Below are 134,617 nucleotides of genomic sequence, written 5' to 3'. Positions count from 1 at the left end.
TCTCTAGGTAGCTGCGTAAGGAGTTAGAGTTTTTATAAAAATTCAATTTGCATCACCTGGCCTTTTAATGTGACTATGAACAACAAGACCCGAACCCTAACCTTAACAAGACCCTGGTAAAAGTCTCAAGAGGTCTCAAATCTCTTGTGGTGTCCAACGTCCAGTAGTAGCAGTATAGATAAAGGTAGACAGACAAAAAGAATGTATAGATGGGCAGATGGACAGATGGGCAGTTAAACAGAGATACAGGAAGGCAGATAGATAGATTGATGGATGAATCAATGCATGGACAGATAGGTGGCCCCAGTGAGCACTGACTGGGTGGACTCACTTTAATTGGCCCACAAAAAGATACTGTCCACCAAAGTCGTTGTTGTTTCTACTCTTTTGCAAATAAAAGGTGCTTCAAAGTGTTGAATCTTGATTGATGCTATAAAAGAACCACATTTGGTATCATAAAGAACCTTTCACTGGATGTACAGTTTCTTTACCAATTTAAAGGTTCTTTACAAGCTTCTATTATTTTAGGATACCAAAGGTGGTTCTTCTATGGCATTGTTCCATATGGCATTGTTCCATTTATTCGTATAATCTAGTATATGTCAAAAGGCATGTTAGCACATAGATAGAAAGACAGTCAGAAAGTCAGTTTGATGGACAGGCCGATTATGTGTCATTTTGCAATGTGTGGAACAGTGAAGTGTGCAGTGAAGGAGTGTGAGTTGAAGGGGAAAGTAGTAAATGTGTGTGTAGTGAGCTTTCTAAAGATAACAGAGAGTTCCCTTTTCCTAGATAGCTCTGCATTATCAGTGTGAATCTGCTCTGTGTGTGTGTGTGTGTGTGTGTCAGTGGCGTTTACACCTGTCTGCGAGTGGGCCGAGTAACATTCACCAACATATACCTAAAAGCCAATGTGTGCAACATCCACCCACCATCTTTTTTTTCTATACAGGATTTATTTTTCCTCACTGTGTTACTCTAGTTGGTACACTTAAACTATTTGTAATGATCCATAATGAATTTACTTCCTATATCTTTTATTATTAAAACAGATGGAGGTGATCTGGCAGGTCAACTGGATGGTTCTACAGTGGGGTTGTGGTGGAAAACCCCTCCTTAGAAGCCGTGACACAGTGGACAACTTGAGCACTCGCAGAGAGCCCAGGTTTAGCGTGTGAGCACAGCATTTCACATGTAGGAATTTACCCAGTTCAGCAGCAACAGCCATATTGAAGCATTATCAGTAATTAACACTTAAAGTCTTTCTCAGTGATCATTAGTGCTGTTCCTGCAGTGCAGTCTTTAACAGCTCAGCCATATCTGCACCCGTGTGGCTCTCATTCACTGCTCTTGAGTTGGTGCACATGAGACGCTAGCTGCCACTCATCGGTGATAAAAATGCACAGTTACAGCAACAGATGTCCATGACTTGGGTTTTGGTCTGGGTGTAGAGTGTGGGGATCACTGTGTCAGTAAAATATGATATGGACAGTAGAGATGTTTTTTCCAACAAAAGCAGGATAAACTCTTTTTAATATCCGTGATTTCAGAAGAAACAACAAATGAGCAGGTGTCCCAATACTTTTGTCCAAATAGTGCATGTTTGTAGATGAGGTATTTAAGTAAATTGTAGACATTGTAGTTATATATATATATATATATATATATATGCAGTATTGTTCAAAAGTCTGGACACTCCTGGCCAAAACTATCATTTTAAAGTATAACACAACTTCTAGAGCAAACTATTCGAGAGGCAGTGCACTGTTCTACTGTGCAGCACTGCCTGCAATAACATGCATAAGACAGGATGCTGCTGTATCTCGGCTCCAAAGTGCACAACTTAGCAAGAAAGCCCTGGTTCTCAACGACTTAATATGTACGCAAATCTTCAGCAGTAAAGATTGTGATGGAGTTCACTCTGCCTTTTCTGAGTGGGGTGGAAGCTTTGACGGTGCTTGCTTGATGGTGCTCTGTTTGGCAGCAACAAAACACACACAGTTGTAGACACTGCCAACCAGAGCTTAAGGACTTTCATAAGCTAGCTTTCAATTCAGAGGGTGCCGTGGGGGGATTTCTAGCTTCTCAACCTTGGGTTTTGTGCTATGTGTCTTCCGTCTTTTGCGTTCAGCCGACATTACCTTTTCAATTAACAGACTTTTTGCTCCAAATGGCTCAGCACTCTAATGCACTCATCATGGTCCAGGGTTTGTGAGTTTGAATCCTGAGCCATACTGCTTTGCCATCAGTGGCTGGACTGTGGGAGAGCACAACTGGCCGTGAAATTCCTGAAAAAGAAATTTTTAGACATTTGTAAATCGATTCAGAATCGATTCCTTGTCCTCGGTCCACAGAGATGCATTGCATTTTTCCCACACCCCTACACCCACCCATGTTTGTATGTGTGTGTAATATCCACCAGCTTGTTTGTATGAGTGTGTGTGTGTGTGTGTAGGCAGATGTTGGGATGGTTAGTGTGTCTAATCTGGGATTTATGCAGTAAATTGTGAGGCTATAATCACTGCCCTAACTGTCTCATGTCTCTAAGCAGGAACAGGGGAGCAATAATCCATCTCTCGCTCTCTCTCTCTCTCTTTCTCTCTCTCTCTCTCTCTCTCTCCGCCCTTCCTCTTTTGCTTTATATAACAACTCCTCGCCCTCTCTGTCTACTCATCTGTCCTGTTTGTTTGTAAAGCAGGAGTTAAAAGGTGCCAGCAAAAAAACAGATTCTCCAGCACGGCTCAGCCCTCTTTATGGTGTAAACAGCAGCTGGACCAATGACAGCTCGTGCAGGGATTAGGGCTAGTTTCATTCCCTCGTACAGTGTCCTCTCTGGATTTAAGACGATGCGGCTCGTTCAGCGGACAGTGTGCGGGCAGCGAGTTATGACCTTGCATGTGCTCTCGTTTGTCTGCCTCTGGGACAAATTATCCATCAGCTATGACTAGCTGCAGAGACGCTGAATGCAAATGACATGATTATACATGTAACATTTGGCCAAAGCAGCTAGAGACCTCAAGCAGAATTCAGCTGGAGACCACCCATCTGTATTAAACAGGGTTGGAGAGGAATGGAGACACATTATTTGAGACTTATGAATTGAGACTGTTTAGCGCTGCTGTCATAAACATCAGACAAATTAACAAGCAACTTAAAGCGAAAAGGGAAAAATACTAATGATCTTAATGTCTTTGAAAATAGATGCTAATTATGTCTGCACACTCTTAACAATGAAGGTTCCCTAAAGAATCCATTGGATGGTCCTTCAAAGAGCTACACTATATGTCCAAAAGGTTGTGGACAACCCTTTTAATGAATGCATTCAGCTACTTTAAGTAGCACTCATTGCTGATACATATGTGTAAATGCACACACACAGCTTGTCTAGTCCATGTGGAGGCAGGACTCTCTGAAGCAGATAAACATGAACCTATTGGTACCATGCTTAATGTCAGGCTGTGACTAGAGGTATATAAAGCCTCCCAGCATTGAGCTGGGAAGCAGTGGAACTGTGTTCTCTGGAATAACAGTGTCTATCCAGCAATTTCAGAACGAGTTGGGAAACTGGGGTGAGGTGGGGTGGTGATTATTCAACATCCTGGCCTCTTGTTGCTGAATGCCATCAAGTCCTTACAGCAATGTTTCAAAATCTAGTAGAAAGCGTTCCCTCGACAGTAGAGATAAGTAGAGAGTTTCTCCAACAAAAGCAGGATAAACTCTTTTTAATATCCTTGATTTCAGAAGAAACAACAAATGAGCAGGTGTCCCAATACTTTTGTCCAAATAGTACATGTTTGTGGATGAGGTATTTGAGTATATTGTAAACCTTGTAGTAATAGAGCCTATATATATATATATATATATATATATATATATATATATATATATATATATATATATATATATATATATATATGCAGTATTGTTCAAAAGTCTGGACACTCCTGGCCAAAACTATCATTTTAAAGTATAACACAACTTCTAGAGCAAACTACTTGAGAGGTGTTGCACTGTTCTACTGTGCAGCATTACTTGCAATAACATGATCTGCATGGGAAAGTCAGCAAAAGTTAATTTTACCTACGACCTCATCACAGAAGTCAACATCTGAAGTGTGCAAAACAAAATCTACGCATAAATTAGCCAGGCGCAATTTAGAAATGCAGAATTGCCTGGATGCATAAAAAAGGAGCTGGAAATGGATTCCACTAAGTATCAGCAAAATTCAGAAAGCAAATGACCAACTGACGAGCTGAAAAGAGTCGGGCTTCTACAACAGGACAATCATCCAAAAATACCTTAATGTGCACCATGGACTACTTCACTAACACAAGCTGAAGCTTTTGGAATGACCCTCACAGCCCATTGATGTGAGCATCATTGAATATCTGTGGGTAGATCTTTCATATATATACGGTGCACGCAAGATGGATCAAGAATATTATAGTCCTGATCCAGTTTTATCTGTTCTTTTCCTGCCTAGTGGGTGGGAATCAGAAATTCTGAAATGCTAGCCACCGTGTTGCACTGCAAGTTTATGTATTTCAGGAGGGGTTTGTAAAATTTAAGGTGAAATGAGTATCGATTTAGGATAGTCTTTCCCGCGAGGAGAATAGATGATAGACACTGCTATTTAACCATTATTCCCTGAGCTATTCTAGCCCACAATGAGGCAAATCTATACTGTGCGGCACACACTCCGGGATACAAAGAGAAGAAATCACTACGGCCTCTCTAAACGGTTCTTGGAAAGTGACTGGGTCCTCCTGTTTTCACCACTCATGCCGCTCACACATAGTGTAGCACTATTCCTGAAGATGCCATTCAACAAGTCCAATATTACTGTACGATGCTCGGAACCTCATCACGTTCTGATTGAGCTGTTTTCCACCTCATCTCTGATTGGTCAAAAATCAAACCTCTCAAATGCTCCCAGCTTGTGCAATCACGGGTACTGCTGTAGGAATGTCCTGTTACGCTCATCTTTTATCCTGTCTTGTGCACCACACATAAAAGATGCTGTAAAGAGGCGCATTACGGCGCATAAAATTGTGCTTGTATGTGCTTGTAATGCTTCTTTTGCAGGATCAAAACAGGACTCCATGTAGATGCTGCGATTGAATTGTGATGAAGGATCAGCGCCTGCCTCACCTTAAAGCACCTCCAAGCCCTCATTAGGGTGCCATGCAGCCTAACAGTTCCAGGCCATGATTCCACTTGGAGATTGCTTAGTTGCTTTGTTTAATGTCTGCTTGTATTTATCACATTGATTATCAATGTGATAGTCATCATATTGATTCATTTGAATCTATGTGACACTGACTGAAATAGCACAGAATCTGTCATTTTTGGTACTTGATGAGTTGGGATGTTGAAGCCTCAGAAGATGCCTGAGCTCAGGGGCCTTGTAAGGCCAGGATCTGACCTTAGCCCAACTGGGATTAATTTTTCATGGGGTGGGGGGTGGGGGGTAATGTAGTTTTAGTTCCTCAGTGATTTTAGCCCGTCCAATTGCGCCAGGTCAGTCAGTTTTATGGACTGCACGCTTTAGTAAAAATTCCGCTGCCTGTAAAATTAACCTCAGGTTATATTAATTCTATGCAAATTGAGTAAATGTTGTGTCACATCTTATGGGAAAGGAGTTTTTCGCAGCTTTCCTCAAGTGTGGAGGCACTCAAAGAACCATATAGTTTTCATTGTGCATGGCACAGATACCTTGGGTTATGGTAAGCCTCAGTGAAATCCACACGACCAAACAAAGGACTCCCCAGAGGTGCAACACTGCTGGCAGCTTTAGACAAGTCACTGTCTAGCAAAGTCTCCTAGCCAACATGTTAATGTGGGGCTCGGAGTGGGTTTGTATATGTTTTACATGGATGCAATTGGGCTTCCCAGATGGATCCCATTGTTGCAGCTCACCATAATCTCACATGAGTCCAATCTAGGCCGCACATGCAGTGTACAACCCAGATGTGGCCCGTGTTTAACCCCTTCTAGTCCCATCACTGACCCTGGTGGGTATCCATATGTTGGGCTCACATGGAATCCATGAACAAAACTTTTCACCCACATTTTCTTAGGTGCATTTGGCAGTAGCCACTCGCACTCCCATGCAAAGCTTTCTTATCCAGTGCGAATTGGCCATACATTTAGCAGACGGCCTGAAGTAAAATCACATTACTTAAAGAACCTTTTGTAGAGTGTTTCCATTATTGCTGTGATGTTCCACCAACGTTAAACCTGTAGTCTTTGGGCTAAATGCAATATCTTCCCCATTCCCAGCCACAGAAGTCCTGAACCGCTTGTCCAACCTAGCAATAATTGCTATGAAAGACTGAAGAACATGGATAGGCGTGTTCAGCTACTTGGCAGGGAATTGATTGTTGCACATCTTATTTCAGCAGCATATAAATGAAGTTGAACTTTATAATTTATAGTATATCATAATACATTTTGCCTGTGTCAATTTATTTTCCAAAACAACCACTGAATTTGACCTTTTGAACAGATTAGAGTTTAATATAAGAGCAAATGATAAATGCTTTACCTTGATAAAGAAATTTATTAAATCAATTAACAAGGTGTTGTAGCTTACATTGATAATACCTATCCCTATTAATACTAATACATCTTCATTTCTAGACCTGAAGCACCTCATTATTCTAACACCATCAGTACATGTGAGAAAACAGGACATGAGCAGTGAACACCAATTTTTATACAGTTTCACTTTCGTAGAAAGTGGAATTAAGAAAATCTCTAATTTTAGTATTAAACATCAAGCAGACGGTCAGGTTTTGTGTCACGACAAGCCAGAGCAGGTCCTACTCAAAAAAATGATCCAGGGTGCTAATAAATAAATGATCATTTAAAGTCCATTCAACAAAATTCAGCCAATAATAAAATCATATTATTATTTTTATTTAGATGCATGGTTTTATCCTTTTTGAGTGCATCATTTTTCAACAACAGACAAAATTTTAATTGTACCAACCAACATATCTGCCAGAACAAAGAAAAGAAGTATACTGCATCGAGTTAGCTTAAAAACAACTGCATAGGCTTTTCACAACTGGTGTAATGGTGTAAGAAAATATTGCTATACTATGTTTTGCAATTCTGTATCAATTCTCAAACAATGTATAGATTTTAATGAATAGTTTACATTAAAAGATTGGTGGCAGACAGCGGTTCTTTTTGTGCTGTGTTTACACCCAGATCGCTAGATAGCAGTGTTGTACTCTGTCCTCAGATCCCACTATTATGACTGCATTAACAAAGTAAACTCTTATAATGGTGTGCACATGGGGCAGTGGTGGCTCAGCGGTTAGAGCGCCGGGATATTGATAACAGGGTTGTGGGTTCGATTCCCGGGCTCGGCAAGCTGCCACTGTTGGGTCCTTGAGCAAGGCCCTTTACCCTCTCTGCTCCCCGGGTGCTGGAGTTAGCTGCCCAACGCTCTGGGTGTGTGTGTCTACTCACTGCCCCTAACGTGTGTGTGTGTGTGTGTGTGTGTGTGTGTGTGTGTGTGTGTGTGTGTGTGTGTGTGTGTGTGTGTTCACTACCAGATGGGTTAAATGCGGAGGACACATTTCGCTGTACAGTGCACACTGTACAGTGACAAATACGTGCACCTTTACATGGTGGTGTGTTTTTATAGCATATCTCATATCAGAAAATTATGACAATATTATGGTTTGAAATAACTCGGCCCGAGCGACCGTCATGTGCGAAGGACATGATTTGACTGATGTCTAAAAGGGCATGATAAAAGGGAAAAAGGCAGAGTGATAGCATCTCGGAAACTGATGACTTCTAGGAATGTTTTTGAGCCGCCATAGTGAAGGTGTAACAAGAATGGAGTCCTCACAGCTTGAGTGCCTCCCAGCAGCATAACAGTGGTGCCCCACTGGCCATTCATGCCAAAGGGACTCCGGCGAATGGTCACAGCATTCGACTTGCCACAGTGGACCAGTTAACCTCTATGATGAACACCATTCGTCACCAAACACAATCCATGGCACAATGTCTCACAAGTGTCATTCGAACAAAGATAGTTATTCTCACTTTTAGGTAGGTGGTCATAACATTCTGTGTATAGTTTGGCAGTTTTCCTATAATTTGATTTTAAAATAAATGGCAAAAAGTAAAAAAAAATAGTCAATTATCAAATGACGGCAAACATTAAATGTGTGTCAAATGTCTTGAAAGCCCAGCTCATATGGATGAAGCTGTAATAAGTCCTACAATGCAGCTAAAATTGGACATATTTGTTGCGAGTGAGGCCACGCTGTCTCTGCAAGCTTTGTGTTTGTGTTAATTATCAATCAATAAAAGGAGAGCTAAATAATTTCTGGGTTTTATAACAGTTTTGAATTGTGGAGCGCGTTAACCTCAGCATGTGTGTCCTTGAAAGTGTTTATCTGGAAAGAGAATATGTCTCCTTGAACAGAGCTGCATGTGAGAGAGCTTTGCATATTGATGAAACAACTCTATCATGTATCTCAGGCTACAGCCAGTTGAAATAACCCACTTTTCCTACATTCTTAAAAGGCTCATAAATGGCTCTTAGCTTGGATGCAGTGGCCTTAGGGTGCCTAAGGCCTGGGCAGTATTGGCTCAGCGGTTAGAGCGGTTAGAGCGCCGGGTTATCGATAACAGGGTTGTGGGTTCGATTCCTGGGCTTGGCACGCTGCCACTGTTGGGCCCTTGAGCAAGATCCTTTACCCTCTCTGCTCCCTGGGCGCTGTGTGTGTGTACTCACTGCCCCTAGTTCACTAGTGTGTGTGAGTGTGTGTTCACTACCACAGATGGGTTAAATGTGGAGGATGCATTTTGCTGTGCAGTGCACACTGTACAGTGACAAATACGTGCACCTTTACCCTTTAATGTACACAACATTTGACAGGGGGGTGTCTAAACTAATACATGCTGCAGAACATTACGCTAAACGAATTGTGTTAAGCAAGCAAGGAACCAGCAGCTCTATATGACACTAATTTAACAAGGGTGACCAGACATCGTCTTTCTCCTGGACTTGTGAGCTCTTTTCGGGCTTTAAAAAAGGTATCCAACCAGTTTTTGCTTCTACAATCACCTTATATTTGGTGTTCAGATTTTTACAGCTTTAAACACTTTTCATTAAATCCCACCTTCTCTCCACAATAACACATATCCAGTGGTCAAACTGCTGAACAGGGCAGTTGATGACGATCGACTGCAGGCTTAAAAAAGTCAACACACCAATGTAAGTTCTTACTGTTAAGCAAAAACCTCATATCTCTAATATGTCAATTTTATAGGAGAAGTAAAAACAGAAACTCTCTACTTTCAATAGAAGACAATGTAAAAAAAATGTTTTGATCTGTCAAAACAAAAGAAACAAAAAAACACAAAGCCACAATACAAAGTTTTAGGATCAGTCATTCAAATGTTGAAATGTCCAAATCAATAATCAGATCAAACAGATAAATCAGAACACAGTTACAGCCTGGAAATCAGACCAGGTGGACTGAAAAGTGTAGCTGACTTTATTTTATATATGTATTTAAAACTAAAAGGAGGTAATGTGGCCATTATTAGGCCATTAAGAGTATTTATTGGTCTTACTCATGTTTTAAAGGTAGCTCTTTATCCCTCCCACCCTTACAAAGACACATTGCTACGACCCTACAACTTAGGCCTACCTCAGCTCCCAAGGTTTTTGTGCTGATATGCATGTATATACAGTACATTTACTCTATATGTTTATAATTTTTATCAGCTTTTCAAAATTTCATTAAATTGTAAACAGTCATTCAGAGTGATTAGAGTGATGTCAGAATGACGTTAATTTGTGCAGTGAAGAGAAAGTTAATGACCAATTTCGTTACAAGGATGGTGTCTACAGTGCAAATATAGACATTTTGTATACCACTCAAGACCCTCAGTTAACCTTGTATCTCTATTTTTGTTTATTTCTGTTTTGACATAATACGAATATGGCATTATTCTTTACATAGTGTCAAAATGTAAACATAAATAGACCAATAGAAATGCTCCAAAATGTCCTGAAATAAAATCTTTTTACACTGACTTCCAATGAACGTAAAGGTTTTTTCCTCCTCCTGTAAAGTTGTCGTTTTAGAGATACAAGGTTTTTATGTGACAGTGACAATATGTAATGTTGGTAAACATGGCCATATCTTCCCTATGGGTGATCTGGGTGACTGCTCAGATTGCTCAAAAAGTGAACATTCAAAGCGATCTTAATTATCTATAACTTACCTAATGTCCTAACATTGAAATATTCAGTTAACCTAAAATCCATTCACACATTAGACTAGTCAAGCTCAGACAAAATAAACATTTCCCAAACAGCACCAAACATCTTATGGACGTTGTTGTTTGGGCTAAATCTGGTTGGTTGGACTTTAGATGTTGAAAACTGGCCTGTGTTTGTGTTTAGACTGTCTGGATGTCTTTTTCGGACCACACATAGCCCTTAATATAGCCATTAAAAATTATATGTACATCACATACAAACCCAAACTAGTCTTACTGAACATAATTGCTGCTGTTAAAAGTTAAAAAGAAAGGGACGCATAAAATGGTCGCTTCTGATGACTGATCTTGCAGCAGTGAAGGGCCACCACCCAGTGCATGATGTATATTTTAGACGTAGAGGGATGTCTTTTTAACAAAAACAAAACTGTAATGTAACTTTTAGAGCCATGAAACTCTTCAGTCCTCTAGTTCTTATCATCACCACTAAGAACAATTCTGACTCAGCAGGTTTCTGTAGAGCAAAGCATTTCACATCAGACCACTCTGAATGACTTTGCTTACATCTAAAAGGTGCCATAAAATGCATTTATTCAGTATATTAAAGTGTTCTTTGATGTCTAAAGAGAAGGTGTGTGACTTTGGCTGGGGTGAAAAATGCTTAGATGTAGTTTTTCATGCCCATCCCTATGATTTTGGCCTCAGAATGAAACAAGTTGTTTTTCCTTTTAGGGTGGGTTCGTGAATAATTTGACAAGCTCTACTCTGCCCGCCCTAGTGAAAAAAATATTAATTGTATTTAAAATATACTGATATTTGCTTAAGTATGTTGTAAATATACAAATACATTTATGTACTTATTTAAAAAATGTCAAAAATATATCCATTTAATTTTTTTAATCAAATGGTTGCAAGTAAATATATGGTATTTGTTAAATACATTACTATTATACTATTATACATTATAGTATACTTTTAGTTAAAATGAATTTAATTTAATGTAATTTAATTTAATATACTCCTTAATTCATTGTGTTGAAGTGCATAAGTATGTTAAAAGCAATGATTATTATAGTAATTCACTTACAGCACATTTGAAATGTCACATAAAATTATGTACATTTACTGTAATCCTAAACGTTGTTTTTAGCCAAATAAATTAAGTCTGGCATACGTTAAACTGGATCTATCCCACATATTACTCAACTGATCATTTTATAGATCTCTGAGTTCTATCAATTTATAATATAACAGTTTATTCGGTTGTCATTAGTTAACAGACAGTGATTGGCCCATGCAAGCTTAATAAAATGGCACATGCATTTCACAATAAACTTCACTGATGTTGGATTTACTCATTTCTCCCATATTGCTGTTTCTCAAGTCCACTAACCGAGTCAGTATACAGCTTCACTTAAATACAGTGGGGTTTTGTGTGCAATACAACCTATTTAAGTGAAAATCACAGCTCTACCATTGGCTCTTGGCACCACCTATTTGTATACTAGGTGCCCCCCCCCTCCACTCACCATCAATGTGAAGTCATTCCCCCCAGGCTACCCTCCCCTATGTGTTCACATGTTATCTATACAGTGTTGTAGCTGCCTGTTCTTAATGGTGAAGGCTGTAGGAGCAAGTCAGCAAGTCTTTCTGTAATGTTGATTGCATGCTATAATGACCACTCTGCACCACATATGACAAAGGTCTTCAAATCTTGTATTCCTTGATAGATGTAAAGCTATGTGGACAATTAATTACAATAACTGATCCCTTAACCTCCAGTGTGAACAAAGTCCAGGAAACCGTATTGACAGTTTTAATATGAATATGTTTAATTTGTAGCTCTGTATGTTTTTATAATAGAAATGCAGTTATAATACTTGAAATACATTTTAATTTCATTTTATGTTTCTAAATTATGGATTTAAATCCATATGCAGTTGTATATTTGAAGTCTACCTAAGAACACTTAAACTAGCTTCATTTTAGCACAGTTGCAAACACTTAACACAGTTAAATTTGGGCTTTTGTTCTAGTTTTGTACAATTAAATTATAATAAGTACAGAAATAGTTCAATTTTAGCACTCTTCAGGTGTGCTGGTCATTAGTATGTACATGTTAGGCCACTGTAGCATAATAAAGTTTAGTATAATGGAGTCTACCATTTTTACTAGGGTGGCTGGTTTATAGCACCACTACCACTACAGTTAGCATAGCATAACATACAATATCCTAGCATTGTTTTCAGCAATGTAACTAAGAAGATTGCAAATATGTTTTTTTCAATTATGTCTACTGACTTACTGAATAGTGCTGTTACCCTGTCCTGCTGTCTAAGGTTAGATAAAGCTGGTAAAGCTGGTCTGCTAGGGTTAGCTTTTAGCCTAGCACAGATACCCTCTTGCTTTCGCTTTGTCATGCGCACTACTGCAAGTTCTGCAGTCATCAGAAAGGCCTGTACTAGTGGAAAAAGTAGTACTGCTGCTTATGTATTTAAATTCATATCTCACAGATACTTAAAGTAAAATGAAAATACTTATTAGAACTACATCAATATTCCATATTCAGATATATGTTAAATACATTGACAATATAACATAATTATGTTCTCATTGGAAGTTAAGGAATCAGTTATTTAATTAATTGACCAGACAGTCAAGCATCATAAGGTCATTTTCAGACCTCCTTGAAGCTTGAGGCAGAGAAAGTGGTAACCCTCTCTTACAGCCTCTTACAGAACACAGTGGGGTAGCCTGGGTGGAATGACTACACACTGATGGTGAGTAAGACCCAGTATGCAAATAGGTGGTGCCAGGAGCCAATGGGAAAGCTGTTGGTTTTACTCAAATAGGTTGTATTCCACACACAAACCCACTGTATATTATTAAACCGGCACAGCTCACCTGTTAAGAAACATTAATATGAAATGTTCATAAATGCATATTTTTATATATTTTAAAGTACACGTATTTGCTAGTATATTTACAACATATGTAGACATAAATCTCAGTACGTTCAAATACACTTAATCATATGTTTTTCCACTAGGAAGGTTCACCCAGAAGCCCTTTATCCAATATCTAGCAGAGTCTGTTGGTGATGTGCTGTGAAGTGGCAATGGTAATTGAGCACAATCATACCTCAGAAAACGGACCACCACTATCAACAACACCATACTATTTTGAAGTGGCCGTTGCATTTTGCCACGTTGCAGCTATAGGTGTGGAAAGGCGTATATAAAATTTCAGCGGTGTGAATTAAATAAGTTAAGATTGTTGAGAACAGTTTGGGGTTTTGGCATTGACCCATTTAACAATATAATTTTCTTGTTAAGAAAGAGACAACAGTGTTTGAGGATCTGCACAATGTGACAGTTCCTTGTACCGAACACTCATTATTCATTATTCAACTATGCCAAGGTAAATACAGTTTTCTAGGGCACCTTTAAGGATTTAGTCATGCAGAACATTTGAAACATCAGTGGAATTCCACTTTAATCTATCTTTTCTATGTGGTGAGACACTATAAAACAGCTCGAAGAGTGAAAAGAATGACTTCATTGCACTTGTTCCAAGGTCAGTTTTGTTTTTGTGGAGGCTGATTAAACTTTGTAAAATGCCACCCCGGTCCAAAAATATGTATCTCCAAAACTAATACAATAAAGTATACAGTGAGTGTCAGAACTTTCCTAACTTTTCATGGAAGTTAATGGAAATATATTTTATTCAAAGTCACTGCTGTGCATTTCTATTGATCCGTTAATCATGAAATAGTCATACAATGCAGAGGGCAGATGCTGTGTTGAAGAGACAGAAAAAAATCAATCCATCCATTTTCCTATCCGCTTCCTTGTGCTCGTGGCAGGTCCGGAGCCTACACGGGATCATTAGGCGCAAAATAGGAATACTCCCTGGACAGGGCGCCAGTCCATCGCAGGGTACTCACACCCACAATCACACCCAGGGGCAATTTAGCATATCCATTTCACCTACCATGTGTTTTGGGAGGCACTAGGAGACCGAAGTACCTGAAGGAAACCTGTGTGGACATTGTGTGAACACACCAAACTCTTTACAGACACTGACTGGAGCGAGGATCAAACCTATGACACTTTCTGCAAAAACAGTGTTTTTTTTTTATTGCTATAGGACTAGAGATAGAAGGATAAATCGTCGCTTCCGTTTTACCATATTTGTCTAAAACTCTCATATTTGTAGAATGTGTTACAGTAATGTGTCTCATTAGGAAAGCAGAGTAAAGGCTTTCAACACCTCCAACCAAATACCCCTTTCAATAGCACTCAGCCCAGTACAGTGAGTATCAGAACACACCAGAGCTAGCAAAGACAGCTAAGGTCACTTTTAGCTCCACAGTGCAGTCCTGCATTGGAATTTACAAGCTCTTGCAGCTGGTGCTTGGAGTTCAACCGCGGTTTTATATTGGTTGATTCCAAAAAGTTCATTTTGAAGTACATTTCATCTTGAGTGACAGTGCAGGAAAATTACAAAAGCCCTTCATGATGATGCTTTACCAAGTTTGCCTGGAAAGGTTAATGTAGCATCCAGCTCCGCCCTCCATCATCATCGTCGTACCTTAGTACCTGCCCAAAAACACTCAATGCTCCCACTTAGTATAGGACCTGCAGGTTGTGCTGGTGCTCTTTAAAATTTAAAACAGCTCTTCATACCCGCACATTGCAATCACCACTGCAGATGCGATAGCCGTGTAAGAGCTGTGAGGGCTGGGTGCCAACTAGACACTGATAGGACCCAGAGAGGACATCAACATTACAAAAAGTTATTTTTTTACAGTGCTAAGAGCTATTCTACATGGCTATGCTACATGGGTATGAGCCGTTGCAGTGACGTAAACCAGCCAACAAAAGCAGAGCTTTCGTTTTTTTCCTCATTTTTTACCCACCATAAAAAGAAAAATCAGCATGCTTAATACTGATGCAGGCTTGTAAATAGGCCTGTTAAACCACATCTGAGCATTTTCACCCCAGACAATATTTTATGGCACTGTTAATAAGCAAAGGTTCTTTAAGGAATAAACAGTAGTTCTTCCACAGCATTGCTCCTACTAATTCTAGCAGCTCTGTTTTATACAGTGTACTCTGATCTTTCCAATTCTGATTAAATCTATATTTATATGCTTTAGAGCAGGTGACTGATGGGGTTGTGGGCTGGAGGGGTGGGACAGCCACCATGCTGGGCAATGAAATTGTCATTACAGTAGAGATAAGAAGCATTTATTGCATGTTGTACTTTCATCCTCATTTCTGGCATGTTGCACTGGCTCGATAGCGGTCACATGGCCTGCCACATGGCTTTTTATGACATTGGAATAAAAGTTAACCTGCGCGACCCAAACAGAAGGGGATTTTCTCAGCTCATGGAAAAGCCGTTGACTTAGTACTTCGTACACTCCACACATACTGCCATTGATTAATGCAGATGTTTGTTCTTTGTTTGATTATGAGCGTATGTGTGTATTAAAAATCCCATTCCCCCGGTCCATAAAACTGACAGGTTTTTTTTTTTTTGTTATTATTGCAGTAAAAAGAAAAAGCTGGAAAAAAGACGCTTCCTTTTTTTTGCTGGGGGGCCGGAGTGAATAGTGAATGTCCTCCAGAGCACAGCATGCGTGACTGTACCAGCCAGACGCTGTCCCACACAGGCATTATTACTCAACCTTTCATCTGGACACAGATAGAGAAGAGTGCTCTCTTTCTAAACTGCAAACAAATAACACCTGCAGAGGAGGACAGCAGCAAAGCCAGATTCACTCACGGACAAATTCACCAGTGATCAACTTTCCCATTTTGGATTTTTTAGCTTTCCCTCATATTTGGGAAGAATAATATATAATATAATGTATTTTATATAGTATAACCCTCTTTAACAGAGTGGAGAACCATCATTCCAGACCAACAGCACAATACTGGCATTAAATGGCATTCAAAAATTAGTATAAGACTTGTTTGCCACTCAACATCCCACTATCATGCTTGGCTTACATTATGACGACAGATGAATGATGAGAAACTGGATATTCCAGGTCATTCAATAGAGCACCAAAAGAAAATACTGTCACCATCTGCAGTGGTGGTTGTACATGTCAACAGGATATTTTAGCAATATTTCCAATTTCCAAATTTACGTTGACCATAGTGATGGAGGATTAGAGACATTGCCATGTGTTTGAAATACTTTTAAGGATAAAATAGTTTCAACAGAGCGTCCAGCCCCTGCCATTCCATGACATGGAACATTTTTGTTTAACAGCATTACCCTGTATTTCCCTGAATTTCCCAGAATTTCCCTGTATTACATTAGCGTCAAGCAAACAGTGCTGTTCATTTACGAGTTTAATGCATCTTATGGCGCCTGTGGACTCTGAATCTTGTAAGAAATGAAAGTCTTATGCATTTATGCACTTATGTATTTTTAGTTGTTTTTGTTTTCCTGGAATACTTCTTAACCTCAAAGCCTAACTTTGAATGTCATGGGATTTGCCAGCTTATTAGCAGTTTATTGCATGGTAAGTTTAAGTGGGCCTAAGTTGTATGTTATACTGAAAGGAGATTTTGATTTTGTCATATATGATATTAGAGCTATTTGTTGGTTGTGCTAAACGAGCACAAGTTTATGTATGAATGTACATTAACATACTGTAGTTGCATGATTTTAGAGGTATTCCCACACCCACACAAACACATTGCAACAACCCTATAACTTAGGCCTACTCGAAACCCCCTGGCTACGCCATCATAGATGGATCCCCAGTGTGTGTCACTAGTGTCCTCTTTTTTGAAAACATACATGTCAGTGTTCTCCTCGGCTTTACATGTGAATTTGGGTTAGTAGGAAGTGCCTAAACTAAACCCGGCTGTTACATTTGACACAGGGGCTTTTTTATCTAAAGCTGGTGATGAATACGCAATCTTATGGGGTTTACATCCACACAGCAAAATGAAAGAGACTTATTGGGGGAATTTTTTGAGAATTATTAAAGAGAATTAGTTAAAATATAAATTGGAAGGTGACTAAAATGCACAAGATAGCTTGTTACCTTTTTCATTTCTTTGAAAATGACAGGGCAACTCTGCTAGGTCTGCATTTTAAAGCAACAGTATGTAACATTTACAACATTTACCTTAAAATAAGCTACAATAAGGAGGACAGCATCTGTATTGTTGCTACTTTGGCCTCAGTATACCATTTAACTTTCACGTGATGGTTCAGTATCTCTCAGCTTCTTCAGAAAAACACATGTAAAGCATGTCCTTTAGAGGTGACCCAACGCGTGGAATACATTTCTCAGCTATAGGGGGAGCCCAGGAGCAAGAAATACCCATTCTCGCATAATGCTGCTTTAAAGTATTGTATTTCAGTGGTATTTAAACAACGTTGTGCACCATTTTGGGGGTGTGAAAAAGAAAACTGCATCACATTGCAGTGATTTCTGGGCTGCTGGAGTCTACATTCGTGTTGACTTAATACCTCATCTCTTCACTTGAGCTGATGGAATCCCTCCATGTGGAAATGATGAGGGCAAGTTCATTAAGAGTATGTTAATGTCACTTGCATACAGACAAACTCATACTACTCATTCTCTCTGTATCTGTGATGTATGCTGCTACATACAGTTCTAGTAGAGGTATGGATTATGGTAGTGTCCATATATATGGTTTGGTGTAGAGTGTAATTTAACTTTAATAATGTTCAAAATCCATAATCTTGGACAGTTGCTGTACTTTTCAGTTGGGACATATACTGTTTTAGCCCATATCTAGGCCTTGCCTCCACGCTTTGTTTTGTCCATCTGTTTTTCATGTAAATATGCTAGCATAGCGTTGACGTGGGCAGTTTTAAGCAAGTAAAGTCAAAAGCATAGAGCAAGCCAGACCCCATCAGTAGTTCCAAAAACTGCCACAGCAGCTAGTAGTGTTCATACTGACCCATCGCGGACAGTGACCTGAACGGGCTGTTTTGGTCAGCCCGCTGGTGCCGGCCCCGCAGCGAGTGCCTGTCTGAAAGTTTGCTAATTTCCTTCTGGCTGCCGAAGGGGTGCGAATCTTCCCAGACCCTTGGCCTTTCCTCCCAGGCCAGCAGGGGTGGGTGTGACGGGGGCTGGGTGTGGCCTGAATGATAGCAGGAGGGGCTAGCCCGGCCCTCCATGTAGCCCCTGTAGGGGGGGCGCACAGCCGGAAGCCTGTCATAATGGCCCTCGTCATCCCGGTACTCCTCATACACCGGCGAGGAACACTCCTCTTGGGACAGTGACGAGTAGAAGTCTCTCTGGCCTTCATACCGCCGCAGTGGGTAACCCATCTGTAGGGGACGTGTACTGGTTCCCAGGCGGAAGCTGCCGCCCAGCCGACTGGGGGTTAGAGTGAGGGGGGGCGGAGGGGCTGGGAGCGGTGGAGGAGGGGGGGTAGGGGAGAGCTCCCGGGCCTCTTCAGATTCCAAACCTGGCAAGCAGGTGTTAGGAAGCCACTCTGCTGTCTCCCAGTGGTAGGCTGTGGGACAGGGACAGATTGTTTAGCCAGATGTGATAAAAACATAAGCTAAGCATCATAATGGTATAATTTATACATCATGAAACACTGATTTTGAACTTAGTTGAGGATTAGTGATGTGCACTATAAACATATTTACCCAAATTACCTGTGAGTGTAAAGAACCTTTAAATATATGTAAACTTTCACATATATACACAGTACCTCTTTAACAAAAATGATTCTTTATGGAACCAACAATAGTTCTTCTATGGCATCGCTCAAAGAACCCTTTGTAGCACCTTTATTTTCAAGAGTGTATTTTTTTAGTGTATAGAAGATGTATGAGGCTTCTGTTCTTGTTGGATGCACTGTGTTTTTTTCTGACTGAGGACACAAGCTTATCTAGAGTGCAGTTCGGATTGGTTAAGCACTTCTTTTTGTCTAACAGATCAACAATAAAACACACCTGATGTGTGACTTATATTCCTATTCATGTTTTCTTCTTAAAATGAGGATTTCTGGCACTAACAAAGCAAAAACACGTAAGCAAGTCTATAGTTTAGTTAACTGGCTGTGATTTAAGGCAGGAATACCATGTAACTGAAATAAAAGAAATGATGTGCTTTTGGGCCTCAAACATGCCTTGGCTAATCCGCTTTAACATTATATAGCCCTGTATGTAGTCCTGCGTAATCTCCAGTAAAAATGTTAACTATGGGATCAGGAAGCTCTGTTCCTGTTCTGAACTTTTTCAACCAAACAACTGGGTTCAGCACTAATCTGCTTACTCATAGCTGGAGCTCTGTATGTAAGATTGCTTTGTTTACTGTGTATTGGAATTGAAAATCCTGTTGTCTAAAATAATTGTATTTGGAAAAATGAGGCATCTGAAAGTCGTTCAGGAATCAATGGGAACATACAGTAAATGTGATGTACACGGAAATTGCCTGCAACTCCAAATTGCTTATTGCTCGCAGGATGTGGCTGCAAATGATTCTCGTTTTCCAAATACAACTTAACAGCATTCCTTCAACTTCAAGTCAGTCGTTCAAGTATTGAAGGAATGATTACGAGGCGAAAGTTAACAAAATGAGTCCTTACAATTGACAAAATATTCTTTGACGTATTCAACACATATCTGATCCTCACGGTGAAGATGTGGACTAGCTGTAAACAAACAAGCACAAAAACAAGGTTGCACAAATGGTCACAATGATGAAATAAAATATGGTAAAATTACTAAAACCCCTTAAACATGAAGTCTTATTGATATATAAATATATATTATATATTAGTGGTGTCAAGGTATTAACATATTGGTGTTATCACAACATTGTTCTGGGATTAATTATGTTTAATCAAAAGTAAATATGATAGCAACCACGTCCGAGAACTTCGACGAAGCTCGGACACAGAAGCTTTAATTGAGAAAACGCTTCGACAACTTTTTAAGAGATAAATGGATGATCAGTCACTGGGCTGGATTAAGCTAAGAGCTAAGAGAGAAGAGCTGGGTGTGTGTTTGTGAGAGACAGAGAGATAGAGAGAGAGAGGGGGGGGGATAAGAGAATGTGAGTTAGTTTTGAGATTTAATCCATATTTCATCTTAAACAAAGTGTAATCTACTCTCTGAGCTCAAACGTAGCGATGCTGCGTTTACATCGCTACATAAAACTGCTAGTACGTCACTAGGCTCTGTAAGGAGAGTGACCTACAGGAGGAAGATGGGGCAAAACTTTGTAAAATTAATTTGCATTAAAAATAGGTTAACACGCTAACACACATGATTGATCTGCAAACCTTATCACGTTAACTTATTTTTAATGCAAATAACTACTGTTTAATGGTGACAGCACTAATATATTTACTTATATGTTTAAGGGTTTCAATGGAAAAGCAAAAAAACAAAAGTATTTGGGCATTATTATGGAATATGATATGAAGATGCAGTGAGAATGGTATAGGGTATATGAACAAGATGAGAAAGGAATGGGATTGGACTACATATAAACATCCAGAAGTAGCAAACAGTTCGCTCACAAGTACTGCTATATCTTGGTCCGTCATCCAGGACAGCAACTGTAGAAGAGAAAAGGAGGTTAATTCTTGCCAGTCTGGCCTAAATTACCATTTCACGTCTATCCACACAGAAAGTAACAATGTAACACACACCCATGCTCACATACACTACTGTTCAAAAGTTTGGAAATGCCTGCCATTAGTCGAGTCAAATGTTATGCACAATTCCCAAATTTTCTTGTGAAATGCGAATAAGCTTTCGATGACATAGACTACTGTGATTAGGAGCGGGATGTAAACCAGCAAAATGAAGAGATTCAACCCCTTTGCTTTTAGCAGAATCATCTTTACAGCCCTTTGCATCTTTGCATCGTGTTTTTATGTCTGCAGTGTTGTTTGCAGTTCAGAGCTGCCGGTCAGGACAAGCAGTGCAGAGCATGAGGGCTGAAACCCTGATAACATCCACCATACATCTGGGATAGTTGTGGGAGAGCAACGGAGAGCCCTTTTTCAGATGAATTTTGGCTTCAGCATTTCAGAATGTTAAAAGCAACCATTGAAAAGCTGGGTGTTGTATCCGGACCTCCTGTAGGGACAGTTATTTTTCCAGGCACTGATAAAAGAAATGTGACTTACGGCTTGATAACTCATAATTTATTCAGAAACCCATCTCTACGACTCTTTTTTACATTCTGGGATCAAGCAATATCCTCACTACCCCCCCCCCCCCCTTTTTTTTTTTTTATTATTTGGAAATGCCAATTAAATCACCCATTCATAGCTCCCTCTAGCACTAGCAATGATTCCCCCACTGGGAGGGTAAGGACATAACACGTCTCTTCTGATACATCTGAAGCCAGCCAGCATCTTTTTTAGGACCGCCGCAGATGTGGAATCACCGGGCAGGCGACACACCTGTGGAGGAAAGGCCCCCAGCGTCATCTGCCCACCCGGAGAGAGCCGCTGATGGCAAAGCGGCATTGCTGTAGTGGGGGCCATAGTGGCAGCGCATTAGACCGCTGAGCCACTTGGAGCCCGTGGGTTTAGAGATATTCTAATTTGACTGACCTGTCCTAGCGTAAAAATAGTTTTGTAATATTTGGACGTTTGTTTTTTTGAGGTTTTTTTTCATTCAATTTTTAAAAATTGGATGGAAGTGGATGGAAAACCCACTACTGTGTATTTTATATACAATCACTACAGTAGGCCATGGTGGTACTGTTAGGGGGCTGTTGGACATCTTTTAATTTATAAAATAATTATTATTATTTATTATTATTATTTATTTATATAAAAAATATAAAAATATATGAGTAAAAAAAATGTATTAATATATAAATATAAAATATGTATGTAACCTATGTGCTAGTGTGCTTGACTTTTTTATTTTACACTTCATTTTCATCTGGAGTGTGTCTTCTTAATGAAATAGACATTTTAAACATCACCCAGGAGAAATGTGTTTTAAATATGCAAATCTATGCACTTTTGATTACATAATGTCTCATTTACATGCTTACATGTACTTTTTATGGAGGCTACTCAAGCTAGATACTTGCCAGTAATCAACTGGCAGGGATTCATTGTGATAAAAATGACCCTGTTCACCTGTAAATCTTTTACTGTAATTCCCTGTTACAGTACAACATGCACAACCACCTACAGCTATGTTAATCATTTGGGAGACTTTATAACCTTTTTATAGCTTTATATTTTCCTATTCATTGTTCAAAATCTGTGAAGTAGCTCTGGACTTGTATACCCATATCACTGTATATGAGGGTGTAACTAAGGATATGATATGATTATGATCTAATGTAAGTGCATTGTTTAAACACCCATGTTTGTAATTATATCATACATAAGACCCCTCCTGCTTCATATATCTAGTCTCATTAGCAGATAATGCAGATAATCTCCTTTCACGTTTCCCCTAATTAAGTCAATTTACCTCACTAGTTAGATCCCCCCGTCATGCAATGATACCAGTGCTGGAGGCTGAAGTCTGCCATGTGCTTCCTCTGAGTCACATGAAGCCAGCCAACTGCTTATTTTTAAACTGCCACTATTGCAACATCGTAACATCACTGAAACAGCTGAAGACGCCTTCATTGACTAGCATTGCACTACGTAATGGAGAGAGAGAGGGAGGGTTATCGCGTTACCCACCCAGAGACAGCGAGGCCACATCTCTTGCATGGCAAGCTGTTTTGGCCTGAGATGACACCAGATACAAGCCATGACTCAGTAAAAAGACATGATCTCTGTAATGCAGTTTTTACTTATAATAATATCGGCTCTACAGATTTAGGAAGCCTTTCTGACTAGTTATATTACCAGGACAACATATCCAGGGCTGCTGCAGAAAGCTGACGAGTCGAATCATCAGTCGGAGACCGTCAGTCGACTGGGATTCTTCAAAGGGCTTTATTTTTTGTAAGACAGACAAAAGCTAGGATGGGAGTAAGGGAGATAAAAAATGAGAATCATGAATATAGTTTTAGATTCTAGCAGCGCTGAAAATATCTGGCATGTTGGCTAAAAGTACATTTACATGACAACATGCACTGGTGGTTCACAATCTGAAGTTGAGAAGCTGAGACGGAGGATGGTTTTCCATACTCTTGGACTCCCAGCTAATACTTGTGGCATCTTTGGGGATTAAACCTGCATTCTCCCAATGATGCAACCAACACAGTGCAACTCAGGAGGTTCGAAAGACCATGAGAATATCCAACTGTGAAACCAGTATCATGAAAGTCGTGAGCTGGGTGCATCATGAGAACCCTATTTCACGCATGGAATTGCAACCACATCGCTTCTATTTTATTAAAACTGACTTCAAACCTTTGACCAGTAGTGTATGCATACTGCTGCTTCACTTACCAGATACCTCCCCCTGTCTTTGTCACATTCAAACCCAGCCTTATCCACTATAGTCGGTTCAGTCGCTTTGCTCGAGCTTTTTAAGCGCAATAGCAAAATGAAAATGGTCTCCTTGAAGAAACTGTCAAGAGTTTGAAAGTGGCTTTCATGTACAGCAGGTGTTCTGTCCTCCCTTTCAGAAGGAAGGGAGCACCTTTAAAATGCAGTACAAGTCCTACCTTCATTTTCAATGCTGTCCACCGCGTCGTTGACCAGCCGTATGACCGTCACAATGGAGGCTAATTTGAGGGTGAAGAAAGAATGGCACAGCGTCAGACAACAAAGGGACTGGGTTATTACACTTGAGTATATTTGTCAAACAGCCAAGTTGACCTTTCCATTGTGATTCACAGGAAACCCTCTGTCTCTTCGCAGCGCGCCGATGTTATGAAATCCATTTACACAAAAAAAAAACAAGTGGAAAATTATGAAGCGCTTTAAATCTGTTTGACTGCTTTGTTATACACCGTCGCTGAGTCATGGCGACAATCACATTTTGAGAGGATAATGCCATGCACCGAACCAAAGATAGAGCATAATTACTGTTTTGACCCATTGTGGCCTTTTTGCCTGTCTTTTATTTATTTTTTTATTTTTGTTTCAGAAGCAGTGTTATCACTAATCCCCCCGTTTCCCTAGGAAAGATCATATACTTAAGTCATCTTAATTAGGTGAATGGCATAATTAGTTTGCTATGACTAAGACTCTAATTGTATTATGCGGGTGTCTGAGTGAGTGAGTATGTGTGTGTGTGTGCAAGCTCTAGGCTGTAGGCTGGCAGTTTTTGGTACGAGCACCAGCGCTAATGAGCACCACGGTTTAACAGCTCAGTGAAGAAATTCAGTAGAGCACATTGCAGCCTTGAGATCCTTCCAGTCCTTAACTGAACCTTACTTATTAGTGCAGATTATAGCATAGATATCGCTGTCGTTTTGCAAGCACTTCAATGAATACTCCAGCATTTGCCAGCCTATCCCCTATCAGCCATATCTGTAGTGCGAGGTTAATGACTTCAGTTTGAGGAGTGTATTATTCTGCGATTAGAAAAGAAGGGGAAACCCTGTTGCTTGGAACCTCACTCATAGTAGCCACTTCTACCTTTAAATGAACACTTCCATCCATGAGTTCTTCAAAAATATTAATATTAATACAACACATAGTTCCGACCTCACAAACTGGCAGATGTTGCTACATGGAGCGTCTACCCTCCTCCGCTCATAACCAGCAAGCTGGCTGGCTCTTTTTTATCTGTAATCAGACACCATGTACACTTTTTTCTAATAATGAAGATCTGTTGGTTTATTGGATGGAGTTTGACACAGTTATTCATCAAACAGTTTTATCAAAACATAGTAAACAGCTGCCAATACTAGAATGATGGAGTTTGTCTTATAATGTGTGGTCACTGTGTTCTGGCCGACTTTGGTAAAGCAGGCTGGACAACTCTACCACCTCAGTCTCATGCTTCTTTCATTTTCTGTAATGGCTCTATCTCTTAGCTTGTCCAGAAATGCAAAAAAAAACACATGTCCCTTAGGGCGGCTCAAACCGCAAATTACATTTCCTGACTGCAGTGGGAGCCCAGGAGCAACACATGCCTATTTTTGCATAATGCTTCTTTATTTAAACCTAAGCTCTTTCTTATTCTGTCGGTTCACTTACTGGTCCATATGTGTAGCAGAAAAGCCCATTAACAGCACAATGTTTTTAATGGCTTTGCAAAGAATTAAGTTGTGAGCCAGTTGTATGTATGTATGTATGTTTGTGTATATTGAGTAATTAGCATGGGTTCAGACTTGGCATCAGATTTCAGAAGCAGAACTATCTAACTACCTATCTGACCAGAAAGTTTTTGGACTTTCTGGTCTTTCGGATGTACAGAGAAACACACTGATACGATACAACGATATGACGCAGGTGTAGCAGGTAGAAAACAGATAGAAAAATGCTGGCTTCTACCTTTGAAATACATTAAAGCCCATTATATTTGCCTCTCTGACGGAATACTCCTCTTCCACGAGGTGAGAGGCTTGTGCACAAATGCTGTATCACAGCATGAGTTTTGGTGGCATATGCGACCAAAAGACCAACACTGCAGGTCCCTGGTGTGTGTGTGTGTGTGTACATCAATCAGTGCATCACCCCAGGGGAAGTGGCCACAGTGACGTAAGCATCTGATGCATAAGTGATGACTAGCTCTTGACCCCTCAACCCCAGAAGCAAATAAACAAACAAACAGACAAGCAAACACGTTGCAATACATTCGAAAAACAAATCAGCCGCTGCATAGCAATAATAAACCAGACTAACAAATCCACGGCTTACGAACCCACCCCACCCTGTCCACTCCCTGATATCATCAATAATAATAATAATAAAAAATAAATCTCTTAAATGAACACATTTCTGAAATTGGTTCTCCCCCACTCGGAGAACTGTGGCGGGCTGACGTGATTTAAATGATGGAAAGTGACGTGATTGGCTGCAAAATGCAAAGTGGAAATGCTCTGAGCATCAGCATGAATCTCCCAGTTATGACTTGGAAGAACAAGAAGCCCATATGGAGATAATTAACGGGACAGGCTGCTGTGATGGAGAGCAATGCATTTGCCATGTGCTCAATCAGCTATGCTCTCAAATACTATTATTGTAATATTACTGATTACTGATGGAATGTAGAAGCTATTGCAGGGGTCAGTTGGTCATACAAGTCTTCTAAAGCATGGCTTGGGACTTGCAGTGATAGTTTGCCCTCCCTAAAAATCGAATTTACCTTATTTCCTTTTACCCAAACACAGTCAATCAGACATTTCTGGCAAATTCAGACAAAATGAAACACATATTGTGTCTAAAGACTGTGTGTGACATGTATGTACACCCTACACTCCCACAAACCACACAGGCTAGGTCTATTTGGCTACAATCACTACATAAGCTATACTGCTTACACGCCAGACTTATACAGCATCACGCAAAAATCTGGGCACCCCTGGTCAAAATATCTGTTACTGTGAAAAGCTAAGCAAGCATAAGGCATAAAAAGCAAGATTCCTTTCTTACACTAAATGGACAAAAGTATTGGGACATCTGCTCATTCATAATTTCTTCTGCAATCAAGGATAGTAAAAAACAGTTTATTCTGCGTTTGCAGCAGTGATTGTCTCTACTGTCCAGGGAAGAGCATTGCTGTAAGGATGTGCTTCAGTGCCAAGAGCGTAAGCGAGATCGGAATGTTTGATGATCGCCATTCTTCCTCATCCTCAACTCCCCAGCTCATCCCAAAAGTATTGGATAGACCACCAACCATCATTCCAGAGAACACAGTTCCACTGCTCCACAGCTTAATTCTTGGGGGGCTTATACCCCTTTAGCCCACGCCTGGCAATAGGCATGGTGCTAATAGGTTCATGTTCATCTGCTCCACATTCCTTAGAAGGGGTGTCCACAAATATTTGGGCACTTAGTAACACCTCTTCCTTTCAGTTTGGCTGTCTTTCCGCACTGCTTTTTTGAGGTCTATCCACTTTGAGGGCCATGGCTTGACTTCATCTTGTGCCTCTTGAGGTAGTTCATTGTGGGTGTTTGCTTCCAGAATTTACTGATGCATCAGGCTTGTTTAAATGTTCCTTTAAAAAAAGTCTGACACTGAAGTTTGTGGGGAGGATGCAGGAAGAGAAAGATTAGCTTCTGATTACTTGTCCATGAAGGTAATTTTTGTGAAGGTGTCGCTGCACAGTAGAACAGTGCACCACCACTCTAGAGTCTAGGTCTTTTGCAGTCAAACAGGGATTTGATTTGCCTTTCAAGCAATCCTGCGAATCCTGGAAAGATGAGACTTGACCTCCATCAGTCCTGTTGACTGCCATTTCTTAATAGCATCACGAAGTGAGGCTACCTGAAAACGCTTCTTCTCTTCCTCAAACTGAAGGTTTTTCAATAATGAAATTCTCATTAGTCTGTTAGTTTGTGAGAGAAGCAATAAGTCAATCCTAAGCTTTAGGTCCAGCTCCCAAGCTGGATGACACCATCTGGGTTAAAAAAATGGCAAAGACAGAAAACTGATGCTGTGTGCCATGGACTACACTAGCAGAGCTCTGGGAAACACCCAAGTGCCTATAGTCATAGTGTTCGCTTCTCTAAACACAGTTAAAAAATACCAACGACAAGGGCAGCCAGGTGCACAGTTTCCATGTGAGTGCAAACAGTGATCACGCTGATTCATGCAAAAGAGTGTGTGGGAGACTTTTTTCATGAGTGTGTCGTTCGGATATAGGAGAGCTGATTAAGCCATTAAGTGTGAGACCAATTTTTTTTGGTTAGGAAATTAAAAAATCCCGTAGTGTGTTCCAGGCTTGAGGGAGAACTTTCACCAAATTACGCCTCGCTCCAGGACAACTAACGCCTTGCTCCAGGAAAAATTACACCTAGCTCCAGGACACAGTGACAGTGCCATAATGCTATAAATTGCCACGAGTGCCGTGATCTCTTGTTCACGGCCAGGCTACCGCTACCCATATGGAGTTAGTGTGCTGGGGCTGGAGTGAGTTTGTCTGGGTCATGAGCAGTGTAAGCTTGTGTGTGTGGTCACTTCATGTTTTATACAGGCCTTACCATTGTCGTCGCAGGAGTCGGATCTGACAGAATCTGTGTGAGCCTCACTGGTGCTGCTGTCTGAAAAATAGGTGGCCTCCTCCACACCACTGCCGCGTTCTACAGAGGAGTGGAAAACAGGTTACAGGTTACACACACACACACACACACACACACACACATATATGAAACCTAACTGCATTGCTGCATGTTGCAGGTATTGTTGGCAATGAAAGCATGCTGTTTTATGATTTTCACCATTATAATTTTTTGCTTGTAGCTCAAAATGAGCAATAACATTTTGCCAGAACGCGGATTTCAAATTTTCAGTCAGGACCATATTTATGTTTGTTGACTTGTTATATTGCTTCCATTGTGTGATCATCTTTGACACTGTACATTAAAAAAAACATATAAAGATATAATAACTGTTAACTGAAATTTTCAAGAAATCAAGAATCAAAAATCCTATGGATTACATATGGAATTTTCCATCTATTTGCCAACCACTTGGCAACACCTTAGGAACCACCTGAGCCTGCTATTAAATCAGGATTCCATACCAACAACACATGAGCCCCCTAGCAACACCATAGACACCATAGGAACGACCTGGGATACTATACCAATGGCATAGCAGCCACCTAGCAACACCCAAGGGAACCACCTCAACAACATAGAAACCACCGACCAACAGTATAGCATCCAGCTAGCAAGCACAACGCAACACCATGACAATCACCAGCAATACCATTACAAACACCTAGCAACACCATAGCAACCAGTTAGCAACACCATAGCAACCACTTAGCAACTCTATAGCAACCACCAGTGTTTCCAGTGTTTTTTTCAGCGGCGGCATTCCCAATCCCATTTTTTGAGCTGGAAGATACGAGCTGTACAGGGCTAGGATAATAACCTTAGTTGAGGTAACCTGTCCTTAGCATTTGCGTGCATTGACGCATAGTGCCGGCTCCGCTGGCCACGCCTCTATCATAAACAATAGTTTAACATTTTTGAACGTACACAGGCTTTACATTACATCGCAACATTACTATAACTTAACATATGTGGTAGAAACACTGAACCATCTACCATCCACATATCAACACCATAGCAAATACCAAGTATACCACAGCAACCACCTAGCAACACTAAAGCAACCACTTTGCAACACCATAGCAACCACTTGGGATACCATAGCAGCCATCTATCAACACCAAAAAGGGTTTAGCCTTAGTGACCATGTGGGAGCCTAGCAGCAACTCTCTGGAAGTGGGAATCACTTAAGCTGCACAACCAACTCTGCGTTTCCTTCAGGAAATTCACTTTTCTATTTAACTGTGTGTTTAATTATGTATTGAATTGAGAAGGTTCTTTTGAATAATACAATAGTATTAGTCCAGAGAAGCCTCTCAATTCAATACACACAGACACTGAACATCACATTCAACAGACTGGAGCAGACACACTTCTCATTTTAATATTGATCATACTGCATGAAGTTTAACCAACAGTGGCAACAATGGGGGCAGTCTGTCCCTCCTCTGAACATATACTGTAGCTTCCCCTTTACCTCAAAATAAAAAGCAAGACGGGAAAGTACATTCCTGTAAGTCTGTATACGCTTCAGGCTAACATATGATCATATTAAAAAGGCAATTATAAAATACTGTACTTTTATAATGTTGAATGCTCTAATAAATGGAAAAATGAAAACATTAATATGTTAACAAAAGACACATAACGGCCACTGCTTATTTCTGCAGTACAAAAGGTAGGCATGTAACATCACAGGTGGCGGGAGTCACTGTCGCCACGCCCATTGAGTGGCTAATGTTCAGTGTGAATGTCGCAAACACAAAAACGAGAGCTCTTGTGTGACTGACTGTACAAATGACCCTTTTACAAACTGCTGAAAGCCAAAGGGAAAAAACTAACAGAAAACCAGGCACCAAAACGTGATGGGGGAAGAACAAACAAGCCCACAGTAGTTGTGAATTTAGCGACGTGCTAAGTTCTGATATGCCACCTCCTTGTTTAATATAATGTCTTTTCATTATATTAGCTCCACTGACCATATGGGAGCACTTTGTAGTTCTATAATTACAGGATGTAGCCCATCTGTTTCGCTGCATACTTCGTTAGCCTCCTTTAACCCTGTTCTTCAATGCTCAGGACCACCACAGAGCAGCTATTATTTGGGTGGTGGATCATTCTCAGCACTGCAGTTATACTGACATGGTGGTGGTATCTTAGTGGTTTGCCTCGGTTAGCTGGATGTTCCTGGCTAGTTGGATTGCTGTTAAGTCCAACTGCCTTTAACTTGAGCAGATAATCGCTTGTTTTATTCCCAATTTGGCTGTTTTGGGGGCGTGTATATAGCATTTGAACTTAACATATGTCTTAAGATATGTTTTATACCCACGCACAAACTCCACTCTACACCCACCCACACCCACAAACACACACACTATGCAATCTCTTAGTGACAGGAGAAGGCTAAGAAACACATGATTTGCTACCACAAATAGCTTGGGCTATATTTCTTATCTTCTATAAAGCCCAGACATCCTCATTGGCCAGGAAATTCATCATCACCAGTCGCTAATCCTGCTATTTCAACATGCTATACTCAGAAAAAGAGGCCTGATGCTGGAAGATGCTGATGCTTTAAAGATTCTTAAAACCTTGAAGGTTTTGCCTGCTTAAATAAAGCTTGAATAAAAGCCTGGCCCCAGCACTTGTCCTGCCTGAGCGCTGTCTACCTGGGCACCTCTCCTCAATATTTTATACAGACAGAAATGGCCTATTTCGAGCGCCACCACAATGCACCACGGCAGATGGCTCTGATTACTGTAATCTGCTTTGTTGAAAAACAATTTACAAACCTCTGGTCAATTCTGAGGAGGGAGGATAATTTCTCTTTCATAAAAAAGACAAAAACAAGACCATGAGACACAAAATCATAAAACTGGACGAACTGTCATGGCGTCAGTTTGACACAGAGCTAATGCTGATCATTTTGAGCAAATGTGACATTCTATATCAACCTTATATACAGTTTATTATTCAGTTGTTTAACAACTGACCAGCCATAACATTAATACCACCTCCTTGTTTCTACACTCATTGTCCTTTAAATTAGCTCCACTGACCATATAGATACACTTTGTAGTTTACAGACTGTCGTCCATCTGTATCTCTGCATACTTTGTTAGCCTTCTTTCACCCTGTTCTTCAATGGCCATGTCCCCACAGGATGAAAGACTAGAGGATGACCAACAATAAACTTCAGCCTCTGACTTTACATCCACAAGCTGGACCAACCAGGTAGGAGTGTCTAATAGAGTAGACAGTGAGTGGATACAGTGTTTAAAAACTCCAGCAGCACTGCTGTTTCTGATCCACTCGTACCAGCACAAACACTATAGGACTATGAAGTGCTCCTGTATAAATGAAGCTAAAGAAATGGGCAGTCAGTGTAGAAAGAAGGTGGTGTTAATGTCATAGCTGATCGGTGTACGAAAACCAAAAATACCACAGGTATCAAATATGAAACACAATATTTTGACCTCAATAAAACATCACTAATGGAATGAAATGGTAAATGGATCAGCCACATGTTTGGCATCTGAACTTTGCATCTATAGTATATATAAGCATTTGAAGACTTATTCACTAGCTACTGTAAACTGTAAAAATAATATAGAAGTTATGAAGTTATGAGTAAGGCCCTTCGGCTTTAAGAGATACTGTAATTTTACTCTGATCCCATGCAATTCTCATATCTTTCTGATTCATTTAATGCTTCATGATGTAACTTAAACTATTCAAGTGTCACATACAGGTGTGGCTTTAGACGCTAAGAGCCTTTCTTTATTCATGACTTACACTTGAAAAGAAGCTTTTCTCTTGCAGTCTGTTGGCATCCCGGTCATTTTGGTCTATTTATTTTAGATCACTCAGAAAAAAGCAACAATATGCATAATTCCATGCATATAAATGGTGGGTAAATTGTCCATGGGGGATTACATTTTATTGCAGCATCTGCTTTATGGGAGATAAGTTGGCGTGTGTGTGTGTTTATATTGATGAGCCAAAACATTAAGGCCCAGCCCAGATGCTTGTGTGCCCACTGTAGGCACTTTTGATGGTGGACAGGGGTTAGCATGGGGTTAGACTCAGTGGAAGAACATGCTAGCCTTTGCCTTCCCAGTGCTGATAGCATAATGTGAGAAAGGGGGTCTTAGCTACTTGCTGATTTGTCCTTCCTTTGACCCCTGTCAGTAGTTATCCCCAAAAAGATGCTCCAACCCATCTTGCTTCATCTATGAGTGGTCTTAATGTTTTGGCTCACTGGTCTGTATGTGTGTGTGTGTGAGTTAAGTCTGTTACCCTGTGTCCTGTCCATTTCCTCGCCATCTGCCTGATAGCCCCTATCTTCCCACTCCAGAGCTCTCGCTTGACGCACTTCATTGTCATTTTCATCGTCCTCATCATCATCTTCTTCATCATCCTCCTCCCAGGGAGGTTTGCTAATAGGGCTGCGCTCAGCAGGGCGAGCCGGCAGTGACGGGGGCAAATTCGGTGCCACGCTGCACACGGCCACGCCTCTCCGAGGGACTCCAAGGATGTGCGACCCATCCGTCCCGAACGTGCTCAGTTGGGGCGGGCAGGACAGAGTAGCCAGGCCTCCTTCTGCTTTATCATCAGGGTTTCCATGGCATCGGGGCAAAGTGTAAGCCGTAGGACGCACCATGACCTGCGGGGGACCTCCGGTGCCCTCGCTGTTATAGAGAGCGGTGCCGCTGACCCGCACCGCTTTGAACTCAATTGCTTCTGTGCCCTTGTAGCCCATTTCAGTGGAGATGCCCACAGCTTCAGCTCTGGCCCAGTCTTTGCGCAGCACTTTCTTGCGGAAAGCAGCCAGCAGTGTCAGCAACACTAGCACCACAAACAGCAGCACGCCGATGCCGATAATTTCCCCTGGCCCAACGTAAGATAGCGCCTCTGCTTGAAGATCCGAGCCATCCTGTGAAGACGACTGACCGCAGAACTGACCCTCGAAGCCAGCCGTGCAGTTGCAGTAGAAGGCGCCAAATGTGTTTATGCATGCACCACCATTTTCACACTCCTCCCTCTCGCATTCGTTCACATCCTCATCACATCTGTGGGTCAGAGAGTAGGGAAAGTTAGTACTAAACAGTAGGAAGCATCCTAAAATCTTCTCCAGTGTTGCATAACAGAAAATCGCTAACTCTTATGTAAGTTAATTAGAGAGATTAAAGATTGAGTAGGGCTGGGCACCCAGTTGAGTGTCCTGAGGACTGTAGCAGCTGTAGCACGTTTGTGACACCTCCTCCTTATATTGTGAGTATGAGCATGCTAAAACTGCTCTCCAGGGTCTTTCCCAGTTTGGCAAGAATATCACTGCTACAGGAAAGCTAGGCAAGGCTTATGACATTGAATTAGCCTAGCATTGGACACAGAGTTTTTAATTAGGCCTGTAATGTTGGTCAAGTCCTGAGTCCTGCCCAACTTGACCCAACCTGATTCAACCTACAGCACGGTGTTGTGAGTCTGGTCTTTGTCCGAACTTGACCTGACCAATATAATCATCTGAGGCAGACAAACTTTGTTTGAACCAGACCTGACCCGACCCCACCCAACCCACACCACCATATCGTTACTTCTGACTCAAACCAGCCTATTATTACACAAAGTGCAGAATCAATGAAATGATAAAGCTTGTTAAAAATGTGTAATTCAGTGTAAATTCAGCTTAAATGAACTTAATTCATCAAGCAATGCTTTCAAACAGTGTTTTTAGTGCAGATAACCTTTTAACCAGAACGTGCATCTGCTCTCATGCTGTGCGGTGCTGATATAGCCAGATGTTAGCCTTCAATTGCTCAATCCTAAATCTCTATTTCTTCATACTGAACACATTTAAACCTCATGTATAAAAACTGAACCCAATTCCACAGCCATCCCCAGGTCAAAAGTCTGACAGCATAATTTATCTTGCGTTCCCTGGGATCACTCAGCGCAATGATAGACAGATAGTCCGGCGTGTGGAGATGTCCAATGACGTTGGGTTAGTTCAAAAGGTTCAAAAAGGGGCTGATATTATATGCTGCTCCCAGCGTTGGAGGCATCATGTGATGGAGGAGACCTAGCTAACAGGTGGGAATTGATAATGGCTGGTGGGTGGAGGGTGGGAGGAAAATGGAGCCCTTGGAGGCAACCCATGTGGCCAGGGAAGAAAATAAATAAATAATAAACGTAATCAAAAACAGCTGAACTTTATCACAGGTCGACACATATTCAGGAAATGCTGTCCAAACCAGATGTGAGCAGCCATTTCAGAGAGAATGCACTTCAAGATGTTACTCAACTCTGAAAGAGGGGCCAGGTTGTTTGCCATCAGTTGCACACTCAGCTTGTCCCATCCTTTCCTTTTTTCTCATTATCTAAAATTGATCGAGCATAATAATCTGAGCCACCAAGAACTATATACTGGGTCAGAACGTCTGCAAACATTTTTTTTTTCTGGTAAGCAGACAACCAGTGCACTGGCAACAGGGTCATGGACACCTAAAGCTCACTGATGCTCGTAGGGGCCCCACCTCTCAGCTTACAGGACTGCAAGGCTCTACTGCTTACAACATGGTGCCAGACACCACAGGACGCATTCAGAGGTCTTGTGGAGTCCATGCCTTCGAACTTTGTCAGATCTGTTTTGACGGCTCAAAGGGGACCTACTCAGTTTTAGGCAGGCGGCAATATTAATGTTATGGCTGATAGATATATCGGCAAGCAAGTGGGAAAAATGAGTCTCTGTGAATACGATATGCATATCAGCTGCACACTCGGATTGTCCCATCCTTTTATTTTTTTCTCATTATCTAAGCTCTTTTAAGCTCCAAAAGAGAGACTCCACCAGGGGGCTTAATGTTTTAGAATGGCATGTTTTGTAATTTGCGATACTAAATAAATAAACAAACAAATAAATAAATAAAATAAAAATCCTCCCACTGCAACCCACAGAGCATAATATCTGCTTTTAATTATCCGTGGTCAAGAGAATTTCTAAACACCAGATATAAGAGAAGTGATAAGAAAATAAAAAGCACAGGGTTGGACGGAAAGTTTCAAAGACGTCAAACTTTTGATTAAAATGATGAATGACGTTAAGGAAAGAGTCTGTAATTATATGCAGCAATGTTGCATAATTTAAACCACCAAACACTTATGTAAGGCAATTATATTTTAACTTTGGGAAAGAAATCCCCCTGAATGCCCCTGAATGCTGGTCTGTATGAACTTAAGCATGTCCGCAGAAAGTAACAGCACGTTTTTACTTGCTTTAAATGAAAGATCATTGCTTTGAAAATAGTTAAAACAAAGAAAGCAGAGATTCACAGAAAGTGCTCTAGGTGTGTGAAACTATACTGGGCAATATGAAGAAACCCACCCGGAAGCGCTAATTGTTTCGCTCCTGTCGTTAAGGCAAAACAATGGGTTCAAAAACTCTCCAAAATGTTTGAATTTATAACGATGAGGTGCACAAAATTGCATTTTTTTAAGACGTCCCAGCATGGTGTTAAACTTTATGGACTTAGGCTTAATGAAAAAAAACTGAAAGCCCTGTAAAAACATTGTGACATAAATTGCCGATGAGTAAAATGTATTTAAAAAAATTATGTAAATGGGTTTGATTAATTCCTAGTCTGCTGCTTTATGGCATGGGAAGCTGGAAATTCATCACACACACACACAAACCTACTTGACTTGATGAATATGCTGTGATATACAGTATGGTTGCGGTTAAGCAAAAACTGTGTATCTTCATTTTTGTATACATGCACATATCAGCCATAACATTAGCACCACTAACAGGTGAATTGAAAGACATTGATTATCTACAGTGGCTGCTAGGTAGCAAGTGAACAGTCAGTTCTTGAAGGTGATGTGTTAAAAAACAGAAAAACGTATCAAGCATAAGAATCTGAACCACTAAATTATGATGGCTAGACAACTAAGTCAGAACATCTCCAAAACATTAGGTGATTCTTCTTTTTTTTTCTGGTATGCAGACAACCAGTGAACCACCAACAGGGTGAGACACCTTGGGCTCACTGATGCTCATGAAGGCTTCACCTCGCAGCTTACAGGACTTAAAGGACCTGCTGCTAACAACTTGTTGGCAGATAGCACAGGACGAATGGTCAGATCTGTATTGACTATGCTATGGCTATGGTTTTTTAACAACACTTACATTTTACATTTAATTATTAGTTAAAGATCAACACCTTAAAGCATGTGTATGGTATACAGTGCTGTACCTTTTTGCATAAAGACTTATTTTTGATTTTGGTTGGACCAAAAAGCTGCAAACAGCTGGTTGAAGCACCTTTCCCCTTGTTTATATTATACACATCCTTTAATGTAACAAAACCTTATCCCATATCATTAGGATTACATTTCACACAGTGTTAACAATGTAACCATGGTGTAAAATGATGAAAATGACAAAAATAAATGGTTTCGATTCAACACAGTAAAGCACTGCCAGCCTGGTCCAGAGACAAAGCCACTGCACTGCTGCCCTCTAATGGACAAGCACTCCTTATTCACCCCCCATATTCACTGACTCATTACTATGGATGCAATCACTGAGCTCTAATTAATGCAATATCCATCAATAATTATATCCAGCCATAATGACATTATGAGGAACTTAATTAAGAATAAGCAGGACATGTGCAATTGGCAAATGAAACTGAATTGAGGGATTAGATCTAGTGAGTAAGTGTGTGCGCATGCATAATTTTGTGTGTGTGTGCATGTGTGTGGGAGGTGCATGGTTTGACTGATGACTGCGTGCGTACAAAAAAGATTGCACTACACTATTAAAACTGGAAACGTTAAAAGCTCTTTTTTGCCTTATCAATATTCTAACAGATTTGTTTTAAAAAATCAAAATTGATCTTTGACTTTTTCCCTGAGCTAATTAATCTGGAATAAACTGAATTCAACTACTGATGAAGTAATTATGCTTGTCAATCATTTTGAGCTTGGCACGCATCTCTAATGTGCCTGTGTAATTAGAACACATCAATGGGATACAAATCAGAGCACACTGCTAACTAACAGTGGTTTTGTTAAAAGTAACATAGAAAATGTTGCCCATATGCTTTTCATATCTTATGTTTTGACGTTTATGACATTTGTATGTGTTCACGATCACGATCCCGGGCGAGCCCCCAATTCTCTTGCGGTTAGACCCTAAAGAAGTACATAATTTCCATTTTAGAGGAACAAAAGGGGGGGAACACTAGATGGTTCTCACATGCCCATAAGAGCTCTAGTAGAAAATGTAAATTACTATTTGAACTGCATTGGAAGCCAGTCATGCAGCACACACACACACTCTCACGCATGCACACACAGAGTGAGAGAAAAAAACAAAATCCCTAACAGTAATATAAATAGTCTTAAGCCTAGTCCAGCTGTTGTCTAACTGTATCCGGACACAGAAAACGCATTGCACTTACTCTTGAGGTAAATGTGGTCAAGATGCATCTCTGATTGCCTCTGAATGTGGTTTGTGTGGTCCAATTGTGATCCACAATGCGTCCATGGGCATGTTTACATCCTGCTTTTCATGTGGTGAAGTGGAACCTGATTGTGATTTGATTCATTTATTAATGCAAAGGTGTAAACAGCCTCTCAGAAGCAACAAGGGTCGATTCTGGGCCCATTTGGGAAGGGGCTTGTTTTTACACTGGAGAATTTCAGTGAATCCATTGCACACTTCCACTCATCACTTTTTTTGTACATTTACTGCTAACTTGTATATAACAAAATACCATATACATCTTTGGTAGGCTATCAACATTCCAGCAGTGCTTACAAGCGGCTACTGAATAGAAAAGCTGCAAACAAAGAGCATTCTCACTCTTTAGCCACAGAGACATGTTTTGTGCCATAATCGCAACGCAGGTGCTCACACTGCCTTCCTCTGTTTCCTTCCCCATCATTACAAAACATGAACCGGGACTTGTGGGACAAAATGAGCCAATCACATTACTTAAAGCATAGTCTTAGGAGCAGATGTGTTGAAACAGACCACACCAGAAGTCACTTGAACCCAACTGCAGACCACTGTTTTTACCCAGCTTTTACAGCCTTCACACTTGAACAATTGTACCAAACACTTGGCAAACAGTCTGGAGTCTAGGGAAAAAAGCTGAAACAGACTGTTTCTGTTAATGTGCTTTGAATCCTCATTAATATTTTGTCCAGTTTTTCACTTCTTGATATAATATGACTATAGCAGTTGTTCCTTACATTACGTCAAAATTCTCTGATGAATGGACAAATAGAAATGCTTCAGATAAAATATTATTAACAATGAGTTCCACTGAAAGATAAGAAGGTTTTTTTGTGTGTAACAGGGACAATGTGTAAATGAGTTCTGTCCAGATTCCAGGCTGGAACACTCCTTATAACTCAAGGTGAATGGGTGGAGATAAACTGCTGTAAGCTAAAGAGGTGAAAATGTGTAAATGCAAATTTCTTTAGACGTTTGACATCATGAAAAACACTGAATGACATGTTTACAGTCAGTAACATGCAGCTTTCTAAGAAAAAAAAACAATATATGGAAAGTAAGCTACAAAATCAGCATTTTTGGCATTAATTGGTCTGGTGACATCATCAAAAACAATATCCTCCCGATTCAGCTTAGAGTGATTTAGTTCCGCCCACTAATGAAAAATTAGGCAGTGATTTTGAATGAGGCACAATATAGGACAGCCAATCAGAGCAGAGGTCCTTTACATGAGTCTACATGAGGCACTGGTACAAAAATGTTTGTATAATTTTGAAGGGTATAGATTTACATTTACATTTAGCTGACGCTCTTATCCAGAGCTACTTACAAGGTTACTCGTATTACAGAGGTGGGCCAATGTAGTGTTAGGAGTCTTGCCCGAAGACTCTTGTATGGTGTAGCACAGACTGGGAATCAAACCCCAGTCTCCCACGTGGTGAGGTAGCTCTAGCAGGTAGTGGTATTATCTGTTGGGCCACACCAACCACTCATCCCCATAGAGAGATTGGGGATGAGTGGGGAAAAAAATATGAGGCAAATGTAGGATACGAGCACTTTAACTGGACATAAATAATCAGACACTCTTGTATGTGTTGTTTTCAAATACAGGCATCATGACAATATTTGATCAATCTTTTCATGTTGTGGATATTGTCAGTGCCTAAAGATCACTGACCAACTGCATGACTCATTACAGAGAGTGTAATTAGTTCTGTTGAATTGGATGTAGTGCAGCAGATTCAGAATACCCCTCTGTATTAGGTATGGGAGAGTATTTGCATAGCAGGTTTTAAAATCTGCTGCTACTAGTGCATTAATATGTATGTCAAAATACTGCGATAAATAATGTGTATCAAGAAAATGTCTTTAAATATCATGATGTAACATTTTTAAATATCGCCCAGCCCTATTTTCAAACACAATGCTTTTAAAAGTGTAGAGTGTGTTAAGTAAAACCTGGTCCTCTTACATGAGTCCAGTGAAGCCTCTGGGACAGCCGCAGAGGAAGGTGCTGCCCACTGCTTTGCAGTCTCCTCCGTTCTGACAGGGCGTGGGAACGCAGGACGTGACCTCTGTCTCACAGCGGGCTCCGGTGTACTGCGGGGGACAGCTGCAGGAAAACGCTGTGGGGTCACAAGTGTGATGATCAGACAACATGACATATATGTACACAGTACAGGAGAAAAAGTTCAGAAACCACACTTGTTTGTAAAAAAATATATAAAAAAAGAGCAGGGCACGTCCTAAATAATGTTCCGATGATTCGAGCAAGATTTTTAATAACTTTACCCAAGCATCTCACACACCTCTGCAGGATATAAACATAATTAAATTAAATGTTTTTTTTTAAGTAAAAGGGTAAAACAACTTGCCTACGTAGTTTGGATGCTAGCTAGCAAGCATAATAGCTAATCTAGCTAAAGGTTTAGTAAGGTAAAGATCACACAGCTTTAAAACTTACTAAAGCTTCAGTTGGTTTAGCAACTATGCTAGCAATCAAACTTGCTATATATACCACAGACTAACAAGTTATTTTGCCTTTTTCCTTAAAGACCATTTTTACTGTGTATAGCACATTAGTTTAAAAAGAAACACCCACAGATTCAATAATCTCAAACTCGTAAGATTTAAGTTTTGATCCCATGACCCAGATATGTGTAACCTGCGCAGCAGTTTTTCCCAATACTGCTCTGTGCATTGTAGTGTGAGATGTGAACTCAAGGCGAAGTAAATGTTACTTTGCATTATCGTTTAAGGGAACAGGCTGTCTATACAGGGTGAAAGGAGTGCTGTGGAGCTTAATTTGTGAGATATTGTGACCAAAGCAAAGAAAAAACAAAAAATTTTATTGAGACCCAGGGAATTGTGTTAACTTGTGAAAAATGGGTGTAATATGTGACTGAACTTAACTAAAATAGAAACATATATGTATCTGTACAGTACCGTGTTTTCTGTACCTACTCAAGCTCAGAATAGCGTAGTTAGTTAGCCAATTGGTTTGAGTACTTGATTTGGGATAACTAAAACATGGATGGCAGGTATACTCCATGTACACCTTCTGCTTTCGCACTGGACCATGACAACGCTGGACATTGACAGACTACACTTGGCTATTTGCCAATCGCTGAGCTCAGTGCAGCAAAAATCCCACTGAAAATAAAGTGTGGTGATTTTCCCTCATTCATTCTAAAAGCAGCTTAACACACATCCACACACATACAAAACACATCTGCAGCATGCTTGCTCTGCATCTCACCACCAGAGGGCAGGCTGGCACAGACTGCTCCATTCTGGCAGGGCGTCCCAAGGCAGGGGTCAGGGTAAAGCACACAGCCCAGCTTCACCTCACTGAGGGCGGCCACTTCCGCATAGCGGCTTCTCTTGTTCTGCAGCGGCAGCTCGTTTCCGTTCAGGACGGCCGCACCCAGGCAGCCCTGGAAGCCGTCCCGTGGGCGCGGGGGTCCCTGCCCGCCTCCGGCCGACACCGGTCCGCGCACCACCTGTGCCCCGAAGAACAGCGAGCCGTTGGCGGCCAGTGGCCAGAGGTGGACGGGGGCCCGCGTGGCCCGCCGGCGCTCCACATAGCTGTCGTCCAGCGAGAGCAAAGTGTAGTTGCGGGTCAGCTCCAGGGTCACCGTGTGCCAGGCACCGTCGTTGATGGGTCGGCCCGAAATGCCCAGGATATCCAGGCTGTTATCGCAGTCGAGCTGGAACCACAGCCGTCCCTCCTCAATCTGAATACACACACACACATGTGGGGGGCATTATAAAGCTCATAGTTTATTCCTGTAATTGCTTACGAAAGGGAAACATGTTTACTGGAGTAATTTGATTGATGCTGAAAATTATTTGCAATTGAAATTTAACTTGAGACTGAAAAAATTACTGAAAATCTCTATTAAAAAACGACTAATATTTAATGCTGATAAACGTGGGGTGTTAAAAAGGACGTTTACTGAACAACTAAATAATGGAAGATAATAGGATAATGGGAAATTTACCCTGGTATTTATTAACCAACTCATTTGAGCAATAAACATAATATTAAACGAGCAACAATTACTATGAAAGGCCTTTAATCATCTATGATAAACTCCCCGAGCAATAGATTTGTCACCTTGCGTGTTTAAGGTGGTAGTAACCTTAGGCTCCTGCAGATGGCACTGCACAAGGATGATCAGGCTATAAAAGCCTGCCTGTGTATCATTATGTGGGTCCATCAGCAGTGGCAAAAATCCCAGCCACTGACGAAAGGGATTATTGTTGTGTTTCACGGCAGGTAAAAATTTGTAGTTTGTAGGGATCAACATAGGTCCTTCACAACACATTTTTGGAAGAACACTCCACAGGACACAGAGTTGAAGAGAATAGAGCCGTATGGCCATACGCTTTGATACACCTGCAAATTCAGCTACTTCCTTTACACTATGCAAAAAAAAGCAATCACTCCTTTTTGCCAATCATTAACACATGCATTCTACTTAATGCTGCCTTGAAGCCAATTCTAATTATTATGTTTAACATTTTTGATTGTGATATTTTTGATTATGTGGGAGAAAAAAACATTTTGTTTGTAGCATTTAAGGCATATAGTATTTACACATATTTATAATAAATAAATGTGTTATTCACATTAATCTGTGGATCAACATACCATAAAAACAGTGACAAAATTATAATTGTTTTTTAATCAGGTCTATTTTATGCAAAAAAGTGAATCAAATAACAGCACCCCAAATAGGCCATTTGTCATTATGCAAACTGCATCCTTATTTGGTTAGATATAATGCATTCAACTCATCTGCTAATTAATAAGCCTTTCCTAGTTAAGATGAATGTGTTAATTAAACACTACACTGCAGAACAGGGCTGCAAGAGGACCAACCAACCACTGCTTTCTAGCATAAAAGAGGAAACAGTGAACAAGAAAGACAGACTACGCTGAAGATATTTCGTGCCTCTAGAATAATAAAATGTCGTAGGAGTGGAATTCCATTCAGTCTCTACCTGATGACTCATCCTGAATTTAATTCTACTGCTTTATCGATTGTTCCAGTCCAGCTCACTTAGAAATCAACTGCATTTTGTCAGGCGCCGTACAAAACAAAGCCATCAGCAGTTTGCTTTGCCCTTGGCCAATGAAAGTATTAAAGCATGTTTGGGATTGCGGAGGGTGCTGTGGCCTGTGTCTATGTGTGAGCGACAATACTGTTTTACTCGTTATACGTTTTTACAGATCTTGAAAGTTTGAAGGCCAAACTATTACCTTGTGTTTGAGCTTCAGGGTGAGGTTAGTTACAAAGATGCATCATTTTATAGAAAATGCTCATAAAAAGTACAGAGTGTGTGAATGGGGTGCTGAATCGTACCCAGGATGATAGGAAAACATTAACTTTTAATACTGTGTGAACACTTGGCTGGTTGGGTGTTGAAAAAATGCTTTTTACTAATTGTCCCAGTAAATGTCCCACATAGATAGGAATACACACATTTGTTTGTGGGTTTGTGTGTGTGTGTATAAGTGTGTGTGTACTGACCTTCAGCATGGTGCAGGGGTCAGCGCGGGTGTACATGATGACTCCTCTGCTCTGCAGGGTTCTGATCTTCAGGCCGAGCTTCATGTCCTGACCCTTACTGCTGTCGGTCACCCGGTATTTAATGTAGCTATTTCCAGCAAAACTCAGAGACGTCTGACCTAGCGGAGCGCAACACAGAGAATACAACAGGACATGCATGCATACAAACACAAGCGTCAACACAATGTACTGAACACATTCACTGCTGAGTTTAAATCAGCAGGACATCGGTATTACTGGGATGCCTTCACATCCTTCGCTTTGGTTTGAAAACAACAACAGCTTGATCAGATAAAGCTGGTTCTCAGGTTAGTCTTGTGACCAAGCACTAAGAGAGTGGTGTCCAACCATGGCCTCAACTTAGCATGACTCTTCTCATCTATATATTATAACTGATGAAGTACAAAAGAGAAAAAGAGAAAGTGGACATCCAGTTTCTGTTCAGGGTTGGAAATGCAACACTCTTAAAGAGGGGGCATAAGGGATTATTACACACTAAGGTGTATTATTCAGTATCTACAGGGACTTCTGTACAATCTGGTGGGCCTTTTCTTTGGTAATAGAAGTTTGTAATAACACATCTTACCTGCTGGCAGGCCCCAGGCTAAGGAGTTAACCCCTAAAAGAGATTATGGACCGCAGGTGGGCCATCACAAACCTATAAAGAATCCTTACTAAAGAATACCCCCCCCCCCCCAGTTTGTACAGAAGTACAAGAATAATACACCTTTCTGCAATAAGGAGTTAATGGTAGAAGCAATAAGGACAGCAATGATGTGCCAGTACATCACTGGAGTGCAAATGCTTCAGAGCTTTAAATGACTCAATGTTAATGTGATGTGTAAATATTGGAACATCACAAGCCTGAAGACATACTGGTGTCAAGCAAAAACCTTGTATCTCAATGTAATCTGAATCAACCTGTCATGAAGAATGGACCAACAGAATTGCTCCAGTACTTTTTACCTTCTGTAAACGTACCATTTTGGAGATACGAGATGTTTTGAGTCACAATGACGATATGTCCATAGAGACGAGGGTGTCAACAAGACAGCATTTAAGCTCTTATCAGTAAATACAGTGTTTGTGATTTGGAGGTTTAGTAAATAGACACCTACATAGCCTAATCTGTTTGTCTCTGGGGGCCAAATTGCTTTGTTTGTGGTGGGCCAAGGGCCAAAAAGACAGACAATAACAACAGACAATACAAGTGTGTATGCAAACACACTGGATGAGGAGGAGGGGTTAGGGTAGTTTTCTTTGGATCATCTCCAGAGGCCAACTTTAAAATGCAGGCCACACTTGTGTGTGGGAAACTCTACACACATCAGTTGTACCCACACATGTTGAGGCATGTGCCTTGTATCTGCTCTATATCTGTTTTCATTGTTTAAAAGGACACCTCCCGATATCCACATTTTCAATAGCTCTACCCATTTCTATGTTCACCCCCATCAAAAGTGTATCCATGTAAACTTCATGTAAACTGGCTTATATGTTTTTTTTCTCTACACAGTATGTGGGCAGAATGCACATTAAACCGATGCAAATATAAGTAAAAATAAGCCCTTTATTTATCTGGCCCACGGGTCTCACTAACCTGCACACTGGTCCAGCGTGCCAGGCAAGCACTGGCAGACAGAGGGCGCTGCTGGGCCACTGCGTACGCACTGCATGTCAGATGGACAGGCCTGGCCTTCACACAGCTCTAAAGACGACGGACATAGTCCACCTGCCACAGGGAGGATTTGTTAACACACAAGCTAAAGATAAGTGCTTTAAACCTGCAGCTGAAAAGATGACATAGAAAAATAAAGTAAACAGTGGTTAGCGAGGCAAAACCCTCTTAGCTGAATGCTAATACAGTCTTTCAGGGATGTTTGATACATACACTGTCACTCAAAAGTTTGGAATCATCGTTCATGAATAATAGGCACTTCAGCATGAGTTCATAAGTAGATTACTTCCATTTTATGAATGGCTTTAACATCAGGACAGCAATGCTACTTTGCTTTTGTCCCAACCCAGACTTTACTCAGCTTTAATAAAATGTAAAAAAAAAATGTATAGTATAATATTTATCATTGAAAAATGTCTTGATGCTCAAAAAATGCTTTGTACCAGTATACATTGTGACCATAATTCATAGTATTTTACACCACCTTGAACCATTATACTTCTTATTATGACCTGCAAGGCCAGGTAGTTAAAAGGAAAAGACTATTTCGGTGTGTGAGGTAATCAGAGCCGTTACCTGGGCAAGTGCAGCTCTCTGTCCGTGTAAAACGTGGCGAAACGAAGCTGACTCTGGACGTGCTGTAGGTGACCAGGCCACTGGGCTCCAGACTCAGGCTGAGCTCACACACCCTGTCCCCACACTCCAGCTCACTGGAACAGCTCTGGTCCACCACATCCACCATCTGCAGTTATGAGGGACAGTACAGTAAGTTCCATCTTAATTATATCAGTGATTGAAATTATCACTATCATTATTTTTAGATATTATAATTATATTATAGACAGAAATGTTAACATTTACCATTACCATTTTTGTTGCTGTTACAGCAACAACAGCATGTTGTAATTTAATATTACTTATTTTTCACATATACACCACATGGACAAAAGTATTGGGACACCTGTGGGTTCATGGTTTCTTCTAAATGTAAGGATTTTGGATCATTGCTGTGAAGACTGCATATAGCGACAAGAACGTTAGTGAGGTCAGGATGTTGGATGATCACCAACCCAATGCTGGGGGGTCTTTATACCCCTTCAGCCCATGCCTTGGATTAGGCATGGTGCCAATAGGTTTATGTTTATCTGCTCCAGATAGTCCTATTCTATTGCCAGTACTTCTCTTCAGGGACTGGACAAGCTGTGTTTGCATACTGTGTCAGCAATAGGTGCAACTAAATGTATCTGATTGCATTCATTAGAAAGAGTGTCCACAAACATAGACATATAGAGTGTATCTCACTGAAACAAGGATTTTAGTGCAGATTCAACACTTTTAACTGTTACCAATTGTGGGTTTGCAGGAAAAGAGGGGATATTTTACTGTGATATGTGTTTGATGAAAAGTTGTATGCCTTATGTTTTGAAAAGAATAAATATACTTTGTCTTTGTCAAGTTGTTTTTGGCTAAAAAAAAGGCTATATGAACAGTATCAATACAGAATGTATATCTAATAAAAAATTACTTAAACCCCATAAACCCTTTAATCTCTTTATGTATGCACATTTCATTATTGTCAGAATTTAAATCTGTTTCATAGGCCCTAACATAGAACCTTGTGGGACTTCACAATATATACAGCTATACAATAAACCTGGAGTTTAAAGGGTTAACTATGTAATTATGTAATAATATAGCAAAACAACAACAGCTTGACTTTCAGTCTCTAAACAAAGATGAAAATATTCACAGCTATATCACTGTCTACACCTGATATGTAACTATATATTATCCTGGTGGATGTTTCGAAGGTAAACGGTTGCAGCACGGTATAAACTGCACGGCTATTTACCTCCACTGTGACTTTTTATAAGGACAGTAATTGGACACTGTTATCAAAGATATTAAAATGTAAAACGGTGTGTTTATCACTAGGTTTTATAGAGCAACACATCATTAAAACTGATAATCATTTTATCTCTAACCTTTAGAGCTCCCCTCAGCTGTTCCCGCACCTCCCCGAGCCTTAGCGCCAGCTCCCCCGGCCCCACATAGCCTCCGTCCGGCGCCTCCACCGCCAGAAGCACCTCAAGCTGTGAGGTGCGCCCCACTGGCTGCACCCCCAGAATATGCAGAGGGTCTGGGCTCTGGGCAACACCTCCAGCACCCAGCCCTGCTCCCCCCAGCGCGGTCCGCAGAGCTCTCTTGACATCCTGCAGGTACAGGCCCACAAAGTCCTCCGGGGAAAGGTCCTGAAAGCGCAGAGTGACCGCATTCTGGACCATCTCCTCTGTGGCCTGCTCCACCTGCACTGCCACGTCCACTGTCACTGAGAAGCGGCCGTCACTGACTGTAGCGTTCATGAAGTACCTGGAGAGATTTCCGAGTTTTACTAGTGAAATATCAACGATAATGTTAATGTGATAATCTGCCTGTTTGCTTTGTTGTCTATGCAATTGCTGGATAATATAAAATAATATATGCCTGGGGATTTTAGTGTTTAAAGAGGTTATTACATTAAAAGGCATTTTAACCAATAGCTTTGATGGTTAATGAAGCTTTCAGGAGATTTGGAATGAGAGAATTAGGTGGATCAGATTGGAGCTACAATAAATCTTTGAATAGGGAGAATCAGCAAGAGCAAACCTAATGAAGAATTTGTTAGATGTCCACTATTGTTGCAGCAACACAGTCAAACCTCTTTATTGTGCAGTATCTCTTAAAACCGATCGCAAAGACGCAAACCAAAATACCCAATCATACATTTATGACATGATCTAAATGCGAAGTTGATTCTCAGTTGAGTTAACCCCTTTTTTAAGGAACACAAACAGGACCAAAGAATATCCCCACCAGTTTGTACAGAAGTTCCTGTAGTTACTGAGTCTTGAAGTGTTAAGCATAATTTTGGAGGAATTCTGTGTGAAGGCTGCTCTGTAACTCAAATTACTTTCTTTCTATTCGCTTCTTTTTATGGTGACATGAAATGATAGTGTTGTCTGTTATGTTGGTTTTCCATCTTCTACAGTAGCGTTAATAACATTAATGTTACATCTATGCTTTGTTTCGGATTAGCCCCGCTCATAAACAGACACCTAGATGGGGCAGCAGCTCTAATGCAGTGTAGCAGTTTAGCAAGTTGTCTCATTAAAATCACACGCTGTTGTTTATTTAAATTTTTTGGGGGGTTGAACAGTGTGGTTTACTTTAGGATGATACTTCAGGGCTATATCGTCATCTTTACAGTCCAAGTTTGTAATACGTAATATTTTTCTTTAATTGGAGGAACACTGAATGCAAGTGAAGAGTAGTCCTGTCCTGATCAATGTATTTAGTCCCCCAATCTGATCCTAGTCTTTTGTTGCTGAGTATCAGCCGATACCAATCTGATCTTTGTGTTTGTATAAATTATACAGCCCCACAGTTAGATTAAATCCTTATATATAAATTATTTATAGTAACAGTAACAGCTTAGTAGAGACTTTTCTTAAAATAACTGTTTTACAGTGTGTTTTACAGTGTTTTACAGTATATCCTCCCTGACCAACCAGCTCCCAGCTCCTTTACAACACTGCAGTCAAGTCACTTCCAGTGTGTGTGCAGTGGTACACACTCTGGACCGACATCTGTGTTGGTCTCCTGATGTAAAAGTATAGTGGGTAAATGTGCCTTGATTGGGTTTCTGTAGCGTGTGTGTATTAGCATTAGAGTTAGCTTTGGTTTAAAAACAAGATAAGTGTAAGATAGGTGTACGGTTCTCCCACTGGTTTCAGTGATAGTTTTATAAAGGTTTCGATATCATGAGCGGTTTTCATGTTTCACTGTAAAATAGCTCCACGCTGCAGACTCTAAACTCCTTTATTTACCTTCTGAGAATGTCTGCACTGCTAGGTAATAATGTCTGTTAATGGCTACTTGAGGACACCAGATGGCGCTCTGAACACTGGGGTTAAAAAACACTCGGAACTGGATTGGGATTAAAATACACACTACACACAGTAAACACATGTGACTGACAAGGGCCAATGCCCTTGCCTGAGTCGCTTGCTTAAATCAATGTAGCAAATCTGCGGGTTCTGAGCAGTTCTGTGTTTTACACTGCTACATAACAGACACTGCAAGGTTGCTGACAAGTTGGCTGCCCATAGATTCTGTCTGAGTGATTGAATGTTCATGTTCAGAACACTGTTTGGATTGGGAAGTGCTTGTTGTTTTTCTTATTAATCAGAATAATGATACAGCATGAGTTTTGGACATGCCACTGTTTGTGTATGCCAAATGTGTTGTTGTTCCACAGCAGCAATTTGGGACATCACCACTACATACACACACTACAAACACCAGAAACAGCTACAATGATATTTTGAATTAATAGAGAATAACTTATGCAGTGTTAGAGGAAAAACTGGTTCTCCACCCTTCTACCTGCCAGGCTCCAGGCCGCTGAGGGCCACAATCTTGCCATCCTGCCGGTTGATCTTGAACAAGCTCTTGGGCTGAGGCCGTTGCGTGAAGGACAGCACGTCGTTCTCGTCTCGGTCGGTGGCATAGATCCTGCCAATGATGCCGCCAGGGAAGACGTCTGCAGCCATCACCACGCTGATCTCCAGAGGGAAGGCCACCGGCTTGAAGAGGCTGTCTCCAATCACACGTACAAACACGAAGGACGATGATGACAGCCGAGGCTTCCCTGAGTCCCGGGCCTTCCTCGTAAAATCAACAAGATCAATGTGGGGATCAGATGTAGAAGATTATAAATGTCAGATATGCCAGTAGAGATGCCACTTATTCAATAACCAGTCACAGAGAAAAAAGCACAAATCAGTTTCCCTAACAAAGTCAGTCTGGAATCACACAGAACAGCGAGGAATACAAAATGACACAAAGAGAAGTAAATGAAGAATATGTAATGGAAATGTAAGAACAGCGTAGCTGGATATTATTATATTGCAATTAAAACATTATTTTAGTTTAAATACTGTGTGAAACTGACCAATAGACACTGAGAAACCTGTGCCTGCCTATCACTGTTTATAAACTTTTTTTATTGATACATTCCACTACTGTTGCAAGCTCTGGTAAACCCATTTCCAGCACTATTTCCACAACTATTTGTCCACATGAGTCTGTTTTTACAGGAAAAATGAAAATATAAATATTCTTCTCACCAGGTGGGCTTAGTCGCATGAAGTCTCATTATAGAGAGGCCTGAGATTGTATTGAACATTTTTCTAAAAAACCATGAGAGTTTTTATTTTAGAAGCAAGTGCTTGTTTAATGCAGATTAAACAAACCCCCTACAGGAAGAAAACAAAAATACAGCATTTTCCTGCATTAGGTAGTAGCAAGGTGTAAAATCTGTAAACTGGGATTTCTGCCACTGCTGGTAGATCCGTATGACCGTCTGCTTTGATACACTGCAAATTCAGCTACTTCATTTACAATCATTGACAACTGCTTTGTGACCCATTTTCCACACATTAAAAGTTCTTTGCCAATTTAAAGGTCTTCTAGACGAATCTCTACAAACATGTTTTTTTATTGTGCCAAAAGTGGTTCTTCTATGATTTCAGACAAAGGACCATTTGAAACACCTTTGTTTATTTGACTGTACAAAATGTGTCAAATCATTTTATGTTCTGTTTTGTTAAATTAAGTAGGTGTGCAGAAATGTGTTCTGGACATTCATTAGGACATTTTGCAGAATTATTACAAATCAAAATGTGATTGGTTGACTTACATAATAATGTTGTGCATACCTGTATCTCCAGCATGTACTCCCGTGTAGCACCTGGCCCAAACGCTTTGTTGGAGCGCAGCTCTCCATTCTGGTCCAGACTAAAAGCACTGCCCTCATTTCCAGACACGATACGGAACTCAAAAGGGCCTCCGTTTCGCAGGGAGTCATTATCAGAAACAGACAGTGTCAGGATAGTTGTACCCGCTGGCTTGTTGAGCTGAAAAATTAACATTTAATACTTACAAATGATTAATTAAGTTCAAGTCATGAAGCTGTTATGCAGATGTAAAGGCAATGTAAGAGTTTTAAAAAGGAATAATTACAGAGTCTTAGAGCGTGAGTTCAGCCAAAAATGACATTTACACATTTTTCCCCTTATCATGAATGTTTGATGCTTGCTGCTATAGTTTTGCACTGGAGCTACAAGTCCAATGTAGTTCATTCTAATGGAATTATTTATTCTTATCTCCCAGAAACAACCATCATACAAAATTTGCAAGCCTAAACCATCAGAAACTTTCTTCAAACTGAGTCAAGCTGTTAAGTAATCTCAAATAGTCTTGCTCTGTCTAGAAAGATAACAGTACATCATGGGATGTCATTCTTTTTGCTACAGCATGTATGTCTTTGCACAAAGAATAATTAATAATAAAAATAATTAATAATTAACAAACATGCCCTGGCTGACTGATTTTATTTGATATAGAAACTAAAATGGGGACCCAATTTCTGGGTCACCCCTACGGATTATATACAGAAGTTTACATTATCTGACCTTGAGTTAGAGAATCAGGATCGGGATTAAGGATTAGGAAAAGTGTTAGGGTTAGGTTTTAGAATGTTATGGTTAAAGGTACCATAGAATGCTTAGATTCTTGTCATTGAGATACTTGTCTCTGCCTCTTGCAGTGTCTAACTGGTGGATTCGTGTGTCCATCATTTGCCTCTCATTTGTAATTGGTGGATTTGTGCATCTGTCTATGGGTTTGTGTAACACTGACCAATGGGCACTGGTTTGTATACTATTTTATTCATGCATTCCAGTATTTTTGAGAACATATGATTCTGGTAATCCGATCGCAAGCACTAAAAACAACTCGAGTTAAGTTTGAACAGGAAATACGAAGAATGTCTTAAATCTCACTTTACTTTTTCAGGTTTAGGGTCAGAGTATCTCCTCACACAGTGCTCTGACCCCAGAGGGTTAATTAATTACTTGAGTCAAGTAATAAAAGATGCTCTTTTCATTTGTTTTAAAACACTGATATTTGATCAGAAAGAAATCCTGATACAAAGTAATAAGTAATATGTGCAAAGTGTTATTACACTATTGTATATTATTATTACACTATATTGTTATATTATTATTATATAATTGTCCAGAAGCTCAAATAAACACTCCAGTTTTAAAGAAATTGTCAATTACTGGATAATTCAGTCTTTAATGGGTTAATTATAGTGTAGATAACCTAACCTTACAGTAGATTCACATCACAATCTATGTAAAGTGTCTTATATCATCTGATTTAGCCAAGACCCAGCTTTTCATTAATACCAGTTATTGAATACACATACACAAATCGCACTGCTGACATTTCCCAAGTGTCTCTAGCTCAACCCCTTATTACTGCCTTTGTTTTTTAAGTTCCAGTGTTTTAGAGTCTTTCAGGCGTTGCACTGGAAGCCTCTAGCACATCTGCAGCCGCATTTGGAAATTCAGTGTGGGTTGGAGGTTCACTGAAGCTAAATCCATGGTTTGATCAGACATATTTTTGATTGGCTACCAAACAATGAAACAAAAGCAGAGGATGAAGTCTTTTTGTCTTTTGTACGTGGATCTAATGGATGAGCAATCCTAATATTAACTGTCCTTGCATTTCACATTGAGTAAAGGCATATACCATACTGGTAGAAAGCTCCACCACTCCAGTTTAAGGTGGAATCTGAAGTCAGTAAATAATTTGAAGGGTTGCAAACGTATTTCAGTTTGAACACAGCATGCCCAGAATGCATCACCAGCATCTGAAGGGACTAAAGGCAAGGTAAGCATTTACAAAAGCCTGTACAGTGTGGCAGCCAAATAAAGCCCACAGCACATACCTGAATGACCGCTGAAGCGTTGGCTGGCGAGAACACAGGAGCATTGTCATTCACATCAGCGATCTCAATATTTACTGTTACCGTAGTGGACATGGCGGGTGATCCACTGTCAAACGCTTGGATTGACAATGAGTAGCTGGAGACCTTGGGTGAGTGGGACAGGAAGGTAGAAGACAGACACACACACACACACACACACACACACAACAGAATGTGACCATCGAAAGAGTCAGTTTGTGTGTGTATAGTTCTTTCAACACTTTTCTCATCTCCTCACCTCTACCATTCCCCATTCCAATTCCAGCCCACCCGCAGAAGCACTGATCCGTTAATTCAAGGCTTTGTGTTTGGTCTGCATATAATTCGGCACATGTACAGAATGGGGCAGGACACAATTAAGACCCCAGGCACCAAAGCTAAAGTAATTTAGTGTCAAATGTGATTAGTCTAAACGAAGGGGCTTATTTAAGTCATGAGGCTTATTTAAAGCTCTAACCGTCTCTCGGTCGAGTGCTTTGTTGACCTTCAGGAGTCCAGTGACGGGATCAATCCAGAACTGGTTTCCGCGGTCTCCTCTCAGGATGGAGTAACTGATGCGTCCATTAACTTGGCTGTCAAGGTCTTCTGCTAACAGCTTCACATCACAGACCCACACAAAGGAAACCCACATAAAGGAATTCTCCAGCATTGTTCCTATTCAACCTAACCTTCACCAGTCGCATCGGTAGCATATGGTCAGTTACCACGGACAATAATTTCGAAATTTAGAGAAACAGTAAACCCGCTGAATCGAAAAACATTGATTATAGAATCCAACGGGTGGCTGTTTCAGCTTCAGTTGATTCAGCATCTGCCAAACGGCATCTTTCATAGTTTGTTTTGTGTCTATTTCTTTCTCAGTTCAAGGAAACGTGTCAGAATTATTGCCATGCTTCACAGATGCAGTCGATAGCAATCAGATTGAAAAGCGCTGGAGTATTCCTTTAAGAAAAACAATCAACCGCCTTTGATATTTCACAGGCATACAATGCAGCTAGCTTTATATTAGCAGTTTATTCATTAAAGATGCATGGAAGCGCTGAAGGTCAATAAATAGTGGTTGTAAAAAATAAAGTGACGCCCATGGCTCATTTAGTGCTAATGAAGCTATAAAGGCAAAGATGAAAGAACTGTACCCTAGTGACTGTCTCTCCGATGGCGGCGTCCTCACTGATCAGGACGTTGTAAATGTCTTCGCTGAAGGAAGGTGCGTTATCGTTGATGTCCATCACTTCAATAGTTACCATGGTGGAAGTTTTCAGGGGAGGAGTTCCACCATCCACAGCATCGACTTTCAGGAAGAAATCTTTGCAGACCTCGTAGTCCAAATCATCGGCCACAGTGATGGTGCCTGGGGACAAATGTGCATTAGCATTCAGGCACGGCTTTTCTCAGCTTTAGAGACCATACCAGTGTAGTGGTTAAGACCCAGGCTTGGCCTGGTTATTTGGCACTACCAAACTAGGAAAAAAAAACAAAATTGATAAATACATTTATTAAGTAAATAAATAAAAGTAATCATGCTTAAAATATGAACAATATTTTATCATTAAATTTATGTCTTTTGGAAATTGGGTCATTTTTACCTCACTTCACTATTTTCAGTAACAGAAATTTTGACCAGGGGTGTCCAGACCCATGCATGCCACTACCTGTTGTAAATCCCAGTACTCGCCTTTTGAATACCAGAGTTTGCGATGCAATGCAATGCAAGTAAATGTTTCCCATAATAAGGTGCCAATAATACATCTGCCTGAGTACAGTCACGCTTCTCACCTGTGGCCTCATCAATAACAAATTTGCCCAGTTCATTGCCAGTAGTGATGCTGTAGTAGATCTCCGCATTCACTCCAATATCCTCACTGGTAGCAAATACCCTCAGCACTTCTGTTCCCACAGCAACATCCTCGGGCACTGTAACAGAGTAGTCCTGCTTCTGGAAGACCGGTGGGTTGTCATTCACGTCCAGGACCATGACAGTCAGGTCCACCTGCGTGGAGAGGGAGTCGGGCACCCCGGCCTGGTCTGCTGCCTGGACCCTCACACGATACGAATCCTGGAGCTCGCGATCCAGCGGCTTCTCCAAAATCACCACTCCAGAAAAGGGCTCGATGGAGAAGACTCCATCTGCTGAGTCCACCAAAGAGTACATGATGCTTCGGTTCAGGCCTGGCCCAGACGGAAAAGCACATAAACACACAGGTTTGAATTCATTTGATCATTTAGAAGAAGTTCCAAAGGCATAGTCATTTAGTTTACGGCTAGTCACAATCTATGTTTCCATAAACATCAAAGACGTGAGGTTTATGGTATAGTACGGCAATGAGCCAGAGAAATGTGTGGTCACTACCGGAAATTGTTTTACGATTTTCAGGATCCTAATGAACACACAACTACAACAGGTATTGCAGCTGAAAGAGAAAAAATAAAGGCTAGCTCCACATTACATGATGTAATTAACCCCTCAAAAAGAGTTATTACAGTGTTATTACAAACTTCTATTACCAAAGTATAGCCCCCTTCTGTTTGTACAGAAGTCTCTGTAGTTACTGAGTAATACACCTTAGTGTGTCATAAGCCTTGGAGTGTTAAGGAGTTAACCCCAACAATATTTCACACCATAATTAAATTGTTTGGATGTAAAAAAAAGGCATTTAGTGTAGTTTAAGGTGAAATATAGTTCTAGAGAAACCAGAGAGTCGTTCACAGTCATGGTAATAGGAACCAGATGCCTACTACTACCTCACAGAAAGTTATTACATGAAATGGGTATAATAAATTAGCTGATGCCAGAAGAATCATTTTATCGTTTTATTATTTATATATTTTTTTATTATAAGTTTTGAGAAAGAGTTTTAACAAAGGGATAAGATTTTGGTCTAAAATGCATTAAATTAAAAATGCATGCACGACAGAGTGTTGTAAGGCAAAACAGATTCTCAGAAAATATATATTTCTTATTTTATCTTCATTAACATCCTATTACCACCTCTTCAAGGAAATCTGAGTTATTAAGTTCTCTACAAGAAGCCATAATATTGATGTATAGCATTTCAAATTCATAATGATCTCGCCAAGAGATATGCTCCAGAATACTTGGATTTATAATTGATGTTATATTAACATATTAAAAATCTATTCTTAAATAACTGTTACATAGAAGATTTTTCCCCAGTCTCCTCAGCTGAGCCAATTAACCCACCCACTCACTAGGACTCCCTGTATCACTTGCAATGCTGCTGACACTGTGGAGGGTGAGGACAAGCACATCTTCTCCTCTTCCTCCTCTGCCAAATCACTAAGCAGCCAACATGCTCGGAGGATAGCACCGGATCAACAGGTCTGATAAATCGGCCAACAGACGCCTGTGCTGGCCAGCATCACAACTGGAACGCCGCCTACACAACCGGAGCGCCATCTACACACCCAGAATGGAGCATGACCAATTGTGCTCTATCAGGCTCTGGCTGCTGATGGCGAAGCGGAATGACCTGATATTTGATTTAGGCCATAGTGCCATCGTCTTAGTCTGCTGAGCCACTTGGAGCCCCTGAAGATGTTATTTTATAGGATATATTAGATTCTCCAACAGATCTACCCTGTAATGCAGTTTTACACACACACACACATCCAGTCCAGTGTGCTTGCATTTTTACTTGGACATGACCATCTGCTTGTCAGGTAGTCTGGTGTTAATATGCCTTTAACCAGATTCTGTTTAAATCTCTCTTAGTCTTGGTTAGCTTAGAGCTTGGTGTTCATTAGTTACTTCAGGTATGATTTTCAGTTTAGCTTAGGTGTGAATTGCAAGGGCAAGACAATTCAAGGCTAGATACATTCAGTGTGTAGCCACTGCAAAAATCAGTGTGCTTGCATTTCTACCAGGGCTTCTGAGGTAGACTGGATTTTAATATTCTATCAACTAGATCCTGCGAAAACATTGTCTGCCTTGGTTAACCTGGATCTTGGTGATCATTAGTTGCTGCCTGCATTAGATTTGCTGCCCTGCAAAGCCAAAAATGAACTGGCCCCTCCTTAACTGAGAGCAATGGTCAAAACCTGTTCAAGCTTTAAGTACGGATGGGCTTGACCCACCCCACTTCAAGATGTGTGGAAGACCAGCATTTAGAATTTTCTCTTTTCTGGTGGAAGGAACGTCTCCTAGGTGTCCAATCAGAAAAAGCGAAGATGCTTGCTGCCTTCAAACACAGACTGAAGAGCCATTTCTTTTAAGAGCCCTTAACTTAGCAATAATCCAACACTTATTAAAGGCTTAAGATTGCAATTAATTGTAGTTTCTGCAGATACTGATATTGTACGTAGCAATCAGGCATAGCATATTAACTGTGGGGTCTTGTATATCTAGGTATCAGTATTGACTTTTGCATTTGGCAGTATCTAAGCTCAGCTGTATCATTAGACATTAGCCTATTCATACTAGCTATACAATACTTTTTTTTGACTGGCACTGTATTCAATAACTCATACTGCACATTTTTAAAAGCAGTAACTGTAACAGAGAAGACGGTACTAATAGACTTGATTTTACACACCTTCGTCAGGATCACTGGCCTGCAGACGTGTTAGCAGGGTTTTGGGCGCAGCACTCTCAAACACACTGGCCAGGAACTCGGTGAAAAAGAAGGATGGTGCATTATCGTTCACATCCAGAACAGTGAGGGATATCTCGGAGCGACAGAATAAACCACCTCCATCCGTAGCCTGGGCTATTAGTTTATAGCCTGGAGTCTTCTCCCGGTCCATCACAGAGGCTGTCTTCAGCTCGCCTAAAGGAAGAAGAAAAAAAGGGCATGAAAAAAATAAAAAAATAAATAATAAACAGGAATAATCATTTTCTTATAGGAGGTCTTCTATTTTTACATTTGAAAATGCATCGGATGACCATATTGTCGTCGAGTTATGAACAAAACCTTCACTGAAAAATGTGATGCATTGAATTTATGATTCAAACATTTATCATTTTCATGTGCCAACTACATATTTAAATATGGAAACATTTAGGAAACAAAGAGCATTTACAAAGAGTACAAAATGTTAAAACATTTAATCTCTTAATGCAGAAAGGCTTATCACACATTTAGGTGTATTATTCAGTAACTACATGGACTTTGGTACAAACTGGTGGGACTAATCTTTGACAGTAGAAGTTTGTAATAACCATTTTGGCCAATCAGTGGTCCATAGGCTGTTTAAGGGGTTCAAATATAGATAACACTTGGTTTTAAGGAATACAATTTAGGGTTTTTAAGGCTTTGTTCAGTCAGACATTTCTAATTGGGTAATTCACTATGCATTCAGCCTTATTCATTATATTATATTTATTAGTAGGCAATTGAAAGACTGTTATGTGAAAATCACTAATAATTGCTTGATTCGTAATAACATTGCTTATTATTCACTTTGCTAATTATTGATGACCAAAATGCACATGTTATTAGTGTATTACTGGCAGAACTTTTTTTAGAAGGTTTATTGCTTTATGTAATTTTACTGCAGCTTTAGAGTCAACAAGTGTTTAATCAAGTCACTAATACTTCAAGAAGTGTTCCATTTTCTAAAGTGAGGTTATACTCATCATCTAATTAGAGACTGAAATGCGCTAAACAAGTCTTTAATGAGTCAATCTGCATCACAAATTCAGTATCTATTCATGGTTGCAAAACAAAATCTCTCTTACGTCAAGATGTCCTTAATATAAGAGCTCAGTTTGTCAGCATTTAGTTCTTAAAGAGAGCTGAAACTAATATTTGTCCAGCTCGCATGTTGTGTCAGTGACATTTCAGGTGTTATAGGTTCTACTCATCACTACTTAAATACTAAACAGCACTAAATACGTTGCATAACAGGGTGGTAACAATGTATTTCTTTTAAATTATTACAACTAATAACAGAATTCTCAGTGATTTTAACATAACAGACTCTAGATATGTACTAATAAAGATAATAATGAACATTTCTATTAGAATTTTAATAAGAAAGTCTAATTCAAGCTTTACCAAACAAAGAACAGTACTAATACTAGTACTAATCACTACTGTACTGTTGTTTCATACCAGTATTTGCATCCATGTAGAAATCTTCAACCCCTATACCGAATAGGGAATGCTGAATATCTGCATTGGTGCCTATGTCAGAGTCCACAGCCCCAACAGTCAGAATGCCACTATTGATGGGTATGTCCTCTGGAAACGAGGCTTCATAAAAGGCCTGGAGAAACCAAGCACAATATGTAATGATAATCATCAGTGTATCTTCAGAATACAGTGCTCAAAAATGAATATAAGGGTTCAATAACAAATAAATAATTTCTTCAATAAATCTTAAAACTTGAATTTTAGATGTCCACAGCAAAAGCATCAGTCTACTAAATTGCGTACATCTAAGACTGGAGTAATTATACACTTTGTACTACAGTCTGATGTGTATTAAGTGAAAACAGATAATTCCCCCAGATTCACCTGGTTACATATGGGGCTGTTGTCGTTGGCATCCATGACCGTGACCTCCACGATCACCCGGGACACAAATAAGCCGTCACTGGCAGTGATATTTAGTAGATATCGATCTTGTTGTTCCCTGTCCAGCGGCTGCTTCACAAACACCTTCCACTCCCCCTGCACCGGAGCTAGCGCAAACTCCCCCTTAGGGTTCCCCCCTGGGCCAAATATAAGAAAACACATATCTCCTGAATATGATATGGGAAGGGATATGAGGTTCTACATATGTCTGATGAAATACTGGAAGCTCAACAACCAAAACGTTGTTCATTGAGACATACAGAACCAGTCAAAGGTTTGGAAACCCAATGCATATATCTTTATATGATCTTAAATACATCAGATCAACTTTGATCCTGAAGGCCCACTGCCCAGCACATTGTAGTGTTCCCCCTGCGTATAGCACATCTGACTTAACAAATGAACTAGTCTTTAACCTGGTCAATGCTTGAGGAGGTCCCTTTCACCTCAGTTTAAGTCAGGTGCTTTCAAGCCTGGTGGAGATTTGAACTGATTAGCCTAGTATTTAAGAAAGTGGCAACACAGCTTGGGGTGCATCCCAAATTGCGATCTAATTATCATACTAACTAGTTTTTCAGTATGTAGAATGTAATATGGATGAAAGTGTCAAAGTTGAGTATACTCAACTGTCCATGTTGCATACCTGGAACCAGTCATTTTTCAAGTGCAATTACAATGGATACTACTATCCCACAATGCTGTGTAAAACAGAAAAGGAGGATCTACTCATGTCTGGAAAAATGAGAAAAGGGACAATAACGATGCAAGTATAGCGGCGATAGGGGCAGGAGAATCTGCAGTGATGCATGTTCGCATAGCAATATAGGGATAGTATGTTAATATTTTGTGTACTAACCCGCCAAACTTGCACTATTGAGATTAGTATATAGTCTATATCTCATAGCATTAGTGTGTAGTGCTCAGTTAGGACGCAGCCTTGTTTTGCCTCAAATCTGAGTCTCATTAATTTCGACTTGTTTCTGAATTACTGAGTGTTGGATTCGCTCTTCTTCCACTAATGAAACCTCCACTTGTATTCCTCTCATTGCAGGACAGTGGGCTGGGTGGGGGACCACCATTTTGGATGGTCTTGCAGAGAACGCTGTAGCTGAAACTTAATTGTTGGGACATTCCTTCAAAGCATATATCGGTAACTATCAGCTAAGTAAACGTCCATACAGACAGGTACCCATAATGTGTGTGACACATTAGAGTTATTAGAAAGCTGAGCAATACACTGAGCTTAATTCTGACAATCTGCTCACTCCCGTAAATGGGTTTTAAACAAAGGATGTGACACATAAAACAGATGGCTTTTTACTCACATTGTTTTTGCTCCCTCGGTTCATTAAATTAAACCCTTTCAATGTGATTATCTTTTCCTGAGAGCCTCCAGCAGTCATAAATCATGGCCTAGTTTAATACACACCTGTGATATGGAAGCTGACAAGCCTATTCTGATCGGAGGTGTCCCAGTCTCGAGTGCTGAGTACGGACACAACTTCTCCGATTGGATCACTCTCCCTCACAGCACCTCGGTAATAGCCCCTCTCAAAGGTAGGAGGGTTGTCGTTGACATCGGCAATGGCAACAGTAACCACGGCAGTCGAGGAGAGAGAGACAAGCTCTCCCAGATCAGACGCGACCACACTGAAGGTGTAAGATGGGCACATTTCGTGATCCAGGTCGCCAAGAGTGGTGATCCATCCGGTTTTGCTGTCAATTGCAAACACTGTGCCAGTGGTAGAGGTTCTGCCAGTGGTCCGGTCCTTCTCCTGGTTCAGGGTTGGCCCAAGGCTGTAGGTGACCTGTCCGTTTGAGCCCCAGTCAGGGTCCAAGGCGCGGACCTGGATGACCCTTGTACCTATAGGCATTCCTTCCATAACCATGGCCACATAAGAGCTAGTCTCAAAGGATGGCTTGTTGTCATTCACATCCAGCACTTTCACCTCCACGTCCACTACAGACATTGATTCAACCAAAGCTTGTCTCATGGTGGCAGATACTTTGAAGCGGAAGATGCTGACCTGCTCATAGTCCAGTGCATTGACAAGCCTAAGAAGCCCAGTCTCTCTCTCAACCAGAAACGTCCCACCCTGGTTGCTCTCCATTGTTTCCCCGTTTACCACAGCAAACGTTCCTGCCTGGCCTGGACCAAGGTACACTGAACCTAGAGCTGTGCCAATAGGGGTATCCTCTGGAACAGTGAAAGAGTACTGAGGTTGAGTGAACGTTGGTATGTTGGCATCTGGGGGCAGGACATGGATAAAGGCTGACACCAGTGAGTGTTTAGCAGGGACTCCTCCATCTGTGGCTTTGACAAAGAAGGAAAGAACAGTTCCTCTTAAATGAGCCATGCTTCCTTTCGTGACCATCCAGCCACTGTCAGGCTCAATCTCTAACACGTCCACTAGAGGGAGCCGAGCCTCGCTGTACAGGGAGTAACTCACTCTGCCATTATCCCCGGCATCTGGGTCCTGAGCCTGTATCTGAGTCACCAGCGAACCCATAGCTACATTAGCTTTTATGCTAACCCTGTACTCTACAGCCCTGAAGCGTGGTGCATTATCATTCTCATCTGTTAGCATCACTCTAACAGTGCAGAAGGACGCTCTTCCTCCTCCATCCAGAGCCATCACAGTCAACACAATGTCCCTGTTCACAGGATTCTCTCTGTCCAGTTTTTGGGCAGTGGTGATCACTCCATCCATGCCTATGCTAAACTGAGTCTTCCCAAGATCGTTAATGAACGAATACATGATCTGACCAAAAAGCCCAGAGTCTTCATCTGTGGCTCGCACCTGGATAACTCTGGTTCCTGCAGGAGCATTCTCTCGAACCTCAGCTAGGTAAAACCTCTGGCTAAAGACAGGGCTGTACAGGTTAGCCCCCAGTATCCGTATGTTGACCTGTGCTGTACTAGTGAACACGCCATCTGATACGGACACGTTGAGGATGTAGGCTGGCCTGATGGCCTGCCTGCGTTGGTTGGACAAAGAAATGACTCCTGTCTCAGAATCCATAACAAAGTTCATCCTGTCGTCCCCAGAGAGTATGCTGTACCTTAGCCTGTCAGCATCTGACGTGTCTTTATCAGAAGCTTGAAGACAAGTGACAAAGTGTCCCCTGGGAGCCAGTTCACTGATAAAAGCCTCATAGAGTGGCTGGTTGAAGGACGGAGGGTTGTCGTTTGTGTCATTCACTAAGACCGTGACCGTGACCTCGCTACTTTGGACAGGAGAGCCGTTGTCTGTTGCCCGGACAATGAAGTTGTAGCACTGGATGAGTTCATAGTCCAAGAGACGGGCTGTCAGGATAAGACCACTGCTGCTGTCAATGTGGAAGTAGTCCGTGCTGTTAAAAGCATCCGAGAGAATTTGATAGCGAACGGCCCCGTTTTTTTCAGAGTCCGTGTCTGTTGCTATGAGCTGCACCACTGCTGTCCCAATCATGGAGTTCTCAGCCAACATAGCAAAATATGAGGCTTTCTCAAAGACAGGTGCGTTGTCATTCACGTCGACAACAACAATGTCAACATCCACTTCTGATCTGGCTCCAGTGAGTGTGTCCGTGGACCGGACGGTTAGCCTGTAGTAGGAGGTAGTTTCAAAGTCTAGTGGGTAAAGGACACTAATCACTCCACTGTCAAAACCAATGTCAAAATTAAGGGAGGAATCCCCGTCCACAATGGTGTAGATGATGTTCTGTCCTTCAGGACTTGTGGCATTAATGCTTAAAATAGGGGTGGACACAGCTATGTCCTCTCTAACAGAAATGCCATAAAAAGGCTTGTCAAAAACAGGCATGGCTTTGTTAACGACTGTGACTGGGAGCTCCACCGCAGTGAAGAGGGAAGGGTAGCCTGCATCGCGTGCAAGAATGACCACTGGATACTCCACATTGGACAGATCTGCCACAAAGGCTCTTTTAAGAGTGAGTTCTCCAGAGACACGGTTTATTTCAAAATGTTTGTGCTCCTCCTTGAGTTCGTAGGAAACCCTCCCATTCATCCCTTTGTCCAGGTCAGTGGCTGACACCCGGAATATGGATGAGCCGCGCTGGGCGTCCACCTGCACTGCAGCGTAGTACGGCAGGCCAACAAACTCAGGAGCATTATCGTTGACGTCCTCTACTTGCACTCGTACGGTCACTCTGGCCACCCTCAGACGGTCATACTCCCGGCTCACTTCCACCACCAGCTCATAGAACTCCTGTTCCTCACGATCAAATGGGACTCCAGTGGTCTTTATGACCCCAGACGTGGGCCGCATAGTGAAGCGAGTCCCTGCGTTCAGCAGTGCATACTTAAGCGGCTCATTTAGACGGTTCCCGACTGCACTGACCACTGTAACTGTAGATATGTTTGAGGTGTTCTCCAGCACAGAGGAGGAGTATGAGGGCTGACTGAAGAGGAGACCACTGTCCATAGCTTCCCGGACTAGCACAGTCACAAGAGCTGTGCACGAGTAACGGCCATCTGATGCCTTTACATTGAAGCGATAGCGGTCTTGGGACAGTTTGCTGTTCCTGACTGTGAGGATGCCAGAACTGGGCTCAATGGCAAAGAGCTCCAAGTTGTTGTCGGCCAGAGAATAGATCAGATCAGTGCTCAAGGTCATGTCAGGATCAGATGCCTCCACTCTCAAAGCCTCTACACCCACATAGGTAGGAAGCAGCAAGACAGTGTCATAGGCATCCTGAGAGAACTTTGGAGGAGAATCGTTGACATTCACCACCTTGACTGTAACCTCAGCTGGACTTTCGGCAGTTAACTGGGGGATGCCACTGTCCCTCACATTGACACGGAAGTAAAAGCTGCTAAAGGTCTCGTAGTCCAAGTTGGCAATGGTCCTGACTGATCCAGTACCGGAGTCCACAGTAAAGAACAACTTAGCCATGTCTTCCACAATTTCAAATACCAACAGTGCATTCTGGTTCCTGTCGGCATCAATGGCTTGGATCACCAGGGGACTTCCATCCTCTCCTAGGACCACACTGTTGACGGGGGCTGCCTCGCTAATGCTCCCGGAGTAGCGCAGCTGTTTAAAAGCTGGTGGATTATCATTCTCATCCACCACCTGGACATTAACTGTTGCACTGGAAACGATCCCCGCCATGCTTACAGCCTCAATCACCAGCATGTAGGATGCTGCGACTTCAAAATCAAAGGTTTTCTGAGTCGTGATTACGCCGGTGTATTGGTTGATTGCGAATTTTCTCTCAGCGTTCCCTTGCGTAATGTCATAGGTGAGTGCGGAGCGGCTGATGGCACTGATATTGGTCACAAATGTTCCTACAGGCACGTTCTCAGTAATCTCAGCCTGGTACTCCAGTTGGGTGAACTTGGGGCTGGAGAAATCTGAGAGTGAAATGGAGATCCTGGCAGTGGTTGTGGCACTTAGCGCAGGAGTACCTCCATCTGTGGCACGCACGGTGAGGATGTAATGTCCGACAGATGTGAGGTCCAGCTCTCTGCCCACTGAAATCATGCCAGATAGTGAATCAATTCCAAATGCCCCTCCAGTGTTGCCTGAAAGGGAGCAGAATACCACATGGCAGAAAATAGGTCATTTACATGAGGATAAATATGCTGTAATAACTCATAACTAGACACGCTGTCAAAATAACTAAATAAATATTAATGAAACAAACATTTTTTATAAGGGGGAGGATAAACAGGGGTTTTGTATACAGCAATACACAGTATAACAAACAAGTCACTCAAAAAAACATCAATTTTTCATGTTTTGCTATAATTAGTCAATTTTTACATTGACCCCCATCCCATGTGTGTGTATATATATATATATATATATATATACACACACACACACATATACAGTGGGGAGAACAAGTATTTGATACACTGCTGATTTTTCAGGTTTTCCCACTTGCAAAGCATGTAGAAGACTGTAATTTTTATCATAGGTACTCTTCAACTGTGAGTGATGGAATCTAAAACAAAAATCCAGAAAAATACATTGTATGATTTTTAAATAATTAATTTCCATTTTATTGGGGGAAATAAGTATTTGATACACCAGAAAAAGAAACTTCATATTTGGTACAGAAACCTTTGTTTGCAATTACAGAGATGAGACGTTTCCTGTAGTTCTTGACAAGGTTTGCACACACTGCAGCAGGGATTTTGGCCCACTCCTCCATACAGATCTCCTCCAGAGCCTTCAGGTTTCGTGGCTGTCGCTGGGCCACACAGACTTTAAGCTCCCTCCAAAGATTTTCTATTGGATTCAGGTCTGGAGACTGGCTAGGCCACTCCAGGACCTTAAGATGTTTCCTACGGAGCCACTCTTTAGTTGCCCTGGCTGTGTGTTTTGGGTCGTTATCATGCTGGAAGACCCAGCCACGACCCATCTTCAGTGCTCTTACTGAGGGAAGGAGGTTGTTGGCCAAAATCTCACGATACATGGCCCCATCCATCCTTCCCACAATACGGTGCAGTCGTCCTGTCCCCTTTGCAGAAAAGCATCCCCAAAGAATGATGTTTCCACCGCCATGCTTCACGGTTGGGATGGTGTTCTTGGGGTTGTACTCATCATTCTTCTTCCTCCAAACATGACAAGTGGAGTTTAAACCAAAAAGTTCTATTTTTGTCTCATCAGACCACATGACCTTCTCCCATTCCTCCTCTGGATCATTCAGATGGTCATTTGCAAACTTCAGACGGGCTTTGACATGCGTTGGCTTGAGGGAGGGCACCTTGCGTGCACTGCAGGATTTTAATCCTTGACGGCGTAGAGTGTTACTGATTGTTTTCTTTGAGACTGTGGTCCCAGCTCTATTCAGGTCATTGACCAGGTCCTGCCGTGTAATTCTGGGCTCATTCCTCACCTTCCTCAAGATCATTGATGCTCCACGAGGTGAGATCTTGCATGGCGCCCCAGACCGAGGGAGATTATCCGTTATTTTGCATTTCTTCCATTTTCTAATAATTGCACCAACAGTTGTTGCCTTCTCACCAAGCTGCTTGCCTATTGTCCTGTAGCCCATCCTAGCCTTGTGCAGGTCTACAATTTTATCCCTGATGTCCTTACAAAGCTCTCTGGTCTTGGGCATTGTGGAGATGCTGGAGTCTGACTGATTGAGTGTGTGGACAGGTGTCTTTTATACAGGTAACAAGTTCAAACAGGTGCAGTTAATACAGGTAATGAGTGGAGAACAGGAGGGCTTCTTAAAGAAGAAGTAACATGTCTGTGAGAGCCAAAATTCTTACTGGTTGATAGATGATCAAATACTTATTTCCCCCAATAAAATGGAAATTAATTATTTAAAAATCATACAATGTATTTTTCTGGATTTTTGTTTTAGATTCCATCACTCACAGTTGAAGAGTACCTATGATAAAAATTACAGTCTTCTACATGCTTTGCAAGTGGGAAAACCTGAAAAATCAGCAGTGTATCAAATACTTGTTCTCCCCACTGTATATATCTATCTATATATATCTATATATAAACTCACCAGCTTCAATTGAATATATCAGCTCCCCATTCCTGCCATTGTCTCTGTCCAAGGCTGTGACCTGTACAACAGATGTCCCAGTTGAAGCTGACTCACTGACCACCCCGTCATACGCTGTGCGTGTAAAAAAGGGACTCTGGTCATTAGAATCTTCAACATTTACTATGATCCGGGCCAGGTCTCTGTAATATGGAAACTCCTGGTCTTTCACCTATTAAAAAAGTGGAATACACAGCAACAAGACCAATCAGCCATAACATTAAAACCACCTCCTTCTTTCCACACTCCATTTTATTAGCTCCACTGACCATACAAGAGCACATCTGTAGTCCATTGGTTTCTCTGCATACTTTGTTAGTCTCCTTTCACCCCACAGGACCACCACAAAGCAGTTATTATTTGGGTGGTGGGACATTCTCAGCACTGCAGTCACACTGATATAGTGGTTGTGTGCTAGTAGTGGTACGAGAGTATCAGACACTGAGGTGTCACTGCTGGACTGAGAATAGCCCACCAACCAGAAATATCCAGCCAACAGTGTCTATGGGGAGCATCCTGTGTCCACTGATGAAGGACTAAAGGATGACCAACACAAGCTGTGCAGCAACAGATGAGCTTCTGTCTCTGACTTTATATTTACAAGGTGGGCCAATGAGATATAAGTGTCTAATAGAGTGGACAGTAAGAGGACATATATCATACAACCTTCTTACCTGTCAATGGAAGGCAGTTTACACATATTTAATATCAAAGTCACTTAGTGCATTTCTTAGGGTCTATTCACCATTAAATATTGACAGCTGCCAGATTGACATCATGTCACAAAGTAAAAACAACAGCAAAAATGGAGAACGTTTTTTGTGCAACATATACAGTATGTATATAGGTTCACATCTTCTAAATCTCCAGTCCAAGTGCCTTACTAAATTAAAGAGGCTAGGTTGACAACACATATTAAGCAAAAACACTTCACTAACAAGCTTTTATTCTTTTGTTTTGGTCTGGAAACTGTTCCACTTACAACACTAAAAGAGAGGGGGATTATACATAGCTCATAAATAAATGAAACACAGAAGCCTTCAGCAATGCACTGTAACTAAGGAGCATAAATGTTGAATTAATGCTCATAGCATAACAAATTTTAGCTAAATAAACAAATATAGTGGAATAGGACCACATTTATCAAACTGTTCTGCTCTTACATACACACACACACACACCCACATACACACATTATATATATACAGATAAGGAATAGACTAATACAAAAAGTGATGAGTGACTGAAGGCATTGCCATAGCTGGCTCTTTCCGTATCAATATCTGTATCTGAGCAGCATCCATAAATCAATCATAACTAAATAATACTGATTTCACTTTCTTTACCCACAATTTTGGAGTCTTATATTTAACCTAATGGGATAAGTGCACTAGTTGTGTATATACTGTATACTATTAATAATCATGAATATTTGCGCATTCTCACCATAATAGTGAGGATGTGTTGGGTGCGTGCCTCATAGTCCAAACGATCGGCCGTGTACATGACACCAGTGCCCGGATTGATCCGGAACATGCGCATGCTGGCTGGATCAACGCTGCCATGGATGGAGTAGCTCAGCTTGGCCCGTTCGTCCTCGTCCGTGGCTTTGATTCGCAGAATCTCCGTGTCGGCTGGTGTGTCCTCTGAAACCGACACTTCGTACGTGGGCTGGGAGAACGCGGGAGTGTTGTCGTTGCTGTCCAAGATCCTGATATAAACCTGGGGGTAGAACCGTTTGACGCAAAACACACTGAAAATACTCTATAAGCTACGAGCCGTCAAGCCTGTAAGCATGAGGATATGAAAGTTTAGAGCCGCATAACGATCAAAGGACACCAGAGTATCAATTCACGAAGCCAATCAACACAGTGATCATAAATAAGGAGTCAATGACAGGCCTCTTGAGCAAAAAACAGGCCTTCCTGCTAAGGAAAACAAATGCTAACCTTCAGTGCTGCATAATATATTGTTTGTTATGTTTAATTTTGATACTGGCCTTGGCAATATTGGTATCATAGCTGCAATATGAAAACAAGCTCTCAAATGACAGGGCCTTTTCTTTTATTGTGTGCTTTGAGCTGTCCGACACACTAAATGTGTTCCTGTGAGTGTTTTGATAAATCCACGGATTCAGAGTACACAATAAATTTAATAATACAGGCCTTATCTTTAATCACATCACCAGAGCACCAACTGCAAAATAATGCACTATAAACTCATCCCAAAAGTATTGGATGAAGCACCTTCATTCCAGAGAACACAGTTCCACTGCTCCACAGCTCAATGCTGGGGGCTTTATACCCCTCTAGCCCACGCCTGGCATTAGGCGTGGGGCAGATTCATGTGTAATTTATGTTTATCTGCTTCAGAGAGTCCTATTCTACAGGCACTAGACAAGCTAAATGTATTGATTAGACAGCAAGTCCACAAACATTTGGGCATACAGAGTAACTTCAGTTTGGTTATGAAGGATTTCAAGTGAGAGGTGAGGTGTAATTTAATTAAAGATCTATTTGGATCTATTTGTTTTCTTTCTCTGCTGTTCAATATGCTCTCAACCGCCTTCACCAACACTGACGTTAAAGGGCATCAATACAATTCTTTGTGCTGTCTTGTGTAGCGTTTACATTTATAAAGAACCTCAGAAAACACTATGGCCCGGTCGATACAATATTCTACACAAAAACCCCAAAAATCGAAACGTGTTTTTTGGTAAATATCATTCGGCTTGAATAACCATGAGCCGTTCCTTCACAGGAGTAATGTGTTTGCAGGGGCAGTTTGTTAGAACGGCTGTCAGTAAACCTTTAGAGTAAAGGTCACATTCACCGGATAAACGCACCTGTGTGGTTGCTGTATTTGTCCCATCAGTCACCTGAACAGTCATGTTGTAGAGAGACTGAGTCTCTGCGTCCAGAGGCCTTGCCAACACTACAGTCCCCATCCCTCGGTGGATGTCAAAAGGGCCATCATAGCTTCCTACAACAAAATAAACAAATAAATAAGTCTGAAAAATTGGAGGATGATAGTATCTTTTAAGACAGTCTTGCAGATGGCATATTTACGATCTCGCCGTGATGTCAGGGTTTAGCCTGAGCGGGTCAACACTATCATTCTACCAATATCATGATTAGGTGGGTTTTTCCGCTTCCTTGAGAAAAATCTATTTGGGTGTTGCGCAGCTGTCATCAAAGGATTTATTTTATTATTTTTTTACAGATTTCATAACATCAGCCATTTTAGGCCGGCATCTTTCTCATCAGCTACGAGCCTCTTATCTCAATCTGCCACAAAACAGCTGCAGCAGGTTTAGGCTCCTCTGCCTCGCTTTCTCAAATCATTCATTCCGGTCCACTCTGAAGGATGAGGGCAAACTCCCGCTCCTTTTAGTATTCACTGCATGTATCTTATCCAATTCCACTCAATTTCCACCACACTTAACCGAGATCAGAGGAGCCGGAGTCTGGCAGGTGTCTGAGTATTCACTGTTTACTGTAACAAGAGTTGTGCTTTTGCCCCAAGCAAGCCGAGTTCTTAAAGGCGGCATGGGAAAATCTGGAGGTTGGATAAGCCGGCCTGTTAATGGCTAATGCAAAACGTAAGCCAAAATAAGAAGTTTTTTTTTTCCTCCCTGCCTGTGTCGGTTGTACAGTTTCTAGCACAGGAGCTCTGAGGGATGTAGAACGTTTCTCGTGATGTTCTTCCACCTTTTAAAGACAAAGACAGAAAGAAAGCACAATGAGGAAAATTGTGCATTTTTATGCTCAATTAAGACCAGGGCCCAGAGTTATCAAGCTTTTCAGAATCACTTTAAGGAATTGCACTTAAGGTTTAATTAAAAAAAAGGTCACCGCTCAGACTGGGACAAAAGAGCATGTTCCTCCTACACAGATCAAGAGAGCAAGAGAATGAGTGACATTTAAATTTTAGTTTTATTTTTCTAATGGAACAAACGTCACACTGAAGTTATAATAGGACTATAAAACGCTCTTTACGCTTAGCCTTCACTCTTACAAAAAGGGTTCTTCAATGGTTCTTAGGTGAAGGGAATGTAGATTTACCCGATACAGAATCATGCAGTAGAGTTTGTAGATGATTCTATATAAAAAAAAGCCTCACAGCATGCAGGTAAAACAGGGGATTTAAAATAATATTTCTATATTAATAGAATATTTCTTGGCCGATTTCAATTGCCAGTTTTTTAACATTGTAGCAGATTTCGATTTTCTTTATAAAAAATAATAGGAATAGTTTAAAGAAAAGAAAGGAAAAGAAAAGTTTAACTTTTCATTATTAAATATATATATAACATTGAAGCTTTGAAACTTTCTTTGAACACTTTCTATATATTTTAGCTAAAGCACGGCTTCCGGTTGTGTTGAACAACTCTCTGAACGTCTCAGATTTTATGTTTGTGATAACAAATAGGCCAGGAAAAAACAGCCTTTCGATAAATAGTGCTGGTGGACGACACAGTAACTGTAAAAAATAACGTATTATAATAAGACTCTGATTGGTGCAAAATGAACCAAAGTGACTACAGACATATAATGCCAGCTCCTAGCCATAAGAAATCCTTTCCAGCACTGAGATTTGAGATGTGAGTGCTTACATCATAGGAAATATATTATATATATTATATTCCTACAACTAACAGTACGACCAATATTATGCCACTCTATGAATTTTTGGTTGGTTAGGGACAATCCCACACTTGGAGAAGATTGATAACTATGGGTCCAGTGGTCGGAAATGTAAAAACTGAAAGAAAAGCTCTACATAAAGGGCCCATATTTAAAATATTTCTTGTATTTTATTTAAGGTCCACTCATACAATTTATGTGACTTTTACTTATTTGTATGTGGTTTTATCTGATTTGTACACAATCATTTTCCAAGTACCTCATTCACAAAGCATTTAGAGGTGGAGACATCCTGAGAACTGCAGTATGAATGGGCAGGGTGTTCAGGGTGGAGATATGTAAATGAGTTAGATCTCCTGGTTTTAGATAAACTGAATTCAAAACCAGTCTCTAGAGCTTAGTTTCCATATGTGGACTGTATAGACTGGGAACTCAACATAAAGATAGTACATTATACAGTACAACAAATTTTCAGAGCACCACTGAGCCAGCCCTGCCCCACAATGTTTTTCAAACTACTTCAAAATCTTTTCTGTAAAAAGGTAAGGCAAATTCAGTTGATATGGGCCCTTTAGGTAAAAGTCTTATTACTGTATCAACGTATTCACTAAAGTGCTGTATCAATATACGTAAATAAATAATAGGTATAAAAAAGTACAAAGTATATAAACATATTTAAAAAAGTATAATAGATATAAAGAAGTAAAAAGGTTTTGGTGACGCATGATGGAGTGGTATGTGATGTGGTGGAGTGGGATATGGCAACTTAGAGTGGGTACTGATTCTTGCACAAAATATGAATTAGCATACTTGTGGGGATTTCTGTTTTTCGCTGATTTTCAATGAAATAAAACAATACATTCAGAACATATAAGAACCTGGGATCAAGATCCTAAGTAGTGATTTCATTATCCTCTTCCCATGTGTTACTAAGTCATGGCAACAACTTTATCATCTCGTTCCCACACCTTACGATGTTGTGACCCCGACTTAATTATCTCCTTCCCATGCATTATTAAGTCATGGCCATGACTTTATTATCTTGTTCCCACACCTTACAAAATAATACAAAAGGCAAAAAGTAAAATAATAATAATAATAATAATAATAATAATAATAATAATAATAATTGAATTGAAATGTAATTTAATAGAATGATTAAATTCCAAAAACATTTAAATAAGTATAAATTAAGTATAGATTTTCCTAAATAATATGTAAGTACAGTAATAAAGTACGGCTGGTAAGTTGTTTTGGAAAAGCTTCAGATTTGGGTTCCTAAAGGCAGGTCTTGTCTCTGCATCTAGAACACCTACAGTTCTAAAATTATTCAAACCTCAAAGCAAATTAGGTTTATTGTCAAAATGTACAAACGCTCAGACGACTATTTAACAATTATTTAACCCCCTGAATAAAATCCCTCATAAGATTCTACACATTTGAAAATCAGGTGCTTGAAGTAAAACACAAATACCTGGACTGGCTAGAGGTTTGTTGACTGTGATGCTCGATTGCACATTAGAAATCATTAGAGAGGTGTCCAATTCCAATTCCAATTCCAACCAATCCAATTTAATGAAAATGGTAAACTCTAAAAACTGAATAGCTCATAATGTTTTAACAAGGAAACCAATAAAAAGAGAGTTAATCTGAATCTGAGTGAACGCAGGACTTGAACGGTGGGATTTACACATGTTTGTGACAAACTAGCCTTTCGTCCATGCTGAAGGGACTTCCAGACATGTAAACTGCCCTTCTGTTGGCTGTGCTGAAGCCCATTGAAGATTTCTGAGGAATGCTAAAGACCGTCAGGCTCTCAGCTAAACAATGCAGGCAGTATTAGGTGTGCTCGAGATAAAACACATCAAATATCTGGACTGGATCGGGGTTTGTTGACTATAATGTTTACAAGCAAATTAGAAATATAAAGTCATGAGAGAGAGAGTGAGAGAGAGATAGCTATACATGTAAATACAGATATAGACAAAGCATAAATAAAAGAAGATGAAGATGCAGAAATAATCCAACAAAAAACAAGACTTAAATGTACACTTCAAAAAATGAATGACGTTCCCAAAATATTAGTAAACCAATGCATTCATGACGTTACTGCCACTAATAAAGCTTAAAGTGACATCGGCATTAAATCATAAAATCATTCCAAACAAAGCATTTTAGTTTGCTTCTTTAGTTTTGCGCTGGAGCAACAAGACTAATCGAACTAACAAGTAATGGTAATGGAAGCTCCAATAGAATACCTCCAAAGAGCAACATGCAGACTCCATGTCTAAATCTTACTTCTGCGGATTCTAATGCTGTAAACTCTTAAAAGGGTTCTTTGAGCGATGCCACAGAAGAAGCACCTTGGATTCCATAAAGAACCATGTTTGTAGAAGAGATGTGAGTGTAAAGAACCTTAACAACATGTGATGCTTGAAAATATTTATAGCAAAACACTTTATTTACATATCTACCACAGTTTAGCCCTGCCCATTCATACTGCAGTTCTTGGGTGAATTTCAGCTTTGGGTGCTTTTTGAATGAGGCACAACACAGGACAATACAGGTTCTTCACACTCACATGGTTCTTTATGGAACCAAGAGTGGTTCTTCTATGGCATCTCTCGAAAAACCATTTGAAGCACCTCTATTTTTAAGTAGAGCGATTTTCCCCTGGGTGTCCGAACGGGGGAGTCTTCAAATGAGACTAAAGACCCACCTCTTCTGAGAGTACTTGGGTGAATTGTAGTGTAGAGTATTATGGTCTCCATATTGAGTTGTGTTTAGTAGTGTCTAAGCTTAGAGGTATCTTTGAATTTTTAGTCTATTCAAACTAGCTGAGGTTATGCTTGAGTAAACAGTGAAGCACCTTTGTAAGTCGCTCTGGATAAGAGCGTCTGCTAAATGCCATAAAGATAAATGTATGAATTGTGCTAGTCTTGTTAAATCTGGAATGTACTTATGTCCATTTTTATAACTAACAGTATGTGATACCGAGTCAGAAACCACATGAACAACTCGATTTGAGAAGATCTAGCAACAAGGACTAAGGAACGAGATGTAGGCTTGCAGCTGTAAGCTTCCTTTATGTAGCCTACATTACATTAGCTTTGTACCTCCAGTGCAAAACTAGGAAACTTTAGAGGCCAAGCATGTCTTGGCTGATCGACTACATTTGGAGTAAGGGGGGTGGGGGGGATTCTTTACAGAATAAGCCAGAATTGCACTTCAAGTGTGTGTGCATGTTGCAACTTACCAATGATATCAAACCAGAGTGGTGTTTCTGTCTGCCGGACAGAGACAACTCCCACGCTCTCGGACACTTTAGCGCTCTCTGCCACACTGAAGTTATAGCTAGGCGCACTGAAGCGCAAGGCCTGTAGCAAGGGCAAAGGCTTCCGGATCCACTCAATATGCAGCCGTGTAGTCGACCACTTCTGAGGGTTTCCATTGTCCATGGCTTTTATCTGCAGAGTATGAAGAATGCATAATGAACAGGACAAAGGAAGAGGTGTACAATAGGCTTTAATTGCCTTTGGAAACGGAAAATAAAGAGGCCAAGATTAGGCCTGAAGTGATACTTCAGTGGAAAAAATATATACAATTTCTACCTCATCCATGTGGCTCAATGGGTTTTTAACCTGAAGCTGCAATATACAATATTGCTAGTAGGCGTTACAACGCTATGGCCACATATGAGCATCATTCAAACTACTTATTAAAATAACCACACACTTGCCACAAACCATGTTCAGTTGTTCATTATTCTCATATAGACCTGAGTGTTTTTGATAATGTATAGCAAACTGCAATTAAACTTAATTAAAATTAAAATTATTGGGACAAAATGTAAAAGAAGTATAAAAATGTAAAAATGTATAAAAGAGTTAACAGGTATCTTTTTTTCATTAGTATAACCAGTTGATCTGGGCCCCTAAAGCAGAAGTATGTGCACTGTACCAGAATATCAATTAAATATACAGAGTAAAAAAATATACATGATCTAAAAACACCTAGACAAATAATATGCACATTAGGTCTGGGCAATTAATCAACATGCAGAACCTTTAATCTACTTAACCATGCCCATGTAGATTAACCCTCCCCACTGTAAAAACATACTAGCGCTTGTGTATTTACGGGACTCCGCCCCGTCCAGTCTGCGACATGGAAGCATCATGGAGTACAACTCAAACTCCGAACCAACTAAGCAACTGGAGCAGCTCATATAATATATAGTAACATAGTTCAGTAATCATAATCAAGGTAAAGTGTTCAATTAATCGCAATATTCACTTGGGGTCATATCGCCCAGCACTACTGTACGTGTGTACAAGTGCATATCCTAAATTAACGTTGTGTCGCAAAAAAAAACAACAACTCGCATTTCCAAATCAGCAAATCTACTAGAGAATAAAAAAAAATCTAAATTCAAAAAGTCATTTTGGACCATTTTATGTTGTCCAGTCATCATGAAATTTTACATAATATAAAAAAAACTGTCACAGCAGATATAGATTTTGAAGGACAGTGACAGAATATACACACACACAGACACACACACACACACACACACACAATAAACAAATAGGTGAAAATGAAATAAACAGTGGACGTTAAGCGTTCATTCATGAATAGAGCTGAGAAAAATCCTAAATGTTTTCTGTATGTTCTGGCTCTCTCTCTAGAAAGGAAGTGAGACATCTAGAACGCTGTTGTCTCTTTAATAAAAAGAAAATCCAGCGTAAACCAAAGCAGGGCTAAAAAAAAGGGGGCAATTCCAAAACCCCAAAACTTTCACAACCAGTAGGTATCCATGCTAAGCTAAAAGCAAACGCTTGCCGATCAGCTTTTACGCTAAAAGTTAATGTTAGCCTATCTCTTTACTTCCTTGAAAACCAAACTGAAGTCCACCACACTTCAGATAAAAAAACGCACTACACGTGAAGGCCAAACCTGGGAAAGCGAGCTGTTGGTAAGTGGGTGCTAGGCTAAAAGCTAACTCGTCTACAATCTTTTCAGCTAGTTAACCACACATCATACAGAGGACAGAAACACAGAGGACAAGAGTACAGGAACACTTTCCAGTAAGATTTGGGGAAAATCACAATTTTCTTTATTAATTTTGGTGCTAAACACAAACACACGCTAAGCTATACTATGCTATGTGGTAAGCCATCCCGCAATCCAGCCAATAAAAGCAGAGCTTAACATTTTAGGGTTTTTTTACAGGCCCACCATAAAAGAAGCAACAGTGTGCTTCAATCCTAGGCAAAATGACAGGGTGGTAAATAGGCTTGTAAAAACTAGTGTGATACATGTATTCTATGCAGGAGCTGGTCAAGCATCCGATATCCCCCTAATAGGATGGGCACGTACCGTAAGGATGTCATAGCCCCCTGCTGTGACCATCTTCCTAGAGGACACCATGGCAGTCTTAGCATCGATGACGAACTTGCCGTCATCATTGCCCTCCACTATGCTGTACGTTAGCTCGCCGTTGGGCCCCACGTCTCGGTCATAGGCGAAAACTCTGTAGACGGGGTCTCCGCGCTTGTTCCTGTCCCGCTCCGGCAGGCTGATGCGGTATACTGTCTCGGGGAATTCGGGTTTGTTGTCGTTTTCATCTTGAACGTGCACGATCACCCAGACAGTGGAGAGCCTGGACGCGTCGCTGCCGTCTGTAACAGTCACCTGAATGCACACAAGCATTTCACAGCAATATTAATGCACTCTCGGAAATAAAGGTGCTTCAGAGTGCTGCCATAGAAGAACCACTTTTGGCTCCATAAGGAGGAGTGTGAAGAACTGCTAAAGAACCTAGACACCAAGTGAAGGTCTGAAGATTTACAAACATTTACAGACATTGTTTAAACAACCCTCTGAAGCACCTTTATTTTTAAGAGTGCATTGTAACAAACCCTCATGTCTCTGAAATGGAAAAGGGAAAACTGTTTGGAAGTCATTCTGAGTCATTTTAGATCATTCCTGCTGGGTCATTCACACTGCAATGTATTCAAATAGCTTCTGAAAAGGCTCTAAATGGAATGATTACCCTAAAGCAGTGGTATCAAACAGCACTTCTGGGGAATCACGGCACTGGAGGCTTAGCTTGAGGCTTAATTGGTTTCCTTGCTCTGGCACATCTGATTCAACCAATTTAATAAAATTTGATAACAGGCCTACATGTTCAGTCAGACGTATGAAAGCAGCGCCGTGGCTTTCAAAGGAAGCCCTTTTTGTGATGGCCTACAAGATAAATAAACAGAGGTCAAAGTAATCTCACACTGAAGACTGCAAAAGTGGCATTATATCAAACACGACTGATGACAGTACCTTTCAAATGTCAGGAGCCTCATCAAAATGTATCTCTCTCAAAAAGGGCCTTAATGGCTCGTTTATAGACTGATTAGATGAGGAAAAACATTGAACTGTACACATCAAGAGAGCGCTGGAAGTGGGAAACACTGATTTGACGAAAGTGCTCGAATCAGTGCCACGACCAGAGGATCGCTAATGTGAAACCCTTTCATGCTGCTAACCGTCGGCAGCCGGGGCCCCGAGAGAGAGAACTATTGGCCTTGCTCTCTCCAGGGTGGGTAGATGGCTATAGTGCCACATTGCTCTAGTGCAGTGCTGGCCGACACTGCCATCTGCTGGCTGATGCATCAGAGGCGGCTATATGGCGGGTATACGGCGCTTTCCTCTGAGAGTGTTGGTTGCCTGGTGACAATGCAGTGACGGCAGTTCAGAAAAATAGGCAATGTCTGTCTGCACTCATGGCGGAGGAGGCGTGTGTCGGTCTTTACCCTACCAGTGTCAGGAGCATTGCATGTGATGGAGGGGGGAATATGTATAGGTAGGTAATTGGCAATTCAAATGGGAGAGAAAATGACATTTCATGACATTTTGCTGATAGAAAACAGGCTAATTTCTCTCCTCCTCTGTCTGACGGAAATCAGTTTCCATAAGGGACCGTTTCGCTTTGGAGTCATTTGAATGTTGTTGGTGTATTAATTGCTCACACAGATGCAGAGTTCACTGAAAATCGACCTTTTGTTTGAATAAAATGTGAATGCATGTGATCCTCCTGATCCTGAGACACCTATAGAATGACTGTTTTTGTTTATATGACTTTAACTCAAGTGTATTCCTTATGTTTTCCAAATCAGTATTAATATTTCATTAGTAATTATTATTAATAGTATTATTATTGTTGTTGTTGTTGTTGATTGGACATACTGTTTCTGTTTAGCAACGGACTTCATTACACTTGATTTATGAAATGTTTGAGTATATGAATGAGATGAGAAGGTTTCTGTGTGCATTATATTTCACAATGATAAAGAACTACAAGTAACAGCACACTAACTGCCTAGGATACCATGCCAACCACTTGGCAACAAAACAGCAACCACCTAGCAACACCATAACAACCACCCAGTAATCACTTGTCAACACAATAGCAACCGTCTGCCATACCACTGCAACCACCTAGCATCCACTTGGGATAGTACTGCAACCACCATAGCAACCATTTAACAACTCCGAGGCAAAAAATTAGCAACACCATAAGAACCACATAGAAACCACTTAGCCACACCATATAACCACCCGGGATACTATAGCAACCACTAAGCCACACCATAGCAACAATTCCATAGGATTCACCTAGCAACCATATACCAACGCCATAGCAACCACAGGGGTACCATACCAACCAACTAGCAACACTATAGCAACTGCATAAAAACACCATAGCAACCACTAAACAACTCCATAGCAAGCACCTATCGGCACCAGAACTCAAAACATAGCAACCATTTAGCACCATAGCAACTGACTACCAACATAATAGCAAATACCTAACCAAATCAGTTTCACCCTAGTGAACACATACTGACAGCCTAGCAACTGCCTGGACATGGGACCCACGTTGAGATGCTAATAATAAATAAACTGAATACTAATCTACATAAAAGAGTCTGATTTGTCCCTTTTTTGTTTAAACATTTTTACTTGCAGTTAATGATTTACAAGTGATTTACAATTTCTGTCAATGAACTTGGTCATTATTGTTAGCTAGTAAACAGTTCTGATGGATTCATCCCTTGAAAGTATTTAAAAAAGGCATATATTCAATTTAGAGAGTGTCCCAAGTCTACCTTTGATCACAGTGGTGTATAACATCATAATATTTCTCAAAGTTTCAAGCATTTACTGCACTGTCAGTATACATCCTTTAGGCAGCAAAAACAGCCCTTTCTGAATGAAGTGCTTTTATGATGTCTTAATCTAATGCTAAGGTCTAAACTATAAAAGCTATTCCAGTAATACCACAGCAATGCATGCTGTCTTTGGCTGCGTACCATCGTGAGGCAATTCTAATGCCAAGATGTGAATGTAGCAAAAAGGATAAGGAGAAGTTGGAAAAGGTTCACGAAAAAATGAGACCATCGATGAGACACTTAATCTGTTACTGTCTGACTATTTAACTGCACTTCAGCATTTACTGTAATGTACCTCTTGTTCTTTATCTAGCACTCTTGAACTCTCTCTGACCTTTTAACGGCAGGGAGACTGCACTGGAATCCATAACAGTGGCACTTACTAGAAAAAGCTCTTGTATCTACTTTATGGGTCGCGGCAGGGCTTCTTTGTAATTTGCCTCGCTGCATGCTTTCTAAGACACTCTGGGTGAGGGGAGTTCAATAAATAATGAAATAATAATAATAACTCAATTCAATTTAATTCAAATGGATTTATATGACGCTTTTCACAACCAAAGTTGTCACAAAGCAGCTTTAGAGAGATCCGGAGTCTCTTTTAAGCGAGCCAGTGGTGACAGAGGCAAGGTAAAACTCCCTCAGTTCGAGAGGAAGAAACCTTGACTCAAAAGGGGAACCCGTCTTCCTGTGGTTAGAAGGAACGTGGCAAAATCCTGGGGGTTTTACAGTTGGACAGGATCCAAAGGGTAGGCACCAGCACCCAATTACAAATAATTTCTTGTCCAGAGGAATGTTCTGGCTAACCACTGAGCAACATCATAGCAACCACTTAGCCAAACCATAGCAACCATGTGGGATAGCAGCCATATAATACCATATAGCATTATTTATACATAAATAATTAATAATACAAAAACATCTTGTCCAATGGAACATTAAGGCAAATCAATAAACAACACTATGGCAATCATCTAGCAATGACTTAGCCAAACCATAGCAACCATGTGGGATACCATAGCTGACATATAATAATAATATATAGTATTATTTATATTATATATAAATAATAAATAATTAAATAAAAATGTGTCCAACGGAACGTTATGGCAAACCACTGAGCAACCCCATAGCAACCACCTAACAACCACTTAGCCAACGCATATGGCAACCACCTGGGAAACCACAGTAACCACCTAGCAACCACCTAGCAACCACCATGGCAACCACCTAGCAATAAAGCACAAGCAAATTACATGGTTTTCTGAAGTCTAATTCATTTCTAAGTGTCCACTTACACAGCTTACGCAACAGCAAATTTGAATATTCATTGGGATGGGCCCCGAAACCCATCCGGACAAAATGGAAAAACTTTTTACCATCAAACAGCTTGCAGAAGCCATCTATGATGAAACACTACACATACGTCAACACTGTTAGGGATACTGGCATTGGAGAAGATCCAGTGTTCATGATTTCGTGCCGGGGGAGGAAATAAGCATGAATAATTCTGCTTTAGCAGGTCGATGCATACATTAAGCTATAAGCTATAATAAATAACTTGAGTTGTGATGCATGGCTTGAAATGGACAAAAATAGAAGGGGGGGGGGGGAAAGCACAATTTCTGAAGAAACTCCTTCCACATACAAAGCCTGTAAGCTTATAAACATAGCATTGCCTGTGAGCAAGCTTCAGCTCCTGCTCTCCTCTCAAATCCATTAGATAACAGCCAGCGAAAGGCCCGCAGGCCGCACTGATCAGCATGCTGGCACACAGGAGGGGTCTCTTGATCTCACCCACGGTTTGGACTGGAGAGAGCGGCTCAGAAGGGTTCAAAATCACGTCACATGATCAGCAGGACAAAGGAATCGACAGCGCTCTCTTCAGCTCAGGCACGTGGGGCTGTAATCACAGGGAATCACGCCCATAGCATCTACCCGTGCTGCTGAACAGCATTGACCGAGCTGATCAATGGTCGCTTGCTCACCAGACTGTGTCTGAATGTGACCAATTCCACGTGTGCTCCATGACAACCCCGCTGCCACTTTTACCACAGGTCTATGGCTTCGCGCTGTTCTCACTGAGAACTTCATCACAAAGTCATTAAAGTGCATAGTAATGGCCCTGATTTTGCCCTGTTTGCAGTCTAACCTGCTTTAAATAATCAATAGCATATAGGGTCCTCTCCTTTTCCTATGCAGAGCGCAAAGCTACTGATGCCCTTTTGTAGCCTGACGGATGTGCTCATGCAGTACATCAATAAACAGATAATGTAAACATTGTATACCGCTCAATAGAATTCATCATTTCAATGCTGAGAAATAAAATGATGCTATCTAACTAATCATGCTTTTATATCTGAGACAGTTATAAGGAATAATCTGCAAAATACAAGAGAGAGAGAGCATACACATCCAGACATACCCCACTGAGCCAAAGCATTTTTTTTCTTTTGCCATCAAAGGAAGAGAGGGTACTCACTCTGGATTTAGGATGTTAGTTTATTTAGAGTGCTTAGTACCACCAGAATGGAGTCTATCTACAGTCATGTGAAAAATGAAGACACTCCAAACTTTTGTCAATTCAACAATTTAAACATACAGACATTTGAACATTATTGAGAGATGGGGATAATAGGGGGGTAACTAAACAAATAAAATGAAAAAAAAAATAAGGCAAACCCCAATTTATTACTATTAAAATGCCTAAAATTGGAATCAGGTGCTGCACATTAGCTGCAGATGATTAGAGAGGATGTTGGAGGAGCCTGTCTTATTTAAACCTCAGACATTTAGCTTGGTTTGCTCTTGATTGCTGAAGCAAGTGGTAAAGATCACTATAATGAGATCCAAAGAGCTCTCTGGGGCCTTCAGAAAGAAGGCTGCAGATGCAGAGTTAGCAAAGGGCTATTTCACACTTGTCCCGAATACATAACAACTCCACACCCAGGGCTGATTCTGGGCTCACTTGGGGATGAATTGGGGGCTCATTATCACTGGCTTGTTTTCACACCGAACAATTCCATCCGAACTGTGGGTCGAGTGCACGATTCCGAACGTCACTTTTCTGTGCAGTAAAACCTAGATTCATCTGTTTGTTACTTTTCCTTATTTTCCTTGGATTCAAGCACTCAAGCAGCGAAGAACAGCACCTTCTAGAGGCACAGCAGTTCAATATGAACCAATCACACGACCCCACTCGCAGCGCTGGGAGCAGATAGCTTTCACACACTCAGCAGACCACACCAGAGTCTGTTTGAAGTGAACCCCAGACCACAGATTGGTTCTCTGGACCACTCCCGGGCTCGAAAACAGCTTTCACACTTCGCCAAACGTACTGAACTCTCAGAGCAAGCGCTACCGAGACCAGAAAGAAATGCTAGTGTGAAAATGCCCTGATAAGGATTTTAATTAGATCTCAGAACAATTGGAAACTATTCCGCAGACAATAACATATGCTTGATCAACATATTCAGAAAGATGATACTTTACAGTACAAAGACATATGTACTGTATAATCTCCTGCCTTCAGTAAGGAGATGAACCAATTAGTGGCCTGAAGATAAACTGATCAGTTGTATTCTAGTAGCTCTGAAGAACAATTGTTAGAGGTGGAGGAAACATATACTGTAGGACCCAACAAGACTACCCATCGACCCAGAAAAATGTTCCCTGTGCCACTGGCTGCAACACAACCCCAAGCATAATCCACTCCTGTGCTTAACAGTTGGAAAGGTTTTTTTCTCCAAACATCCCTTTGCTGACTGCGGATAAAAAGTCCTAATTTTGTCATCGGCTAATAGTACGTTTCCAAAAAGAAAATATTATTTCTGAAGACTCTTTCATTAAGGTCATATTTGTGAAGGTGTCACTGCATAGTAGAACAGTGCACCACCACACCAGAGTCTGCTCAGTCTTCCTGGAGGTCTTTTGCCATCAAACAGGGGTTTTGATTAGCCTTTTTTAATCAATATTATGAGCAGCTGAGATAAAGTTAGATAACATAAGATAATCCTTTATTACTCCCAGAGTGGGGAAATGCACAGTGTCACAGCAGCAAAGGGATAGCAAGTTACAAAACGTAGATAAATTAGCAATATATATATATATAAATAATAAAAGTAAAAAATTCTGAAAAACATTATTATTTACAATATTATTTACAGATAATAGTTATCTCTGATTTTTTTCTGGAACTTCCATTCCTGCTATTTTATTTTTTAATTTTGTCATGCATACATACATAGATCCATCCATAGGCTCACATACAGAGCCCTCCACAATTATTGGCACCTCTGGTTAAGATGTGTTAAAAGCTTTTTACCGCAGAAGCATAATCTCACACTGACAATTGTAGAAAAATTTAACCTTTAACTCAAGTGAATTAAACGCTGTGAAGTATTGGGGATAATGAGGATTGGTGATGCTGTGGGCCTGTTTCTCCAAAGGCCCCAGGAACCTTCTTAGGGTGCATGGCATCATGAACTCTTTGAAATACCAGGACCTTTTAAATCAAAATCTACTTGCCTCTGTCCAAAAGCTGAAGATGGGTCGTCACTGGGTCTTTTAGCAAGATAATGACCCTAAACATGTGGTCAAGTCTACACAAAAAATTGTTCACTGGACACAAAATCAAACTCCTACCATGGCTATCTCAGTCCCCAGACCTCAACCCGATTGAAAACCTGTGGGCTGAGCTGAAGAGGAGAGTGCATAGGAGAGGACCCAGGACCCAGGATGATTTGTAGAGATTGTGCAAAGAGAACTAGTGGAAGATCCCTCTCTCTCTATTCTCCCATCTTGTGAAATATTATAAGAGAAGACTGAATGCTTAAGATTTTATCTTAAGCCTAAGAACACATCTTAACGAGGGGTGTAATAATTGTGGAGGGCGCTGTATAGAGTGCACTACTGTCAAAACTGGTGGGTTGCACAGCCTTATCCTTCACTCAGTCTGTGGCCTGTAGCAACACACTGTGCACTTGCTCCTAATCTTCCTCATCAGCGTGATTTAGGAGTGTGATGTGGTGGCTAACAGGTGGTACTTTTTCTTTAGGGGGAATTAGTATAGTTGTGGACAATTCCTTTCACACTGGTATGAAACTGGTTGAAGTTTTAGAAACAACTCTTTAGAATTCAGAAATAAAAAAATAAAAAAGGGAAAAACATCTCTTGCTCTTTGGTATTTGTAAAACAGCTAACTGGAAGTAAATGCTCATGATTTAAATGCTTCAACTGGTTGCACAAAAATAACATTCAGCATAATTGCTTTGTTTCAGCTCACTTGTTTTGGCAAGGACTGTGTTGATGCAACATATTTCATTCATTTGCAACCACTTGACACATTTGAATCATGTAAATGCAAAGCACCATTTTTCCAGCTTACTCTAAGGGTCTAAATGAAAATCTAAGAAGTAGAAAGTGGTTATTTTTCAGGAATATTTTCAACATGTAAATGAGCAAAAGTACAGCCTTTCTTAAGCGTAGTAATGTAATACACTTTTTTACATCTGATTTCAATGATGTGGAAATTCTCACTTACCTGTAAGGGATCCACAAATGCGCAGTCACGTCATGAAAAAAGGGTGAAACTGACTGATGGACACTCAGGTAAGTGTATATTTATATATATTTAACACAGCTGCTCCTCTCTGAACTCATCCAGTAATCCAGACCAATGACTCATTCACCTCTTAAAGAGTAGTTGAGGCTTTTTCTCTATTAAAGCTTCAGTGTCTGAGCTTCTTTATGTTCAAGGCAAAAGTTCTTAAAACCACACTGAAATATTTACAGAGCAAACAAGAGTAAATAGTGTAAATAGTGTTTTTTTCCGGTTAGAGCTCTGTGAAAGAAGCTTAGACTGGTAAACCCATTTCAAGCACCAAAACAAATCATCCACATGAGTAAAGTTGTGTTATTATTTTTTTGCATCAGTCAATTTCTAAGGTTTAGGGCTTTTTCAATTTTTCAGGTTGAGGGCAACATTATCTCTTCACACAGTGAGTCTCTAGGTCACATGGGGTCTCATTATAGTGAAAGCTGAGATTGTTCTGAGCATTTTGATATAAAACATGTGGGTGTTATCATATATGCAAGTGCCTTTAAAGGCGAATTTAAGCAGATATGCAACTATCGAGAAAAAACCCTTAGACCCCAGAGGGCTAACGGCTCGTTATCCGTGACCTAAGTATGTAACAGTTGCCTAGCAACAAAATAGTTAACAATCATTACATGAACACCACAATAGTTTTAATGACTTCCCACATTAATGCAAATTTCAGTTGGTGTGTTGTCAAACTAATATATATTGAGTAGATTAAAACAGTTATATGTTTTATCAAATATAGCATCATCTGTGCAATGTGCCATAAAACTCATTGGTTTATAGAAATAAACCTGCTTTAATTACATTACAGCAATAAATTAGGCAAGGAAATCATTTTCCCTCCAGTGATTAAAGGCGAGGTGATTCAGTTTAAGTGGTGTGATGAGCTCTGAGGATGAGGGTCTGTGTGTATATATAGGATAGGGTTCATGAGCAGCTGAACAGACACAGTACCTCTAAAAAGTGCTCGGCCTGCTGCTCTCTGTCCAGTTTCCTTGAAGTTGTGGTGATGAGACCTGAAGGAAACAAAATCATGTCATCATACATGACAAGATATTCCAACCCCTCAGACCATTCCAGTACATTTTCCAGTCGGTTCATCTTTTTCTGCAGGCCCACGATTGGCCGTCATTTCTACTTTCCTCTATTAATGACGTGTCGGTTCACCAATGTTGCTGGATCTACTTGACATGTAGCGAATGTGATCTACCAAAGCTGAAAAGTCAGATTTTTAGCTTGTGAAAGACAAGGTCATCATTAATATATGTCACATACTGTTCTTCTGACTGAAAACAATAATGCTGACCAATCCAAACAGCTAAAAGCTAACACAATCACAGCTCAGGCCTACTGTTATCCAGTGTGCTGTAGCTTTTAGAGTGATTAAAAGCTAACACTACATGACAGAAGCTAAGACCTATGCTGTTATCTGCTGCACTGGAATCTTTGAAGTGCATAAAAGCTAACAACAGGTGACCAAAGCAAGGACCAATGCTGTATTTCAGCATGCTGTAGCTTTTGGAGCGTCTAAAAAGCTAACACTAGACAAAGCAAGGGCTGATGTTGCTATCCAGCACACTGACACTTTTAGAGTGGCTAAAAGATAACAGTAGGTCTATTTGCTTCGATCTCTTTAGCTGGGTAGCAGCACACCTTACTAACTGGACACTGAGAGGACACAGAGAGGACAGCATTACTTTTCTTGTTATACTGAGGAATTATACTTAGGAATATAGCATTTATACTTATATATAGAATATAGTGTAGTTTAGGTTAGGTTAGGCTAAGCTGTGCTATGTGGCTGCTATGGGCTCTCTTGGCAAGGTAAACCAGCCAATGAAAGCAGAGCTCATGATTTTGCCTAGTGAGCCATCTGTAAATGGGACAACAGTGTGTTTCAGGCAAAATAACAGTATATCAACTGTAAATAACAATAAATTCATTCTTTGGTACCTTAAAATAATCTCAAAAAAGCTTGCTTATGTGATTTAGGACATCGTGTGACATGGTGTAAAGTATCACGGCTGTTTCAAAATATACTTTTATCAATTTTTATAACAGTACGTAACACAGCGCCAGTACGTTTATATTACCTGTTATCTACATTGACCTTGTAGCTTCAGAGGCAAACTAAAAATAGCAAGATTCAGACACTCAACGCGTCTTGGCTGAACAACTACATTTGATGTAAGTGGGAAACTTTGTGAATTCTAAGATATTTTCTAAGATATTACTTGAATTACAACTCAACAGAAGCCTACAACAGATAACCTAACAAAAGCATAATCAGGAGCAACCTTTAGGCCATAGACAAGTAAATTCAGTGATGTGCCCCAAATTGGCATGGGAACATGGGAAAAGTGGCAAGGTTCAGCATGGTTTTAGCTTGTGTGTGAAGCTGGGTAGGCAGGGAAAAGGAGGGGGCAGCAGCCGTCGGAGCTCTGGGGGTTTCTGGCATAACCCCATTTCACAGATGGCATGAAGTGGACTGGCTGTGCTGTTTTTTTGGAGCCTTATGCGGGCCCCAGAAAATCGTAAATCTACCTCAATGCCCAAAGAGGTCCAGACTAGTGAGAAGTTCTGTAATCTGAACTTTTCCTTTAGGCTGGAGGCATCAGGATAAAAGGGTAATGAAATAACAGAGAATGGGGTCGAACTAATTGACCCAAATTACAACTGTGGACACGGTAATGGTCTTCAATATTTTGTGTGTGTGTTTGTGTATGTGCCACACAGAAAAACGAGCGGGAACAAGGCTAACCAAAAATGCAGACACAATGGTCCTGTCTTTGTAAAGCACTTTTTAAAATCATGTATCTTTTCTTTTTAAGAAAATGGAAAAATATATATTTTGAATTACTGAGATTAAGGTTATGTGTAAATTTAGGCTTAAAGGGTAATTTCTACATAAATTGTTAAGTTGTTAACAGAATTTCATTCTAAAGGATTGATTATAACAAGTGAGTCTTTTTCAAATGAAAGTAATTGCCAGATCACCTAAAATCGCAATTGGAGTGTTAGCATCGCTATCACGTCATTAGCATCACTACTGCGTCAGCCAGCATCCTCACCCAGCATTGTTATCATTGCTATGGCACCAGCCGGCAGCCTTGCCCAGCATTGCTACCGCAGTGTTAGTCACAAGCCATGTTTATGAGGTCCTGGGCCCTTCACATCTTAAATCTAGTAAATATGAGGTCTACATCTTAGGCTCTGAGGGCAAGGCTTGAGTATTTTACTAGGCAGTGACATAAATAATAGCACATGAAACTTCAATTTCAATGTTAATTTATTCCACAGAAACTTTTTCACAATAAAGAGCAGATATTTTGGTCCCAAACTCCACCATTGTTGCAATGCCTATGACGATTCTATGCAGCCAATGGAGGTCTGGCTTGTTAGGCTTGGCTGTTTTTCGTGTTTTTATGGGGGGTATTTATTTTTTGCCCTCATATGATCCTTGTTACAGCAATAACACAAGTATTTATTTGTCACCTATGCCATTCTGTGCAATAGACTTTTGCCTTGTGTTCAGTTAAACTTAAATTGTTAAATTGACTTTAAATTGGACTCTGAATGAACTGATCAGAGTCTCACGGACAACCGTGAGGTTTATTCGTAAAGGGGCAATCCAAAAGAGAAGTTGTTAGACAAGAAACATGAGAAAATGCAAAAAGGCTAGTCGAAAAACAAGCGAATGTCGAAAAGGAGATAAAGCAAGGACAAAAATGAGAGGCATAAGGTGGTCATAACAAGGAATCCAAAACTGAGGTAATACTTCACAAAAAAGGTATTTAGAGGTTTGTTGAATTGTTATAAAGATGACTGACAATGAATTAAGGAGTTCTGATTGGTGGAGGTTGTCGTGTGACTGGGTGGTGCATTGGGGTAATTTTGTTTTCCTTGTCCTTTCAATGTATTTGAAAAAAAAGCAATCAAGGTGTGATTGGCATGTACACTTTCAGCTTTAATTCAAGGCATTTAACATAAATATTGCATTACTGATTTAGAATTACAGTCATTTTCACACAGTCCCTTCATTTTTACAGGCTCCAGAGTAAGTGGACTTTAATGCCAATTGATTGCTGTCAATGTCAATCCCTTGCTTCAGCTTTATACACATTAGACTTCATCCTTCATTCATTGACCCAATTCCAATGGAAGCCATACATGCCAATGCTTTGACAGTACCTCCACCATGTTTGACAGATGATGTGGTATGCTTCGAAACAGGAACCCTTCCTTTCCTTATGTATCCTCAAGTTAACCTTGGGTATTCTGACCTCTCTGTACTTGTACAGTGTTACCAGTGGTTTGCATTTTAATGGAAAGCATCTCTTGATTGTAAAGCTTTGACAGTGGTATGTCGGCTAAGCCCTGGGAGTGTCTTTGAATTGACCAGATGTTGTGAAGGGGTTTTTCTTCACCCTACGAATGAAATCTGTGGTGCTTTATGTTTTATCTGAATGTCAACACTTCAATCCTATCTTGCTTCCTTCATTTCAAATCAATTACAGAGGCAAAATTACCAAAAAAATATCACTATCCAAATACTTATGGACCTGACTGCAGTAATATTTTGGATTAAGTTACCTATTATATATATATAAATATATATATATATATATATATATATATATATATATATATATATATATATATATATATATATTTTAGTACATACTATAATGGTTACCGTGTTTGAAAGCCTTTAAAGAGAATCCAAACCCTGTCTGCTCCAGTCAATGAGGCAACAGTGAGGTAGGGTGGCTTTTTGTCCTAGTTTGGGGGTATGGTGTGAGAGCCAGACAGTTATATTTAGAAATTGATTATTTCTTCTTCTTCTTATGCTAACAATAAGGCTTGCACTGTCTGGCCTAAATGCCTAAATGCCTTTTCATGTGCCTCTGGCTGGAATGCACATGCCTCAGTCACTGTCACACTGCGCGAGTATGACGGCTCGGCGATGGGATTACAGTATAATGGCCTCCCCCAACTCAAACCTTTCCAGGGCCGCCGTGTCGCCCCGTCCCGTTACCGTGGCAACAAAGAGCGGAAGAGCGCAGCTGAATTGGCCACTATTCCCCTATGTGTGACACCCTGATCCGGAGAGACTCAATTAAACAAATTAGAACAGCTGCGAACTATCACTACGACACATGCACACGCAGGCTGCAGAGAGAGAGGGAGAGAGGGAGGCAAAAAAAGTAGGGAGAGAGAGGTGAAGTTAAAGTGTGAGCTGAAGCTGCCCGTGACTGTGCGGCAACAGTCATTAGTCTGTAAAGCACGAATATGTCACTCGTAATGTGTTGATGGAATTAAAAATATGACTCCAGCTTTGGAGCTAGCAGTCAGCACTGCGGCTCACGTAATCCAAATGCACTGAAACGAGTACATTACATTAAGGAATGACTGCAAACTGATCTGCAACCCTCATGCAGAAGCCTAATATAGCCGTCACACAAAAACACTGTATCTCCAAAACGGCAAGTTTACAGGAGATGGAAAAAATCTTCTGCACTTTCAATGGAAGTAAATGTGAAAAGATTCAATTCCAGGTCATTTTGGAGCATTTCTATTGGTCCATGTATTGTGAATCTTTGACACAGTTGACACATTATGTCTAAAAGTGAAAACTGAACAAACGGTCATATCGTACTATACATAAATCATCTTCCATCATGAAAGGTTCAACTTATGTACTGGAAGTTAGTGTGCTTGCTTATATAAAGTAACAGCACACGCCCCCAGCTGCTCCCGTCCCTACTCTACCTCTCCTCTCCTTCATCACCTGTGTCTGCTGCCCACATAATCACTGTCTGTTTATAGCCCCTCTAGAGTGTTTCGCTGTATGCCTTTGTTTTTCATGTGTTTTAGCCCTAGGAAGTTGCAGATATTGGTAGTGTTAACAAAAGCAGTATGATTTAATATTCATTAAATGTAATCATTTTTACATTAATGGATATTGATTTGTATAAGATGACAAGGAGATATCTTAATTGATGAAAAAACTTTCTGATCTGAATCACCTTTAACTTTTGTGCCAGCTTTTTATGTTTTTTAACATTTTATTTAATGTTTAGACTCCAATTTATTTAATGTTTAGACTAGAGATTTGCTTAATACAGTTTTTAAATGGAAATGTAATTCATTGCGTAATTAAAATGTGATCATGTAATTTTGGTTTTGGATCTACCAGATATTGTTGTTTGTGCAGCAACACTGCATAGTAGAACAGTGCACCACCAATCCTGTGTCAGCTAAATCTTCCGGCTGAACATCTGCCACCATATAGGAGTTTGCTTTGCTTTTCTAGCCAGCATACAATCAGTTCTCTCAGAGACGTTTCTTGGTCTTTCAGATCTTGCCTCGACTGAAGTTCTGGCAACCCCTAATGACTTTTCAGACAGTGGAAATTGCGAGCAGAGAACATTTTGATATGTTTTTATAGACTTAGTAAGCATCACTTTCAGGTCCTCAGCCAGCTGATTAGAGGAGTCTGTGGTTGTTGGGATTTAGGATTTATGAAATTCTATGAATTATTCCTCGGACATCTTAGGAGCTACCTACAGATTTTCGATGATATTCAAGTCAGGGGACTGGGAAGCAGTACATAGTGGATTTTTAGGTATATTTTGGATCACTGTGCTGTTGTAGAAGCCAGGCTCTTTTCAGTTTTTTCAGGCTCTTCAGTTTCTTGACTGTCACATTGGCTTCCAGAATTTGTTGATATTTAATAGATCCAACAACCCCCTTCCCCCTCAAAGCATAACTGACCCATCCCCATGTCTACCAGTTGGAAAGTTGTTCTTTTTATCTTTAGGGATTGTAAGTCAGGCTTTCTTAATTCTTAATAACTTCATCATAGAAGTAGTGTGTTCTGCAAAGAAGAGTGGGTAAAATTCTTAAAAAAGCAAGGCCAGAAAGATTCTTAGGTTACAAAATGAGATTGCATGCTGTGATATCCGCCAAAGGGGGTGTTTTTTTGCCTTCTTGTTTTTAGGTTTGTCAAATGCAAATGTAACTGTTCATTAATAGTTGCAGACGAAATAAATAAAGAAATAATTTCCTGCAGGAGTTGTGTTTACTTCTTATTACTCCAAAACCAAGAATGTATTTTGGCCATTTCTAAGCACGTTTTCACACCTGAAAGTATGGACCAAGGTCCGAGCTGAGGTTCATGTTTTTGTTACATCATATATATTTGATCCGGCTAGATTTGGTTTCACACTGCAGTTTAGCTAAAGAACTTTGCATGATACACCAACATCCCGGTTTGACCCAGGACTATCACTGCTGTTCCTTACAGTTAAACATAGCATTCGGGCAGTGGAGGCTCAGCTTAGGTTAGAGCTTCGGGCTATTGATGACAGGCTCGGCAAGCTGCCACTGATGGGCCCTTGAGCAAGGCCCTTCACCCTCTCTGCTCCTCGGGCGCCACAGCGATTGCTCTTTGTGTTACTGTGTGTGTTTGCTCACTAGTGTGTATGTTCCCGGCACCAGTGGGTTAACGGCGGAAGCCAAATTCCATCTATGTCCAACACAAATGAGGAGTATGGTTGTCTTGTCTTGTCTTGACACTGATTGGTTTGTGAAAGATGTGTGTCTGACATGTCTGGCATGTTGTCAATTCGGCTGGTAGCCTTTCCCAGAGAAAAACTAATGAACAGATTGGTTTGGTTGCTGCTATACTGCTAATACTATGCCATTACTACCAGCAACACCATCATCAAGCGCAGTCCTCGAGACTAGTCAGAATTCGCCAAATGAACACGCTCGTCATGCAACAATTATATTGTCGCCCCCCCAGATGCTAATGTGGCTCATTTGTACTTCCTTTCCTTTTTGTTTTACTTCTCTTGTTTAATGGGTGAGGATAGCCTGCCTCAACTTCCTGTAATTGGTACAAAAGTCCGAACTGTCCAAAAAAGTTATCTTACACTGCAAATAAACTGAACCATGGTTCTGTTTGAGTCTGAGAAGTCTGAGACCACCTCTTGTGGTCAAACCAAATGTTGGTCTTTTGATCTAGACTGTAATGTGAGGCATCTCGCACACCTTCTATTTCAGTTCAGAACAAACTAGAGGTGGCCTGACAAGTGTTCTTAGGGCCGATACCAATTGTCAATCTTCTTTCAACACAATCGCCTGACCGAAGATACCCATCAAGGATAGGGCTGAACACCACATTCATTTTTTACATGTTTCTAATTGGCAAGGCATCACCATGCAGGCTTTCTGTAATGTTCCTGCAGTGTTGCTCAAGATAAAAAATTATATCTTTTGCTTTGTGGAATCATCCACACTTAAAAACCGCTGTTGGACTCCGAACACCAGCTGCGAGAGCCTGTGAATTCCCCTGCAGAACTGCACTGTGGAGCTCAACATGTCATTAGCTGTGTTTGATGGTAGTGCTGATACTCACTGTACTGGGCTGAGTCATGTACTCTGAAGTGGTGGTAAAAGTCTTTACTTTGCTTTGACTCAGATATGGAAAATAACTGCCGCACACGGATTTCAACACTGGCTTTAATAGGTTTCTGCAGCCGTGACATGTGAGGTCGCCATGAAGCGGCTGAATAAGGAAGTGCGTTGTCGCACAGAGCTGCAGCAAACTGCAAAATATGGATTTTATGATATGACCAGAACAGGATTGGCTTAATGATCAGCCGATTGCAGATCATACATTTGGGCTGAAAATCGGCCCACACTGAAACATAGCTGATTGATCCTTCTATCTATAGGACCAAACAAAGTAGGTGTGAAAGCACCCTAATGCATAGTGTTAACAGAGGGTTAATTTCCAGGCACTGAAACCAACTCTACAGTCATCAGTGCTTACAGTCCCATTTGTCTTTCGTGTCTACTATGTATTATCGCCATAGTAAAAGCCATCATGCTTTTAGCTCTTAGTTCTTAGCTCTGCGCTGTAAGTGACAACAGCAAAGATTTATTTAGACAGCACAGTTCTAGACAAATCTCCAAAACCCACTGATCAAAGATAATTGCAATATTTTACCCCATTAATATTTCAAAGCAGTGTAAAGAGCAGATTACAAAAGTGCATGTATCTGCCGTCTAGTGCTTGATTTTTTTCTTATTAGTTATTTATTCTTTAATTTTTTATTTATTTGTTTATTGTTTCTTTGCTGTGAAGAAGCTGAAGTGTTTTGCTCTATCATGGCTTTGTTCAAGAGCAGGACTTTCTCCTAAACAGAGGCAACGTCCACACAGTCATTCACAGCTTATGACAAATGTTTCTTATAACCCTTCTATTATGCTGCAGCTCAAATTAACCCATAAGTGAGAATGGAAGATAAAAAAATACACTATATGGACAAAACTTAGTTATAGTAATAGTATTGAGACACTTGCTCATTCACTGTTTCTTTCAAAATCAGGGGTAAAAAGACTTCATCCTGCTAGGTTGTGACAAGAACATTAGTGAGGTCATCCCCAATTCATGCCAAAAGTACTGGTATTATTTGGGCTCAATAGGTTCACGTTTATCTGCTCCCTGCTTATCTGCTTCAATTAGCAATACAAGCTGTGTGTGCATTTGCACACCTGTTGATTGAATTGATGTTAACTTCGGGTGCAATGACTAATCAGCTTAGTCACCTAGAATCAACGACCAAATGAACCACAGATTAAAAGCCAAAGTTTAACCGGTGTGGAATACAGTTTTACTGCCACTGCTACTTTTAACTGTAATAATTACCTCAGTCTGGACGCAGAGTTGCAGTGAAAAGTGTGGATTAAACCGCTACGGAGCTATTAAGCAACACAGCCACATCTGCAGTGATATTAATCTGGTGTGTCAGTGGAGAGCAGAGTTATACTAGCGTGAGGCGTTGGAGTATCTTATGGATACAGGCTGAGCATAAAAAGGTATTTCAAGTAAGTGAACCTAGAGACGTTATAAATCAGGAGACAGTTACTGGTTGAAATATAAAAGAGAGTTCTTGTATCACTGAACATTCTGGTTACAGATAAAGTCCCGTCCATGAAACAAAACTAGCCAATCAACTTGTTGGTTATGCTGTAAATGGAGGTGAATTGCGATATTGTGGCTCCAGCCAAACAGTGTCACGAATACTAACGAAGCAGTAACACAAAATACTTTCAAACTGAAATCTAAAACTACTCTCACCATTTGTCTCCCTTTTTTCTTTTTTTGATCCAAAAAATAAGAGGAAACTAATATAGTTTTGTTTATATTCATACAGATATAAATTTATTTATACGAAATTGCTGCTACTTTGCATATTCTTGGCTTTGACAGGAAAAATATTTTTTGAGTTTTATTTATCTTTATCAGCAAGAAAGTTAAAATTCTAAACTTATTTATTGTCTTCACTGTTTATTAGCACATTCTTGCTGTCGGATAAAAACGTTTTTTACTTTTTGACATAATGAGAATCTGGCAGCTGATCTTTACTTTTTTTATTAGACCAAGAGAAATACTACAAAATGAAAAACATTTTTTTTTACTCTTAACATAAGAATAATCAATTATTTGCAGCAGTAATCGATAAATCATAAAATAGTTGTTTGTTAATTAAACTCTATATTATGTTTACGGAGAAAACTACTTTCAGATGGTTAAACATGTAAAGGGTCAATCTGACCCAGCATCATCACTGCTGTTCCTTACAGTTAAACATAATAGGAAGGTTAAATCAACAGGATCTTTGACCTGAAGGACCCCCCAAAACCCCCAAGGCCCATAGTGTCTTGGACTCATCATACTGCTTTGTATTGTTCTAAGCTTCTCAAACACACATTTACACACACACACACAGCAATGGTGTCACACTGTGTTTTGTAATTTGTTACACTAACGTTATGTGAAAGTATGTGATCTGACACTGTAGCCCAGGGCTTTTGCTTACTCTATTAGGCTCTCCCAGCGGACGCAACCAGTGTTTAATTATTTCATTAAACTGAACCCGCTGATCGCCCATGACTCATGACATATGCAGTGAAGAGTGGGCGCATTCGGGGATGCATAATAAGCTTCAGCAGCATAGAGGGACAGTAACATATTGGACTCCATACGATGTGTGGGTGAGTGTGTGTGTGTGCCTGTGGGTTAGTTTGGCAGTTGATAGATGATCAGACAATGTTCTGACGCAGAAGGTGATTACTAGTCAGCTAGCGAAGGCCCACAGAAACGTGTGGATCAATAGCTGTTAGCACAGATCTCCCATGCAGCCGCCACTGGCCACAATCCTCTATCCACGGAAGTGATGTGCTCACCAGCACTTCATACAAAGGGTTCTACATGGTACAGTGGCCATCAGGGCCTTATAGGCCTTCAGAGAATTGAAATTCTAAAGTTAAATTTAAAAATACATTTGTCTGTAACTTCTCTAAAAGTTCTGTAAACCTTTGTAAATTCAAAAATCATACTTGTATTTATATTCTGCAAAAATTACTAAAATACTAGTCTTTTTTTAATTTTGGTTAGCAACAAAAGGCCACAATTCTTGATGCTAAGCAGAAAACTGCCCAATCAGAATTTTGTTTCTTCGTAGTATCCAGGTGGATGCTAAGCTCTCCCATTGGTTAGGACTTCATAAACAGAAGTGAAGGCCTAAATGCATCACATTAAATAACAAAGCAATTAGAAACTAACAGTGGAATCAATAAATCATGCAGAACTCCACTACAATACAACATCAATCTGAGCCCAAATGATTGTGGACACCCCTTCTAATGCAAGTACTGTCAATAGAATAGGAGTCTCTGGAGCAGATAAACATGAACCTATTGGCACCATGCTTAATGCCAGGTGCGGGCTAGAGGGTGTACAGCCCCCAGCATTGAGCTGTGGAGCAGTAAAACTGTGTTCTCTGCATCCAATACTTTTGGGAGGAGCTGTAGAGATTAGGATGAGTTGTGGTAGTGATCATCCAACGCTTTCGTTGCTGAATGTAATCATATTCTCACAGCAGTGCTCCAAAATCTCTTTCCCTGGACAGTGTAGACAGTTACTCCAACAACAAAAGCAATGCCCTTGATTTCAGAAAAAAAAACAATGAATGAGCAGGCGTCCCAATACTTTTGTCCCTATAGTGTATTTAGTTTCACCACATACAAAGTAGACTCCTTTCCTTACAAGCACACTAAACGTGTGTTAAAACCAAATGTACCTATATACCATTACCGCTGTGGTATGGGTCTAATGACCTAAAACAGGCGTGTCAAACTTATGGCCCGATAAAAGTTCTAATCCAGCCAAGCAAATGTAGATCCACCCTCCCTAAACTACACTCACACTGACAAACAGGGAGCGAGTCAAACTCCACAGCAGGACAGAGAATCTCAGGGCTGAGAATTTCAGCTGGAGGTGGGTCAAACCCAGATGCAAAACCATCATCAGAATCTTCATTTATTTATTCGTCATTGATACGGAAACAGACGGCATGTTGAGCATCACAAGAACTCCCATTCGTTTTCAGCCAGTTGCCAGTCTCCTTATTTATTACACCTCTGGTCAAACTCAGAGGCAGAAGCAATCAGAATCTTAATTTCAGGGAAAGGGCTGAACTCTCAAACTGTGAACTTGAGGTGCTCATTAATCCAGCGAGATTTTTTATTATGTGTTGCAGGTTGTGTCACAGCATTTTTTTTCCTGCTGCCACACTAAGTGTTAGCTAGCACTGTGTGAATTCTGCAGAGTTAAAACACACACTTAACACTGACTCTGTTCATGAATGGGTTTATTGGTGCCTGTAATTATATTCTAAATGATATTATAGTACAGAGGCTGAATATGGAGCTCAGTCAGTCATCGGTCTGGTTGTCTTCTCAGTCAGAGAAAGTCTGTCATTTGTCAGTCACTGTTCACTGATGTCACTTTAGCCAAAATGTGCAAATGATATTTAAATCTCCATTAGCAAATGAAAGAAGTGGACACAGTGTCGGGTTTTCCAAAAGAAATCAGTGCAGCCCCTTTCGAAACTAGACAGTGTGTAATGCGGACCATTACCTCAAATGATTTTAACACCCCTGACCCGAAATATCAGAAAGGTTTTCCTGGGATTAATTCATAATTAAACAGGCATGTGATCAGTTATAGCTTTTGTCATTTTTCGGATTCAGACTTACACAGAAAAACACATTGTCTCATTTCATCAATTTAACAGTCTGGCCATAGAATTCTAGCCTTTCCTGAAGTTTCAAATAGTCTTTCCTGCAGTTTGAAAATATCATGCGTACTTTTGATGAATTATAGTGTACTAGAAAGTTGTGAACTCGACCATGCGGGGCGACCCGTGAGCATTCACATTTAGCAAGGAGGGCAAAGCTTTGGATACAAGGAAGGGTGGAGCTAATGATGTAGGTTTCAGGCTTTGGTAGCAGTGTCTTGCTCCCAAAATTCAACAAAGTGTCTTTTCAACATAGTGAATGTATCTACGGCATTTCTTAAAAGGTACTGAGTGGACAGTGCTGGAGACAATGTAGCATCCACTTTTACTCTTTATGATTGCACTCCTGTGTGGTATTTCTCAAAGCAGGATTTCAGTTCTCTGTTATCTATGGTAACTTAAGCCAAAAGTTAGACCTGCCCAGTACGTGAAGATGTATAATCTTATGTAGAGTAAAAAACATCCACTAAAACTGGTACAGTATGGTAGACTATGAGACATTATTGTTGGACAATCTTCACTTTTGGCTTAACTTGTCCAAGAACCCTGCTTTGTAAAACTGATATGTGGTTGCAGTTTGTCCTAACTTGACCGTTAGGCATTGAAATGGTCAGCAGAGGTCCACACTTGGACAAACCAGGTACATAAATGGTCAGCCATCCCCACAACATTCCTCTCTCACCTGTTTTGGAATTGATGGTGAAGAAGTTCTGTGGGTTTCCAGCCGTGATGCGGTAAGTGAGGCGGTTGGTGGAGGAAGTGATGTCAGGGTCCTGGGCTTGGATTCGGACCACAGAAACATCTTTGGGTGAGTTCTCCATGACATATGGGTGATAGACAGGGTCAGAGGTCAAGGGGGCGTTATCATTGACATCCTCCACCTGGACAAAAACTTCAATAGATGCAGAGAGTGGCACCACTCCTCGGTCTGTGGCGTAGACAGTTAGCCAGTAAGAGTTCTGTGTCTCGCAGTCCAGAACACTGGTGGTGTAGATGACTCCTAAACGAGAACAGATGAGAAGATTCAGAAAGACTGAGACTGCAGATGGGCATAAACAAGTCTCAATCACAATGATTTTCTTAAGGAAGACAATATCCAATAAAGAAGAGAAGAAACATAGCCCAGGCCTCATAGAGAAACGCAAAATCCTAATAATTAAAACAATTATTTAATATAATAAATTAAAATTTCTATGAAAAACTATAATATAATATAGCAGAATGCAATATGATACATTTGATGGGGTTTGTTCCAAATGCATATAATACCATTGATTTTCTATTGTTATTTTTCAGTAAAATAAGTTGGAAGTGAAATTCCATATATAGCACTTCAGTGCTGAGCAAAGCTTCTGCTGTTATTAGAGAAAGAAAATGCAATTTTTAATTATTAATTTTCTAAATAGGTTTTTCATACCAAATGTGTTTTGGAATGAAACTGTTCATATATTTATTCAACCGTATTTGAGTTATCTATAAGATGTCAGTTCAATTTTTAATTCAGTAATTTTGGTCCCAGTTTTTTGGATAGGGCTCTAAATGCAAATGATAAATGGTACTGAAATAATCTTCTAAACAAATAATCAGTTTTCAGAAAGAAAACAAACTAAAGTACAGTTAGGTTCACAAGTTGTTTGACAATAAGATGATTTTTTGTCAATCATTTTACCTCCTGTTGTAATTGTACACCACCTCAGTGGATTTGAAATGAAGACTTGCAGCTTGAATTAAAGGAGTTTAAAAATATAACATGAATAATTTGAATATACAGCCACATTTGTGCACAGTCCCTTTCTTAATAGGCTGGACAAAGTTTCATAATACCACAAATAAGGATTATTTTTAATAATTGGATGTAAATCCTTTGCAGCTAATGACTGAGTACCCTCCCTTGAGATGCTCCGCAAGGCCGTTGGTGTAGCTGACTTCAGCTGCTGCTTATTTTTTTGTCATTTTGCTATATTGTTGTCTTTGGTAAGTGAAAAGCATGCTCAACTAGACTGAGGTCAGGTGACTGACTCTGCTTTTTACCAACTTTCATTTGTTTTGGGTCATCATCCATCTGTACGGTGAAGCACCATCCTGATTTCCAGCATTTGACTGAATCTAAGCAGAAGGTATAGCTCTATATGCTTTGGAATTCACGCTCAGATCTTCAAAAAGTTATTATTTTATTATTACATTTTATTATTACTAAGCAAAAAAAGATCTGAGTTTTTCTACCTGGAAAGGCCATAGTGCTCATTTTGAATGTTTACATTAAAGACGGCTCCTTTTCCCACTATTCCAGAATGTCTGTTGTAACCTTGGCAAAACAGTCGAGTAAGGACATCCTTACCATCCTATCTGATTTGCAGCATTTGACAGATACTGAGTAGAAAGTCTAACTCTATACACTTTGGAAATTATGCTGCTACTTCTACCAGCAGTCATATCACCAACAAACACTAGTAGCCCGGTTCCACTGGCAGCTATACATGCCTATGCCATAACCGTGCCTCCACCATGTTTGACAGAAAATGGGGTGTTTACCAATCCATATATGGAAACAAAGGGCTGTTATTAATTGATTGTTTTTGTGATGTCACAAAAACCTCTCTCTCTCTCTCTCTCTCTCTATATATATATATATATATATATATATATAGAGAGAGAGAGAGAGAGAGATTATATATGTATATGATATATATATATATATATATATATATATATATATATATATATATATGTGGCTATAAACCATTATTTATTCTTCACATACAGTCATACATACAAACTCCCTCAAGCTGTTTGAGTAAATTATAAATAATAAAAGATGTTAAAAACAATATAGGAAACCAAACCGGCACAAATTAGCATTGTGACGTAATGCTAAAGTGTGGCAACTGGAGTCCATTCATTGTTAGCCATGTTAGATTGTCAAGCTGGACCCAAATACTGTCTTCCATTTACTTTTAACCATGTTGGCATGTCATGCTAGACCCAAATTGCTAGACCCAAAAGGTCTGCAATTCTAATTTGCTTATAAGTTTGTGAGTTACCAAATGTATGCAGTTAAAAAGAGCAGGCCTGTCTTCTACTGCTCATCACAGGACGAAGCACCTGAAATAATGAAAATGCAGTCAACGTTAAAAATGTTCTATCCAGAGTACTGTCATCTGTTTGATACAGATTTGGAGGGTTTATTATTTAGGTTTTGGCAGCTGTTACACAGGGTTTTGTAAATGAATTTTTAGGTGTGCATTTCTGTCAGTTCTGTAATCAACTGGGAAACAACAACAGAGAGTTTTTCATTCAGGTCTTCATAATTCAAGCTATCTGTTACCGCTTCTCAATCTGTTAGCACGTCAAAAGAAGAAGCTCAAACAATAAATCACACTTCTTGACATACTAATACGCTTTAGATTTTGGGGGATAGGAGTGTGTGGATTTACCGAAACACCCTCGCTGCAACAAAACCAACTAAAGCCTTGTGTTTTATTCCCAGCACTGCACTGGCCTGTCTGGAAAAAAAATGTGAAATTTCTCAGAGCACTTTCTCTGGGGAAATTTACCCAACCACCAGGCTACTGAAAACAACCTCCAGCAATGGGAAGAAAATTGCTCACTTTGCAGCTCTTTACAGCAGACCGGCGCTCTCACACTATCGCGCCATTTCCTGTAAAGCATGAAAGCTGTGAATTAAAGTCTCAGGAAAAAAAAGAAAGAAATTAAAAAATAAATAAAAGATCTCTAATAAATTATTGAATTTGGGATAATGGGCCATGCACACACACAGAAGCGTGTACATAATAAATGGGTTTTACTCGCTAGGGCCTTTGGTGTGTTTTTTCACCTCTGAAGGGGTGATACTGTGCCAGGGAGGTGACCCGCTGCTGAATGGACAAGATTTCTGAGCGGACGGCGTCCGATCCAAGCTGACGGATTGGACGTGGCGCAGCCTGTTACACCGCTAAGTTTGGAGGAGATCAGCTGGAATGGAAAGCATCTCGCCGCAGGGCTTGTGCGCCACGGCGCCACTCTCAGCGTCCGGACGACCTTCAGGTCTTCAGCGAAGAACATCTAATCGTTGCTGACCGAAGTGCTGCCTCTGCCGTTCTGTGATTAGGGCCCTTAGATGCTGCGCCACTTCACCACATGTAAATATGAGCGCTGCTGAAGTGTCGCGCTGTTGACAGAGTGACCCAGTTCAGGGCGGTGCTGTGCTGTGTTGCACCAGGCGCGGTCGATCGGACATCTGCCCCTAACCCTCACCCAACCCCCCATGCCCCCCCCCCTTTTTTTTTGCCATGGCTCGATTTGTTGGGGGATGTAAGGGCACACTATCCCCTGGTCATAAATAGAATCATCCCTCTTGGAAAACTGTCATCTCCCATTTTCATCCTCTTGGTATTAATGTGATGTAATGTAATATAATGTAACTTGGTATAATTGTGATATAATCATTATGTGATATTTATGTAAAGCAGTATTAGAGTATCATATCAAGTATTATAGCATTAATACTAGAATTACCAAGACAGGCATTGCTTTCTAATACTGTTTTTAATGTTTAAGATGCAACAGCTTTCACAAAGTAAACCTCCAGTATCTACAGATTTTTGACTTTAACCATCTTAGTGTGCATATTACTCTGACATTTTTATGAGATTAATATTACAAAGCTGAGTTTTTCTACCTAGAAAGGCCATAGTGCTGATTTTGACTGTTTACATTAAAGACAGCTCCTTTTCCCACTATTCCAGAATGTCTGTTGTAACCTTGGCAAAACAGTCGAGTAAGGACATCCTTACCATCCTATCCAGCCTGATTTGCAGCATTTGACAGAATATCAGCAGAAAGTCTAACTCTAAACACTTTGGAAATTATGCTGCTACTTCTACCAGCAGTCATATCACCAATAAAGCCCAGTTCCATTGGCAGCCATAACAGTGCCTCCACCATGTTTGACAGAGGGTATGATATGGATCCTAATGATGGTCTCCTTCACTTGCAGTGACACCTCTTTGGATCATGTACTACAGTTCCTATGAACATCGATTTGAAAATTTACCACCAGAAATTGTAACTTCTTACTTTTTGAAAATGAAAGAGTTTGCTATACTTTTTAAGCATAACGTTTGATCTCATTGATCTCATGTCTCAATTATATGCCATTAGTTTCAAATCCACATATGGAAACAAAGTCCTGTTAATAATTGATGGTTTTTGTAACCACCAAAACGAATGACAAAAAGATGTTGAAAACAACATAAAACATAATGTGACATAATGCTAAAGTGTAGCAACGAGCATCCTTTTACCCAAATATAGGCTTCCATTTACTTTTAGCCTTATTCAAGTCTGATTTCCCTTAGAGAACACCTGTCGTAAAACCTGGCCAATAGTTTCTGATTTACAGCTAAACAACATGGTCAAAATAAGCTTAATAAAGTAGTGACGGAAGGGTCTACAGCCCACATTTATGTCCCACAAGTAGGCTTTTTTTCGCAAAAGGCAAATGTCATTAGTTCCATATGACATTTTTCTGGGGTTACACACCAAAAACTTCTTCAAAAATCTTCAGACTACACAGTCTGTTTCTGTTACAGTGCCCTGACAGTCCAGACCAAGGTCTGAACCAGACCTCATGTTTGTGCTACATGGTAAACATTTGACCTGGTCAGCTTCGCTGTAACACTGCAATTTAGCCATTGCACTAAAGAACTTTCCATCATAGACCTATATCCTGTCATCATAACCTCAGTGGACTGTGTCTCTCTATACCTGACATTGACTGATTGTTAAAGGTTGTGTATCTGATGTTGGTGTGTTGTTAAATGAACAGTTGGTTTTTAATGAAATTGGCCCTTTAGAACAGGGGTGGGCATTTTCTGTCCTAAAGGGGCCCGATTGCAGCACGGTTTTGTCAAATTCCTGCTCAAGAACACTTGTAGGTCTGATGGAGCAGAGAAGTTCCCAAAATGTGCTGGACTCTGGCCCCTGTTGCCCACCCCTGCTTTAGAAGATACCACTGAACCAAAACATTATGACCACCACAGATGAAGTGAATAACAGACATGTTAGATGGTAAAGGAATCTGTATGGTTCTCAGGATCAGCAGTGCGGAATACCTGCTGACAGTGATCCGAGGAGGGACAAACCACGAACTGATGACTGCATGTGGGTAGTTTTACCAAGCTACTGTTGCTGATAACCTCAGAGATCTTTGAGATTAAATGCTCTGGTGTGCTGGAGCTGCTTTGGTATCATACTGAGCAACAACAGCACTGATGGGTATAATGGCAGTAAAGAAAGGGTTCACAATGGTTGCAGGAGGTTTTCATTTTCAGACTTATCATGTTTTTAACCTTTAGGCCACCAAAAAGAACAATAAAAGCAAGCTTGTTATGAGATAACTACATGGATAGAATTATTTTCATGTAATTCGACTGGGTAGTTATAGATATAACTATTGTATAAACCATGAATATCTGTTTAGATACTCATTTTATAATAGACTATTAAACTTAAGTTAACTTGGCAGTATCAGAAGGTTTTTAATGGGAAATTAACAAGCCATGGTCAATCTGAGGAAAGTGTGTATGCAAAAAAACTGAATGACTACAGAATTGCAAAATACAGAGTAGCCAATCAAAACAGGTCATGAATATACTGTACAGTTCAGGTACTAGACCACAGTTTTCAGTATTTAATATGTCCACCCTTTACCTTTATTACAGCTTTTGTTCTTTTCAGGAGACTCGTTTTCAGTGTTTCTACAGATATCTGTAGAGAGAATCTTCCTAAGGAATAAACTGAGGGATAAACTGATGTTGGCAAATAGTCAAGTAAAATAAATTGGGATCGTTTGGAAAATGTAGACCCATAATAAGCAAAGCTTATGTACAAGATATACAGTGTGAACAAAATATTTAAATATATGGACATTTATCTTCATTTGAACAATATAGAGAGCTGAAGTTAATATAACTAAACCAATGAAACTGCAGAAGTGTGTTTTAAATATCATTTAATATCATGAAATATCATGAAATGTAATCAATAATAATGCAGTTTTATTGTGAGGGAAGATTAAGACACCCCGCATTTATTACTACTTAAATGCTTAAAATGCCTGTTTTTATGGACACCAAGGGTTTCTTCTTTGCACAGCTCCCCAAAAAATCTAACTTGTGGAGTTGCTTTTTAATGTTAGATGCTGTACTTTGACATCATCTGTGATAAGAGCTACCTGTAGGTCTTGTGATAACATATGATATAGTTTTGTTGGAGACATCTGTACGCATCTTGTGGTCTGTGTTGAGCTTAACTTGCTAGGACGGCCTGATCTGGCCACATTGGCAGTTGATTCACTAGTTCATTGTTGGTTTTATACAGTGGAATGGCTGATTTTTAAGTGTTATGAGATCTTTTTAAAACTTTTCCCAGACTCATATGCATCTACGACCTTCTTTCTGCACTATTTGAAACTGGTCATGGTGATACCACCCACTTCAGCAATCAAGAGCAAACCAAAGTAAATGTCTAAGGTGCAAATAAGACCGGCTCATCTAACATCCTCTCTAACCATGTTCTAATCATCTGCAGCGGATGTGCTGCACCTGATTCTAACTTTAGGATTTTTAGGTTTTTCTCACAAGTAAATTGAGTTTCTATTAATCATTTTTAAAAATCTTTAGTTTTATTGGTTTAGTTATATTATCTCCATCTCTCAATATTGATCAAATGAAGATCAAACGTTCATACGTTTAACCATATCTAAAAAAGGCAAATGGGGTGTTCATGGGGTGTCTTAACTGTACAGAGTATGACCCCTTTTTAAGATACAAGATATCTGAAATCCTTTTTATGTAATTAGAAGTTGTTAAATTAATCATACCCTAAACATGGTAGCCTGAACTCTCCAATGCCCCCTTTTTACAGCCTGACCACTGCTTACAGCCTATGCCCAATATCAGACTTTGGTAGCACTCAGCCAAGAAAGCGCTGCCTGAGGGAGTCTGACTATACACAGCCACCATAAACCAAGGGAAGGGAGAAGACCACTTAGGCACACAGGTCACACAGTGTAGCAGTCCCAGACTGAAAAAAGTAAAATCTAAAAAGCTTCTGCAGAAGGTATGAAGCGCCAGAGGACATACGCAGGCCAGACGCACACAAATATCATCCAAGGATACACACAAAAGAAAGGCCGAAAAATTTCAGCAGCGACATTTGAGTCTGAGAACACAGTTTCCTAGAGATGTAACAAAGAGTGACAGGTGACGGGTCAGCTCACACCAGGGAAAAGCAGCGACTCATACGGCACCTTCCTTTCACGCCCGGGGGAACATGCCGTGCACTCTCTTTAGAGCCCTCAGTCCACACGATGTGGAGATCACAAAGGTCTCCTTCAGAGAGAGGGCTAACAATAATCATTAGGACATCAGGAACTCACTCTCATTAAAGCACCCCCTTCTTTGTGCGCTCTCAGCACTTTAGCGCTTCTGGAACTTTTGATCTTACCATAATAGTGTCATTACCGTAACTGCCTATACTCTGCAGAAGTATGCTTCACTTCCACTGAAATGCAATGACTTTAATCTGTACACGTTCTTGTAAATTCATGGCACTTAATCATTACAACTGAATAATGAGTAGCCAGATGCCTTTAAAATCTACATCACAGTAAGATATTACAGGAAAAGTTTAATAAACTGCCCGCTGCAGACTATATGACTATATGATAGTTATATGATAGTTTGGAGATTTTCTAGAGAGCTTATGCCTTAATTTATGTTATAAAATCCATTCATGGTGGAGAGGTTCATGCATGGCGCTATGAGACTAAATGGTACAGAAAGAAGCAGTATTTATCACATTTAACCATATTTAAACATTACATAGATTACTCAGAGTGGTTCTTTATCTTACTGTTACTGAGCTCTACAAAACCTGAGTACACTGATAAATCACTGTGCTGATCAGTTATTTATCTCAGTGTTACTGAACTCTACAAAGCCTGAGTAGACTGATAAATCACTGTGATGATCAGTTATTTATCTGTGTTACTGAGCTCTACAAAACCTGAGTAGACTGATAAATTACTGTGATGATCAGTTATTTATCTCAGTGTAACCGAGCTCTACTAAAGCATGAGTAGACTGATAAATTACTGTGATGATCAGTTATTTATCTTAGTGTTACTGAGCTCTACTAAAGCCTGAGTAGATTGATAAATCACTGTGCTGGTCAGTTATTTATCTCAGTATTACTGACCTCTGTTAAAGCATGAGTAGACTGATAAATCACTGTGCTGATCAGTTATTTATCTCAGTGTTACTGAACTCTACTAAAGCCTGAGTAGACTGATAAATCACTGTGCTGGTCAGTTATTTATCTCAGTGTTACTGAGCTCTACTAAAGCCTGAGTAGACTGATAAATCACTGTGCTGGTCAGTTATTTATCTCAGTGTTACTGAGCTCTACTAAAGACTGAGTAGACTGATAAATCACTGTGCTGATCAGTTATTTATCTCAGTGTTACTGAGCTCTACTAAAGCCTGAGTAAACTGATAAATCACTGTGCTGGTCAGTTATTTATCTCAGTGTTACTGAGCACTACTAAAGACTGAGTAGACTGATAAATCACTGTGCTGATCAGTTATTTATCTCAGTGTTACTAAGCTCTACTAAAGCATGGGTAGACTGATAAATCACTGTGCTGATCATTTATCTCAGTGTTACTGAGCTCTATTAAAGCCTGAGTAGACTGATAAATCACTGTGCTGGTCAGTTATTTATCTCAGTGTTACTGAGCTCTGCTAAAGCATGAGTAGACTGATAAATTACTGTGATGATCAGTTATTTATCTCAGTGTTACTGAGCTCTACTAAAGCATGAGTAGACTGATAAATCACTGTGCTGATCATTTATCTCAGTGTTACTGAGCTCTATTAAAGCCTGAGTAGACTGATAAATCACTGTGCTGATCAGTTATTTATCTCTGTGTTACTGAGCTCTACTAAAGCATGAGTAGACTGATAAATCACTGTGCTGATTAGTTATTTATCTCTGTGTTACTGAGCTCTACTAAAGCATGAGTAGACTGATAAATCACTGTGCTGATCAGTTATTTATTTCAGTGTTACTGAGCTCTACTAAAGCCTGAGTAGATTGATAAATCACTGTGCTGGTCAGTTATTTATCCCAGTGTTACTGAGCACTACTAAAGACTGAGTAGACTGATAAATCACTGTGCTGATCAGTTATTTATCTCAGTGTTACTGAGCTCTACTAAAGCCTGAGTAGACTGATAAATCACTGTGCTGGTCAGTTATTTATCTCAGTGTTACTGAGCTCTACTAAAGACTGAGTAGACTGATAAATCACTGTGCTGATCAGTTATTTATCTCAGTGTTACTGAGCTCTACTAAAGCCTGAGTAAACTGATAAATCACTGTGCTGGTCAGTTATTTATCTCAGTGTTACTGAGCACTACTAAAGACTGAGTAGACTGATAAATCACTGTGCTGATCAGTTATTTATCTCAGTGTTACTAAGCTCTACTAAAGCATGGGTAGACTGATAAATCACTGTGCTGATCATTTATCTCAGTGTTACTGAGCTCTATTAAAGCCTGAGTAGACTGATAAATCACTGTGCTGGTCAGTTATTTATCTCAGTGTTACTGAGCTCTGCTAAAGCATGAGTAGACTGATAAATTACTGTGATGATCAGTTATTTATCTCAGTGTTACTGAGCTCTACTAAAGCATGAGTAGACTGATAAATCACTGTGCTGATCATTTATCTCAGTGTTACTGAGCTCTATTAAAGCCTGAGTAGACTGATAAATCACTGTGCTGATCAGTTATTTATCTCTGTGTTACTGAGCTCTACTAAAGCATGAGTAGACTGATAAATCACTGTGCTGATTAGTTATTTATCTCTGTGTTACTGAGCTCTACTAAAGCATGAGTAGACTGATAAATCACTGTGATGATCAGTTATTTATTTCAGTGTTACTGAGCTCTACTAAAGCCTGAGTAGATTGATAAATCACTGTGCTGGTCAGTTATTTATCTCAGTGTTACTGAGCACTACTAAAGACTGAGTAGACTGATAAATCACTGTGCTGATCAGTTATTTATCTCAGTGTTACTGAGCTCTGCTAAAGCATGAGTAGACTAATAAATCACTGTGATGATCAGTTATTTATCTCAGTGTTACTGAGCTCTACTAAAGCATGAGTAGACTGATAAATCACTGTGCTGATCATTTATCTCAGTGTTACTGAGCTCTATTAAAGCCTGAGTAGACTGATAAATCACTGTGCTGATCAGTTATTTATCTCTGTGTTACTGAGCTCTACTAAAGCATGAGTAGACTGATAAATCACTGTGCTGATCAGTTATTTATCTTAGTGTTACTGCGCTTACTAAAGCATGAGTAGACTGATAAATCACTGTGCTGATTAGTTATTTATCTCTGTGTTACTGAGCTCTACTAAAGCATGAGTAGACTGATAAATCACTGTGCTGATCAGTTATTTATCTCAGTATTACTGAGCTCTGCTAAAGCATGAGTAGATTGATAAATCACTGTGCTGGTCAGCTCAGTTAAGTTCTTTTAAAGGAGGGTTAAACTGGACAGTCTACTCAGTAGTGTACATGTTTACCAAAGGAACTCATAGTTGTGTTTAACATTTAGAAGGCTTGTGACAATTGTAAGAAAACAAAAGACATAAGAACATATGTCTTTTGTGGGGTCCCCTGGTGTATTTAGCAGCAAGTGTACTAGTTTCTCCATGTGTCTTGGAGGAAGTATGTGCTAGCCTTCACCCACAGAGCTTGCTCACATTATGTGATGTGGGAGACCTAGCTGGCAGATGGCAACTGATCATGACTAAACTGGGGGTGGTGAAAATCAGGTAAAAATAAGTTAATGAGACAGGCAACAGCCATGCTCAAGGGACTGAGAGAGCAGTACACATGTAGTAATTATTCTGAACATATTATTTTTATATGAAGTACAATGAAATATGTTACTAAAAAATTCGGTGCATTACAGGATTTCTCATCACAAGTTTTTTAGAGTATTTTGCCCAACTCTGTCCTACCCTGATGAATGGGCTAGAGACCGAGTGTTCTTGATTAAATTGCTTAATTAATTTGAGGGTAGGCACATCTAATGGAGTGCATATTTACAATGTTAACCCCAAGGCTCAAGTCTTATCTAAGTCAAAAAAACAACTTGCATAGAGTTTATATATTTGTATATAGTTTATTTTTGTTTAATTTTTGATACTTGAAGGAGCCAAACAGAATGCATTTGTTCATATAGTATTTTAAACTGTTTTTAGTAAATATGTCACCTTGGTTGTGGCAAAAAATGGCCAGATGTTGTTTAACAAGCCTATTTACAACCCTCTTATTTTGCCTCAGGCTGAAACAGAAGGGCTTGTGGGAAAAAGAAAATGATAAGCTCTGCCTTTATCGGCTGGTTTACAGCACCAGCAAAAGCTTGCAGAACCCAAATATTACAGTATAGTTTTAATACTGTAACAAAAATATTGTAATTAGTCTTTCCGAAGAATGGTGCTGTCCTCTCCTATTCTGTGTCGTTGCATTTTACGGTTATATTGGCTTTGACTAGAGAGCTGGGCTGAGGTGGGTGAGTAAATATATAAGTCAAAACTGTTATAAAACATATTTGGGAGGTTTGTAATTGGCCCATGTTCCAGCCCTGTTTTGTTTATGCTGGATTTTCTTTTGAAGGAAACAGTGGTATGTCAGTTCCATATACTGAACTAGCGTTCCGTATTTTTATATGAGTATATATAAGTATTTTTGTACTTTACCACAGGTAGAAATCTAAACTGAGAGTGATCCTTTCCCTCAAATAATATTTTACAAAGGAGGCCTCTATTTTCATCGAAGTGCAGAATGTGTGTACATGATCCACCCTGATTTAGTATTTAGTATTAGTATTTTATATTGACAGTATATTAATAGTACACGTAAATACACCTTGAGAGATTGGTTACACTGTGGACAAAAAAAAAAACGAGAATGCTCACTGACCCCCCTGACCCTCAATCATCAATAGATAATCAGTGAGAGCTGTAATGGTTCATGAGGAAATCGAAAACTACACAGTAAACTGTGCAGTGTGGACAGGCTGCCTACTCTCAGAAGGCTCAAATTACATTAGCAACCTTCTTTACTCCAAACAAAAAAGGCTTTTAACTCAACAATTAATGGGGCGGGCTTTTGACAGCATTTTAATTGTACATAACTGGACATATATAGCTGACAACATCTTACAACTCGCTGGATGCTGAAACGCTCAGACATATAATGTACATGTTGCCTTTGAGTTAGAAACTGTTAACCCCTTTAAAAAACCTATGGACTGCCGTTTGGGTCAAAAGTGATATCCCAAGCTTCTATTACCAAAGAATAGCCCCTTCAGTTTGCACAGAAGTCCCTGTAGTTACTGAGTAATACGCCTTAGTGTGTAATAAGCCTTTTTGCGGTTAAGGGGTAGAACTGGCAGTAGATATCTGTTTGCTGACAGAAAGCATGTTAACTATACAAGCTGTACTCGTCTGTATTTGCAGTTTTAGAGCTCGCTCCTCGGGTTTTGTGAAACCGGCTTCAGTGCGAGAGATACAAAGCCATTTTCTTATTTTGTCACTTCAGTCTTTGCGGTTTGTTCTCACTATATAATTTGCATATTTTATAAAATCATGTTTAATTTACAACCCGAGAAATACACCATCATCAAGAATTCATGCTTTTCCCCAATTTTGAAAGTCAGGCTGAAATAATCTTACTCAGCCTTCATTTCAACACACAGCCATCAAGGGCACTTCAATCACTTGTCCCAATTGGCTTCCCCACTTGCAAGCATCACTCCTCTCAACAGCCATGCCCCCGTGAATGTTAAAGAACGCTACCGTTTTAAACATAAATCCCTTCATTTCGGCCTTCTGGTTTCAAGTCAGATCTGCACCTTTGTCAGGATGTGGTTTTTCCCCCCATTTCACATACACACACACACACATACGCACAGCAGTGCAGGACCTCCAGCTATCCACCCTGAATTATAATTAAAGTTCAATCGTCCAGAAGGAGATTGGTGCTTGTGGTAACGATTCCCTGCACCCATCACTTCACACAAACACCTCTCAAAAAAAAAAAAAAAAAAAAAAAAGAGGCAAAAGAGATGGAGAAGGATTACCGCATCTGTGTGGACGTGCCATGCTTATGGGCTTTTCATATAAAAGATTTTGATATAGAGGACTTAACCCGTCTCAGGAGTAAAAAGGGCTGGAACTCGGAGGCGAATTAGAGCCGAACCTGTTTCTTGACAGCAATCGGAGTGAGAAAGCGGTTTGATTTATTTCTCAAACTCCTGCCGAGAATACCAATGGCCGCTCAAAGCGGAGAAGCAGAGCGCAGATAAGCTCTTTATAAATCCCATCCATCTTTTTAGTTCATTGTGGCACTTGAACGGGAGGGAGTTCCTATTACTAAATCACTTTAACACGTACAGCGCCGCTATCAAACGCATCTCAAGCGGGAGTTAGGAAAAAAGAGGGAAAGGAGCCGGGAGTGCCTTTGATTCCACATCTATTGCATGAACAAAGTGCACATTTCACTCTATCAAACGGCTCCCAAATGCAGCCGGAGTGACAAGGAAGTCACAACGTGTCACTCAACGCGGCAGCTAAATGGGATGCTGGTGGGCAGATCGGTGGTGGGCGACCAAAGCCAAAGCCAAAGCCAAAGCCACTGTCCCCAGCTGACAGGGATCGTCGGCCGTTTGAAGATGAAAGCAAGCTCGGGCTCCGGAGCCCCGCGAACTCGCCCGTGGCTGCGGATAGGGCATTTGATTCTCTGCGGAAAATCCATCCTCATCTGCAGCTCTGACATGACCAGCCTCGCTCATTATAGCTTAAACCACTGCATGATTAACACACTCAACCTAATTAGTTGACATGTGAATGCAGGGCCGCAGTAGTGTCCCACTGCAGCGCCCCAGTCATCTAATCAATAGTAATTAGCTGTAATTAATGGTCAGGCTGCTGCTCTACAACATGTCATGTCAGTAATTAGGGAGGGTTTTTTCTTTTTTTGCCTGTTTTTAGCTATTCTTGCCCCTCTCCACATTCTATGGTGCAGATTAGACCTCTCACACAACAGCTATGAGCATGCAGAACACCACAATGTGACTTTCAAGAACACTGCTACAAACACCACAGAGGTTAAATACTGCTTTCTAGGTCAGTAGTCCATTCTGATTGTTCAGCGGGTAATTTTGTCCTGTAGAGCCAAGACAAATAATACAGCAACGACCTTGCGAGATTACTCAACTGTAGACGACCATAGCTTAACCAGGCTGTTTTAGTTTGACTGTCAGTGCATCTGTATGAGGCTGCGAACACTTCATATAGGATGTCTGATTAATAGACTTCACGTTAATGCCCTACTGTGGGCTTCTACTTTCCATTTGCGGACAAGATATGAGAGGAATATATAATAAATGCTACACCCCCATATAATAAAAGCATTAGCATTAATCTATCATGTTAATTACTTAAAGTCCTGCACTGTGTGAATGATGTATGACCTGCTGATACAAAAAGGGGGCTGAACATCTTCACCTTCGCCAGAAGAGGGCAACACATAGCTCAATGATTAAACACATACCAGTTTCCTCATCAATAGAGAAGCTGCCGAGGCCACTTCCCGCCTTGATCGAGTATCTTATTATGCCATCCTTGCCCTTGTCATCATCCGTAGCGGTAACTTGAACCACGCTCGTTCCAAGGCGGGAGTTCTCCTTTACGGTGGCTCTCGCTGCAAACTCAGAGAAGTAGGGCTCGTTGAGGTTCTCGTTGACATCCAGCACCTCCACCTCGACATAAGAGGAGGAACGAAGCTGAACAGGTAGACCACAGTCCTCCGCAACCACCGAGAGATTGTACAACTGCTGCTTCTCAAAGTCCAGCTCCTTGGCCACCTTGATGGCGCCACTCTCTACGTTAACCACGAACGTCCCATTAAAGTCATTGGCCAGAGAATATTTTACTCTACCTCCGGATCCAAAGTCAGGGTCCTGGGTTTGCAGCCAGGTGATCACAGTTCCTACCGGAAGGTCCTCAAGAACACGGCAGCTGTAGCTCTTGGGAATAAACATTGGTGGCCGGTCGTTTACGTCACCCAAGTAGACCTTCAGAGTTGTCTCAGAGTATTTCTGATTCCCTCTTTCTGCCTTGTCTCTGGCTTCGATTTTCAGAGTAATATCTGCCGTTGACTCCCTGTCCAACTGACCGGCGACATAGACCCATCCCGTTTCGCTATTAATGCTGAAAAGCGGGGTAGCGGTCAGTAAGGTGTAGGAGACCTCACCGTTCTGATCCTGGTCAAGATCTGAGGCTGTGACCTGGATCACCTCCGTGCCAATGGCTGTATTCTCTGTCACCACCGTGGTGTAGCCCTCCGGGGAGAACTGGGGGCTATTATCATTCACATCCTCAACGTTTACAGTGAGGAGCCTCCAGTTGGACCGCTGAGGAAGACCCATGTCATATATGGTTATGTTAAGAAGGTATCGGTCTGACCTCTCCCGGTCCAGAGGCTGATAGATATATATCAGGCCACTTTCCATCCCGATATTGAAACAGCTGTCAGTATTTCCATCCGATATAACGTAGAGAATACGACCATTGAAGCCTGTGTCCCCATCATTAGTGTTCACTTTAAGGACCGTTGACCCTACAGGCAAATCCTCACGCACTACTATATCAGAGGGAAAGGCTTCAAACTGAGGAATCTGACGGTTAACGGAATACAGGTCAGTGTAGACCTCTTCCACTTTCGATTTTCCGATGGCACTGGCTTTTGTGAGAAGTTTCTCCGCCAACTTTTGTGCGACCTTTGTGTCTTTACAGTTGAAGCTCTTCGATGGCATTCTCCCTCTCACAACTGAAACATTAACATAGGTAGGTTCCGAAACCATCTCTCCATCTGTGGCTGCTACCTTCAAGCTGAATATGCCGTTTTTAATGTTAGCTGCAACAAGAGACCTCTTCAGCGACAGCATCCCAGAGTCTGAGTTAAGACTGAAGAGGTCTTGTTCATTTCCAGAAAGTATGTTATACTTCACCAACCCGAGCTCGTCTATGTCAATGGCGGACATAGTGATGATTGTCTGCCCTACAGGAAAATCGCGAGCGATCATTCCTTTACAAGACACGCGTTCAAAGAGTGGAGGGTTGTCGTTGACATTTTGAATTCGCACCGTGACATTGACCTCATTTTCTCGCCTATAAGGTAAGCCCCAGTCTGAGGCCCGTATGGCGAAAACGTACATTTCTAAAGACGATTCGAAATCTAGTTCTTTAGCTGTCTTTAGTTCCCCTGTATTCTGGTCGATTGTGAATGGCAGAGCCTGGAGGCTTGCTATGCTGTATGTTATGCATCCGTTTTCCCCTCTGTCATCGTCCACTGCTGATATGACAAAAACCACAGTACCAATCGGAGCACTCTCATTGACAAACACGTCATATGAGGCTTGGGTAAAGGTGGGGATATTGTCATTAGCGTCTTCCACAGTGATCTGCACCTTGGCTCTCAGACCACTCAAAGCCTCCGTCACCTCTAGCTCAAAAAGCTGCTGACCCAACAGGGTAAACTGTCTTGCTGTGGAGATGGCACCAGTAAAAGTGTTAATATTGAAATAAATGGAATCTGAGGTAAGGCTCAGGCCGTAGCGGACAGACCGCGGCTTGGGAGCGATTCCAACAGTGTCTATGATGGTCCCAGGAGGAGCAATCTCATTAATTGTAGCTCTGTAAATGTCTTTCTCGAATTTTGCCAGCACAGACGGTGGCTTTTTAACCAAGAGCTGAAGCACCTGGGTATTGGAGAACTTAGGTGGTGTGCCTCGATCTTTAGCTTGGAAGGTCAGATTGCAGCCGTATGGAAATGTGTTCCAGTCTACGGGCTCAGACATTTTTAGCCTGTACTCATTGCCAAGGGGTGCTCTGTCAAGAACAAACTGTTCCAGTGGGTCACCGGCAATGATTGCTACCCACTCGATTTCCCCATTCGGCCCTTCATCCAGATCCTCCACTTTCACCACAGCATACACAGGCTCTTTGTCGGATAACGACGGGACGAGTGCAACTGCATTTAATGTGGGTGAAAACTCATTAACACGTATGATGCTGATCACAAGTTTCGCTGTGCTGCTCACACCATTGTTTCCATAGACTTTTGTTCCACGATCAACTGCTAACACCTCAAGGTCAAATCTTTTAATCTCATCAGCATTTGGTTTGGCTGTGAGAGACACAACCCCGCTGGTTGGGTGGACAGCAAAGTGCCTCACCACTTCCCGGAAAAAATAATAGAATTCGCCATTGGAGCCAATGTCGGCATCAGTGGCAGTGACCTGGGCAACGCTGGTTCCCAGCGGGGTGCTTTCGGGTACCGTGATGGTATAGGTGGTGGGTGAGAACAAAGGCCGAAGGTCATTCATATCCATGATTTGCACATTGACTCTAGCAGAAGCCTCCAGACCGTCTTTGTTCAAAGCTCTTACGCTTAATGTGTAATTCTCCTGTACTTCGCGATTCAAAATGGCAGAGCTCCCGCCGTTAGTCCTTATCCGCAGAAAACAGAAGTCTCCCAGAACATACTCCTCTGCCTGGAACAGCCCCTCGTCATCCCCTGATTCGATGAAATATTTGACGTCCCAAGTGCTGGATGCCGGCAGAACGATGCCCATTTTGACCTCGCTCCTGACGTAGGATCGAGCGGCCGAGTTCTCGTAAATGGTGGCATCGTAGACGGAGCTCGTAAACTGGAAGGCTGAGGACGCAGGCACCTGAAGCTGTCCCCAGCAGGGAAGCAGGTGAAAGAGGATGAGGGTGAAGACGGGACGGGTCCTCATACTGCCCCCAAACCTGTTCATTCCCATGCCATCATCTAGCAGCCCTGTAAAGGAGAGAGTATATACTATAAATAGGGGAAACACAGTGTGATCACTTGACAGTGTCATTTAAACATCTTTTTGGAGTCATTTGTCAAAAAGATGAAGAAAAAAAAACACTTGCTCAGCACAGAGACGAGATTGCATTTGCAATCTAACTAATGTGAAAGTGATCTCACAGCAGAACAGTCGGAGCATAAAATGATCCAGGTTCAACAATGACAACTCGACAGAAAGCGAGTGTTATTTCAGTGCATTTCGGACAACAGAGATATTTCTTTAGTATTTTCTTATCATCGTTATCGCACAAAAACTCGTATCTCCAAAATGCTCAGGAAAAAACCTTCAGAACTATGTCTATTAAGCCACACATCAAGAACTACTGACCCACTGTAAAAGGAACTACTACCAGCTTCAAACTGTATCAAAAAGTGAAAAACATCAGAAATGAAGATACAAGGTTTTTGAGTGACAGCGACCTTCACAACACATTAATTCCATGTTTCCACATCCAGATTTTTCACATATAGTATTTTCACACATTTTCATATGTGATATGCTCATGACTCATAATGTGACTCCTACATGGATACATTTTTCTTATGTGTCTAATAACATGTGATGACTTTAAATTCGTATGTACTTTACACCAAATATGAAAAATGTCCTGCCATTTCAGGACATTATAGCACATATGATTACATTTAATCAGTGGTGGGAAGGTCAATTACTCTGTACTGTACTTTTTTAGCACTGAAAAAAATATTTTAGACATTTTAGATGTCTACTGTTTAAATGATTTTTAACAGTACACGATAGCTCTATAACTTATACTGTGACTCCTACATGATTATATTTTTATTTCTGTGACTTAATAACATGTAATGACTTTAAATTCATATGCACTTCAGATCAAATATGGAAAATGTGTCAGATATTTTCGGATATTATATGACATAATCAGTGGTGGAACTGTCAATAACCCTGCACTGCACTTTTTTTCTAGCCCTGAGAAAAACAACTTTTTAGACATTTTAGATGTCTACTGTTTAAATAATGACCTCCAGATTTTTAACATACAGTATTTACACACATTTACATCTGTGATATGCTCACAACTCATACTGTGACTCCTATGGATACATTTTCCTTACGTGTAATTTAATAACATGTGACAACTTTAAATTCATATGTACTTTAGACCAAATATCGAAAATGTGCCTTTTCAGGACATTACAGGACATTATAAGACATATGATCACATATAATCAGTGGTAGAACTGTCAATAGCCCTGCACTGTACTTTTTTAGCCCTGAAAATCTGAGGTCAGTGAAGAAGACTGATGTCTACTGTTTAAATGATTTTTTAACAGTACAGTGTAGCTATGTGTTAAGATGGGCTACTATCAGACACCCAGATTTTTCACATACAGTATTTTCACACAATCTTCATATGTGATATGTGTACAACTTATACTGTGACTCCTACATGATTACATTTTTCATTTCTGTAATTTAATAACATGTGATGACTTTAAATCCATATGTATTTTAGACCAAATATGGAAAATGTGCCTTTTCTGGACATAATATGACATTATAAGACATATGATCACATATAATCAGTGGTAGAACTGTCAATAGCCCTGCACTGTACGTTTTTTCGCACTGAAAAAACCTTGAGATTTTTCACATACAGTATTTTCACACAATTTCACAAAAGTCCTATATGGTTGCATCTTCCTGTGTGTAATTTAATAACATGTCATTGTCATTTAGATCAAATATGAACATTTTACATACAGTATTTTATACAGTTTGCTTACATGGCTCATACTGTGACTCTTACATGGTTCCATGTTTCTTATGTGTAATTTAATATCATGTGACGACTTTAAACTCATATGTACTTTAGACCAAATATAGAAAATATACCATGTCAGGATATCTCAGGACATTATAAGACATTATAGGCCATATGATCACATATAATCAGAGCTAAAACTGCCAATAAACCTGTTCTGTACTTCTTTAGCCCTGAAAAACTTTTTAGACGTTTTAGATGTTTAAATAATTGTTTTAGCAGTATAGTATAGCTCTATGTGTGAAAACGGACTAGTATAAGACCTACTTTTGACTTAATACAATTCCCAGATAGACGTTCATTCAAATCAATGTCAAATCGACCCCTGCATGCATACAGCCCGAGTAAAATATTAGGTGTGTTTTATGTAAGTGCCAGTGTATGAAATCTCTCTGCTGTACTCAAATGAACGCTAAGTCAAAAAGGTTACATCAATGAAAGCACCTGAGCTGGACAACTGTGAGTCGAGGAGCTCACTCAAAATGACCATAATGAGCAGCCATCAGCCTCCCCCTGCTAACATGCATGCAATTGATCTGGGGGAAACTTTCACCATCTCTCTGAAGCCCTGAGCTCAGAATCAAACAACGTGCTATTAAACTTGCGCCCTCGCTCAGTCTCAATAACTGGATCACTGAAAGCGGGACGAGCAGAGACGTCTTACCTGTAGGTGAGAGAGAAAGAGAGAGAGAGAGAAAAGCACACTCTGCCCTGTATCCCGAAATTAAGCCGCTCTGCGAAACTCCCACATCCTCACAGCCCCGGATCGCTCACACTGACTACGCTGCTGCCCTCAGCTCAGTAATCTCAGTGTCGTGCACGGCGTCCGGAGCGCGCTCCCGAGGCACCATAACCTCTGAATGCGCAAGCGAGACTGGCGCTGTCCCCGCAGCAGAAACCACGTTTTAATAAAATCCCGAGGAAAAAGCATGGAAGTGGGCTAGTGTGATCTGCCCCCTCACGCAGGTGCCCTGTAATTACTCTATTTATATACACCCCACGCAAAGTTAGAGTTGGGTTAAGGTGAAGTCAGACCCGCTGCTTTGAAAAAAAAAAAAAATGGCACTGCCAGTGACATGTAGCCTATTATCATGATTAATGCACACCGTGTTCCCTCTGTAGACTGTGGAAGCATCCCAAGCAGCAGAAATCATTCCAGTGATGGGATGGACGAGGGACTAGAGGGACCGACAGTGTCCGAGGACTGGCGGAATTCGCCGAAAGACTCCGAGGAAGGAAGTAGAGGGTTGCCAGGTTCGCGGATTTCAAACGTGAACCAGGGTTGTAGAAAAAATAGAAATTATATAAATAATATAAAATACACAAATAATAAAAAATAAATTAAAAGTTGGAATTAATAAAAAATCATTTGTGTGGTCTTCACATGGCATTCTCTCTCACGCTTTTATCTAATATTAGCAGAAAAGATTGATTTTACGATTACGATTTTAAGTATAATATGAAGTCAGGGGAAATACGAGTAAATATAAATTGGTTTCGTGTATTATTTGGAGATATTATTTACAATAAATAATAATATATTGTGTAAAAGATTTTTGGAGCCCATTCGCCAATTTAAATGTGAGAAAGATTAAAGAACGACTGTCACATTCAAATTGTGTAAAAAAAAATGAAAAATAAAAAAATAAATGTAAATACAGTTTGGATACAGTTTGACATGAACGACATGCCGTTTTTAAATCATGTTTCTTCAGACCTAACGTTATATTTTGGGCAGGTTAAGTCTCTGGACTTTTCAGCTTGCTAACCTTAGCTGACGCTTTGTGCGTGACCTGGCAACCCTGAGGCAGGACTTGAACGCTGTGATGGCTGGAGAGTGGAAGAGCTCGTAGCCTTCCAGAACATACCAGACCTGCGGCTGTAGACCAAGTCTCAGCACCGTTTCCCCGGCCGGTTTACAGCCGCTGTAGCTGCACAATGTCTGTCCTTTGTTACAATAAGGGCTGTGGACAACGGTTTGACCCCGAGAACAATCTCGACGGTGAGTCCGTCCGTTTGGAAGATGCTAGCCTAGCTTAAATACTTTACACATCAGGTTAGCGAGGCAGTTAGTGCTAGCTAGCTATGATCTAAGCTAAGCTAACGTTAGTTTTCTAGCCAGCCATCACGGACTAGCCACCAACTTAGCTTGAGTTAAAGAGCCAGGACATTTTGGTCTTTTTTTGTAAATTAGCTAGATTTGAGACACATGGCTAGTTAGCAACAAAGTGTCACTGTTTAGCTGGTGCTAGCTAGCTAATGCTTATTTTCTAAGGGGTTCTTAGTTAGCTAGCTAGTAGCTTTAGCCGTACAGCTAACCATCCGGATGCATTTCTAGTGAAGTACATTGCTAGCTAATTTCCCTGCTTATATTTTAAACCAACGTTAAGATTTTATTATTAATCTTTTACGAAGTTCATCAGCTCTTTAGCTATAATTAACCTAGCTAGCTGCCTCCTGCTGGCTTGTAGATAACACTAAGCTCTCCATTCACAGATGCTTGCACGTATCACCCAGGAGTGCCAGTTTTCCATGATGCACTGAAGGTAAGACTCAGATAAGAAGGCACATCATGTTGAAGAATGGAGGTTCGCACCAGTTGGATGCTAAATTATTGTTTTTTTTCCACTTTAGGGCTGGTCTTGCTGCAAAAGACGGACCACTGACTTCTCAGATTTCCTTAGTATTGCTGTGAGTAACCAATCAAGACTGAGAAGCATTTAACTATGCTTATTTGTCCCTGAGCAAACAGTCATGGTTGACAGGAATGCTGACATTGTCATTGCTGGTCGTTCTGTATTTCTCAAAGGGTTGTACAAAAGGCCCTCATAACCAGGAGAAGCCCCCTGAACCTGTCAAGCCAGAGGTGAAGACATCTGGAGAAAAGAAGGATGTGGATGACCTTAAGCCAAAGTTTAATGAGTCGATCATCCAAGCACCAAAACCAGCGGAGTCGATTCGCCGGCCGAGGTGACCACCTGCTCGACGCTTTTAAATACGCTCTTCAATTAAATACACAATTCAATTTGAATACCCTCTTTTGGTTGTTGTGCCTCCAGCCCAGATGAACCGATCTCAAGGCTGCCGCAGAAGGTCTCCCCTTCGCTCAAACAGGCTCTAGAAAAGCTAAAGTTGTCTGAAAATGCATCTGACCAAAAAGGTGAGACCTTTCTGCAACCTTGCATACACATACACATCGTGCAGCAGAATACCACATGCGTTCTTCCTGTTCATATAGCCATAAATCCTGGGAGAGTTGACAAGGCAATCAATTGGCATGAGCGCTACTACAATACCTGGGTAATTGCTGGAAGGACTGAGCTGCAGCTGATAGCTCACTCTCTGCCTGGGTCACAGCCAGCAAAGTGAAACATCTCTGCAGCAATTTATTTAGTTTTTACTAGGGATGCACCATACCACTTTTTCCTTTCCGATACCAGATATTTTTCAGTATTTGCCGATACAGAGTACCGATACCAGCTCTGACTTAAATGCTTGATAGATGGCTATAAGTCCTGATATTTATAGTGTTCCACTTTTTTATAGGGTTTACTTATTTGTATATTATCCCAAATAAAATTCTAAAAAAGATTAAGATAAGATTGAAAGAACAGCGTTTACTGGTTGCGGAGAGTTTCAGAGCTATGAAAAACCCACATTGAAAAAGAAGTGCTTCCATTAAACGTCTGTTTAATTAACTTTTACTGGTTGTTTAAACATTTGGTTTCATAACAAAGTATGCAAACAAAAATGTTCTATGTAAAAACAACAACAATAATAATAATATAGGGGGTGTCAGTAAGCTTCATGGTATTGGTGCTCTTTATTGCCATTTTTTAACAGGATTCTGGGAATTGTATGCCATATGAACGCATGCAGCCCAGTAAAGTGGTTTAATTGCTGTTTACTGTCAAAATACTGTTCAAATTACTGTTTACAATGACGCAGTGTCTGAACAACGTCCCGGTGCAAAATACCCCTGTTGTGTCACCGGGTTTGTTTTTCTCACATTATTCTTTATTTGTTGTTTTACAGAGGAGGAAGGGGATGAAATTAAAGTTGGAACATCCTGTAAGAATGGAGGCTGCATGAAGGTACTGTTTTCCAGTTCTAAAGTAATTCATCCTTTTCTAAACTACTAAATAATTATGTAACTTTTGTTATTAATACATAATGTTATTTTTTTTCTCAGACATTTAGTGGATTAGAGAGCAATGAAGAAGTCTGCTCTTATCATGCTGGAGTCCCTATCTTCCATGAGGGGTAAATAGCTCACTGATATAAAAATATCTTGTATATTTGTATCTGTTTTTTCCTGTAATATTGTGTCTGAACCTGTATGAGATAAAGTCAGAAAAAATCAGACCTCTTCTAATTTTGTTTCTGTTTGTTTGTTTCTGTCTGTTTTTGTTTTGTTCTGTCCTAAGGATGAAATACTGGAGCTGCTGCAAGAGGAAAACCTCTGACTTCAACACTTTTCTCTCACAAGAGGGATGCACCAAAGGGACACATCTGTGGCGCAAGAAGGACTCGGTGTGTTTCTGTCTATAATTTGTATGCTGTGCGAATCTGTTATGCCATTTCTTGCAGTACTTATCAGATAGTGAGTGAGAAGTTAGTGGAAATCTGTTCCTTGAGATTTTTCTCAGCTGACTGGACACAAATCTGAAAAGGATTTCTGTCTAATTAAAGCTTTGAAACTACGTTCCTTGGTCTCATGTATTAATGGGTTAATGTTTGTGTGTGTTCACAGGGTAAAAAGGTTGTGCCTTGCAGGTTTGATTGGCACCAAACAGGAGGCCAGGTCACCATAACTGTTTATGCTAAAAACTCCATTCCTGAGCTGAGCTATGTGGATGGGAACAGCACCAAGGTAAGGCTGTAGTTTGAATATATTACAGCTCTAGTAAATTAAAATAGCTGCTTCATTATAGTTATCTTTGTCTTTTTCCTTTTTGTTTTGTTCTACAGTGCTGCGTTTTAAGATTTAGATAGACAGGGAGAGAAAGAAAGACCTTTACCGGGGATCTTACTAATCTTAAGAGAGCATGCATCATTACAGGAACATAAAACAGTGACCATCTCAAACTGCCATGCACTGTCATGCCATCTCCAAAATCAGCAAAAATGGAGATGACAGCCATGATATATAAAAATATCCATTAAAAAATGTACATCATGGGGATATAAAGAGCTTAGCTATATACAAATTTACAAGGACATAATAAATAAGGCACTTGAGTTATAAGTTGGCAGAAGTGCAAAAACATGTTCACTAAAGCTGCAGCATGTAGTTGTCAATGTGGAGCAGCAGTGGTTATACATTATTACTGGGAACACAATTCCTTTGTGTAATTTCTTATTTTTCCCAAAATTAGAAATCTCGAAATAAAACTCTTTATATTGAGGTAGTTTCTAGAGGCTTGGACAACTTTCAGTACAGTTGCATTATCCTGGAAACCAGATTTCCTAAAGAGGCTCTAATTTCAGACAGTCTTCAACACTTTGCTCCATACTTTTATTAAGTGAGCACAGATGCAGGTTCTTAATTAACTAATGACCAGCAGATTGTAAACTTGTCTGGCTCACATGCTTTTTGTGTGGAGGCCTGTTTCTATTTTGAGAACTATATGTCGAAAGAAAACTGAGGACAATGAACAGTTATTTTACATTTTTCTTTTGAAACACCTGCTCATTGTTCATTGGTTGGATGAGCTGACATTGAGTTCTGTAGTGTGGACATTCAAAAAGTGTGAGAGAAATTGTAAAGCTAGAGGTGGGAAGAGGTTCTTAGCTTCTTGCTGAGCTTGAGAGCATAACTGATTTTCTGTTTAAGCCACTGTGCACACAAAGTGACAGGCAGCTGTGCAGCAATTCAGGGATTGCACAGCCAGAAGAATCTTGGTGTGCTTTTAATAGTAGTTTTGAATTATTTAGGTAAAACCTGCTTTTGAGAGATTTTAATGAGTTTGCTTTAGCTGTTCTGTTTGTATCAGCGCCATTAGCAGCGCTGTGGTTTCTCATGTAAACAGCAAATAGTGGTGGATCCTCTGGATCCTCTGGAGGCTCTGCATACAGGACAACTCTCATGTAAACCTACTACACTACCCTGTTTTTTTTAATTAATACAATATTTTTGCCCCTCCCCACTTAGAAAGACTACTGCTTTCAGGTCACTTGCAAAAATCATAAGCACTGCTGCTTTAAACAATTTGGTTTTAAGTCAAATAACCTTTGTCAAAGAATAACGTGACATGGCAGGTGCACGTTAGTGTTTACTCTTAGCCGTCGTAAATTGAAAAGTGCTTCATAATAATGATTTTCTCCCTGTATTTTGCACTTTTACAGAGGGGAAACTGCTATAAATGCGGATTCAATGAGGCAAAAATGGAAAAACAGCAGCAGCCGCCCATTGTATATAATTCTGGCCGCTTAATCTATTTAGTACATTGTGAGAACCACTTCATAATGCCAGACTTGTTTTTTATGACTGCACAAAGCGCTGTGAGTCTGTAATAAATGTGTTTACCTTCATTTGAATTGTTCATTCATTTTTCTAATAGAATGTTTACCAATAAAAAAGGCCAATCACAATAAAAAGAAAAAGAAAGAAACTTTTGTTTTAATGATACCTGTGCCAAATGCATACTAAAATAACCATCTCAAACCCCAAATTCCTTCATTCTCTAAGCCATTCTGTCTGTTTCAGATGGATATTCACATCCTATTTGATGGTGATAAGGAATTTGAACAGAAGATCATCTTATGGGGTGTAAGTGAACTCGGACTGATCTGTTATTTTGGCATTTCCTGTTTTAATGCTTTAATATATAATAATTATACATTTTAGATTTAGTCTCCCATATACCACAAGAGTTACTGTCACTCGTCTCATTGCAGGTCATAGATGCAGCTAAAAGCACAATGAACATGATGGCTGCTAAGATCGAGATTGTCCTGAAGAAAGCTGAGCCAATGACTTGGGCACGCCTGGACCTTCCACCTGTGACCAGTCCGCCTAAAGAGAAGGAGAAGAAGAAAGAAAGTGATAGTGATGACGACGATGATGATGATGATGATGACGACAATGACGATTAAACAAACATGCAGGGCAACACTGAAGTACTGTATTAGTACTGTATTAAGTCTTCAACCCGATCCCATGATGCAAGATAAATTCAGGAAGATGTGATACATTGATATGATGCATGAAAGTGTTTCCTTCTGTGAAGACTGCAGTTTTCTTTGTTCTTTTTACACATTCCCTTATTTTGTTGCGATTTGCAACACGACCATGCTTTTCAGCTTTTCTTCACATTCCAAAGAATATAGAATTTGAAATTACTGTACTGATTGTAGTCGGTTTTAAAGTGGTGGTTGGATGCTGTACACCATCAGTCAGGCCCTACTGTAGATCACTTGGAGCTCCAGAGCTCCATAACAGGTTAACATGGACTTGATAGCATCATGCCAGCAACATGCCTTCAAATCTGGACGTTGCATCCAGTGCCGACAGCTTTTGTTTTGTTTTGGGTTTTTTTCCCCTTTTCTTTTCTAATTACTACTTTAATGAACTGTTGATGTACCTCAGCCTAACACAAGGATTGGGGAACTGAGGGCTAGAGTCCAGCACTGCTTAGTGTTTTTCCTGCACTAATACTGCGTTTCGGTGCTCAGTGGAGATCTGAAGAACATGCCCTGTTTTTATATGTATACGCATGTATTTCTATTGGCTGACTGAGTTTATGTTAAGTCCACTAAATTCAGTGTTCAATCAGAGTGTCTGACTACAGTGCAACAGATCACCAAGCTGTGCAGGAAGCTTATCTCCAGGACCACAGTACCCAACTCCTGACTTGGCGTCATACCCAGAAACTGAAACCGAAGCAGAAACTGGATGCAAGGTCCAGATCTGAAGCCTTTTTATATGCTACTGCCCCATTGTCAGTCCTTTTTTTGTACATTTCCACTCAAGCATTTCTGTAATTTAAGGTATCACCATGCCTATGACTTGACCATTATCAACTTATTAAAAGTTGGAGAAGTTCCACTAGAAGATTATTATTATTTTATTTTTTTAATGTTTAATAAAGCATGATTGATAAGACTGTTATATAGCCGTTCTGGCTATGCAATCTGGTTGACTGAGAAGCATGATGTCCACCACCCCCAACGCTGTATCATATAATGAACCTGGAAGTAACGTAAATTCCACCAGCAAAAGAAAACAAGAACAACCTCAAATGAAACTAAAAGGATTAAGACAAGAATACACAATAATAAAAGCCAAACAGAAGAAGAGTAAATGTGAGTAGGGAAGTGGAGTTTGATGTGGGTCTGTGTCTGGAGCTGGAGAAGGAACCGCAGGCTGTGCAGTGAGAGTCCGTCACTGTGACGTAGCAAAAAGCTGCTTGTTAAAGAACTATAATATGACATATAAGGAACATTAAAAAATATAAATTGTAAAAAAGCTTTGTTTATGGCTTTATTTATTTCTCACTATTTTCAGATCTGTTGTGAGAAAGCAATAGGATTCACAAGGTCATGTATTATAGTAAATTAACAGGCCAGCTGTGCTGAAGTATGTTCTTGTGTTCCCTTGCTTTAGTAGGCAGACTGCCAGAACCACAAGGTGCTATCCTGGCAGTGATCCACACTCAAACATTAATACCATAGAAGAGTTTGAACTAAGCTATGCAGAATAATAAAATGTAACATGGGGCTGGGCGATATGGTAAAAATATCATAATCACGATATTTAAAGATATTTATCATTTATATTTATGCATGTAATCACAGACTAAATATGTCAGTAGTGACAGCTACTATTCAGATACTCTCCCCTGCTGAATACAGTGACTTTTACTCAACATCTGCTGCTCTTCATCCAATTAAACTAGTCTAGTCACCAGTCTGTTTGTAATGAAATGTGCAGCTGATCAGGGTTTGTTACACACTAACAATTTACTGAATTGTCTGAAATCAAAAGCTCAATCAATCCAAACCATCCTAACAGACAAAATTACATGGGGAGCCGAAAAGGGGCTACCAGCTCTCTCCCCATGATTCAGGCCCATATCATAACTCCGCCACCTCCTTGTTGACATTGCAGCCTTGTTAGGACATGGTGGCCATCCACCAACCATCCAGCAATCATCCATCAGTCATCCATCTGGACAATCCAAGGTTGCACTTTTCAGTAAACAAGACTGAAAATTAGTCTTCATGTATGTCTAGGCCCACTGCACCAGTTTCTGCTTGTGAGCACTTGTTAGAGGTGGGGGAATAGTAGGTCTATGCACTGCAAGCCACTGGAGGATCCTACATCTTGGGGTTTGTGAGACTCAAGAAGCACCAGCAGCTTCAGAAACTTGTGTAATGCAGAGAGATTCTTTACTTTCCCATATTGCTTGAAACCTGTGGCCTACTTAATAACGTGGAAAGTCCCTCTTGAGTAGTTTCACCTGGCAAACTAAATATCACAGGTGTCTGAGATTGCTTTCCATGATCCATAGAGCCCTGAGACACAACACCTTCCATGAGTTTCATTGAACAACAAAAAAAAGTAATTTTTATGACACTTAACTCGCACTTGCATAATAAATTGGAATGCAGTCTAAAGTAATAAATAATCAAATATTTAGCATTTATAGAATTGCAGTGGTTCTACAAGCAAGTTATTTAGATTAGGACTACATACATATCCTTAAGTGTAAACATCAGCGCAGGGCTCTGCGTAAGAGACACTGTAAGTGTTGTGGTACAGTCATGCAGGTCCCAAACAGTCAGTGTCTGTTAGTTTTCAGTGTTTGGCAGAGTTCGGTTCTCGTATGGCTCTGGGGTAGAAGCTGTTCTTAAGTCTGTTTGTACATGATGTGATGGACCTGAAGCGTCTAGCAGAAGGCAGCAGATCAAACAGGTGATGTCCAGGGTGGGATGGGTCTTTAAGTAGGTTGGCCACTTTTCTGAGAAAGCATGAGTTGAAAAGGTCCTCCAAAAAGGGGCTCCGGTATGTCAGCGCAGAGCTTTCGATGGAGCAGCTGTAGTAGGACACCAGCCGCTTCTCCTGCTGGTTGTTTTTCCTTAAGGACCTTCAGTAAGTAGAGTTGCTGCTGTGCCTTTTTGCCTAGTACAGGGGTTTTAGTGGTCAGAGAGAGATGGCTGGTGGTCTTCAACGACGTACAAAATCAGGAACCTGAATGCTTTACTACTCTGTCCCCAGTGATGTACAATGGGTCAGGGTCTGCATGTTCTTTGAACTTCTCTGGACTATCCTGTCTTAAGGACCCTCTACAGTCTCTGTCGTCTGTGTAATGATGGGTGTTTGTGGGATGTGTAAAGGTAAAAAGGTAAAGGTGCACATATTTGTACAGCGAAATGTGTCCTCTGCATTTAACCCATCTGTGGTAGTGAACACACACCCACACACCCAGAGCGGTGGGCAGCCAACTCCAGGGGAGCAGAGAGGGTAAAGGGCCTTGTTCAAGGGCCCAACAGTGGTAGCTTGCCAAGCCCGGGAATCGAACCCACAACCCTGTTATCGAGAACCCGGCGCTCTAACCGCTGAGCCACCACTGCCCCTGATCATGAGCATACTCATGATCTTCAGGGTGGAGGAGAGATGGGTGCCTTTGTTTACAGTCGGGGGCAGTTAGTCAGAAGGTTCTTGGTCCAGTTGCAAGTAGGTTGTGAAAGTCCTAAAAAAGTAAGTTTAGTGAGCAGTCTGCCTGGGCTGACAGTATTAAGGCAGAGTTAAGGTCTATTAAAAATAATTATTGCAGTGTGAAGAGCAGTGCTGATGGTGGTAGACTTATTTGCTCTTTAAGCAAACTGGTGTGGGTTGAAGGAGGTTGGGCTGCAGATTTAGAACATGACAGGTTGATGATCTCTGTAAACACCTCAGAGAGCTGGTGTGCACATTCCTACAGCACCCTTTCCATCGGTGATCGTGTGGCTGCTGTTCTTATAGATTCTGGATGCCCTGCCACACCAGCCTTGGGCTGTAGTTTGGTGAAGAGACCCGTCACCCTTCGGGTTGGCTCTGGCAGCACTGTATAGGTCCTTGTCACTGGACCTGAACGTGGTGTTACAAGCCTATGGAGAGTTGAGACATCATTTGTCATCCCATGCGTCAGCAAAGTTGCTTAGCACACCGGGGTCTCAAACCCACAACCATGTCAGTCTACTGCCCAGTGTTCCAACCACTGAGCCACCACTACCCCATTTACTGCTACGGTTGGTGTCTTAATGGAAGTTATCCACAGACAAGGTTGTTTACAGTAATACTCTCAATGTAGCTGTAAGCAGTTTTGCAAAATACATACAGTGCATGGGGAATGAGGAGAACAGGATTGCAGAGAGAAATGCAGAGTGTAAATGTGGAATGCAGGAGCAGTCTGCTGCTCCGTGTACTCCTCTGTCTCTGTTTTATAGTGTGTGGGAGGGGTTGTTCATGATCAATGGCATCTTGCCAGTATCCTCCACATTTTCCTCTGTGTCCAGTTTAGCCCCAAGAAATCAGCCAGCCTTTCTACTGATTGTTAGTGTCCTTCGCTGAAGTACTGCTGCCCTGGCCTACAGCATTTATATTTAAAAAAAAAAAAAACAAAAAAAAAAAAACCCTTTTAAAACCACTCATGAAAAGGTCCCAGCAGCTGATCACTCACACCAAAAGATACTTGGGTCATAGTTTGGGTGGGACCTGATGTTCTTAGAGTCAAAAGAGCAAACAGACATGTCCATTAATCTGTTTATCATGACATTTACGAGCTCTGCTGTAATTAGTGAGCTTGAACTCACTCTGCGATAAGCCCAAACACCAGCCACTGGAGGTCCTTATAGCCATTGTAATGCTGGTGAAGATGTTAGTACTTTACGTCAAGTTTTTTCGTGCAGGTCTCCCAGTTGAGCAGCGTAAACTGGGAAAATTAAATTCACACTTTAACCCCCACTTTACCTGCTGTGTCAACATGGACATGCTTTTTATATATAAAATCAATTCATTTAATCAGTCAGCTGTTTCAATTGTACACTTTGCCAACTGAACCCCCCCCCCCAAAAAAAAAAAAAATAAAATAAATGAATAAATCAATCCACCCAGTCCACTTAACTTTGCATAATGTGGCTTGAAACTGGCTTAGAGAATAACAGCATATTGGAAAATGGAAACCAGGTTACAAATACCCTGTCCAGGTTCATAGTACCAAGGTTTTGCCCACTGCATATATTAAAAATCCAGCCAAGTCACTGAAATACTGCCAATATGTATTTATTCATACAAAACCAAAGTGCATAAAACTCATCAAAAGTCAAATCTTCTCTGGACCTCAGTTGGGCCAAAAACAAAGTCAGTCTCAGTTGCCTCAGTCTTCAGGCATTCATCCTCACCATCCTGCATTTTTGGGGGAGAAAAGTATAGAACATGTCTTATATAACCTATACTGCACAAGTTTAAGGTGGGGCTGCAGTACATCAAGAACATTGAGCCTTGTTCCAGTGAACCCACCTCACTGAAGTACTTCTCTATGAGTCCCTGGGCAGCACGATACACAGCATTGTTTTCATGGTTCTGGAGAAGTTCAATGCGATCCAGTCCACCCATCTCTTCTACCAGCAGACAAAGCTTTTCCACCTCCCCTAGCTTCTCAGCAGCCTATGGATACCACAGTAGAGGCTGTCAGTAGCTCAACACATTAAAATGGTTCAGCCTTAAAGCAAAATATAAACCAAGTTGGGTTCTACAGGCACAGACTAAGCCTACTTTTTAGACTAAATTATTGATAATAAAAATCAATGGAGAGTCATCATTGGAAACTAGATTTAGTCTGGGTCTGGAAGAGTGGCCCAACAGACTGACAAAGACAGGCTCCCAGCACCAATAAAACTAAAGGCTCTGCATGGCACCCTTACCAAGAAAATGTTATTGATAGCATCCAGAATGACCAAAACAGTCTTGGCATCTTTGACTGTGAGCAGATTTATGATGGCTTCCAGGCCACCACACTTGACAAGCTGTACTACCTGCTCCACTGTCCCTCCGCTGGTGTAGTTGGTGACTGCCCAAACAGCTTCTCGCTGAGTTTTAAAGTCAGCCTGAAAGATGTACACAGCAAACCAAGTCACCCAGAAGAGCCAAGCATGGCAAAACTAGTTTCTTAAGGACCAGCAGTGCAGACTTGGACCAGGCTATTTAGGGTAAGCCTCTGTTTAGGTGCCTGAACTAAAAGATTGGAAGCTACATTTGGAACAATTTGGATTAAGACCAAGTACACTTGAGCCTTCACCACCTACATTCTTCAGAAGGTCCACAAGGGGGGCCAGCAGCCCACATGTGATGAGCTGCTGGATTTGCTGGCGTGGTCCAGCTGCAATGTTGGACACAGCCCAGGCTGCTTCCTTTTGGACACTGGGTTTGGCATGACGCATTAGTTTAGGCAAGGCGTTTAGCACACCTGCATCAATAGCCATCTGCGTCTGTACATCCGATCCACTCACAATGTTCCCAATGGAACGCAGCGCTGGAGTCTGTTTTAGGAAATAAAGGTGTAGTAAGGTACACATTTGACAAATTAAACAGAGACCATTTCATTAAGTCTAGGTTGAACCACCATTAACTCTTATCCAATAAGAATTTCACTCAATATTCACCACCACTGCAAGCTCCTCAAAGCCCAAGAGCTCAACCAGCCGTGAAAGGATTCCAGTCTTGATTACAACATCAATCCTCTCATTGGGTCCATCTGTGAGGTAGGAGATGGCCCAGCATGCATCAGACAAGACAGACTTGTCACTATGATGAAGCAACTGTATAATAGAAGGCAGCATCTGCTGAACAGCAGAGAAGCGAGGGAATGGGTTTTTGTTCCTGCACAGGTTCGAGAGGGTCCATGTCAAGTTGCGAAGGTAACCAACCTGGAGAGAAAAGCATAGTACTTCATTTTTCATGTTTTATGACTGATAGAGCTGAAAAACATGCATAGCAGAAACAAACTTACCGGAGCATCTGGTGTTAGGCGAGCCAGTAGAGCAGGGATCACATTGCAGTCAATAAGTGCATCTCTATATGATGGGCCATCACCTACAGGGAAAGAAAAGGAGAGAGAAGGGGAAGGGGAAAAAAAACAAACAAAAAACCCACAAAGGAGTCACCCTCACAAGAACAGTGGAAGACAAAAGAACCTGGACACTAGAAGCCAATTAACTTTAACCTTAGACAAACAATCCAAACTATGAGAAATGTATAGCCAGCTTAATCTCTTGCTGCCAGAGGCCTTATCCAGCTATAAATTATTCAGGAGTTAATGATTAGCAATGACTACCAAAAAGAAAGTACAAAAACTCCCAACAAAGCTAGATAATTTGATCCAAACACATCAAACAAGTACTCTGCTGGCACAGTCAAAACGTTCTATTGCCCTCATTTGTTACATGCCTAGAAGTCAGACATATTGGGACACCAGCTTATTCCTGTTTCATCTGAAAACAAGGGCCATCCTGCTTTTGTTGGCATAACCATCAAGGGAAGAGCTTTCTACTACATTTGGGAGCATCACTGAGGATCACCACCCTACCTCATTCTCAGCTTCAGAAGTATATAAGGATGGTGCGCCATCCCAGAGAACAGTTCCACAGCTCAATGGATTCATAATTATCTGCTGCAGAAGGTCCTATTCTATTGGCAAGACTGTGCCATCAACCTAAATCTCATTAATCAAGCACTTCTAAGGGCATAACCATGACTCAGGTTTGGGTGTCTATACTAAAGCCTGCAGGAACAAAAATAAGCATAGGCTTGGTGACCAGATTTAGCACCAGGTTCTTCAAAACCTGGATTTGAATACAAATGGTAGCTGGCCAAAGAATAAATAACAAGAATCCAACAGAAAGGGAACTGAAGTGTGGCATCGTTGCCTCAAGTAGGTCACAGGTGTTACCTGCAATGTTCCCCAGGGCCCAGACTGCCTGTTCACTTATGTTGAGCATAGGTGAGCCTAAGAGGGCAATGAAGGC

At 40.5% G+C, this 134,617-nt stretch overlaps 3 protein-coding genes across 3 annotated transcripts in view; 1 reads left to right on the top strand and 2 right to left on the bottom strand.

The window, feature by feature from the left end:
- Positions 1-17,590: 17,590 nt before the first annotated feature.
- On the bottom strand, positions 17,591-120,356 carry fat3b (FAT atypical cadherin 3b). Its single transcript, XM_072659515.1, has 31 exons — positions 120,273-120,356; positions 114,456-117,749; positions 99,438-99,755; positions 86,553-86,614; positions 77,148-77,462; positions 75,025-75,235; positions 70,761-70,832; positions 69,968-70,104; positions 68,569-68,844; positions 67,084-67,294; positions 61,031-65,131; positions 59,542-59,738; positions 59,137-59,290; positions 57,616-57,849; positions 54,839-55,231; positions 54,199-54,413; positions 53,520-53,657; positions 53,024-53,167; positions 50,943-51,140; positions 49,609-49,886; positions 47,169-47,553; positions 45,760-45,925; positions 45,106-45,237; positions 43,467-43,624; positions 41,186-41,663; positions 39,899-40,052; positions 32,703-33,475; positions 28,326-28,424; positions 23,894-23,953; positions 20,811-20,849; positions 17,591-18,788 (listed from the first exon to the last, which is right to left on the bottom strand). Exons 2-31 carry the CDS (start codon positions 117,730-117,732, stop codon positions 18,208-18,210), a joined length of 13,956 nt encoding a protein of 4,651 aa, XP_072515616.1. The 5' UTR covers positions 117,733-117,749; positions 120,273-120,356; the 3' UTR covers positions 17,591-18,207.
- A 1,067-nt stretch (positions 120,357-121,423) lies between these two features.
- Positions 121,424-128,078, top strand: chordc1b (cysteine and histidine-rich domain (CHORD) containing 1b). The gene is made up of 11 exons (XM_072658359.1): positions 121,424-121,610; positions 122,105-122,154; positions 122,243-122,299; positions 122,418-122,578; positions 122,668-122,768; positions 123,644-123,702; positions 123,801-123,871; positions 124,036-124,141; positions 124,362-124,481; positions 126,318-126,380; positions 126,509-128,078. The coding sequence occupies exons 1-11, from the start codon at positions 121,547-121,549 to the stop codon at positions 126,704-126,706; spliced, it is 1,050 nt and encodes a 349-aa protein (XP_072514460.1). The 5' UTR covers positions 121,424-121,546; the 3' UTR covers positions 126,707-128,078.
- A 3,831-nt stretch (positions 128,079-131,909) lies between these two features.
- kpna7 (karyopherin alpha 7 (importin alpha 8)) overlaps positions 131,910-134,617 on the bottom strand; it is a 4,655-nt gene continuing 1,947 nt past the window's right edge. The window contains exons 4-10 of the mRNA XM_072658455.1: positions 134,542-134,617; positions 133,603-133,685; positions 133,256-133,519; positions 132,899-133,132; positions 132,518-132,700; positions 132,114-132,260; positions 131,910-131,999 (exon numbers count right to left, since the gene is read on the bottom strand). The exon at positions 134,542-134,617 is cut by the window's right edge and continues 193 nt beyond it. Of these exons, the coding sequence (XP_072514556.1) occupies positions 131,910-131,999; positions 132,114-132,260; positions 132,518-132,700; positions 132,899-133,132; positions 133,256-133,519; positions 133,603-133,685; positions 134,542-134,617 (1,077 nt within the window). The remainder of the gene's footprint in view (positions 132,000-132,113; positions 132,261-132,517; positions 132,701-132,898; positions 133,133-133,255; positions 133,520-133,602; positions 133,686-134,541) is intronic.

Source organism: Salminus brasiliensis, chromosome 16 (genome assembly GCF_030463535.1).
Source record: "Salminus brasiliensis chromosome 16, fSalBra1.hap2, whole genome shotgun sequence".
NCBI classification, from domain to species: domain Eukaryota; kingdom Metazoa; phylum Chordata; class Actinopteri; order Characiformes; family Bryconidae; genus Salminus; species Salminus brasiliensis.
The sequence above is the reverse complement of the archived record's forward strand: the minus strand, read 5'-3'. Positions and strand labels throughout refer to the sequence as shown.

What these genes read in the sequence shown, in the direction of transcription:
- fat3b (XM_072659515.1), bottom strand. Translation starts at nt 117,732, where the DNA reads ATGGGAATGAACAGGTTTGGGGGCAGTATGAGGACCCGTCCCGTCTTC. An exon ending in CACCATCAATTCCAAAACAG is followed by an intron (nt 86,615 to 99,437) that starts GTGAGAGAGGAA and finishes TGTTTCCTTCAG; the next exon opens with GTCTCATCACCACAACTTCA. An exon ending in AGGCCGAGCACTTTTTAGAG is followed by an intron (nt 77,463 to 86,552) that starts GTACTGTGTCTG and finishes GTGTGCATTCAG; the next exon opens with GTGACTGTTACAGACGGCAG.
- chordc1b (XM_072658359.1), top strand. Translation starts at nt 121,547, where the DNA reads ATGTCTGTCCTTTGTTACAATAAGGGCTGTGGACAACGGTTTGACCCC. An exon ending in CCCCGAGAACAATCTCGACG is followed by an intron (nt 121,611 to 122,104) that starts GTGAGTCCGTCC and finishes CTCCATTCACAG; the next exon opens with ATGCTTGCACGTATCACCCA. An exon ending in CAGATTTCCTTAGTATTGCT is followed by an intron (nt 122,300 to 122,417) that starts GTGAGTAACCAA and finishes TATTTCTCAAAG; the next exon opens with GGTTGTACAAAAGGCCCTCA.